Here is a 119,969-nt window from a genome sequence, read left to right on the forward strand (position 1 = left end):
TTCTGCATAATTCCTACAATGTAATTTTCTCAGAAATGCTTAATGCTTAATTTTCTCAGAAATGCATATTTTGACGCAGAATTAATATAAATCTGTGATAAAAATTAGTATTCACTGACTGAACTTACTGAATGGAATATCTGTAGACCAGTCCCACAAACATCAGATAACAGGATGATACTAACTGGTAGTGGGAGTAACTACACTTTTACACAGAACAGCATTACTGCCGCGACAAGTTGTATCATCTCGGTATCTTACCTGATGGTTAGTAATCAGGAGATTGTAGCACTGTCTCTGTGATAAATTTCGGAATTTCTCTAGTAGTAGCAGTTTTGGGATCAAGCTACAGTTAAAATAGTTTAAAAGAAAATACTTCTGAAAGATTTATTTATAAAGAATCACTGATTTTTGTTAGCCTCATTTCCCCAGGCTTTAGTTAGTAGAATAGGTCCACCAAGCGCTGACTCCGTGTTCCTTGGAGATCGCTAGTATCGCTTATTAACATCGCAGCAGAAGGTTTCTACTTAGTTGCCACGGCCAAGAGCGTTAGGAAATTAGACGTACTAGAGACAAGACCAGAAGGTAGACGAGAAGGAGAACTAGTACAAGTAGCAAATAGTAGGTGTTGGTAATGTTCAGTATCTTAATTTTCTCGAACTATTGGCATACGAACAGCAAAGAGAATGACAGAAATAATAAAAACTTCTGCTCTCTTCTTTTACTCTATATTAAACAAGATCTCTCGATATTATTTGATAATAATAATAATAATAATAATAATAATAATAATAATAATAATAATAATAATAATAATAATAATAATAATAATAATAATAATAATAATAATACCAAATTATTTAATGGATGCTATGCATTTGTTCTATGTCGTCATAATCGATGGAAATTAATTACTTAGTGTACGAAGACTTCTTTCGTCCAACACAAGTGTAATGTTTCACTGCAGTGCTTGCTATTTGTAAGTAAGCATCTCTTATTTTAGTATGACTTTCAACATTGAAGCAAATCAGAATGCAGACTGATTTTGCTTTTTTTTTTTTTTTTTTTTTTGTTCTTTGTTGAAAACAAAGAAGACAACCAGATAAGGGACAGAGGTTAAAAGGAACGTTCAGATACTGAGGTCAATGCAGGCACCTTACATATTTAGATAAATTAGATCTCGCTGTACTACAAACCAAAAGGAGCCTGAAGATTTTTGCTCGGAACGCAGATTATTGCAACAACGATTCTGCAGTTGGTAACTTCGTTGTCGAGATATGTTTCGGTAGTAGTTTAACTTGCGGCCACTCTTAATTCACCGTTTGTCGACCTATAGCAGTATCACTCTGTGTGGGGGGGCCGCTAGGGGGGCCAAGATTTTGAGCAAGGGGGCCTGCCCCCCCAGGCCCACCCTTGGCTCCGCCACTGCGTATGTGTTTGTGTCGCAAAATCGATGCTGTAATAAATTTCCAATTTACAAAGTTTTTCTTTTTTAATGATGTTTAGAAATTAAAGAAGGCTTTAATTCTGAAAATCAACCTTGAAAAATAGTAAATCTCATAAAATGTCTATTGCCCCAATCACTTTTTTGTTCCTGGAGGCATTAACGCTCAACCTAGAAAAGTCAATAAATATAAAATCACTAAATATGCAATTAAATGTAATTCATAAATGTTGCGAGACTGCGAGAAGTCTCGCGAGAATTCTCGTGCGAGACTTAACCGAATCTCGTCTCGCGTCTCGTCTCGCATGGTTTAGTCTCGTCTCGCGTCTCGCATAAAATTTTCAGTCTCGTCTCGTGTCTCGTCTCGCAAATGCGAGACGAGACGCGAGACGAGACGAGACTTCTCGCGTCTCGCGTGCATCCCTACACGTGGATTGGTGAAGTTTTACTTCTTCTTCTCTTCCCCCGAGAGTCAATATACTACCTTGTACAGTGCTCCAGCTTTTGCAGAAAAGTTTAAAAAATCTAGATTTCCTCGCACCACTGTTCGTAGCACTACCCCTATCAGATCTAAAATGGCGTCTTTCAAGTGTTATTTAAGTTTGGGAAATAAGTACACGTAATAGTTAGACGGAGCTAGATCTGCGGAATAAGAATGATGATTTAGACATTGAAATCCTAGATTATGCAATGTCAGTTATGTTTGCAGGGGCTTGATGGACAGGTGTATTCTCCTGAAGGAACAGAATTCCTTTCTTTTCATTTTCCGCAGCGTTGAACTTTGAATTTTTCTTTCAGTTTTGTAAGTAATGTAGAGATTCTGGATTAAATATCTGACCATTGAGGAGGTAGTCTACCACTCCATACTTATACCAGAAGAATGTTCCAAACAATTTCTCAACCTACTTCTGTGTCTTGAACTTCTGGGGGCGATGGAGAAATGAGTGCTACTACTCCATTGACTGTTGTTCCGATTCAGGATCATAGTGGTACAATCATATTTCATCTATGGTTACTATTCGTCAGCGAAATTGATCAGCATTACGGTCAAATTGGAAGAATACTTCTCTTAATGCCGTTACCCTTTTATTCTCCCTGACATATATTTTGGGAACCCATTATGCAGAGAACTTGCGCATACCCAAGCCATTCTGAATTATGCTACCGACGAGTTCCAAAGAAATGCCCAGAATCCCTGACACAAGTTTTGCTGAGAAGGTAAAAACTGAGAAAGCGGGGTGCAGACCTCAGACTATAAGAAATATAAATAGCTTAAATTACTTTTGTCACACAAAAACTGGGGTGGCCTAGGCCCTCCGGCCCCGGGCTATATCCACCACTGGCTGAAATGCATCAATTTTCAAGAATAATGTCACAAATTGCATCCATGATTCCAGGAAGAGTCATTGCTTTTAATCATCCTGGATGTAAAGCATAATTTGTTGAGAAATTGTTACGTTTATACTAAGCCACTTACTTCTTCACCACTATATATAACGGAGGAGAGTCCCGTGGTGTTTCACTGGTTTCGTAATTAATTTACTTCGGTGACTTTCCTTGGTGGAACAAAAATGTTATAACAGTAAGGATCTGGATGTTCGTGAAATTATCTGTTTGGGCACACATAATCACTTCAGAGGCCTGAGAAACAATAAGAATTTCATTATTAATATGAAAATTTATATTTGTACATACAGAGATGTTTTTCTAAACTACGGTTTCATTTTTCTACCTAGTATACCTACACTCCTTCTGGATTGGACTACGACATTTTCAGCAGCTCCTAGTAAATTCTCTCTCCGTCTCTCTCTCTCTCTCTCTCTCTCTACATATATATATATATATATATATATATATATATATATATATATATATATATATATATATATATATATATATATATATATATATATATATATATATATATTCAGAGAGAGAGGGAGAGAGCGAGAGATACGTAGCATATAGACGAATGTGTTACTTGTAGCATACGCGAAAGTAATTCAATTTATGTTTAGGCTTCAAAAGTTTCATTGAAAAATATATCATGTGCAGACGTTACTTATTTGTTAGTTACAAATTTTATTTGAAATAAGTTTAATTTATAATCATATAGATCTAACATAAAAACAGCAACGAAATACACAATGTAATGAAAAAAAGTCAAACGTAATAAATATGTCATTTTTGGTATGGCAAATAGCCGCCCCCAGAAAATGTATCTGCCCCTCCTTTTCCCCCCTAAGAACATAAAGCTAGCGTCGTCACTGTAACAATATAGTATGGAGTACTTGCATACTATTCATTGTTGGCGGAAAAATTTCTTCTTTTACTTTCTTTTCTCCACATCAAAGGATTACACCGGAAAGTTTACAGAAATGAAAATAAGCTTTTCATTGTTGCATTGTTATGTTCTCAATGATTTTGCATTGTAAATATTGGCTTTAAAAATATTAACACAGTATGTTAAACTTTCAGTTAAAGAGAATTTTCCAAGAATTGTGCTATATATTTTAAATTATGCTTTATTTTCTAAAATTATGCTTTCAAAACTAGTTTCCCAATGTGAGTGCATTTTGGCGTTCACTCAGTGTCGTGACCATAGTGCTCTCAAACGGGTCGGGTTGACCCGACCCGACCCGTGACCCGACCCGACTCGGATCGGGTCAGTTCGGGTCGGGTCGGGTCAACTCGGGTCGGGTTGTCGGGTCAGTTCGGGTCGGGTTGTCGGGTCAGGCTACTCGGGTCGGGTTGTCGGGTCGGGTCAGTCGGGTCAGCTCGGGTCGGGTTGTCGGGTCGGGTTATTCGGGTCGGGTTGTCGGGTCGGGTCAATCGGGTCAGCTCGGGTCGGGTTGTCGGGTCGGGTTATTCGGGTCGGGTTGTCGGGTCGGGTCAATCGGGTCAGCTCGGGTCGGGTTGTCGGGTCGGGTCAACCTGGTCAGCTCGGGTCGGGTTATCGGGTCAGGTCAATCAGATCGGATCACGGTTCGGGTCAGTCGGGTCGGGTCGGGTCATCGGGTCGGGTCAGTCAATTCGGGTCACGGGTCGGGTCGGGTCGGTCTTCAACCCGACCCGACCCGACCCGTTGAGAGCACTATTTGTGTACCTGACCCACTTCTCCTTTGCCTGGGAGTTGGAGAAAGGTTCAAAGCAATAAATACATAAACAATCTTCATCATGTTCATCACTCGAATTAAAGTTTTTTACACAATAGACTATATAGTCAATGGCAAGTACGTATTCAGTATTGTTTTTTGGGAGAGGGATAGGGCCATAGCCGCTTCGACATTTCGAGGGGGTTGTTCGGACGTCGTTTTTGCAACAAAAAAATGTCAGCATAGAAAAACATTAGCTTTTTTTACGTTCTCCCTGGCTGCGTATTTAGTACCACCCATTGTTATTTCGGAGATTTCTTTACACAGTAGGCCCTACATGCATTTGTTATAGTCCTACTAAAATTAGAGAAACTGACTGAGACCGGAAAAATATTGGAATACGTGCCCCATATGTTGTTGGAAAATCTGCATAACTTCAACATAACCTTGACGAGTAATGGTGTATATTATTTGCAAAACAAACACATCATTACGTAAAGGAAGAACACCATCTTTCAATGTCAAAGCAGTACGTTTAACACTAGTACATTTAAATTTTAATGCAAACCTGCTACTTGACTCATTTTCGAAAAAATGATTTCAAAGATCTCCTGCTTACGTCAACACAGCTACTCAGCTGAAACGCGTAGATGGCGTGCCAAGCATTGCTGCTTCAGCCAGTCCACCCGCAGGTGCGATCTACCAGATCCTTTCAGAACTAAAGCCAGTTGGAAAACGTGCCCCTATAGAAAACATGCCCCAGTCTTCCCTACTGTTCTGAATGGGATAAAAATGTGGACAGTGGAGAAGATGAATGAAGAATGAAAACATTCGAAATATTAAGTGTTATAAAGTATCGTGAAAAAGCAGCAAAATGAGATGAAAACTCAATGGGGAAGCTTTAGCGAAAATTGAGGATAAAAGAGAGAAATATTGGAAACAGTTTAAAAGACAAATAGCTGTTAGGGTATTACATAAGAAATTGTGTTATTAATAATGTAATATGGAAAGTAAAGGAGGAGGAGAAGATGTTATTGGAAGTAAGAAAGAAGAGGAAGATGTTATAGAAAGTAACAAGGAGAGGAAGATGTGATAAAAAGTAAGAAAGAGGTTGAAGATATGATAGAAAGTAAGAGAGGAGAAGATGTAGTAGAGTATAAGAAAGGAGGGGTAGAGGTGATAGAATCTAAGAGAGGAGGAGGAAATGTGATAGAAAGTAAGGAGGAAGACATGATAGAAAATAAGAGAGGAGAGGAAGATATGATACAAAGTAATATAAGAAGGGAGGGGAAGATGTGATAGAATCTAAGAGAGGAGGAGGAAATGTGATAGAAAGTAAGGAGGAAGATGTGATAGAAAATAAGAGAGGAGAGAAAGATATTATACAAAGTAATATAAGAAGGGAAGATGTTATAGAAAGTAATAAAGGAGGAAAGGGCCAGGCTTAGGGTATATAGGGCCTAAGTGGCTCAGGAGGTATTGTGATTGCCACAAAATTCCCAGATAACTTGAATATTTTCACTCCAACTCCCAACCGCGAAAGCATAGTAGCAAACAATAATTAACACAAATTAGCACTACTAACAGAAGAAATAATTTGTAGCTATCATTTTCTTCTTTCTTTGGTGATCAAACCAACAACAACAAAAGAAAACTTGAAGATAAACTGACGTTAAAGATTTTTTAAATAAAATACAACTTTTTTTCCTTCCCCTTTTTAACTGTGATCACATAGAAAGAATAATAATTTTAAGCAGAGGCATGTTGAGCTATGTTGTTGCGAAACATGACCACTTACTTTGAGGAGAGAAGGGAGACTGAAAATATTTTAGAATAAAATCCTGAAGCAAATATTCGGACCCCATGAGGAATTGGAAATGGTGAAAACTTCATATCGAGGAACTGCATAATTTATATCGTTTACCATACATTGTTAGAGAAATCAAATCTAGCAGGCAGGGCTGGGTTAACCCATCTGGAGGACCGAGGCTAGAAAAAATATGTGGCCCCTGCTGACTTTACCTAATACATTTCTGTCAAAGTACAATAGAAAGGTTAAGGGGATATGTTTCATATTTATGGTCAAATTTTATATTATGATGATGATTGTATGTTCATGATTCTTTTTAGATATCCAGTTGAGATTTTGATCAGAGTGATGGCCCCTATCCACCTGGAGACCCTAAGCCCCCCAATGCCCTCCCCTTAATCCGGCCCTGCTAGCAGGCTCAGATGAGCAGGTCATATAGCCAGAATGGAAGAAAAACTTGACACTTTAAAGGTTTTAACTAGAATCCCAATCGGAAAAAGACCATTAGCAAGACCTAGGCTCAGATGACAGGACAACACTGGACAACACAGATGACAGGACAACGACGGGTGCACTTCAATATTAACTCGCATATTTCATATTACAGTAGCGATTATTTTTGTTGATTAGTATAGTTAGTAAGGTTGATATAAGTCAAGATATGATGGATGAAAGCGACACATTAAGAAACATTAAGATGAATCTCGCAGAAATAGGAATACTAATTAAAAACTGGATCCAATTGGCCAAACACAAAGGTCCATGGAGAATTTTTGTGAATGCGGTATTGTACCTCCGGGTTTCCATAGGTTACAGAATTAGTTAGTTGGTTATTTGAGGTATGTTCTAATTTAAAAAAAAAAAAAATAAGAATAGGTATATTGTGCAGAATGGAAGGGAATGGCTTTTTAAATGCGTCATTCTGAGCAGAAACACACATGAGGTATCTACAGGTTCCTGAACTTTTTCCCCACGAGACTTCGTAGCTCTTTTTAAATAATATACTTGTGTTCTATCTCGCCATGGATGCGCTGGATGGAATTCACCCGGCCCGGAGTTCTTACAACCTTTCGAGTTTAAATCTTTCCAACAAATATTTCTGGGTGCACGCTTGAGTCAAAGTAGTTACTTGTAAACTCGGCCTTACCTGAAGTGAAGGTCAAAATTATAGTCTATTATCTGTTAATATGACTGAGAAAAATCAGATAACAAATATATAAACCTATAACACCTATATCTGTTATGAAAAATGCCCGTAACTGTGGAAACACTTTAGAAAACAAATTCATCTGTGCAGTCACACATATTGATGTATGATCATCTTTCACTTGATATTTAATAAACATTTTGCTCTGTTCTTTCAGTAACCTTTCGGAAAAAAATCATTAATTTTATATTTCAGCTAATGGTTACTAAAACTTACTTTACTTACGGGTCCGTGATACAAAATTAATCAGATAGTTGTAAGACCACTGAGCTTGTCTTCAACATTGGAAAGCGGGCAGATTTGAGGCTTATTCTGGGGAGATATGAATTTCATCTCATTTTCCTTTGTGCCAATCGGACACAAATCATCACATTTCTCCCCAAAAGACACATTTCAAATCGGATTATTGGGACGGACAGCCTCTCAGTTCCAAGATTGGAGGGGACATGTCCCCCTCAAACTCCCGTGTCATTTGCACCAGTGCTTGTAATACACACACTATCAACAGATGTAGACACGAAGCGTCAAGAACATTTTGTACACAACGACTGTGGTAACCATAATATAACTCGTAATATAAATATATTTCATTTCGTTGCTAGTTAATATGGAACATTGAAAGATTTTACAACTGATTTGAATATTTCTAATTTTTTAATTCATTATAAACGTATAGTGAATTAACATTCTAGTTGTAGCTACAAGTGGTTACTTTATTGGTTGAAGCAAAAACAAAAAAGTTGACTCTAGGAGAATAGAACCCGGGATCCTTGGGACGTGAGTCAAAGATGCTTCTGATTCTGACACGCCTTAACTTGATAAATTTGCGCAACTTATGACATATTCGGCGAGTCGAAAACTTTAAGACGCTTTTTCTCTTCTATGTTAGGCCATTGAGCTCTCCCAGTTCGTAATATGAACACTTTAAATGTGCACTATCACCTTCCAAAAAATGGCCCCGAAGTTCATTTACGAAAGTATGCTTTCTCCTTGTTAGTCAACTGTGTTTACACTGGACGGAAGGGAAACTCACACCAACATAATGAAATGGGAAGAAACGTAAATGTAACGACGGGTGCACTTCAATATTAACTCGCATATTTCATATTACAGTAACGATTATTTTTGTTGATTAGTATAGTTAGTAAGGTTGATATAAGTCAAGATATGATGGACGAAAGCGATTGTACCTTAAATTAAAACCGTAAATTGTACCGTAAATTCTTATTAATTTCTTACATAAGAATATCCTCTACACAGCGATATGAATATTTTTCGTGAGATGCTTAAGAAGCACCATTGTTTCAGCTTACAATATGCCGAAATTTAGGATTTATCTTCCAATGTCTTCTTAATTTTTTGTTCAAACCTTCAAAAATCAGTTATTCTGGACACCTGTCATATGGTCAGGAGGTTCTCTGAAGCGGTGCAACGACATTGCGCAAGTTTTTCTAAAGATTAGATCGTTCATACTCTCTGTAATTTATGACTTATTACCAAGGAGCAGAAAGTGCTGAAATTGCGCAAATTTTCTCCGCGACGTTGCCAACAATGAGATTCAGAAAATTGTGTGAAATTTTGCACCGAAATAAAATATATAAATGCCATTCTTTTGTGAAATATACTTGTATTGCATTCTAATATTTACAAAGCAATATATATTTACAGAACATTTCATGTTTATAGTGTGCATCCTTGAAATTTAAATCTTAATTAATTTTAAATTAATTTTCTTAATTTAGGAAAATTAAATTTAGGAAATATTGAAATTTAGGAAATTTAATTTTAAAATTGTCATACGTGTTTTCTTGTGGTATATCCATGAATTCCTAAACTAAGCGTATTTCCTCATGACTATCTCCTCCTTTTGACTTCTGCTCGTCTTTGGGCCTCTGAAATTCCTTTCACTATCGACGTCATTTTCATGGCAATTTCCTTTTGGATCTTTAGCAAAACAGATGCTAGAAATGGTAAATATGTAAGTAAATGCTTGTAATTGGCCAAAAACTGGAAAATGTAAACAAATCCTTACCTCTGACTGGTCGAACGCCTGTCCATGATATTTAAAAGGAATTTCTAGAACTATTTATATTTTTGTTTATTTTATATGTTTGTTCTTCTTACAATTTCCCAATAACTGTTTTCTTACAGGCAATCTTACAGTTAGATATGATACAGAAAATTATTGACTGGGATATGTTCCCCCGTCCCCATGCCTGTCCACACATACTTCCAAAAGTCCTGCAAAAAAGTAAAAAGCTGTAACTTTGAAAGTACTACTTACAATTTTGTATTTTGTTTGTAATGTTTAATGGAAATGTTAAAAGTTTTGTTGGCAACAATGAGCGGATGTAAACGTTGACGTCATAACCTCAAATCACGTGACAAAGATGGCGTCTACTCGGAAAAAAGCACAGTGTGTGACGTGGTTTTGTGAGTTAAAATCTAGTGTTTTGGTGAGAAGAAAATTCCGACAAAAATAGCAGAAACAATCACCTGCAGGTTCAAGTATCAAGAGATGGTACGATAAGTTCCTAGCTACCGGAAGTGTCTTGGACTTGCCTCGTAGCGGAAGGCCATCAACCAGTGTTGATGTGATTCAGTCTGTGCAGGAAATGGTGTTGCGAATTCCAAAGAAATCGTTGAAACGCAGATCCTTGGAGCTGCAAGTGCCAATGACAACGTTACACAATATCGTTCGTAAGAAAATGATAGACGTTTACAAGCAAAAACCGAAAGATGTTCAAGACATCCGGAAGAAGATACGTGGTGTGATTAGGAGTATTACGGATGAAGCACGTCGAAATGCCATTCTTGGATTCCCGAAAAGACTTCAGCAATGTTTGGACGTAAATGGTGCTCAGCTGGAGGTTTGGCGTTGAAAAAATGCTTGGAAACAAAATTTCAGACTTTCTTACAAGTCCACTAAACGTTTTGTACAAATACAATAAATGGTTACAAAGTTACAACTTTTTACTTTCTTGCAGGGCTTTTGGAAGACTCTTATATTATACCGATAACAGAAAATGTTATTGTCATCCATTACTTTGTTGTTGTTTTTTTTTCTTTCTTAAAACTACTTATGTTGTGGTAACTGTTTTTATTAGTCGAAATGCTTATGGTAATGATGGCAACATTACACAACATTTTTTGCGCAATTTCCAATTTTGTTGCCTACTCATTAAGGTTTTACCTGTGTCAACAGATAAAGGAGTGAAAGTTTGCGCAATTTTAGTGCACCCCTCTGAAGAAAAAGAATTCTTCCGGTAATAGTTGCTAGTTAAGTCATGTAGCTAGCTAAGAACTCCACTTCTTTAGCAGTCTTCCTATATAAGCTAGCAAATGAACCTTAGCAACAAGTGGAAAGAGAGTCCACTGGTAAAATAACAAGAAAAGCAAAATTGATCGGAGGTTCAAAACCGCGCAACAAATCTATGTATGTTTTTTTAAGTGAAATTATGGAATAATAAGAAAAAAATAACTACTGATAGTAACATGTCAGAGAAGTAATTGGTGCGTATTATAAAAGCTTCTACTGGAAATGAAACTTATTTCTTCACAAGTAAATAAAATTTCAAACTAATAAGTACTGTTTTTTTGTGTATAAACGATACATAGTGAACCGTCCGTACAAGAAACGCTATATCATAGACAAAATTCGCATATGAAATACATGTGTGGTCACGTTAGAAAATGGACTCTCTTTTTAGAAATTTATTTTGGTAACAGCTAAATTTTCTAGTAAGATAATAGTTAAGAATGAGCCTTATTCAGGGCAGAGTTGAAGTAAGGACATCAACACTTTCTAGACTTGATGCATTTTAAAACCATGATCAAACCATCTACCTACTTCCCCAGGTATATATATTACAGACGCTGGATGAAATTCTGCATTGAAACGAAGAAAAAAATCCTCTCCTCATGAAACTGAATGTCCAGATGGTAGATAACTCTCTGTTCTGCTATGTGAACTCCGGTTCTAGACTTACTAATACAATTGAGCAGGTGATATGCCCTCACAATGAATTATGCATAACATTAACAGTAATAATTAACAATTTTGGACATAACATATTGGACTTGATTCTGTAAAAATGATGAACAATGAAATCGTGGACTGAGAATTCACTATCGCATTAATATCAAAGTCACGTTTTAATTTCCATTTCCTTTCAGTGCATTAACAGTTCAATTGCATTGCAGACACGGAGGTATTTGTATTTTCTGTTAACTTATGTATATATGTTTCTTACATAATAAAACTGCAGATTATTTTCCTTGTTCACTCTACAACTACCACCTTATTCGAAGATTAATCTACGTACTTTGTATTTTTATCATCCATGTAGGATTCCATTGAACCATGAAGTGAATGACCACGGACGACTAACAAAATCATCGGAATAACATGAAAACGGTAGAGTTGAAGCCGAGAATAGACACGAAGAGGATGCAGATGCGAGGATCATGAATTCGATTCTGGAAGTCCGAAACTTACGAAGTCTGAAGTGGGTATCTATTATCTATTCAATACATTGTTGGATATTTGACGAGAATGTCTCAAATCTGGAGAGAGTGTTCATATTTCGATAAAGTTCATCGTCGCTGAAACGCTTATCAATTTGTATGTACCTCGCTGGACTTTAATTTAAACAACCTAATCACCCGTCATCTGGAGAAGAGGAAATGCACCAATGTGAAGACAAAAATCCATCATAGGAGTCATCACTGGATGATCACCAAAAACGTCAGGCAAGTACCAAGTAGATTAATCCTATCGTAAACATATCCTTTCCTTCTTTTCACCCAATAACATCACAATCTGTTTCCAATTTTACTGTGTACTGGTTTATTTGTAAAGTGCCCCAGGTCCAATCCCATTAGTTTTCCTCTTCCAACTTCTGTTTATAAATTCATGGGACGGCTGGTCAGTTTTCAACCTTCAATTCTAAAATTTATTTTTAATTATTCTGAGCTACAAGATCTGACGAGTCGTGACAACACATACAAATGTGCGTCACTGCCCTTCATAACTAAAATTGAATATAAGTACTTGGCCATACAATATCTTTCAGGGTAATCTTCTGATAAAATGTAGAACATCTTAAAATGTGTAATTTCAATTGAATCGTGGAGTGAAAAAATGAGAATATTCTAAAAATAAAGAACATTCCTAGATACTAATTTCTGTTTAACTAAATATGCAATCTCGTTATGTTTGTGTATTTTGGGGAATGGAAAAATCTTAATGTTACGAATGCCCCATACAAATAGTTTCGTATAAGTAACGGAATTTCCAGTAAGCGGCTATGTTTTTCGTTTTCCAAAACTAATGTGTTGTGGAATATTTCTATTTTATACATTCACCGATTCAATCCTAGATATGAATAGAAAAAATAAATTTCAGAATAGGCTTAACAACATTTCAAATATTATTATTATTTGCCATCGAAATGTACAAACATAGATTTGAATAAGTAAAACGACAGCATATTTAAGATATGTTGATACAAATCAATAACAATAAATAATAATAAATAGCAATCAATAACAATAAATAACAATAACAATAAATATTATTAGAAAAGTTTACAAAAGAAAATAAATAAATAGATTTGGGAATGACTATTTACGATAATTGAAATCATAAGCTACTTGATTTTCTCATGTTTTCATCTTTCTAAAATTATAATAAATTATAAAAATGCATGAATAAATAACTTTTATCATTTTGAACTTTCTTCTATATCTTTGTGCAATACATCAAGTAAAATATTCTCATATTATTTTTCATTTAAAAGAAAACTAGAACATCAGACCAATGTATCACATGAAGATCATTTGGCACCCGACACTATGGTTACATGCAATATATAATAGAACTCGGAGTACTACTGAACCATTAGGATAAATTGCTTGTTGAAAGAATTGATGTGTATCACTAGTGACGTATTTATGGAGGGGCTTGCGGGCTTAAGCTTCCCCTCGAAATTTTATTTACAATTTGAAAACTAAATAAAATATCTTTCAGAATTTTCACATTTCCAGGAATAAAGTAAGCAAAGCCCCCCCCCCCCCCCGGAAAGAAAATCGTAAATACGATACTGTGTATCACACAAACTTCACCTTGAAAAAACTTACTCTGCTATACACTGTGTAATGTATTTTGTGTTATTTGGAGCATTACGCTTCAAGTAGAGATGTTATTAATGTGAGGAAGCTGTTCAACCTAACAATTTATGTATTATTTATTTTAATGTTCATTGCAGCAGTGGTGTGTGCAAAGGATAGACTGTTAGGTCTTTACCCTTTCTGCAAGATATTATCATAAATTTACTACATTCAGTTTGAAACGAAAGAATCACGGATGTTCTGGTGCAACACAAACCTATGTTCTTGAACCTCGCCCCTTGATTATATTTGCGTGCACCACTGCTTTATATGAGGGCCAATTAATAGTACAATTGTCCTTTCCAATGTTTATAGCAAAGGAGCGATATAATTACCAATAATGTAAAATGGTAAAAGTATATATAGTCTGAAGTGGTAAACGTATATTCAAATGGCAGTCATTCAGGTTATTCAGCAAGTATTAACTATTTGATTAAAAATGCTGAATATCAAATTAAACTACTTAATTGAAACTAGTTAACGCAACGTAGTTCCTCTTCTCTCCAGAATTACTTTAAATTTTAGTCCAGTAGATAGTCATATTCATAATCGTCATAATCAATAGTTTTCTTCGGTGGAGCCACTATAATAACTTTGGACGTGCTGCCGTCAACAATTGAATGTGGAATATATTCATCGCTGTCTTCATACTCATCTTCATTAGTGTCTGATACTGTATTTTGCTTTTTTGTATTGTATATACTGCCCAAATACTTATCATTTACATTTTCTTCTTTATCATCATCACTACTACTAGTAGTAGTTGTAGTTATATCTTCAGTAACATCATTACCTTCGGTGACGGATATTACTTCTGTCGTCGTTTCCATTTGCATGCTCTCTTGTGATTCAGAGGAAGTGGTTGTATCAACTCCACTTTCTTGATAATTTTCCTCGTTTGTAGTTCCTTGATCTTGTATTTCTGATTCCTCCACCTCAGCCACGGCATCATTCGAAATAGTAGGTAATGTAGTTGGTTCTATTTCTTCATCCTCGTTGTCATTCGCACTTCCTGGAACAGGAACTTTCACACCTTTCAGGAAAAAGTCAAAATCATCATCATCATCAGGCTTATTAGGTCTATTTCCTCCTCCGAAAAGACTTGCAAAGAATCCAGGTCGTTCGTCCTCATCATCATCATCTTCTTCTTCTTCATCTTCCTTTTCTCCTTGATTTTCGGTCTCATCTTCATCATAATCATCTTCATAGTCACCAATCACAATATTATAATCTCCTACTTGTGCAACTGGTGGAACAGGGTCTGGCGGAAGTGGAGGTGCTGGTTCCAGTCCTAATCCTTGAGGTCCAAATCTGAAGCATGTTGTACGTAATCCAGATTCAACCTGACCGAAAGCACGGATCTCGAAACCTAAACAAGTTCTAAAATAATTATCTGCTTGTCCTTTTTTCGTAACACCGTAAATTCTTGCACAAAATGAAGTTACTCCTCCGGGAAGATTCATACATACTGGCTCAGGTCGTTCACCTGGAAGATAACGGAAAACATAAGATATAATAATAAATTCACTATTGAAAAAATAGCAAAAATTTAAAAACGCTATTGTCTAATAAGATTATATCAATTAGAAACTCTGATGAGTAACACAGATCACCTAAATTTCTTTTGATCTTATATTATCGCCGTGAAAGTGAAAAAAATTTTCTTTTATCTTCTTGCATCATGAATGGACAAATACGCATACATAAAGATTAATAATAATTATGGTTCTTTGCAATTCGTGTTACGCATACAGTATTTAGACTGTATTTGATACTGTATTTAGAGATAAATCCTTAGTTAGAATTATAGTATATTTTTTAAAATGCAAGGATAATTGCAACGAGGGTTAATTACATTAATTGCTAGTATCCCCAATTACTTTCACTTCTATATAGAATCACCTGTGTTACTGTGGACTTGAAAGGAATAATGTAGCTTTTACTTTGTCGCAACGGCGTCACAAGTGGTTGAACATTCCCGCTAAATACTAACCACTTCGAACCAACAGTAAGGCTGGCTCCACACTGAGGAAGGAAATGGGTAGAAGGATGTGTTGCTTGTCATTTTCGCTCCATTGAGGTTTTATTGAAAACTAGCTCTCGATGGATTCAAATAGGTTGGCGGCACACTGAACGAGCGAGTCCTCGGGGTCGCAACACCGCGCGGCACTTGAAGCAGTGTTGGATGCCTATCTTAATTTCTTTGTTGGGCGGTAAAATTGTGGGAGCATTTCAAACAATGTATGTGCAGACCGAGACCTCATATTTAATACATGAAGCGATCCGATAACATTCTACTTTATTTGAATCAAAATGCGCCTTGAATGTGAAGCTACAGCGCACACTAAGAGAACAGAAAGGTAAATTTGTTCCGGACAAACTTGTTTCCAACATTTCCTTCTGGCCATTCAGTGTGCAGCCAGCCTAAAGTCGTTTAGGAAAACGTTACGCCATGTGATTTCGCTATTGTTGGTTGACATCAAGCAAAATGTTATTTATCAGATTTTGTAATTAATTTCATTGTTGCAATTTAAAATCAATAGTCAGTCATATTCGTATTTAAATAAGGTGGTGAATTAAAAGAGAAAAATATAGAACAAATTCTTAGTTCTAAATACATTATACTCAACCATTATAATTAAGTTAGAATTAAGCGCATATTTGAACTGTAGCATTTCATTCATTGAAGGACTAGGTTATTGATGCGAGTCACCGATCACCCGTAAGGTTTGCACCTGGTATCACAGAAACAAATCGCAATCCAGAGCAAAATGACAGTAGATAACTATTAATTATTTCTTCATTTCTCATTAATTCATCTGAAACTACAAGATAGTGTGAAAGATCATCATGAATAAAAAGATGTGAAACACTGCGCTAAACTTTCTCTCTCCAATTCCTTCTACTAAACCAAATCATGTTGCAGTTATGCAGTTATTACTGAAACATTTTTTTATAAGATATGAACGAATTTATCACATGTATTTTTGGCAAAGTTCCAAAAAGACTCTCCTCAAGAGTAAACTATTCCTTTTGGAATTTTTCAGGAGAAATGATTTAGGGTTAATTATCAAATATGAATAAAATAATCGTTCAGATCCAGTAAATTACCTCGTATTAATCTTTCAATAAGAAATCACTTCACCACATTGTACAAGTTTTATTAATGAAATAGATACTTATGAAATATGAACAAATATGCCGTTTTATGTGTTTATTTGTAAAAATCATCCAAATAAACTCACTCGCAGCACTACATTCCTTGTGGACTTTTTCAAGAGAAATGACTTACGTCATATTATACTGTAAAGAGACAGCCTTCCAGTCTCTGTGTGTTTGGAACTTTATTCATCGTCGAACCTCGATCACAATTCATGGAAAACAGAAGTCCCAGCTAAGTGTTAGAAGCCAAGCAGTCACAATCATTTATTTCCCTCTAATATAGCCTTCAAGAGGACATTATAGTTCCATATGTTCATGCCATGCATAGAAACATCGCTCTTCATTCTTTTAATTGCAACGTAACAAAATCGAGATTTTATCAATTTTGGCCACATCTCTACAAAATCCTCTTCATTGTGAAAAAGATAACAATAAATCACAGGTAAGCAGCTAGCTTTCTTTGCTTCTAAACTTTTCTGTTACCTAGATTACATCTTGTCTTCTGTCGTCGTTACTTCACCTTGGTTGATCAGAGCTTTACTAGTTCGTTACTGAACCAAGCCTTCTATTTCGTCCTTCAATGTTACGTTGGTTTATGACAAAATCACCATTGCCAGTACGATGACTGTACATTTATCCATCATCACGCAAATACATCATTTTTTAGATATGTTATTAGCTCATCCATTGGAAACTATTGACAACCGAATTCCTTTTAGGTATTAGTATATTTCAATTCGTGTCACACATTGAAGAACTATTATATCATGTTCTGTCGCCCGAATGGACAAGATCCTTTGGATTTGGAGAACTGCAGAGTGGTAAGTTGATTCGTATTCGGTACATTTCTATACTATTGTTGCCAAGTATTCACCACATATATACACGGTGTACAACTAGTCAGCCCGTCTGCTCAGACAAAAGCCATTGGAACTTTCTATCTCAATGGAGTCGTGTCATATTATTGGCACAACTGACATCATGTCTTTGTGGAGAAATAAGAGTGCAATTGGAGCTGGCTATTCGGACTGTTAGTGTAGACATTATGTAATAAGAAATATTCAACTTATTAAGTTTCAATACCTATTGTACGTATTTACCTTTACCTTATACCCCATAAGCTGCTATCAATCTTTGTTTAGAATTATTCGAAATGTGTCGAGTTTCATTTCTATTTGACATCCATGTCGTATTTACTAAGTTTTAGTCTTAATTATTATTGCTCAATTTGTAATTATTTCTACCTATTTTAGATAGCAGTGTGGGTGTCTCCACTTATTTGGATTGTCTTTATTTAAGAATAAACTCTTTATCATTAAACACTAATTCACCATTAACATGTTCTTTCTCAATGAAAACAGGATCTATTGGAAGATTTAACTACCCCTTGAGAATTTTTTAAAGAGAAAATGACTTACACTATACTGTAGTGTTGATAAGGAAATCTTTATTTATTAAACATGAACATAATCGCTTGAGTCGTTTTTGAAAGACTCGTCCAGTAAGAATTCACTCCTAGAGTAAACTGCCCCTTCTGAATCATTCTCAGAAAAACAAGATTATTATATTATTGGGTTCTTAATGGTATCTTTGACTTATAAAATATAAACAAAATCGTTAGAGCCACTTTTTTTTAAATAGAAAATTACAAATTTTGATTTTCATCTTTCAATAAATCAGTTGAAATCTGGAATTTGATTTTCTCTAACGCATATCATACTTTCTTCTCTCCTATCGTAGCTCGAAAGTAAAAAGTAGGCAATTCAAGGTCAGAAACAGTTCATAATAGAAAAGAGATTAAATTAATACACATATTTAATAGCGTATCAAATATGTGACGAGAGTATTAACTGCCCTTGGCAGCATTCTTACATAATCAGCAAAATTTTACCATATTATTAATGTTTGACGAAAAAGACGTCAAAGATGAGGCATATGTCAATCAAGAGATCTCATTGAACTGAACAAATGATATGGATATGTGTAAATCCTAATGCGTAATTTTTTAGGAAATCGCAATATCGTTCGTTGTTGATAATCATTGACAGCTTTTACCATAAGAAATTACTTGTTTATATACTGTGTACGAGTATGTAGGACGATTAATTAGCAGATTGTGCGTATAGTTGTTTAGCTTTTCCTAACTATGACATTTCTTTCAAGCGCATACTACTTGTAAACAACAAATAATATCTGACTAGCAATTTGATGCTTTATTCCTAACTTGGCACTATTATTTTATTCTTAATTTATACTAATGCTATAGCCTTTAAGTAAGATAGTTTTGTTTCTTCAAGGTAACCTTCGAAACTACTGAATCGTTTGAACAATTCTTTCACCACTGAAAAGTACATTTTTTTCCTTCTGGATGGCTACAAGTGTTGCACTCAGCAACCTCACTAATACTAGTCCGAAAAATGAAGCTAAGTGTGACGAAAAATTCATTATAAGGAATACCTTTGTACTTAAAATTCATTAGTAAATAATATATTTGTACTTATGGTAAAGTCATTAGTAAGTAATATATTTGAGCTTAATAACTAATATCTTTGTGTTTAATTCTTGTGTTACGCGACCTTTTAATTATTTACATGCAATCGTTTATTGGGATAATTAATAACGGTAAAGTTGGTGATGCCCAAATATTGCAAGAAGATCTGTGAAAAGAACAGTCTTGATTTTCTTTATATAACATTTGTGGGAAGAGACGAAGACTTCCACAAAATGCACAAGTTTTACATGAATGGGATTAATCAACCGTTTTCAGATACGATAAGGTTGCTATTTCCTAACTTCAGCAAAAAAATTAAAACTCATTTCGGAAAGCTTCGCAAAAACTAAATTGCTGGGTTTTCTGGCTAAGCAGCAATTCTAACGAATGAAATGGCATAAAGCATATGATAAAGCAATTTATTTAACTCTCGATTTTTTTTAAAAAAAAAAAAGCAGGGGTAGCTTTGGAAAATTTTAATTGGAAAGAATGAATCGCAAATTTTATGTCATACCATGATACTACTTGAACAATCAATCTGATCTTTCGGATGAAATGGAACAATTTAGCTAGGTAAAGACTGAAAAATACAATTTCTGAGGAAGAAGGAGAGAAGCTATTATCATATTTTTCTCCTGACTCATTCGACAATTAAGTTCAAGTTTTGTTATATAGACGAGGAGTTTGATCACAAAACGAGAACCACTCTGATGCTTAATTCAGTATACATGGCACAAAGCTTGAAAAAGTGGCTATTTTTAATAATAATAATAATAATAATAATAATAATAATAATAATAATAATAATAATAATAATAATAATAATAATAATAATAATAATAATAATAATAATCGTTTCCTTTTATGGGTAAAAAATTGCCAAAACTTCAAATTTCGGAGGTTTTTGACCTAATTTATCCCCTTTAATGAGGTTTTATTGTCTTATATGGTCATATGGGCATGTAAGGGATCTATACCCTTTCATAAGACATAGGTACATTGGTGCACTCCTTTAAAATTTTGGGAGGGGTACCCCTTAAATTTTGGATATTGTTCAATTTAAACATTTGGTATAATAGTACAGGACTCTAATATGTATCACTATAAACTTCGGTGATCCCTCTCGTTCCCTTTTACGGTTAAAAAATTGCCACAAATTAGTACGACCATGTGTTCGGTTATTGACCTAATTTATTCCCTTTGATGAAGTCTTATTTCCTTATATGATTATATTACTTTATATTACCTTATATATTACCCGGGAATAAATTGGGCCAAAAACCGAACAAGTGGTACAACGTATTACTTTCGTTTATATTTTGGCAACTTTGTACCCATGAAAGGAAACAAGGTGGACCACCCAAACTAAGGTCCTGTACTATTATACCAAATTTTTAAATTGGACAATTTCCAAAATTTAAGGAGTACCTCTCCCAAAATTTTAAAGGAGTGCACTAATGTACCTATGTCTTATGAAAGGGAATAGACCCCTTACATGCCCATATAACCACATAAGATAATAAAACCTCATTAAATGGAATAAATTAAGTCAAAAATCTCCGAAATTTGAAGTTTGGGCAATTTTTTACTCACAAAAGGGAACGATATGGACCCCCAATATTTATAGAGGTACACACCGTGGTCCTAGGCAACCATACCAAAGTTTTAGATTTAGGAGTTTCCAAAATTTAAGGGGGTGGTCTTATGTACCCCTGCCAAAATTTAGGGGATGGGCCAAGGTACCCCTGCCAAAATCTAGAGAGGGTGGTCCTAAGTACCCCTAGGTCGTTGTCCCCAGGTCAGGGATCCAGGGGCCAAAAGTTAGATCAACTGTCCCCCTTAGTACTTTGGATATGCAGACATATAAAGGAACGTTTTCGATACCTATAATACAAATGTCTTATTCATTTACACAAATTAATATGGATGATGTATGGGAAGGAATGTAGAGGAGAATGAATATTTAAAAACTCGTTCATTTGCATGAGCTTAATACGGATTATGTATGGAGAGGAATATAAAGGAAAAGGAGTATGGACGTCCATAATGATACATTGGTACGTTGTCGATTAGTTGACCCTACAAAGAGAAAGGCAACAACAAGAAGTTAGTATTTCGAAAATCAGAAATTATCAGTAGATTTGGTTATTTCGGAGTAGTTCATGTGGTGCCAAGTAACTCATTGTCAAAAGGATTGGGGACAAACATATAAACCTATTCTTGCAAAGACTATGCACTCAACAATACCACAAATTCTCTGTTTTCAGTTGACATTAAATTTCTTCTTGGATATAGTTTTGGTCTGTTAATGTTGATTCTAGATATGAAACTGTCCACTTTACTTATACAACTTGTTAATAATGTTCATTATCACTGTACAAAATTTGAACTTTTATCATTTTGCGGTTTTCTGAGTCAAAACCGCGTAACGAAGATAGACTCATAATAGCTTCACTCGTTAAGAAATAATAATAATAATAATAATAATAATAATAATAATAATAATAATAATAATAATAATAATAATAATAATAATAATAATAAGAAGAAGAAGAAGAAGAAGAAGAAGAAGAAGAAGAAGAAGTAGAAGAAGAAGAAGAATTTCCTTACTCAATTATGAGAAATATTAAGGATGTCAACAATTAACTAATTGATTGTTAGTGTGACTCAATATAAATTAAATTTGTTCCCTCAAAGATTTTTTCAGATAATGTGAGACAAAAAGAAGTCAGAAAAGGTAAGTAACTCAGGCAAATTTGAGGCTTACATAAAGGTAAAGAAACTTCATGAATTTGCTAACTTCAATCTTGTATCTCATATGTGATACTTATTAACCGTATTAATCATTCAACACTTTAAGGATAAATACACGTATTTAGTTCCTAGGTCAATACTTATTAAAGTTACCAATCATTTGGTTTAAATTTAAAACAGCGATAAAGAAGACCAGAAAAATATTTTTCACTCTTAAAATCAAGAATAAAATAGCAATAATTGCTGTCAAATGGCATGCCCCAGTTGTACCACACAAGTTCTAGTTTACATAATTAACATCGTATTGTCACTGATGTGCAGGACGACTATACGAGAATCAGAATTGCATTATCTTTACGTGTGAGTAGAGATGCAAGGGCTCGGAAAAAAACCGGCTTTTTTGGAAAAAAAAACTCGGTTTTTTCTGCTTCGCTTTTTTGCTTGGGAAATTTTGGGCTTTTTTCAAAATACTGCTTTAAATTGATAAAACAGATTTTGTATCGCTTCTCTATAACACAAAAAATCATTTAATTAGTGGTTGATGCTGATAATAATATAAAACCGAAAATAAACTATGAATTTCGAAAAGATATTTCAAACAATTTTTCTTCAACATATTTACATTATGAATTCCACAGGATTAACCAATGTATATAATAAGAATTTTTTAACCTCCTATATACAAAAGTAAGCAGAGTTGGCAAGAACCATGGTTGTTTTTGATAATGCCAAAAACCCTTTTTTGGGGGGATGTTTAAACCAGGCTTTTTTGGTTTAAACCAGGCTTTTTTTATTTAGATTTTTTGTTTTATGTATTTATTTTACATATTCACAGAAATAAGTTTGTTTCGCCTTAATGTTATTATACAACAGCGGGGTTATGCCGGAAGAACTCCCATAAGCTTAAAGAAGTCCGGTCAGTAAATTTCTTAAATTGAGAATCTCCCGCCCTAGCCATTGGGAAAATCCCGTCATTACTTGAAATGTAAGACAATAACGGGAAAATCCTGTTATTGCTTTGCATGTAAAATTTAAAGGTCAACGTACCATAATCAGTACGCTAAAACTGAGGTGTTAAATTACAAATTTAGTACGTACATATAATTGAAACTCCAATCAGAGCTAATGTTGGAAGCTACGTAAGCAATCGATAAATTTTGCCAATTTCTATCAATATATTTAAGCAATCTTGGCTTCTTTATAAAACAACAGGCATTTAGGCATGCAGAAATATACAATTTGGTTTCGTTTCGTGTGTTTAGGCTTAACATCCTTACGAAATACCGAGGTTATCAAAAAGAAGACTTTCGCTTAAACTGACATCCGAACCGCTACTTGGGTTACGCATGAAAGAAGGTTTGTGGTTCGACCGAGAATTGAACATGGGACACCTTGATTAAAAGGTGAAAGAGAAATAAAACTATTGCAGGTGGTTTGATATCTGGAAACGTTACCATGAAGTTCACACGATTCGCATTTTTCATTCTTTTTATTTTTGTGGTTTAAACCAGGTATTAAAAAAAAAGTTGGGCTAAACCAGCCAACCCTAAAAGTAAACACTTCTTTTAAAAGAATACACAAATAACTAGCAAAATAGTATGTAGTATTTTTACTTCAAAATATTCCATACCCTCTTTCTGAAACAAAATAAAATTAAAATAAAACATAAGAGAAATACTTAGATTTATATGATACACTTAAAGGCTGCACATCTAGAGCTTTTGGTTCGGTATATTCTTGAAATTCTACAGTTAAGTTTTATAGAACCACCATCACAGTTTACCCAATCCTCAAGTTATCTGAATTTTTAACAAGAGGTATTCAACATATTACGGAACTCCCTCTCCCCCAAAAAAGGACTACGGAATATATTTAAGTTAAGCTAAATACAACTGCACAACAAACATGACTGAGTGATTAGCTTTTGCGCTTCTATCGGGAAGTCCGGGATTCAACCCAGCATTCGACCATTCTGACAAAGCTTTTCTTCATTCCATCTGTGAATGTAGAAATAGTGCGTGTACTGTGAGTTGGGCGACTTCCTTTCTTATTGTTTTTAAATCGTTATTTTTACTAATTACCAGCAGTGACGGTTTTGCGAAGGTTAGGGGGCGGTCTTTCGGACTGAAGCCCGTTCCCCAAAGTTACGGAATGTCTGCAACAAACGAAATATCTATTATTTATGCCTTTACTCATAAACTTTAAGCTCCCGTCAAATAAAAATTACGAATGTTTAAAAAAACTAAACATTAGTAAGAAAAACCCTTCCCAAAATACTTTTCTAAATCCGCCACTGATTCTCAGTATAAAATGATTTTTAAAGTTGTATCCGGAAGATTATTGCTAAACATGTAAACGAAACGAAATATTAGTTATGCCTGTACTCATAAACTTCAAGCACCTCCCAAATAAAATTAGGACTTTTTAGGAAACGAAACAATCAGAAAAAACCCTCCTAAAGTACTTTTCTAAATCCGCTACTGATTATTTGTATAAATCGGTATTCAAGGTTGTGTCCGGAAAATTATTGCTAAATCACTTCACAGCTACAGTATAACAGAAATGTGGAAGTACGGTTTGACGGATATATTGAGAAACGTACGCTTTGACGGCAAGTTTAACTTTTGCGCTAGAAGCTAGAGTACTAAAAGCTCTTAGAAATGAAACACGGATGACAAACTAGAGAAGAAAAAAGATGTCGATAACTCAAAAGTTAAAATAAAATTAAAGTCTCTAAAATTATCCTCAAATACTACATTCTTCATGTTAGCTTTAATTCGTAAAACATGTGCTCCATCCATCTTGATGGTGAATTTCAGAGCGAAATATCACATTCAGGTCATGGAATGCTTATCTAACTATAAAATATACTATAAGAAAGCTATTTAGATAGAAAAATTATGAAATTGAAAAAAGCCAAAATTTCCAAAATTCTCGTTTTTTTCCCCAAAAAGCCGGCTTTTTATGTGAAAAAAAACATCGATTCAAAAAAGCCGGCTTTTTTGCATCTCTACGTGTGAGATTTAACAACACAAACATATTGTGGTTTTTTAAAAAAATAATTTTGTTTCACATTATAGTTTCAAACCATGTGGATTCAATATTGAAGCCAAAAGCGATAGTCCACTACTACGATTTAATACAGGAATGAGAGTGGACATGGAACCTATTCTTGGAACACTGAGTGAGCCCTTACCAGAAAACTATTTGTAACTAATTCTTACTGTTTTTGCTCTATATGAACCAACTTCTAAAAGAAAAAAGTGTTAAGTGTATCATTTCTGGTTTCAATAGATGGATATGGATAAGGATAGATGAATGAAACTTGACTTTAGGACGTTGAATTCACATCTAGAAAATCATTTCTTGCTATCAGTTCCTTGCTCTATAGATATCCAAGTTGCCGCCGTGACTCAGTGGTAGAGAGTTTATCTCTGGTGTGTGGGGTCACTGGTTCGATCCGCGGTCGCGCCAAGTGGACATTGTGTTGAGCAAACACCGTGTATGTGGGTTTTCTTAGTTTTTTTCCGTTTCCTCCCACTTTATTCATTCCACCATTTCGTTCATTTCTCATCACCGTCTCCCTTAATCTACACAGCATAATCGTGGGAACGTAAATCTGAAAGATTTCTATAAAGATCCAATGTTGAGAGTGGAAATAGTGTGTCTACTTTAAATTTTAATAGAACGATAAGGCAAACAAGAAAGGTCTTTCCTAGTAAATTAGTGAAATCGGTCCTTGATCCAAATTGGGTCGCTATTGACCCAAAAGGTTACCCTTGACCTAAAACTACCTAAAAAAAAATCACTCCCACCCCACCCCGCCCCTTACCGAATTATCGTATCATACATGCTCAAAATTGAATATTTTTAATTTTGGTGGGGGTGATCGAAAAATGTTGAAAGTTTCACAGATTGTAGATACTATTTAGATGTAAATGTGCAATTGTTTCAAAATCATCGATGAGTATTTTCTTTATTTTTTTGTGTGTTGAAAATTTAAAAAAATTGTAGGAAAAAATTTTGGGGGGGACACGTCGCTGATTTTTTGGTTAAAAATTTGTTATACCCTTAGGTATAACATATATTTTTTCGGGGCCTGAAAGTGAAGGCAACATTGTCAAAAATAAATAAAACTGAAAACAAACGTGTTTTTTTCGGGCTCAAAAAACCTCGCGTCGCGGTCGGCTGAACGTATCTATCAGTGCTTGCTTCATTGGCCGCATACAGTGGCTCTCTCTACCGGTAGCGCTCTCTACTGCGAGCTGAGTGTAACTTTGTTGTGCAAGAGTCGTTGAAGTGGAAGCACTGTTACGGAGATATACTTGGTGTTTCTATTCCGAAATGGACCCAATCGAAGCAGCCGAAGAACAACAGAAGCAGAAGGGACGCAAAAGAAATAAAAATTGTCAACTTTGGCAAAGGACTGTTTGAAGGGGCCCTCACCTTCAGGGCAATAAAATGGAGGAAAAACTGTGCAAAAAAACACGTTTGTTTTCAGTTTTATTTCTTTTTGACAATGTTGCCATCACTTTCAGGCCCCGAAAAAAATATATGTTGTACCTAAGGGTATAACAAATTTTTAACCAAAAAATCAGCGACGTGTACCCCCCCAAAAAAAATTCTACGTTTTTTTTTAAATTTTCAACACGCAAAAAAATAAAGAAAATACGCATCGATGGTTTTGAAAAAAAAATTGCACATTTACATACAAATAGTATCTACAATCTGTGAAACTTTCAACATTTTTCGATCACCCCCACCAAAATTTAAAAATATTCAATTTTGAGCATGTATGATATGACAACTCGGTAAGGGTAAGGAGAGGGGTAAAAAATTTTTGAGGTAGTTTTAGGTCAAGGGAAACCTTTTGGGTCAATAGCGACCCAATTTGGATCAAGGGCCGATTTCACTATCTTATTAGGAAAGACCTTTTATTCAGGGTACACTGAAAACATTTTTAGAAATCTCGCTCTTATTTTTTAAATTTTTTTTATAGGGATCAATACTGAAACCGAGGCACAAATTTCTACCAATCTCAATTAACTTACTAGCAATACAACACACACGAAAAATGTATTTAATCGATATGTACACTTGCGATTTTAATAAAGGGATAAGGATTCGGGGTGGAACGTATATTTAGAACACTGAATCCATATTAAAAAAATGTTTCTCACTATGTTCTACAGTTTTTGCTCTGTTACCTGTCGGTAGATTAACAGCCGGACATAATCGTTCGATAAGATTACCATTCATATGCATAGCATAGTTTGGATGTCTGAAAAATAGTTAATGGTAACTTCAAATAAAACTTAAGAAAATATACTACTTCTGCTTTTATTCGACTTCCAATAGTGAGAAAAAGCAGTTAGTAATTATGTTAACCGTAGCACTATAAATTGACAACAGCATTAAAAAGATTAAGTTTGCAAACTGACACACGAAGTAATACAGAGTGATTCTTACAGAACCGGCCCCAATAAATCTCCTAATATTCCGCAGCGATTAAATTCCGGTACACTAATCCGTGGGACTTGTGGAGTCGAATGATGTGAAGAAAGGTCCGACAGGTAGCATACTTATGCCGACAGGGGCAGTATAATTCAAGGAAATGAAACGTCGTTTCTTTCCTACCTGTATCATCTCTAACTAAAGGGTTGTGGCTAATGATAATTTCAGAGAATTGTCATGAAAGAAAATTCCCCTCGGAGGAAAGAAATTCCTCACGGAGGCATTTTCGGATCGTTTTCAACCTGAGTAGTATTTTAACAGTACTATTTTTACGACTGCTTATTTAAGTCCTCCCGGAAGGAAGTCTGAAGTCATCACAAGTTGCGACCCCCATGATCCCTTGACCGGAGCAGCTCGGATTTTTGGTGTGTGCGGGGAGTTAAAGGATAAAATGTATGTAAACCAACCCAGTACGTTACAACAGTTGAAGGACATTTCAGGCCAAACCAGGAACCAGATCGGAGAAACACCGCGGCGCGTCAGGGAGCAGGTAGCACCGTGATAAAAACATATGTACTTTCAATACCTGCTCTTATTTGAATAAACGTAACATACTTCATGGTAACTCCTGTACAAATTGCTTTACTGACTACACATTATATTTTACATTACAATTGACCTAGTCAGGCTAGTTCTATAAGAATCATCCTGTGATTTAGCATTTTATTAAATCTTGTATAATAACTATGAAAAATAGAATATATGTTTATAGAAAAACTTTTATTTTAAATTTACATAAGAAAAAAGATCAGTCCAAAATATTACGTATATTTGTGATTCAAAATATATAATGTTTACTACAAGTACATTGGTTAAGAAAGAGAATATGCGTTTAAATATTTTTTCATGTACAGTAAGTATGCATTTTAATAACAACAGTTTCTTATACGTTTCCGAACAAGAACTCACTTGGGTATTATTTACTTTTCTAGTACTCAGTAAAAATAATTCTATCGTTCTGACATACTCTATACTTTAACCTCTTAACAGGTATTGTGACTTTACAGAATATATGTATCTTACTAAAACAGAAACAGTATCCAGTTTTCACAGAATATTTACGCATAAGTAAAGTTAAAAATTAAAGAAGAAAGACATTCTAAATTAACATTCATAACTTGTTAATGTAAATCTCATGCCTTCAGCAAACTTATTCTTACGCACGTTTAAGAAATTGTGCATTTTGGAAACTTAACCTAATATTTCTAGAGTGTTTACTATGATAGAAAAAATATTAATTAAATAATAAATAATTATAATATAAATATATAAACAGGTAATATACGAAAACAAATAAATAGTTATAAATAATATATAACAAATAAGTTTAATAAAAAAGCAGTAACAAATACTGTCAGTTGACTATAGTGTTTCTGCAATACTTTGGCACATTTGGCTTCTCCAAGTCCTCCAAGTTTCTCCAAGAGTTACTCTAATTTTTTTCTGGATTTTTGGTATAGAATTTTATTGGTTGGTAATCCTAAAGTATCGTTCAGTTCCCAACCCTTTTCTCCAAGCCTTCATCTGACAATGTAGCATTAGTAATCTTTGGTGTCAAACTGACTTCAGGAAATCAATATTTCAGAAGATTGGTTGAATTTCAGATCTAGATGTGCATTTTCTTGTAAATATGAACGTTGAGTAATATGTCTGTACGTCAACTGTAACATCGCACCCTTGCTGATATGTTACTCAACAAAAAGGAAATTCTTAAACATGTCACTTTGTAAGAACTAAAATGTTACGTTATAAAATTTTAGTATGTCTTCAATATCTGCAATACTTTTTAAGTAAACCACCAGTATATCGAAATATTGAGAATTTCCGAAATTAATGAAATCACTTTTAATTGGTTACTTTTAAATCGATATATTGCTCGACTTATCTGTGCATGGTATGAAAAATGGCTAAGACATCATTTGAAAGAGAGACTAGTGTAATAAGAATAAATATTTATATTATAAAACAGGATTAATTTCAATTAATTGAAAATAAATAATAGTAAATAACACTACTATTTATTAAAAATGATTGGCTTTGGTCAAATTTTAATTAAGGCAAAGTAGTTCCAAAGCTAAAGTGAACGTCATTTAAATTAATTTCAAGTATATTTTGAAAACTATAAAATTAAAAATAGGCAAAAGGACAAAATCTTCATTCGTTATACTGAAAGTTCACAATTCGTTAAAATGAAATTTTAAAGATATATTAAATAGAGAACAAAAATGGGACCTGAAAATAATTTTACAATTCTAAAAATTTCGTTATACTGGGATTTGTTACAGTAACAATGTTCTATACATTGTAAAAGTCAATCTAGCACAATTACAATCAAAAGTGAGTTATTCGTACGGAAAGTTGTCATGCTGTAATCACATTTATGTTACTACAACATAGTGAAGAGTCTGCCATGTTGAATTTTACGTTTTTCTCACTAGCTAATTTTCAATATCAAAATTGTTTCATGTAAGTTGTATTGATACTGTATCACTTCTCTTCATGTCTTTTTACATGAAGAAAATTATGTGTCCTTTTAAGTAAGTCAGTTATTTTTCTTCCCCTATGGTAGCGTTCTTCGGTATGACAAAGTTGTAAAAGAAATTAGAATATCTCGATTTTAATTTTGTTCTTATCCTTTTTCTTCTCTTCTGAAAGAGCTCCAATGAGATCTCGGAGATCATCATCGTCATCATCATCACCGCCACCACCAAAAAAGCCATCATCATCATCGTCGTCATCCCCTCCGCCTCCACCACCACCAAATAGACCACCATCATCATCATCGTCATCGTCATCATCATCATCATCATCGTAATCTGGAACTTCCTCTCCATAGTCTCCAGGCAAGGAGTCAATGGGGTCTGGAGGTAGAGCTGGAGCTGGTTCTAAGTCTAACCCTTGTGGTCCAAATCGAAAGCAGGTGGCACGTAATCCTGCCTCTACTTCGCCCAGGGCTCGAATTTCAAATCCCAAACAGGCCCTAAAATAATTTTGCGGTTGTCCTCTTTTCGTAATACCATAAATTCTTGCACAAAATTGTGTAACGCCACCAGGAAGTGTCATGCATACAGGTTTGGGGCGATTCCCTGGAAATAAATTTTATAATGTTAAAAGATGTATAACAAATTCTGCAATATTGAATGCACAATGTCATTAACTACTATAAGAGAATTATTTGCAATATTTTAATATTAAATGTTGATTTAATTGAACTTGAAAATGTTAATAGTTGAAAATTATTTCTCCAAAATGTGAAAAGAATATATAAACATTTTCATAATTAACTTCTGAAGTAATTTTTTCCGAGTTTTTTTTCTGTTTTGTTTTGTATTGAGACTTTGGGAAGTTTGAAAATGGAGACGTGTAAATATTAGTTAAATGGTGTTTCTTTGAGAATAAAACTCAAAATAACAATAAATTAGGTTTTATATATAACAGACATCAATAGTTCAATATCCACATTATTATTACAATCTGCAGTACTTGAAGTATAGTATATTTGAAATATTTACTATAAAACATTATTTTATAGTTTAGTTATATACTTGTTTTCATATTAAATATTTGAGAAAAATTTGTTTTCTAAATATATTATAAGACTTCTAATTAATTATAACTTAATTGAATGAACATTTATATGCAGCATTTCTTTTTTCAAAACTATATGAAATTAAACGATTATACAAAAAAAAAACTTTTTAACATAAGTCATTGATGCCTATAAATCCTTGTAACTTGCAACAGCTAATCCAAACTAGAACGCCTTCATTATTCAGCATTATGCCATTAGCAACGTTTAGCAACACGTCAATCTTACGACATGACAAGCAACCTAAAGTTCTGTTACTCAACATCAAGAATTTCTTTAAAACATTGGCTAATACAAATAATATTATTATACAAGTAGTAAAATACTACATTGCAAAGTTTTATTTTTTGTTATTTTGAGAAACTCATAAACGTGATAAGGTTTAACAAACAAATCTTAATAAGGTAGTACTTTATAAATATTTTATTCAAGCATTTATGCTATTTACCAGTGGTGTACGCAGAATTTTAACAGAGGGGGTTCAAGCATTCAATCTCATTTCCTTACTAGGACATGCGTGATATTATAATTTTATATTACATAGTAAATGGTTATTTTTCCATAACATCTTGTTCAAGTGAGGCAAGGGTTAAAAACCCGAACCACCCTTACGCACACCATTGCTAATTATCCAAAGTACGATGTAAGAAATTGATGGATTATTGTGAATTATCAGCAAACCTAATCACATGCCACCTTTGAATTGTGTATTAAAATTATTATAGTGAACGTTAACAAAATAAAACCTCAATCCTTTGTTGCACATTCTCTGTTAACGAGGTTAATATTTTTGTGAGTGTGCACACGAACGATGTTCTAATAAAATGATTTCATACAACTTTAACTCAAATTGAATAAAAAACTTTTATCAGTAAAAAAGGAAGATTTAAAAAGTTCTTTTACTGTAAACTTACAAACATTTTTTTGAATAACTAATGCTTGTTTCCATTACCATAATATTATATACTCATAAAAAAAGTTACGTTGGAAGTTGACGTTATAAAGAGGAAGGCAGTAACATGAAGTAAAATGCATTTGAAAAATGAGAAATGGTTAAATGATCGAATTTTAACGTTCCTCTTCAGAACGAGACGGAATCCACTGTCTAAAATGGCATCCGAACCATTACTTGGATTTATACCCGAGTCAAGTTCCCCCATCAGGAATCTAAAAAGCGAACAGAATGCACGCAGATTACCAACTCAGTCACGAAAGATCAAAAAAGACTCAAATAATCCCAATCAGTAACAATAGCCTGTCTTCAACGCTCAGGGAGACGACGAATACCGTGGTGGTAGAATTAAGCTAAACTCTAAGGCTCTTCTTTAAACTCATCCATACTTTTTTAAATTTTAGTGACTAAACTTAAAGACAATGAAGAATTTGAGCCATTTAATCTAGAAATCACTATTATATGAACTAATAATTAACTTTTCGTATAGTGTATAAATTTGGGAGCCCAATAATTAGGACGTCATAAACTGCGCACTTAAATTTTCGGTCTATAAGAAAAAGTTCGGAAACAGTTATTAGTTTTGTTTGACAAATTTCTGATCGATAAGAAAAGGTTTGAAAACAGTTATTAGTCTTGTTTAACAAATTTCTGATCGATAAGAAAAGGTTTGAAAACAGTTATTAGTCTTGTTTAACAAATTTTTGGCAATAAGAAGAGGTTTGAAAACAGTTATTAGTTTTGTTTAACAAATTTCTGGTCGATAAGAAAAGATTTGGAAACTGTTATTAAATTTGTTTAATATAATTTTGTAGATATTACCCGACTAACTTTCATAATTTTAATACTTTTCATTATCTTTAGATTATTTACTAAATTTCTAAAAAAAATGGCATGAGCTTAGTGAAGAACCTTTACTAGAGAAGTTATCCAGTGCATGGTGATCTCGTCAAACGTTCATAACCATCGACCCCGAAGATGGTCTAGTGAATGAACAAATACTAATAGGGAAATATACGAAATGCATTTTTGTTTTTCCCAAGCAAGGCGGAAAATGTCATGGGTGACTTAGTAATATTATGTCGCTTCACGTTGTCCTGAAGCTGATTTTGCGTTGCCCTTAAACACCTATGCAATTCACAAATCACTAACACCACGATTTTTAAGTTTTTGTCCATAAGGTCTAATCTCTGCGAGTTCAAATGATCATTTAACAGTTCGCTATGCACTGCATTCCGAGTCGACCACCAACATCAAACATAATCTTCTGTTGACTCAGTAGTTATTTTGGGAGTATGCTAACTAACTATAGAAGTTTATGATAACTTTTTAGTCTTTGAATTTGAATAAGATATCTCTTTGCAGAACCATATAATTTGTTCTTATTAGAAATGGTACAGAATGAAGAAAATCTTTACCTGATAAAGTCACATGTGATTCAAATTTCAACTCAAGTATGAGTAACTCATATAATGTCAGATCATATTACCCTTTTCCATTCAATATATCCACCACTTTCTGAAGTTAGATTATCCTGTAGGATGTGAATGAGAAATGTAACTATTGAAGAATCTGTTCTTCAGATCACTCAGGATGATTGAACTGATCAATGATAATTAGATAATTTGAAGTCTTTAGTGTAAAGTTACATTGATAGAGGACAATTTTAAGTAAGTGATTAGAATTTAGAACTTTTAATGAAACTATCTGTTCAATATATGAACCTTATTTAAAAACGTAGTAGGATAAACTAACAGTTCAGCAGGAGAGTTTTTGACAGCGCTGAAAATCGATCGTCAAATACTGGCAATCATAAACATTAAGGTAAAAAGACTTTAAAAGATCATGCCTACTCGATGATCCATGTAAATACATATGTCATGGATATGCATATAGTCAACGACAAAGTTAATTCAGTTGTATGAATATTGTGCATTATTTGGAATTCATATATTCTAAAATGTTATTAGAACTTAATTGCAGTTCGTCAGATATTTAAAAGAAGCATTACAAATAGTTTCATGTTCAGATTCGTTGCGTAAATTTCTGCTAAGACTTGAATTTATTTTAGAAGTAGTAGTTTATGAGTGTTGTTAAAATAGTGCTGAAAATTGTGATTCATAAAAAAAAAGAGTGCAATTGATCCAGTGTAAGTAGGAGTAAGTATCCATTCCTAATTTATTATCCCACTTTGTCCCTGATTAGATGTTAGAATGTGAACAGGAGATTAGAATTTATTAGCTGCACCACCCCTAGGACCAGTTAAATGATTTTAGATAAAAATTTGGAAACTTACCATAGAATAATAATCATCTGCTCAAGGAACTTCGTGAAGAAAAGAAAGTGGCTGCAATACATTGTGTGTCTTCAGCAGCTGGGAAACATCGATGACTTTCGATAACCATTTATCGCTTAATAACGGTAAGACTTAAACCGCTAATCGTTACAAATATTTATGGCGAGGTAGAGTTCTCATAAATATTAAGAAAATTAAATTATGTCTTATGGGTAATTTGACATAAGAACATAAAACCTAGCGCACACGAGAAAATCATCAGATTTTCTACAATCGATATATTTATCAAATAAACTCCATCTATTCTAAACTTTGATATTAAAGGTGCCCATAAAAATAAAAATGTATAGTCATGTTCACACATTAATATCCACATCTATTTCAGAAGCTGTATACTCTTATCCGTAAGTAGAATTGCAGTAATGAAGGGGCATATTTTTAGTTTCTTTAAAGTCTTTCATGTAAGGTATTACTACCCATGAATGGGAACAGACTGTTTGTACAATAAAACTGTGGGTGTTCAAATTTCTTTGAACATTACTACGATGTTTAACAACATTAAGAAAAAGAATAAAATATTACAATCGAGTGTGCTTCCAGCAGTGAAATTACGTTTAACAAAGATATTTTATTTCCTGCAAGTTACAGCAACACAAGCATAAAAAAGTATTCGTGCATTATAACTATGTAATAAAGTTGATTGTGCCCTATAACACATTAACTTAATATGGTTGTTTTCATTTTTATCTTGCAAACACAAGTAAAGTAATGTGATTGTAATACAAGGGCTCATGCAATAACCCATAAATTTAGTGAAGTGTGAATTGCCAAATATCAGTATATATTGGAATAATGGTGGAAAACTGATACAGAATATAACTATAATGTCTAACACTAAGGATTGTTATAAACAAGAAATTACACTATATTTACTGTGTATATTAGGGGGAGGTAGTCATTGAGTATCAATCATTTACCTTGTATAATAATTTATACATTTAAGTAATTACCTATGGATATTTCTAGTGGTATTGGCATAGTTGTAAAAATAATAGTGGTTTACTTTATTTGCTACAAGAAATAATATTACCAATGAAGAATCGAAAGATGATCAGCAACATTATATAATTTATTGTACCAACACCTCAGTATTCTCCTAATAGACTAAGTGAAGTAAAAAAAATTCTGCAATAATGTTAAACATTCAAATCTAATTTTTCAATTCCAATACAGTTCGAGTTCTAAAGTTAGCACATTTCAGCAATAGTTTAACAGCAGACAAGGCTATGTCATGTCATTTATAATTGGGGGGGTTATTCAATGCTCATGTATTCTTTTGACTTTTAATCCATTGACTTAAATGAGAATTATTTTGTTTTTTGTTTCGAACTGAGCAGAGATGTACTCTATTGTTCTGATTTCTTCAACACGATTATTTAAACGTTCCTTCATTAGGAAAGTACATGAAGTTTAGTCTGTAATAATTCCCGTAAATTTAATATTTATAAACCTCGTGTAAACTACTTGATATTAAATTTATAGAGACGACAAACTTACTTTATTACTAAGCATTTAGGAAAAACAGGAAAACGTACAAAAAATTTCAGTACAAAAATGAAAAGACCTCTCATTTAAATCAAAATTTAGGAAAAATATAATTTACGCTGGTGTTCAATGTGAAAAGATTCTTCTGTAACGAATATTTCAAAATATTTTTTTAAAATTACAACTGAAATTCTCTAACTATAATTTTAAAAAAATGACATAAAATAAAGTTCTCGACGTTTCCCACTCTCTTTACAAATATCATAAAAACAATTACCTGAAATAATGAAATAATTAGAAATAAACTACTGAACACTTCCCGATATTGAAAGACTTTCACAACATTTTGTTTGACGTCATAGCCTGTGGTTGCAGATTTCTGCAAACACAACATAAGAAATGTCTAACAATCAATTATCGATTGGTTTAATGGAATGTTATAGTAGTTACTAGCCTAAGTTCAAAGTTTGTCATATTTTCCCGCCATTTTTAATAATCTATAGAGGACAAAACTTTAGCGTGAAAAAGTTGTACTAAAAAGTGATGCTGAAATGTGAGCAGAAAAAATATTGATATAAAATCTTTAATCAACAAATTCTGCTACTTAATATTAAGTAACGTTTGATATTGGAACAATCAAATATAATTAAAAGGAACGCCATCAGAACTTATGGAAATCCGGTATCCGTTAAATTGGCTGCTATTGCAATATGTTGTGTATTTTGGTATCCTGATGAAAAGTCTCAATGAACACGAAGTCCTAAAGCCCCACTTTTCTTTCTTTTTTTTTTTAGATATTCGCAAATTTTTATCGTCACTTTATGCTCCCTCGTAAACTTAAAATAGTAATTAGGTCTACAACTTATCTATGAAGTATGAACGAGTCTCACTAGGGCATACTAGAGCTCTTGCGCTCGCTGATTCCAAATGCGAGGTCGGATAAACTCCATCATGTCAGATTAAAGGTCATTTGAAGGTCAAATCGAGAGGGAACGTTGCAAAAATCAGAGCAAAAAGTACATAAATGTTTTTTGGAGTCGCTGGATCGGATTATGTCATTTTCTTGTCCCGACAGGATCACATCAAGGTCAATGCAGGGTCATTTCAAGGTCAAACTTGTAAAACCACCGGAAAAATCTGGAAAAAATTCATAGATAGGGTTTTAAGGTAGCTGAAAAAAACTTTCAAATAATCACAATCAATCCTACTGCAAGATTTGTAGATCACTGACTAAAATATATGTGTGGTTAGCAATATTTTATTTGATTGTTGGTGCAACCTACATATAGTGGTTATTTATTGGTGATGGATAAGACTGTACAATTGGCACAGTAAATTCGAGATCGTATCGATGATGTTGATGTCATGCAGGCTAGAGTAGAAGCAGAGAATTTGGTGAGGCGAAATGCTTTGTAGCAAGAATTCACTCAAGACGATATCCTAGAATTCCTTCAAGTTGATTTTGCGTTTCTTAATCGAATTACGTTGGGTGTTTACAGACTGAACTAACATCTTAGTATATACATGATTATTTAGACCATGAAGGTACTATTTTTCAATTTGATAAAAATAGGTTTGATCCAGGATTGTTATGTTTTAGAATGATGACGAATTTCCAGCCATGGAAGTAGAAGATGGCCGATATTAGAATATTGTTGCACTTGGAAAAGAAGACACTGCAAGTGACTGACTGCAAAACTAAATGGACAATATTAATGGTAATTTCGATTAACACCAACGTCAAATTCGGACCCTAAAAACTTATTTTTGAAATTTCTCAGATTTTTCCGACGATTTTTCTAGTTTGAGCATGAAATGACAATGCAATGACCTTGAAGTGACCTTGTCGGGTGAAGAAAATGACATAATCGGATCCAGCGACTGAAAAAACATTTCATTTTTTGTTCAGATTTTTGCAACGTTCCCTTTCAATTTGAGCTTCAAATGACCTTTAATCTGGCATAATGGAGGTTACCTGACCTCGGATTCGGAATCAGCGACCCCAAAAACCCTGCTATACTCTAGTGAAACTCGTTCATACTTCATAGATAAAATGTCGACCTAATTATTATTTTAAGTTTACGAGGAAGCATATGCCTTTAAGTGACGACGATAATAATTTGCGGATATCTATACAACATGGGGTTTTTGGGCTTCGTGCCCATTGAGACTTTTCATCAGGAGACCAAAATACATAACATACTGCAATACCAGTAAATTTAACGGAAACCGGATTCCATAAGGTGTGAGCGGGGTTCCTTAGGGGGAAATATCAAATGACATAACTTCTGCCACAAATTACCATGGTTTGAGTATCAGTATTTGGTGCTTAAACAAAAATTTCAAGTGTAAATTATAGCTATTGTCAAAAGAGGACAAGTATACATTCAAATAGTATTTTATCTATAATGATATATGATATTATGTTAAAACAAAAACTATAGTGATTTTTTTTAGTGAATTGGTGGTTATTGATATTAATGTTCAAAAATACTAAAAACATTTATGTAACAGAAATATTCTTCCATTTTCTATCTCATTGCAAATTTTCATTTGGTTTTAAAGAAAGAAAAACGCTGATATCCTGAGATATATATATAAATATATATTAGAAAAGTAGTGTTTTCAGTTTATCCTTTTATGATATACCCTCAACTGGTCTGGTGACGAAATTCACGGTAATAAACTACACTTTAAAAACTAAATATTTTAACTTAAACAAGAATTGTAGAAAAAATCTAAGGTCTTTTCAGACTCAAGATTTGAATTATGATTATCTCACTGTAAAGGATTTATAAATAAATAGATTATAATTATCGAAAATGTTAGCTTCGAAATAAGTTGAAGGTACAAAATGCTAACATACAGTACGAAACATTTACAACATAAAATTCAAAATTCATTATTAGCAATTGCATTTTAAATTTATGCCAACCAAACTGATTTTTTTTTTTCGACAGCAGTGCTCGATGCAATAAATGTATAGTATTTGATTAATCATATTTTATTTTAACTTTTAACTTTCATCTTTAACTTTTTCAAGATAGAATGAATTTCACTGCTTTTACTACATTTGATATATATGATAGCATGCAGTCCTCAAATTCATTGGTTGTTTGGCTGGTTAATTTGAAGATCATTGATTAATTTCTGCAACAAGGCTGTACAAGACGTGGATATACATCTTAATGACGAACTTCACGAGCTTCTACCAGAAATCGAATCTTAGTTTTCTAACAGAACGCTCGTTTGCTAATCATATAGTAACAGAGAAGCTCGAGAGTCTTTAATTGCATTGTTAGCACAAATATCTTCATTAAAATGCCTTCTTGAGTTTCCGTAGTATTGGTTAGTTCGCGGTTCCAGTTGTTACTCCATTTCTCTATTTTAAGTCTTTTATGGAACTCATTTAATTGCCTTTTATTTACTTTCTGAATCTTTTCTACTTTAAGTCGTAAATGAAAACAAAATAAACTATGAATCATATAACCAAGTTGTGCCCTGGTAATAAATGTAACTCAATTCGTACTTACTTCTTTAAAAAGGGGGGAATTCAATTAACAAGAAATCTCACCAAGCCGAAACTCACGTGAACGCAATTATTTTCTACTTACCAAAACAATAAGCTGTAGAATAAATAACGCAGAAAGGCAAACCAAAAACACTATTTCTACAGTAATATTTCTCTCACCTCGGAAAGATTATAAGGAGTTAAATAAAAGTTGGTAAAAATAAATTATGTCTTACCTGTAACGGTAGTATTGTGAAGTACTCTACTGCCGAAGGTCAAAGTTAAGGACATTGCATCTTCATCAATATACGTCACTTTGGCACAAGCTGGAAAAAAATGAGTTACTATATCAATTATATTTCATTATAATTTACAAATTATTATTAATAGGTTACACTTGATTAGTTATTTCTAAATCTAGTTTGATTTTCCTTTGAAAATAAAAAAGTTGCTAGTTATTTATTTTTTAATATAAACTAGCAAACACATGCAAACATATTTAAATTTTAGTATAATAGTTAAACTCATTATAATACAAAATAATAAGAAAATCACCAGAGAATCAAATTTCATGAAAAAAATAATAATAATTAAAGAGTACTGTTTCAAAACTTTATCTTTTTAAAAATATCTAAATTATCATTCGTGGATAAAACTACAAGATCAAAAAGACCTTCTTTGAAAATTTCTTGTCTCTTGAAAGTTTAAAAGTTAGCATTCGTCTAAATGTGAACAAAGGATATGCTTTGGAATTATTGTTATTATTATCATCATCAGTAGTAGTTAGTGATTTGAGTGCTTTCGTGTAGTCGACCAGTGCACGGATGCTTACCCCATGTTCTTTTCACATCAATTGTACTGGGTTCGATTCCCTGCACAGAACAGAACTTTAGGTAGTGACTCAGCATCACTAGACTATTCAGAGCCTACTTCAACTAAGATGTACCAAATCCGACAACAACTTAACAATTGAAGGGTAAGGGAAAAAAACAAGGAATGTCACAAAACTGCATTTTCGAGAAAACGGCGTTTTAATATTGAAAACTGCGTACAAAAAATAGGGTTATGAAATCTTTTGCCACTTTTTACATGAACATTTCTACATCTACGCATGCATGCAATAGACAGTCAAATAGTACCAAGAGTCACCAACAGATAGGACAAAGCACCCGAAAAAGCACATACATGGACATTCCTTGTTTTTTCCCCGTACCCTTCAATTTAGCATAAGATTTATCTCAAAATAACCCTGGAAAGTTATTTTATTTGAAGATGGACTAATTTGGAAAAATGTTTGGGATAAAGGTATTTATGCACTATGGAATCATTCCATGAAATTTGTCCCAATATTATACTATACTGTCTTTCTTTACTTCATTTATGTTAAGTAGTGTTCACGGATGTCCTTGTTGTATGCAATTTAACATAAAAATTTACGTAGTGTACGAGACCTTAACGGACAAAGATCCGTCCTTCCCTTTTACCTAAATCGAGATATTCTATAATGGCGCAGACCTCATTATCTGATTTGCTAATAGACTAATAATGTATATAATTGTTTGTTGCATTTATTTGAAATTATAATTTTATCTAAGTCTCTTGGTTAAACTTTTTTCAATAGTTAATCCTGTTTATTTTGAATGTCTTAACTGTTAATTGTCTTCAAAATAAATACATAGTTAATACTTGTTTATACTTATTTAAATAAATATTTTCACACTTCACATGAATGGTAGCTATGTTATACAATTATTTTATATAGTAATTATATTAAATATACATTGTCTAAAATGTCTACAACGAATTCGTTTATAATCCATTGAGAAATATATCATTACTAGTTCTACAGTATAGCATAATCTATTTCTTTCATAGAAACTTCGAAAGAGTGGGTTGGTGATGTGATGACTTTCTTCAAACCAAGTTGTCAGTAACATTAACAACAATTTCGTTCATATTTCATAACTATATCAATACTTAAGTTTCCAGTATGCATGATTCATGATTCAGTTTAAGAAATAAAAATGAAAAGGTTTGGTGTGGTAGCGTATACCATTTATTTTTAAGAAAATAATTAAAAATACTTTGTTATTATTTAATGGTAATATTAATGGTACACTCTTGTTAAATAACATATTTTTTTTATTTTTTGTGTACAGGGTATTAACGAACTACATGTCATAAGTTTAAAAGGTAATTCCTTAAATGAAATGAAAGAAAAAAGTTTTAACAAACATGGGTCGAAAAAGGCCTCCTCTCATATATATAAACCGCTGAAAATGCAAAATATTACATTTTAAAACACACCAGCTTGAAAATTATGGGATCTCTCGCAAGCAGTTTAAGGAATTACATAAGAGCTAGTATGTGCTCTAACTGCATATAAATGTTTCACAATCCTCTAGTACCCACGCAATGAGCACTCAATGCAGGGGACGCGGTATTAGTCCTAAACTGTATTAAGCCTCATATGAGCTATTTCTAAAATGCAGAAGTATTAAAAATCAAATAGTTACACAAGACCTAAACGCCAGAAACCCTAACTGAAAACGTCTTAAAAATCTCTTGTAGCGCTACCATGGCCTCTTGCAAGAATCCTGTAGAAGCAGTGCGAATGGACAGGTTAAGTGTGACATACAACATATTTCCACCAGTATTTGTTATTCATTGGTTTTCGCTGCGTTCCCAAGAGGTGACCTATATATGAAATTTACAATGGTTATGTTTTGCATTAACATAACATACAAGAGAGAATTGTAAATTTTGTTTAAGTTTCTGAAAGAGGAAACTATAAAGAGCAAAATCGATCAAAGATAATAGAGGGAAACTTATTTACATGAAAATGAAACGAAACATCACCGGCCTATGCAGGGATGTACCCAGCAAGTTTTTGTTGAAGGGGCAAGACTTTGGGGCTGGACTCTTACAAACTAAAAGCGAACCAAAGTCCTGTTTCAGAATATGAAGGCATTAATAACTTACCATGCATAGACTACATATACAACTATTATTATTATTTCTAATATTCCTAGCACTCCCTACTGACGAAGAATATTAGAATACAAATTTAAGAGTCAGAACAAAAATTCAGACTTTGGAATAAGTGAGAATCAAGATTTAGATGAAAATGGAGGTGCACTCTGAAATAAAAATAACGTAAGTTGTTCCACGTGTTGTGATATAGTGAAAAATAAAGTAAGTCAGATGTTAACACTATTAAAGAACATGAATAAAAAATATGATTCACTGAAAGCAGAAATCATATCAGTTAAACAAGAGAACATAAAATTGAATGAATTAATATCGAATGGAAATAAAATTAAAACATTTGCTGAGGTAGTCAATAGTCCATCGCCAAACAAAACAGTGTACAAGGTGAAAATATAAACACAACGAAGAAGGTCAATGAATAAGCTTGCAGCATATCACAAGATGACATAAGTGTAGTGATAGTGAGTAAAAGGTTGTTACCAAACGTCTTAAGCGTAATAATCAATGAAGACAGACAGGAACAAACCAAACGCATGGATCAAGTCTACTTACCAGAAATAGTGACAATTTAATGAAAGAAAACAATGAACACAGATAAGCTGAATATCAATGAGAAGTCCTCTCGCATGGCTGCTTTATTCGTAGCACGGTTTGACCCAACTGTTTATTGTAATGATGTTAGCGTGTTTGTGAAAGAAAGTGTAAATATTGAAGTTGGAAAATGTATAAAAACCAAACATAACAGTTACTCTTCATTTTATGTCAGTGTACAAGAAAATAAATTTGATAATGTATGTAATACAAATGTGTGGCCAGATGTTATATTGTTTACTAGGTTTATGAATCATCTAAAAACTAAAATAGTTGTGGAAGAAACCTGAAAATGAACTGAAAGAATAGGATGGAAAATCGTTCTTGACTGATTATAGCCCTCAGCAATGATGATTGTAGGAATACCTTTAAAAAAAAAAAAAAGAACGCCCATATTGTGTCAAAGTCACATAATTTTTAATAAAACTAGCTGAACCTGCGCTCTCTACACAGCGCATCATTTCCATATGAGCGTGAATCTCCTTGTCACTGCATATATCTCTACATGTTCCTTTACAGACACAAGTGAAGAACGTCTTGATAAAAAAAAAAAAAAAAAAAAAAAAAATCGGCAAAGAGGATCATAAAGGTGATATTTTTTGATGATTGTTTTCAATATCTCGCACCGTTCGCAAGATTTGAGCCTACTTTCGGTTGGAGTTTCTAATTCACGTATGATTAGTGTTTCCTTTCTTCTTGCATGTAGTATGTAACAAGTAAATACATTGAGTTGATTTGAGTTGATTTTAACGTCTCGTTTAGCAGCGAGGCTATATGAGACGTGGACCTACTGATTAACGTGGAATCCGAACCACATGAGCTCCCGCCGGGAATCGAACCCGGGTCTCCCACGCCAAAGGCGCGTATGCTAACGCTTAGCCACGGAGGAGCTCAAGTAAATACATTACACACACAATTAATTATAATATCAGTGATATATAGTGTTCATTGGGCGAAACGCTCCAAACAATAAATATTCATCTTAGACTTGAGAAATGTTCTTTCGTTTTTCATTATTATTTGGCCATGAAACAAACGCCGAAAGATATACTAACCCCGTATACAAATCTGTGATGTTGGAATGTATAACTCTTAGGATATGTTGCTTTACTTTTTAAACTTTTAAGACTTCCAGTGTACCCCTAAAAATGTGATAAAGAAATAACAGCCATTTTTTAATATTCAATTAGAACTGAAAAATCTGCACAGAATTTGCAATCGATCAGTGAAAACGGCATCTTTCTACAGCTTGTAGTTTCCGAGATATCACTGTCAAAAAAATGGCCACAAACATGTAAAAGTCCACAAACGCATAAACGTCCAAAAACATATAAACTTTTCTTTACCAGAAATATATAAATCTAGCATTTTAATATATAGGTTGTCGTGAAACTGTTTTTTTTAAGTCGTCGGGTCGCGAAAATTAATCTTTTCATTCTTTGCAAATTTCAATCTGAAGGAATGGAATGATTGGAAAGTCTTTTTAAAAATCATATACTACATTGTTCCACATTTGAATAATTTTTACATAAGTTCAATGGCTTATCGTTTTATCATATTAAGTATATTACATATGAATTCGCAACATGGACATAGACTTGATTTTATCCATTCCTTTTCCGGCAAAGAAATATCCATTTTCTGATGGCACAGTCCATTGACAAATAAATCCAACTTATGAAAAGCTATCCTTTATTGATGAGGCTTTCACTTTTCCTTTACGAGGTTAGATTTTATTGTGTTGATTGAAGTTATATTTTAAAATAATTTGTATGTGGAAAAAATCTTATTTCATTCTCAAATAAGTTATTTTATAACATTCATGTACTTTATAACTGCTAAATATAATAATAATAATAATAATAATAATAATAATAATAATAATAATAATAATAATAATAATAATAATAATAATAATAATAATAATAATAATAATAATAATAGTTTTAGTATTAAGATATTACAATTGGAATTAACGATGTTCATAACAGCATTGTGGAAACCACTGCAATACCGCAGTTCTATGTGGTGGTGGCAGATTTGAAATCTCAAGCAAGTGTAAGGAACAAGGAAAAATCCTAAATAAATAAATTAATTAATTAAAAAATAAAGAATATTTAACTGTGCAAATTCTAAACGGCAGAACTCCTAAACTGTACAAAACATAAAATTTAAGACTTGTGCCCATATTTTAAGGATTCTGCCGTTCAGGACTAATAATACCTCAATTAGTACTTAAAACTTTATCCAATCCCATATCTCAGCTTTTTTTGGAATATGAGATTGTGAAGCGTGGATATCTAGCTAGAGCGATAACTAGTTTAGTTGTAATTCCTGTGTAATATAATGATCCGTACTTTGGCAATTTATAGTATATAGTTTTTTTTTTCGGACTCGTGTTTATTAAAACTTTTTTCTCTCATTTGGCATAATGAATCATCTAACTTTATACCACAGACTTCATTAATACCATGTATATACGAGGAGATTCCAAGAAATGACGATGCTATTCCTATAGAAAGCAAATTGATGGAGAGAATCTAATATGTGTTTGGAATCTGTGCAAGTTTCTCAACCGCAATGTCACGGGACATTGGTGTTTAGTGAATATATGTCAGGAGTGTCGCGAGATTTTTAATGTCTTCTAAGATCTTCCGCAAAGAAATATCTTTGGAAGAAAATAAAAATTAATTGACAATCGACTTGATTTCACACTTATCTTCCAGGTTTAAAGCTGGAAAGTTTAGTGCTCTCATATTCCTTCTTAAAAGTCATAAATTTCTTTTATGTTAATATGTTTCTAGTCAAGAGACGTAATTTGCTTGTGACATTTGTATCTCATAGTCGCTCATAATTTAAAAATGTATAGTATGTATTTTTATGTGTTTGTTCTTTTGCATCACTTAAAAAATCACATGCAGCGGTGTCGCGAAAGTTTGAAACGTATTTTGGTGTGTCCCAAAGGAAAAAAGGTTGAGAAAAGCTGTCTTAGGGTATCAACATACCACTAATTGCTTACAAGTATTTGTAAAGTAAACTACTAATTCAGTGTTTCATTGAGGTAATCAGATAAACACATATACGCAGTGACCAGCATTCGTCAAATGTTTCTTCAGACAGAAAGAGACTGTCATGGAGACATTAGAAATAATAATAGAAGCTTATGAGGGCAGTGCTTTTTCGCGTTCACGAACCTTCGATTGACAAAAGAAATTCTGGAAGGCATGCAACCGTATGGAACATGCACCACGAACTAGACATTCAAACACGGTCTCCACAGAGATTAATATTAATACCATCAATGCCATGCTAAGGGAGCATCGGAAAATCATCATCAAGGAAATCATAGACGTAACGCAGCTTTCCGTACTGTTTACTGATGATATTGTAAGAAACTATTAAGGTACAAGAAAGATGTAACAAAGTGAATACCAGTTGTTCTCAGTAACAACAAGTGCAACTGAGTTCAGTTCTGTCGTCAGTGGAAATGTAGACTAATAATACATGAACAGTGCTTTTGCTAGTCTTTGATTCTTAGCTTCTTTCCGATGAAGATATTCTTGAATAAACCTATAAAAAAAACTATATTTTTCTATAGCTGTGTGCTATTCAAAATCGAAATCCTTAAAGAGCAATTAAAATATTTTAGCGGAAAACTCAACTGCGCTAACGTCTATTTTTAACCATCAGGGAATATGGAAGTTCAGTACACAGAAATCATTTCTGATACGGGCCGCGGTGGCTCAGTGGTAGAGCGTTCACTTCTGGTGTATGGGGTCCCGGGTTCAAACCCTGCTCCTGGCAAGTGAACTTTGTGGTGGACAAACACCGTGTGCGTGGGTTTTCTCGGGGTTCTCCCGTTTCCTCCCACTTTCTTCATTTCATTCATTTCTCATAATCACCGTCTCCTTTAGTCTAACCGGCATAACCGTGGGACGTAAAACTCAAAGATTTCATTTCATTTCATTTCATTTCTGACACGGAGAGACTTTTATGAAAAAAAAAGTTTAACTTTTCATTTCATTTGAGGAAGGAAATTCCTTGGTATACGTGAATTCGATTCTTATCTCGTGTTCTGTGTTTATCATTAATACCAAGTAATAGTTTAAAAAGTTAACTAGAATATAATTGTAATTATATAATAACAGGGTATTCTTGAGATAACTAAACTTTGGTAATACAGGGTTTTCATAAAGTCTGAACGGATTTAATTCGCTTATAATTTACATAAAAATGCTCATATTGAAATCAAATAAAGTGCAAACGGTAGCGGAAGGATTAAATTTTTACCTGTAATCTGCACCAGCTCAGTTCATTCACCGCCACACCTCCAACTGGGCGCCATTTACGTCCACACATTCGCGTAGGCGGCGCTGGAATCCACTCACAGCGTTCCGCCGTGTTTGATCCGAAATGCCAGCCACAGACGCCCTGATTTTGTCCTTTAAGTTCTCCAAACCACTTGGCTTCCGTTTTCACATGACCCCAAAGCCAGAAGTCGCAGGGGATAAGGTCGGGTGATCTTGGCGGCCAAGCGGTCGGGCCACCGCGGCCAATCCATCGGTTAGGGAATTTCTCGTCAAGAAACTGTCTCACCTTGATTGCATAGTGAGGGTGTGCCCCGTCCTGTTGAAACACGATGTCGTTCTGGATTCCACGTGCCTCCAGTTCCGGAATGAGGTATTTCTGCAACATATCCAGGTATGAATCTCCATTCACGGTCTCCTCTTCAAAAAAGAACGGTCCAATCAGATGATCATAGGACGCAGCGCACCAAACGTTCACTTTAGGGCTATCTCTCTCATGTGTCTCAAATTCCTTTGGGTTTTCCGTGCCCCAAACGCGACAGTTGTGTCGGTTAACCTTCCCGGAGACATGGAAGGTTGCCTCATTTGAGAACATGATGGCTGAAAGGAGAACGTCGCCATGTTCCAACTGCTTGAGCATGGCGTCACAGAAGTTGAACCGGATGTCCAAATCTTCATCATGCAGGTCCTGGACTATCTTGATTTTGTAACCTTTGGCCTTGATCGTCTTCTTGGCTATCTTAAACACGGTTGTCTGTGGAATTCCAAGTTCCATGGACCGTCTAGGAATCGACTTCTGTGGGCTGTTGATGATGCTTTCCCTTACCCTGCTCACTATTGCAGGCAATGTTGGCGGCCTCCCACTTCGAGGACGGTCCAGGACGCTTCCTGTCTCCAAGAACTTAGCATGCCACTTTCGGATTGCACTCTCAGTCGGTGCGAGCTTTTTGAACTCTTTGGTGAACTTTCGACACACCAGAATTGGTGATTTTAGCTCTGCGTACCACAGAACACATTGCGCTTTCTCTTTCACCGAGGCCATCTTTGATACGGTAAATAAATAGTCTTCCCAGAGGAGTTTTTCATTTATTTATTTCTTTAAAAGACACACACACCAATACAGCTTACAACTTACTTTTAACAGTCAACATTGAAACAACACTGAAAACAACAATGGATGGAATTTGGTAAGAAACTGACCCTTGCCCTCCCTCTCTTAACGTGTTCAGAGTTGCCGCTTATCTAGCAGTGTTGCCAACTAAAAAATTTAATCCTTCCGCTACCGTTTGCACTTTATTTGATTTCATTATGAGCATTTTTATGAAAATTATAAGCAAATTAAATCCGTCCAGACTTTATGAAAACCCTGTATTGTAAACAGTGATTTGATTAGTAAGCCTCATTTATTTTTACTCCTTCCTTGGTTGTCGAGACACTAATCTAAAAGATGTTATCTTTGAATTCAAATGTCATTAATATTATAAAGTTTGAATCCGTAAATACATAAGATTTGAAGGTGTTTATGTACTCACCAGGACCTCGTAGAAGCGGCAATCTGGGAAATTCTCTGCAACAGCTACAAGTTAAATCTTGGCAACTGCAAGCACGTGGAGGCCCAGGCGTAGTTGGCGCAAGAGTCGAAGAGACTGGCTGTGCCGCTGGTGTAGTTGCTGCAGGTTTGGGTGTTGTCACTTCCGCTTGCTGGGGTGGTGGTGAAGGCTTGGGTGATGTGACTTCTTCCTGTTGTACATCGTCTTGAGGTGCAAGGGTTGTTTCTGTTACTTGTTCCTCTGCATTTTGTTCTGCTACCACTTGTTCTTGTTGTTGTTGGGCTACTTCAGCTGCTCCTTGAACAATCTGTTGTTCTGCTTGTACTTGTGCTTCTTGTTCTTGTTGTTCTTGCTCAGCTACTGCTTCTGCTACCTGTAGTTCCGCCGCTGTCTCCTGCTCTGGACTTAACTGAGCATCTTGTCCTCCTGGTACAACGTTAAATTCTACAGACTCAACGGTCTCGAGAGGTTCTGCTACTATTGGCGTTTCTGCAGGAGCTGGTCGTTGTTTTGTTTTGTGAATCTTATTGGTTCCGATTTTTCTTTGATGATCGTCAAACTGGCCAGAGTCTGATAGATTGAAAGAAAAATAACTAATTAAAAACATTCAAACTTCTATAACAAGTTAGGAAAATCACAAGAATTAAATCTTTTTTAAAAAAATCTCTTAAAAATTTAAAATGTATACAATTACACTACCATAAATTCAAATTATTATAAGCGTGCCCCAAGTCTTGCAACTGACAAAATTGCTGCAAGGGGAATGGATTGCGTAGAAAAGTTTGTTGAAGCTAACTCACGTACACTGGTATTCTTAGCGCAAGATTGGAAAAAGTTAAACTTCTACTTGGAATCTAATGCTAGAAGCTATATTTATTCATGAAAGTATTTTAGAAAATATTCTATATTTAGACCAGTTTATGTTATTTGCTGCGAGCAAACACTTCTAATACCAGCTCATGTACTTTGAAATTGAAGTGAAGTTTCCTATCGTAACTTCGACATATTTTCTTCTGTTTGTGACAATAAATAAAATAAAATAAAGATGTGATTTTTTTTTTAGATAAAGCAACAAATAAAGTTATACATTTTGAGCATTACGTTTATGCTGATACGTGATATGCTACTTTTGTCACCGGTAGATGTTCCTCTTTTCTATGCAAACATGACAAATAGCTTGAAACAGAATGTTCATATGTTACATTTGAAGATACAACAGACATCCATGTGATGCGAATCTACAGTGATATCGCATTAAATGGTTCATATTGATCTTTAAATGTTCATTTGTTACACCTGTACAAAGAAATACATTACAAGGGAAATTCTAAACGTATTATGCGTTATTTATAATTTTAATAGGCATTGGTAATAAAAGATAATTTCAACAATAATCAAAGATAATTTTGTTGGCTCGTATACAAAAAAACTTGCATATGACCAAAGAATAAGAGTAAGAAGAGAAGAGGAAACGACAAAGGGAAGTGAAACTCGATTCGACTAGGATCTTTTCCTTCACCAACATTATACAATGTCCATTTCGATGAAATATTAAAGGAAGATTTGAGTACAAAAAATAATAATTTGATAGGAGGTGGTAGGTAAAGTTAAATGTATCAACTTTATAGATATGGCTTTTAGTGTGGCGTCTGAACAGAAAATTAACATAATATTAGAAAATTTGAAGAAAAGATATTAATGATGTGGGACAAAGGCAAATTCAATAACAAATAGATGAAACAATGGTGATTGAAACAAAAAATAAACTATAAAAGAGCTTTTCGAGATACGAATGTAGAAAATGAGCATAGTGAAACTGCAAGCTAATAAAAAAATGTTTAGAAATAAACAGAAGAAAAGAACAATATTCGAGGAAATAAAAAGCAAAATAAATTCGTTAAAACATTGTTCGAAAGAAATTGTATAATGTGGTAGAACTAATTTAAAATCAACAATTTATAATGTATAAATCATAAACAAAAACTTCAATTACAATTTACATAGATTTATTTCAAGCTATTGTTGTTTTTCTTTTATTTTATTTTATTCTTAATTCACTCAACACGGAAGAAACAACAGAATACTTATTGTTTACGTTGTATATGCTTATTGTATAACAGTTTGTTAAATCACGAATCTAGAAATTGTGTATATATGATTTTACATACAATGTTTGACGCTTCTTATTGTATAATACTGATACATAAACAATCACCACCAGAACTGGGTATCCATCCATTACAACTTATTTTATTATTTCGAGAACGAATAGATCACCTTGGGTACAGTTGTCTTTGAGTTACCCTGATAACGTACTGAATTCTAACTTCTAACGAAAGAAAATAAGTAAATTCATCATTATAGGCTATGTGGCACATTAGACTATTATTCATAGTTATGTTATTATTAGAACAAACTTACCGATAACCCTGGAAGCTGCAAACGCCAAAAGTAGAAAAATAATGAGAAGTTCTATGACTAGAGACAGACGCATTGTTCATAAGCTTTGATTCACGATAGCCTTAGGGCTATTATAATTGTAGCTATCTGGAAGAAAGAGAAACAAAAACTGTTAACTTGATATAATTTACACACATAACTTAGAACTTAAAATTCTTACGTTATCATTATTCTTAATTATCATAAATAAAGTATAGTGATATCGCTACTATCCTATTTATAAACGGCAAACTTTCCATACATGAATGCTGATGTCTAATAGTAAACACTCACGCTAACAGATCTCGCTATCTTCACTTTGTCTGTCGGGTAGAGGTCTGCACAGGCTCGGGCTGAGCCCGCGGGCCGGGTTTGGGCCTACAAAGCATATATCACCTCGTGCCCAGGCCCGGGTAAACTTTTAAATATATAACCCTATTTCTCGGACCTTTTCGGGCCTAACTTTGTAATTATAGTATACAACGATATTTATTGGACCGTTCTTTCCGGAGAACTTTTAAACCACAACTGCAAAATTAAACGTCTAGTTGCTGTCAATAAAAATACAATTTTGCGTTAATTATTAAGTTTCTGTAATTCGGGAGTATTTCGGGCTCATTTGATTATCACGGGCCTAAATGCTAAAACGTATTTCGTACTCTGGTCGGGCCTCACATTACAAATTCACGGGCCGGACCGGGACCGGGCTAAAATGCCGGCCAGTGCAAACCTCTACTGTCGGGCACCAATATATGTCGCTAACATGTAGGCAATTTGACGATTTAATACTGTTATGACGATTTAATTACAAGTTAAAAAAGCGTGCCGTAATCATAATTAAATTTCAGGCTTTACAAATTATATAATAGCAGTAGCAATATTTACAACACACGGTAAACACTGTATATAACACATACTGGTGTTTCCTATCCTTATTTAATGTTCTTCGCGAACATAAGAAACTGAAACCGAAAGTGTTTGATGGATCCATAAGCCGAAGCTATGTATAATAGTAGGACAAATTTAACAATAGTATTCGGATCAGCAGCTGTATTTCATGTTTACGTGTGACACATGGCTCTCCACCAATATAAGTAAAGCTTGACGTTTTCCATTAGTATTTCAGCATATAGTATCACTGAGTCGAACTCAAAAGACGTCTATCCGTTCCCTGCCCTCCTGGAAATGACACCCCCTTCCAGTTCATATATTTAAAAAGTAGTGATCTGTAGTGTTAGTTATTGCCAGCGTTATAATATTCCCTTCCAACCATACATACAATATTTACAGAGTGGCACAGATAAACGCTTTATGAATTAACCTTTCAGTAACCTCACTATATTGTAAGCTTCTATATACTGTAAATAAAATAAAAGAAGATAAAACACTTAAAAACAAGCCTTTCTTGAAAATACAAAAACAGTATGCTAGAAGGTAAAAGACAATGATAAGAAATCATCTAAAAAGTACAAAATACCAGTACGAGTAACCAAATACCAAGAAAAGTACAAGTTGTTTTCAAGAAAATTACATTATTTCAAAAAATACATTCTATTTATGAATTACCATAAGAAGAGCATGGGAAACGCTTTCATATATTTCTATACTTATATTTAAAATAATATATATTTTGTGTGTGTGTGTGTGTGCCATCAGATTTTTCCATAGAAAGAAGTCGCCTAGGCGCACCAACTTTTGTACACATAAATCTTCACCTGATCTTATTGTACACGAAGTCTGTTTTCTGTTTTCTGCTCGGGAGAGGATTCTGGATGGAGTAAATATGTATGCATGTTTCTGGGTGTTTCTATAAACGCCTTGTCCGTATGCAATCAACAGTTCATATCTGTTATATAACAAGAGAGAATAAATCCCCGGACAATGGAATGATTGTGAGATATTCCTTCAAGGTCATCCTTCCTCCTCCTCTTTCTATCCAGGTTCTGAATTTTAACCCGGCAAACAACGGATGCTTACGGTTATTATATTATAAATTGATTTGTATGAGACGTTTCCCCATGCTCTGCTTTTTACTAGTGCACAAATAGATATATTTTATTTTATTTCTAAAAATATAATCTTCTTGGAAACAATTATTTTGTACTCATTAATGCGAAATGCCCTTTCTTCGCACGCGAATAGGTTTATAGAAAACATTTGAATCCCTTTCGCTTTAGGATATGCATTTCAATGAAAGTATAATTATAAAATCATACGATACTCTTCCTTTGACATAAATTTTGAGACACCCTACTTCCTTAGCATACACTTCTTAATCAAAGTGACAAGATAAAAATAATAGCTTGAGGTAGATATTACCAATGTTCAAAAAGTAATTTCAAATGGGTTAGCCGTCCTTCTGACTCCGCAAACTATGGATTTGACACTAATCTATGTGATTATGGATATTTGATTGTTTACCCCTCCTCTCGATGTAGGCCTAACTTGGACATAAATAACACCAGAAATGTCGCTACTGTCATCTCAGCGACTAACTGTTGGTCGTTTTTAACTTTAGATGCCACTTGCCTTACTCCCACAGTATTTAGTTTTTCAGATTGTAAGTCATATGTATACCAAAGTTGATTGAAATCGATCCAGCATAACTATATATATATATATATATATATATATATATATATATATATATATATATATATATATATATGATTTCTCTAATTCGACCACATGCATCTCACGAGATGTCCACGAAGGGTCTGATTTAGCAATTTAAATTATTTTTATTACTGGAGTATATTGTGTAATGACTTACGTATCTTTAAACGCTGATAAATTCTCTTCATTATAGTTATATAATCACTTTATCAATTTTCAGTTTTATGCTATGAATCCGTAACACCTAAAACAGTGTTTGAGATCTAAGATGTGTAATGTTGTCAGCAAGAATCGAAAAATTTATCATTTATTCTCGAAAACGAGACGACAATGTTGTTGTTTCTCGTTGCTTCTTGAATTTGTAAACGCACTTCTCGTCTCAACCCTCCTCTCGAGTTCTAGACGAGAATTGAGACGACACGTAAACTTTCTCATCTCGTGGACAACATTAACGATTATGCGAACGCCACAGTTCCTTACGCTATAGAATTAGTTAGGAAGCAATTTTATTTTAATTGAAGTATAGTTGATAAGTAACTGCTGTAGCAAACATGGATAAGAGACAGATGATACCAAATGCAAATGAAGACTACAGGGGAAAAAGGGTAAGTCAAGATATGGTCGAAAATGAATTAACAGCAGAATAATGTAGCCTGAAAGGTGTAGTTTGCATGCACTAAATCTCACGGTAAAAAGGAAATTAGTCACTAAGAAATTTAATGCTAAAGACTTCGCCTACAGGGGAAGAAGTACGGTAGGTAAGTCAGTGGAAAAAATGTCAATTGTGTAAAATCATAAACAACTGGCTTACCTCCCTTTTCCTCTGTAGTCTTCAAATATGTTTTCTTATAATTCCATATCCGAGTACGCCTCATTGTGGGTCCAACAAGCCTCCGATGTTGCCAGAGTAGTAGGGGTCGACGTATATTGAGCCGAGTCAGCAAAAATTTTCTCGATTCTGATTGGCTGAGAGAGGTCACGTGACGTTAGGCCCCGCCCACGCGGGAAATTCAAATTTTCAGGTCACGTGGTATGACGTCATGAGTCACCCTGCGGGGAAATCCCTCATTCTCTTTTATGACTAGGATTTTTGAAAATTGTTCCCTTTTACGGGTAAGATGAGTGTTTATGATTGGTTGACAGCTGTCACATGATCTTAGACCCAGGGATATTTGAAAATTCGTTCCCTTTTACGGGTAAGATGAGTGTTTATGATTGGCTGATAGAGGTTACATGATCTTAGACCCGCTACACGGTGAACAGGTCACATAGTATGACGTCATGTTTTACCCTTGCGGGGAAATCCATTACTAATTCGTTTCCTTTTACGGGTAAGATGAGTGCTTTGGTACCTTGATTCTGATTGGATGATAGAGATCACGTGATTTTAGGTCCTAGGATTTTTGAAATTAGGGTGTCCTTTCTGATGTATACTTTGGTATCTCGATTCTGATTGGTTGATAGAGGTCACATGATTTTAGACCCACCACACGGTGAACAGATTACATGGGAATACCCCTCACTCATTTGTTTCCTTTTACAGGTAAGATGAATGTTTTGGTACATCAATTTTGATTGGTTGATAGAAGTCACATGATCTTAGCACCCCCACAGCCCATGAGTGAAATATAGAGCGATATGTCGGTGATCACCCTAGACCTGTATTTTAGAATTTTGTTCCCTTTTATGGTTATCCTTAAAGTTCCCATGGAGGGTTCAACCTCCTCCTTAAATAACCCTTTTTTGGTATCATGATATTGTACTGAAGTTTACATTAAATATTATCGTTCTCTTTGACAGATAAGATGCTTACCAGCTTTCTTACCTTGATGGAGATCTTGTCCTTGAATTAGTAGCCTATGTCTCTGGAAGTAACAATGGTGAAAGAGGGGTGTCGCTTGTAGATTTCTTATAACACATTGTTGTGAGTTTAAGCGATTTATTGCTCAGTAAACGCTTCATTAATGGAAACAGTGTTGCCAGATTTTTCTTACCTAAACTGCTCCGATTCTTTTCGAAACGGTTCCGCAGAGTACAAGAAATTTTAAACTAAAAAATTTTTCGAACTAAAAAAATTTCAAACAAAAATTTTCAAACAAAAATTTTCGAACTAAAAAATTTTGAAACAAAAATTACAAAATATTTTCGAACTAAAAATTTAAATAATTTTTTTTAACAAAAAATTTTAAACTAAAAACTTTCGAACTAAATTTTCAGATCAAAAATTTTCGAACAAAAAATTTTCGAACCAAAAAAAATTTCGAACCAATTTTTAAAAACAAGTTTCGAACTAAAGTTGTAAACCACATCTAAAAATTTTCAAATCCAATTTTTTTCGAACTAAATTAAAAACCAAATTTTGGACACTAAAAATTCTTTAATTATTTTTTCGAACAAAATCATGTAAACCAAATCTTGAATATATTTTCCACCTTAAATTTTCAAGATTACCATGATTTGAAAACAAGTGTTCAGGGTTTCAAGAAATAATAAAACACATTTTTTTTTCAACTTGTTGTATTTAACGAAAGGTATGTGGTCTTCCTATACATGTTTATTAACATAATAAATACAGGATCTAGTTAATGAATATTTTGGACGCGTCATCATCTTCGAATCTTGTAGCCGTATCCTGTAAAGAAAAAGAAGAAACGACGGATTACTTTAAGAATTTCTTTTTTTTTCTGAAACAATAAAAATGAGTCAATATTGATAAGAGAGAAATAAAACTTACTCGTAAATGATGGATGTGCTTAGGTTCATCTTCCTCCTCGGGTACGAGATGACAGCATTTTCTTCCACTGATGGATGTTTATGAACTCTTCTGGGTACTGCATTTTTTCTTGGTGTTGCTGCTTTATGGTTAAGGTTCCTCCTTCGGTACGAGATGACTACATTTCTTCCACTGATGGTGTTGGTGGTGGTTTATGAACTCTTGTGGGTACTTCATTTTCTTCTTGGTGTTGCTGCTTTGTGGTTAAGGAAGGGAAAGAAGAAAAGGAAAAGGAAAAAAAAGAAATGGCGGTCTTAGTGGGTGTTTACAGTTTTTTCTTCTTCATCTTCTTTTTCCAGTTCCATCTTCTGTTTTTTAACGTACCCGTACGGAACCGTATCGTAGGAATTGAATTCTTTAAATCGACGTTTTGTGTACTGGATACTGTACATTTTTTCTTCTTTGCGTGTGACGATGGTATGGTCTTTGGTCCTGCATATCTTATGGGGGATAGTGATGGTGACTTGTCCACGGCATTGATTTGTAATCATTTCTTTTAGCGTGTTGAAATTTAATTGTTGTCCTGCATTGTAATTTAATGTAAATCCTCTAATTTTACATATGTAACTGGTGACGTTGGTATCTGGATTGTATATTTCTAGGCTGTAATTTTTCGGTCCTCCACTGACAAATGTCTTGATGTATGCTCGTGGTCCGTAAGACTCCATCTCATTCGATAAGCATCCCAAGTACGTTGAAGGTTCAATGGTTGGCTCCCCGGGCTTCTCCGTAAATATCACAGAATCCGTGTCGAAATATAAAACACGTTCCTGCAACATTTCCAGGTACTTGTACAGTTCCAGACGTGCCTGACATGTTGTAAATGCACCTAACACGACATTGGTGTTTCGGTTTTGAACAGGCACATGTTCATTGTACTCCCAGAACGCATACAACATCGTATCATTGATGGGTACAATTTGATGGAGTTTAATGTCGGGGGAAGTGAGTTTTTCATAAAATTCTTCCGGCCGATCAATAATTGTGGTCTGGCTAAAGTTTGTACGCTGGCAAAGCTTTCCCCATAGAGAGTTCCCACAAAGCTTAGATAAACTTCTTCTTGCAGGATTATTTTCAATTTTGGTCGGATCCAATGCAATACCTTCACGCTCCAGGACGGTTTGTATGAATTTTGATTTGTCTTCTTCGGTCACACAGGAACTAGGCCAGCCAGACGCTTCCATTTTTGATTTCAAAAACGTATTGATATATTCCGTGAACAAGCCACCTGTTTTCGTGATGGGATCATATTGTTCAATGTCATAATCCCAAATTTCAAAAATTTCCACTGGTTGATATCCTAATTCTACTGCTTTCTGTATTTCATATGATACCCATGTTCCAGTGAGGCACCGCTCCTGGTCGTTGTGTGTACACGTTGCTGTAGGGTCTGGGTTCATTTCTTCGGCACACGCAGCACACAGTGGAAAGAGTAGTTTCTTGTTACATCGGTAAGGCAGGAGACCATGATAAAGATGGCGACTTGGTAATATCGTCATTTTGATTAGACCATTGACTTTATTTATTGGTGGTATATTTTCATCACCCTGTAGATAAATTCGTGGATGCCCTACAGGGTATTTAGCACACTTATTGATGTAAGGATAAAGCGAGACAATATCGAAATATTTTATTACTTCCCCTGCTTTTTCGTCGACTTGGTGGTACAATTTCACGCAATTGGTCCTTCCTCCAAAAAAGCTATCTCTTGGATTTAATGGTCTGCGGTTCATGTACGGGTGATTCTTCAGATACGTCGCCATTGCAGGATTTTGTTTTAAGAACTGATTAAATTCGCACTCCCACGTTTCATGTACAATGTACCCCAATTCACGCAGTCTTGCATTTTTGCGTTGCGTTCGTTCATAACGGAATTCCATGGTGTCTTCTGGATTGCCATAGATGGGCTGATTACGGCCTGTAGTAAAACATACTTTACACCCGTGATAAAAGCAGCCGGCATGCTCGTAGACGTGCTCCTCTAACGTCTCAGGATCTTGGTAGTAGCCATCAACATGGAATCCCGCAATAAACACTTCTTTTTGTCGGGCCGCATGTAAGATTTGTTTTTCTTCGGTTTTTTCAATGTAGGCCAGCCATTGCATTGCAGCGATCGATTGGGTACTTCTCCATCGATAGCCATGTGCCGGTAGAATTCCTATGGTGTTGGGTTTAAGGAAATTCCGGCGAAATACTAAATTGGAAGCACTGGCAATCGTGATCGTCTCCAAGAAGGGATTCACTTTGGTTTCTGTTTCAAATGACGTCATAAACGAAACGCATGCTTGCCGCAGTACATCTTGAATACAATACTTGAGAATTTCTTTCTGAAAATCAAACGTGTCATTACGATGATCGTTGTACCACTGCATGAACTTGTTTCTGTCTTCGACGGCCATTTCATCTGCACCATAATACTTCGTTTCTGGAAGTGGTCCAATATACGATTGATTCTCCTTGGTGTTGAAGAAATGCGGGAAGTAGCCTTTGGTTGCGGGTAAATTGAACGCTTTTGACAATTTACTTAATGCCATAGGTAGGAAGTTCAACGAGTCAATGAACGTCAGATTATTCAACGTTAAACTCAGTATCTTGGTCCCATTTAATATGACGTCAGGTCTCCATTGACATTGTTCTACCATGGTCTTTAGGATAAAATGTCCATCGTATCCCTTAGCGTTGTGCGCGACACAGAAAATCCTATTTATATTGGGACGACGTTCCCGCAAGTACTGGAGAAAATCATAAACTGGATCCTCTCCTTGGAAAATATGCTGGCGCTGACCACACGTACTGCAAGACTGCTGGATATTATTGTTTTCAACACATGCGTAACATACTTGTTGTGCAACCAATAAATTTGGAATGTGTACATACGTATTATCGCCAATATTCGTGTCCTGCATAGATTCTATATCATAGAATATCAACAAGGCTTTCTTTGCGTGCATGAGTGAAGGAACACCAGGTTTCAAGCATTGTCGATCAGGAAGCATAAAACATTGATGGGATCCTGGAACAATCTTCTTACAAACATTGCAAAAGATCTCATTGCAATCATGAATGCGTTGTCCACTTCGTACAAAAGAATATACTCTGTAACATCTAGTACATTGCTGCACCATTTTGCATACAGGTTCCCCACGATGATATACAATATTACGATGATTGTTAAAACATTCTTCGCCGTAAAATTGACGATTGCAGTCGTTGCATAATATCGGCGTTTGGTTCTTGTCGCATAGAGGTCTCTGTAGACATTTGGAGCATGTTACAGGACAATTTTTCACATGTCTGTTACGTTCACTGTATTTTTTATGGCACGCTTCACAGTAGAAATTGGTTGCAAAACAAGCAGTTAAAGATTGAATGATGTCAAAATGTCCAGCTAAACAAATCAAATTTATGGGAGTGCGATTTTCGTCGTTGGGCCCCTCGTACATGATGTCATGACCTGTGAAACTAGTATACACTGTAATTTTATATTCTTTGAGGTATGCCTGGAATTGTCGAATTTCATTTACACTGGCACCATGATCCAAATTCACTCCTGCATTTGCACATAATGCATTCACTTCATCGTCCACAACACATTTTGATTGATCTTGATATTGTCTATGTCGTTTCACATCTACATTCTTGTATTTTTTCAGGCCAATAGCAATAACAAGGGCGTACGCCAGGCACCTTGAATCTTGATTTTTTACACGTACAATCCCTCGCTTGATTCGTAATAATTCTTCATTTTGAAGTACTCCTTGCCGCAAACCACCATAGCCACGTGGAATATCGACACGATGGAAATGAACAGTGAATGGCTCGTGCAGGAGAAATGCATTGTTACTTTGTAAAACTCTTTCAAAGGAGGCCCACATCGTTTCCAGTGTTAAGTTTCGTGCTTGGCGAAAACTCACCCAAAACGGTTTATTCGTGTTGCGTGGTGATATTACTGATAAACCAACCATCGCCTCATCGTCGACATTGGCTAACAAATGGTCCAGCATTGATGGAAACTATTATGTACATACTGTATGATATCGGTTCCTACGGGCGGTGCGTTGAATTGAATTTCGAGCATTCTGCCCTCAATGTTAAATCGTCTATAATGACGAGTGATTTCATTGCGAACAGTAAAACCCGATTCGGCCATGGTTAAAAACAGGAGAAAACAAACAGGTACGGTAAAACAAATGTGTAATGGAAAAAGGAATTGTGCAGCGTGAATTTACTACAAAAGAAAAGAAGAAAGAAAAATCTTAATCACCTGATAAACAGGAAATCATAACATTCATGATAAATTCTTAACTAAGCAATTCATGTAAAGGTCCTGAGTTTGATTCCTGGCGGTGACGTTCAGAATCTCATTATGAAAGCACGCGTACTAAAAAATCAAAGTTTTTTTTTAAAAATAATTATGTTACTGAAATGTGTGTTTTATTGCTGTCAAACTCGAGACCATTACATCAGCATGTAACTGACCTATCATTCTATAGTGATAAAAAAAGAATGCATGAATGAATGTTTCAACAGTGCTGAGATGTGACAAAGTACGCGTAAGCATTTTTTTTTCTACTCACAACGACCTTTAAATGATGCGTTTGCAAGTTGAAGAGGTTCACCAACCATTAACGTTACACATACGTAATTGTCAAAACAAAATCTGTATAGCGTAAATCTTTTTAACCACATATTCATGCACTCATGGCTAAGTGGTTAGCGTACATGCTTCTAACGTGGAAGGTCCTGGTTCAATCCTCGGTGGGTTTGCTTTCCACATCGGAGCGTTGTCAAGCCTTTTCTGAAATTTAATATTCTCATGCGTTATCATACATTCTTTTCAAAACTAAGCTAAATGATTGACGTACACACCTCTGGCCCTGGTTCAATCCCAGGTGATTGCTCGAATATCACGTTAAGCTGAAGGGGCCGCTAATGGTTTCAAAGGGTATCGAACCATATTATTCTCAGGCATAGTTTCTGAAATTTTGTAATGTATTCTTTTCAAAACTAAGCGCACACATCTTTGGCCATGGTTCAATTCCCGACGGGCGCTCGCTGAAGGGGCGCTAAACCATATCATTTATCGTGCTTACTTCTAATGTGTGGGGATCCTGATTCGTACTCCCACTTTCCCATTCCACTAATTTCTTCATAGTCTAAATATTTCGTACTAAAAGTAAAACAGTGTATTCGTAATCCGCCCACAAATATAAAATAAAAATGATTTTGGAATCTTGTGTGAAAAATAAAATCTCACTGAACTTACCTCAAATTCAATGAACAAAAAGTCGGTGCAGTAAAGCTTCTTAAATAAAGACACTTTTAAAAGTAGACCTTATCACACGATAGTTGAGAGCGATGTAGGATTTGAAAAATGAAATTTAGATTTTTATTTAGGTCGTTGTGAAAACGATGTCATCATCAACCAATCAGAAACGAGGAAATTTATAAAATGACATCACAACGAACCAATCAAAACGCTCGCTGCTCTTGTCATGAATCACGAACCAAAACGATGTGTAACAATCGATCGTGACGTCATTCAAGTTTCTCAATAGTTACAACATCTAGTATCACAGTTCTGATCCCAAAATGCTTTCTGTCAGGATCATGTCACTACCTGTCGTAACTGTGACGACATTTCATTTTCCTCATATTCCATACGAGAATGTCAATGTTTGCTTTTTTTCCATGAATCATGCTGACACGTTCGTAGTAAAACAAAAGTAATGCGATCCGCTGACGTTTGCATTTTCAATCATATGTGCTTCTATGTCGTCACACAAAGAAGTCTATCAGCATTTTATTTTAATCCACGAACGGAAGCGTTACACTGTCAGATTTATTTTCTTAAAGTATAAGTGTATCCTTTTCAAGGACCATGGTTCGAAACCCACCAAGCATGATTAAATCCGAATTCATTCATAGCTAAGCGGTTAGGATACACATCTTTGGTTTGAAAGACCTGAGTTCGATTCCTGGAAGAAATATTTCTTAGGATTTTTCTAAAACTTGGTTTAAATTTCTAGTTCGAAAATTTTAAAAGTTTAGTTCGATAAAAAGTTTGATTTGAAAATTTTTAGATGTGATTTACATCTTTAGTTCGAAACTTTTGTTTTTAAAAAATGTTTTAGTTCGACAACATTTTGTTTCAATTTTTTTTTAGTTCGAAATTTTTTTTTGGGTTCGAAAATTTTTTGTTTGAAACTTTTTTGTTTCAAAATTTTTAGTTCGAAAATTTTTTGTTTGAAAATTTTTAGTTTTGAAATTTTTTTAGTTCGAAAAAATTTTTAGTTTAAAATTTCTTGTACTCTGCGGAACCGTTTCGAAAAGAATCGGAGCAGTTTCGGTAAGAAAAATCTGGCAACACTGTTTCCATTAATGAAGCGCTTACTGAGCAATAAATCGCTTAAACTCACAACAATGTGTTATAAGAAATCTACAAGCGACACCCCTCTTTCACCATTGTTACTTCCAGAGACATAGGCTACTAATTCAAGGACAAGATCTCCATCAAGGTAAGAATCATCTTATCTGTCAAAGAGAACGATAATATTTAATGTAAACTTCAGTACAATATCATGATACCCAAAAAGGGTTATTTAAGGAGGAGGTTGAACCCTTCATGGGAACTTTACGCATAACCATAAAAAGGGAACTAAATTCTAAAATCCAGGATCACCGACATATCGCTCTATATTTCACTCATGGGGTGTGGGGGGGTGCTAAGATCATGTGACTTCTATCAACCAATCAAAATTGATGTACCAAAGCATTCATCTTACCTGTAAAAGGAAACAAATGAGTGAGGGGTATTCCCATGTAATCTGTTCACCGTGTGACGGGTCTAAAATCATGTGACCTCTATCAGCCAATCAGAATCGAGATACCAAAGTGTACATCAGAAAGGACACCCTAATTTCAAAAATCCTAGGACCTAAAATCACGTGACCTCTATCATCCAATCAGAATCAAGGTACCAAAGCACTTATCTTACCCGTAAAAGGAAACGAATTAGTGATGGATTTCCCCGCAAGGGTAAAACATAACGTCATACCATGTAACCTGTTCACCGTGTAGCGGGTCTAAGATCATGTAACCTCTATCAGCCAATCAGTATCGTAGTACCAAAGTACTCATCAAAGAGGATACCCAAATTTCAAAATCCCAGGGTCTAAGATCATGTGACCGCTATCAACCAATCATCTTACCCATAAAAAGGAAACGAATTTTAAAAAATCCCTGAGCCTAAGATCACGTGACCTCTATCAGCCAATCAGCATTGGGGTACCAAAGGATTCATCTTACCCGTAAAAGGGAACGAATTTCAAATATCGCAGGGTCTAAGATCATGTGACAGCTGTCAACCAATCATAAACACTCATCTTACCCGTAAAAGGGAACAAATTTCAAAAATCCTAGTCATAAAAGAGAATGAGGGATTTCCCCGCAGGGTGACTCATGACGTCATACCACGTGACCTGAAAATTTGAATTTCCCGCGTGGGCGGGGCCTAACGTCACGTGACCTCTCTCAGCCAATCAGAATCGAGAAAATTTTTGCTGACTCGGCTCAATATACGTCGACCCGTACTACTGCCAGCTTGCAATAGGTTCTGTCATTTAGAGGTCTGCACGGGCCGAAATTTTTAGCCCGAGTCCGGCCCGGTCTGTGAATTTCTAATGTGAGGCCCGACCCAGGTCCGAAATATGTTTTAGCATTTAGACCCGAGCTCGTGTGCTAATCAAGTGAGCCCGAATTACAGAAACTTAATAATTAACGCAAAATTGTATTTTTATTTACAGCAATTAGAGGTTTAATTTTGCAGTTGTGCTTTAAAAGTTCTCCAGAAAGAAAGGTGTAATAAATATCGTTGTACAGTATATATACAAAGTTAGGCCCGAAAAGATCCGAGAAATATGGTTGTATATTTAGAAATTTACGGCCCAAGCCCGGCCCGGATCCGAAGTGATGTATGCTTTGTAGGCCCGAGTCTGGCCCGCAGGCCAGGATGGGCTTAAGCCCGCGGGCTCGGGCTGAACCCGTGCAGACCTCTACTGTCATTGAGAGTAAAGCAAAGCGCCTGAAACGTCCATCAACCCGCTATACGTACTGTAGCTATACGTCCTAGTGGCAAATTAAACTAATAGGGTCAAAACGACGATTAAAATGTGGAATAGAAAAATAAAGACAAGTTTTTTTTCTTTTTGAAAATTTGAATGAGAATTGGAAAATCTACACAAAATTTGGAATCGACTAATGAAAATGGCACGTTTCTAGCACTCGTGGTTTTCGAGATCTCATTGCCGAAAGGATTGGCCACAAACATATAAACTTTCCTTGACCACAAACATATAAAACTAGTATTTTAATATATTGATTCATTGCAAACTTGGGTAAGTTGTTGTTTTTTAGACTTAATTCGTTATGTACTAGCGTTATCATATGGTGACAGTACGTAGCGTTCTATATTTGAAACTGTACGTATCACTAACTTTAGTGTTATTATTTTAGGCTAGGCTCCCCGGCCCCGATCCGCCATTAGATAAAGGCGAAATTGTAGTAGTCAAATGGATGGACAATTCAGCATTAAGGATTGCATCAGTTGTCCATGAAGTATTCTGCACGGCTAAAAGCAATCGCTAATCTCGTTTACAACATAAACTGTTCAAGGCGAGAGAGCCAAAGTTAGGTAAAAAGTATAACAAAAGAACATCAATCTATGAATAGAACCGACCAAATGAACCCAAATATTGGGAGCTATAGAATTGGTATCCGTGGAAAAAAAAAGTATTGGTGACTAATATTTGCATATCTTATACCGCAGTAAACAATGCTTGGACACTCGTAAATTGTTAGGTGAACAACTCTACAACTCAACTTTCGAAAAGACATTGTTCAAACATATCTTCTAAAATATCTGAATTTACGGAAGAGCTCCAGTCATTTGTAAAATGTCGTACGAGTATTGAATGATGTTGGTTAGATGAGAGGCATCGCTCATGTTGTAGAGGCTGTGAAAGATGAAAAAAATTAGTTGTGCGATCGAGATTTGCACCAGGGTTGGCTGCACAAAATACAAAACATGTAATGTCGGTCTGTGTGTTCCGTTTTTCCTTCCCTATCATATTGCATAAATCATCTTGAAGATAAGAAATGCATGAGATACAAGGTAAATAATTAATAATTAATAATCATTTTTGTTCTTAACAATTATTCTCACTTGAGAAAGAGGTATCACTTGAAAGATAGATCAAAATATGGACGTATATTTAGCATTTAAAAAAAGAACATATCAGGATTAAAACACTCAATGAAATAATATAAATGCCTACACTTTGTACTCGTAAAGGACTAGCGTGACCATATCATCGCATGAAAACCAGAGGGAAGTAACTCCATTTTCGTAGGTCTATACAGGTCAGAGGACAAAAATATTATTTTCTTAGAAAGACGTGTTTTTAATAAGATGGTAATATAGGTACATTCCAGCAGATAATCCACAAGAAGAACAGATGGCGTTACGTTCCATTAACACCAAGTGGGGCTTTCAAAATTATGTCCAAACATGAAAAAAACGAAAAACACATTTTTGGAGTTACGTTCCTCTGGTTCTCATGCAACGATATGGACACAATGGCGCCGACTTTCCAAAAATTCATGTGGGTGCAAATCAATGACAGGATATGTAATATGTTTTCAGGGAAGTCTCGATATTTTTTGATGATTTCCTTTTAGTTAAAATATTTTATGAACACTGCCATAAAGGGCTGTGCTCGATTCTATTCACGATATAGTTCCATTTTTTAATGTGTGTTCTACCTTTGAATAGGGCAGACACAGGCAAAGAAGGGGCAAGTATATTGCTTGGTTGCCTTTGCACAAACACTTGAAACAAACAATTATGTTTTAGAAGTTAGAAATTTTAACTTCCATCTCAGTGTTTTAATTGCTTATTATTTTTTGATAATGGCAACTGAAAAATGTTTATTTTATTCTGTTCCTATCAAACTAAAAATCTTGTGGGTGCGCCGCACCCACATGATTATTTATGTGGGTGCTGGAGCCCCGGAGCACCCACATAGTCGGCGCGCATGTATGGACACACCCTATTATACCCATAATAAATAATTGACGTCACAAATTTGAGTAGTTCTGTTTCATTTCATTCCTAATGACCAAAAAATAACAAAAATTGTCTTTTGTGAGAGAAAAAAGTCAGTCCCTAATAGGTTAATGTCGTGACCCGCATGCCTATATTCTCGTCGTATCAATTGTTGGCTTCATCTCTCCCGTTTTTACGCCATGTTGGTGGTTTTATCAAGCGTCCCTGGTCATTTACATCATGGACTCATGGTTTAATGAACATTTTACGTGAATGATGAAAATGTAAGCTACATAGATTATTAGTTGAGAAATATATACATACATAACAAGTTAACAGAAAGCAGGGGCGGATCCAGAACCGACTTCTGCGGGAGAGCCGGTGTGTTGGCATGGGAGGCGATCGCCCAGACAGAAAGTAAAAATACTTGTGTGTCTGCAATGTAACTGAACTGTTTAATGCACTGAAAGGAAAAGGAAATTAAAACATGGCTCTGATATTAATTTGACATTGAATTCTTTGTCCATGATTTTAAATAAATAATGTTTATTATTTTTGCAGAATTAAGTCCAAAATTTGTAATTATTACTGTTATAATTATGCATGATTCCAAGTGAGAGCACGATATCTGTACAGTATTTTATTGAAAACATTACCCTAACTGTTTTGGTTTCTTATTAGCAATTCTGAACGTTAATGAAATTAAATCTACGTAGAATAAAACATAGAATAAAACAAAGTGATGGAAAAAATCAGGAAATTTGTTTAAATAAAATAAGCAAACAGTTCAGTGATGTTCCGTGATGCTTTTATCATTGCCCCCTCAGTATTCATTTTTCTCCCTCTAAGAAATCGGGCTGACTACATGCATGATTATAATTTTTCCAATTTTTAATTATGATTCTTATATATTTACACTATCATTCACTATGGTTTAATCATAATTTCTTTTATACCAGTTAGCCGTAATCATACGATGTTAAAATACATTTTATTTCACTTCATGTAGTGTAACCCAGGGGCGTAGGGATGCATTCGAGTCGAGTCGAGTCGAGATTTAAGCCTGTCTCGACTCGACTCGAGAAAATGTTGTCTCGACTCGTGTCTCGACTCGACAATATGTTTCTGTCTCGACTCGTGTCTCGACTCGACAGTCTCTGTCTCGACTCGACTCGAATTCGAGTCGAGACGTCTCGAAATTCGAGTCGAGACAAAATGTACGAGTTAAAATATACTCACACATCAGCCAGACCATCATGACTACCTACCTAATTGTCAGTATGTCGACTTTTGGCATGGATAAAAACGGCGACACGTCTTGGCATACACGCAATGATCCTTGATAGGTCGCTGGAGAGAGCTGGCACCACATGTGCTCACTCAGCTCACCTAATTCCCGTAAATTCCGGGAAGGGGGGCGATGTGTTCTGACGTGACGTTCAATCACATCCCACAAGGGACATCACTCAAATGTCCGGCTCCAGTTTCAATGAAACTTTTTTTGCTGATAGAAGGCATGTATGCATCATTACTTGTGATGACAAATTTTTGCCATGGTGCATGTTTTCTATTTTTTTTAAATAACTTTTAAGAGTTGTTATGTGGTTATTAGAGATTACTACAGAAGTCCCTTACTACCCTTTGTAAACGGAGCGTTAATGAAGAAAAGTGAAGAAAAACCATGTGGATACATATAAGTCCTGGAGGGAAGTCGTATGGTAGATATGACTTTGATGGCAGCCATCTTGAAATCCGCCATTTTGAATTAAGGTCAAGTTTTCAAAATGGGAATAGGGTAATATGATACATAATTTCGGGCTAGAATTTAATTAGAAAAATAATGGTGAGGTTAGTTTTAAGATAAACCCATTTGGGGGAAAGTTACAGGCATATTAATTGTTTTTACTTACTGTGTGCGTAAGTTCCTTCTTACTTTCGTCTCAAGAAATGTAAATCGATCGCAACGGCAGAGCCCGGTTTCGCACTAGTGTTTAGAAATCTTTAAACTCACTTGAGGCAATATTTGTGGATTATTGTATTGTATTTTGCCTTTAATTAAATTTGAACCCACTTCATGATCTTGTGTAAAGTATCACTAAAAGAGAATTTCTGTTTTTATGGAGAACGTAAGCATAGCAATTATAAAAGGTGAGTAAGGTGCGTATGTATTTATAAGAAAGTTTATTTTACGAGTCTTTTGTGGTTCCGCCAACCTATTCTTTAGTTGTTTTTTTTTCAAAATACTCATATCTCATAAATAAAAGAGCTATTATAAAATCTCTTACCACTATTCTTTAATACTTATAAAATTTTATTTATTGTAAAAGCACTGGCGAGATATTTCTTATCGCCCACTAAAATTATGGTGGAGCTCCTTCGTGGCTAACGGTTAGCATACTTGCCTTTGGCGTGGGAAACCTGGGCTTGATTCCCGGTGGGAGTTCATATGGTTCGGATTCCACGTTAATCAGTAGGTCCACGTCTCACATAGCCTCGCTGCTGAACGGGACGTTAAACTCATAATCAATTCAACTCAAAATTATGGTTTTGACTTTATTATGATGTCATTAGTTTAAACGCCCAACTGCCCAGTAATTATAAACATTGACTACATTATAAAATTGTAATTTGTGACGACTAAAATATCAGAAATTAAAGATTATTCTTTGGGTTTTGGAACATTTTGAAAAACGTGAAAAACTGGTACTGCACCGATACAACACACCTTTTGGATTTGTCATTGTGTAAAGTGATACAAACTAAAGAAGAATTACAACTTTATGAAGTAGTATTAGGAATTAATTATTTAGAAATAAACACCAAATAAGTGTAATAGTTCATATCCGTATCAAATACCAAGTTTATGATGAATCAACTACACAAAGTAGGATCCAAAAACGCTCATTGCAATTTGTTCCATCCTTCAGTCGAACCAGGAACTGAAACATAAAGAGTGACATTTTCTTTTTAAAGATACTTTGTCCAGCTAAGTATTGTGAAGGTTTATGTCAGTAGAAGGAATTGCATTCCATTATAGAAGCGCAATTTCACAACTTTATGTACACATTACTAAATATCGAACACCCTTGTCCATATGATTAGCGTACGCGTCTTTGGTGCGGGAGACCTAGGTTCGATTTCCGATGGGAACTCCTGTGGTTCTGAACCCACGTTAATTTGTAAGTTCACGTCTCATATAGCATTGATGCTGAAAGGGACACTAAACTCTAATCTAATACTAAATACAAATATTTAAAGAAAAATGATGACGCACCAAGATGACGTGAATTTGGCTATCAAATTCATTTTGTGTTTTCAGTTATTTTCTAGTAGTATTTTTTCTAGGCATCCTTTCAAAAGACAGTGATGCAAATTTCGTAACTGCGAATTCCTGTTAGAAGCCATGAAATTATCCGATTAGATGCAAAATTTCCCGTCCACTAAAATAGATACCGTAAATTTACAATATCTAACAATAAATAATTTTGAAACATATCGCTTTCGAGGGAAAAAATGAAGTGAAATTTTTGAGTTTTACGTCCCATGTATGCCGGTTAGGCTAAAGGAGAGGGGTGATGATGAGAAATTAGTGAAATCGTGGAATGAAGAAAGTGGGAGGAACGGAAGAACCCCGAGGAAACCCACGCACACGGTGTTTGTCCACCACAAAGTTCACTTGGTGCGAGCTAGGATCGAACCAGGGTCCCCAAGCACCAGAGGTGAACGATCTACCACTGAGCCACCGCGGCCCCGCTTTAGAGGGGCCATGACGTATAGTTGAACTCATTCTCGTAGTATGAAAGGCATTATTTATAATTATGCATGATAGGATCACAAACAAAATTTAAAAATATTATGTGCACTTTCTTTTAACAAACATTATATTGTCTTTTATGGTGTGGAAGGGAATGTTATGTTCGAAAAAAAAAAGTCCTTAACACGATTCTTGTTGCTACACACTGCATGTTCCTAGCCACAGAAAAGATGCAGCGATAGGTAGGCTATTTTTCAATTGCTTTACATTAGCTTGATGTTTCAAGTCTTTTGTGTGTTTCTGAAGTTCACTTTTACCACAAAAGAGCTCAATATTAACATGTCTTACATAGCTTTGGTTCGATTCTCAACACGGACTGCAACTACCCGTTAAATTGTGCATCCGAAAGGCACTCTTTGTTAAACCTCGCTTATCACCGCTCATCTTAATAATATATATAACTTCACCGCGAAGCAAATGTTGCATTTCTCTCTTTCATCCTAACACAAAACAAAACTAACCACAGCTGTGACACGAAGGAGCTATTTCGAAAAGAAACAAGCTGTGTTTCATAGAGATGTGTACCAAATGATAGAAGTATAAAGTATTGTTTCCTTTCCTGTTTATTGATATCAGTTGGTGTTCTTAATGAGTTTACTCATTAGTTTAGAAAGAGGATATATGGAATTTGGACATATGTTGTACGTATTCTCCTGAGAAATTGATGAGACCAGAAAAATTATAAGGACAGATGGAATAGGTTTAAGCGCATCTACGTGACTTTATCAAATATTTATTCTCCATAATGGTACCACGCGGAAAACTTGGTATAGGCCTGCTTTTATCTTTGCCTCCCTCTGTTAGCTGTTTTGTATCATATATATCAGATGGTTTTGATATTTCTTCTGATCATTAAAACAACAATGGTACCTGTGTGCGTGCAGAAATGCAAAAGCACAAGGTAACTTCCTATTTGTTTTGGAAACAACAAACCCATTTCACGTGTGCGAGAGAAATTGAGCACAGCGAGATCGGGTGTTTACTCACGGTCAGTTCGCAGGAGGAGTCCATGGTAAAAGATTTGACTATCTCGAAAACACTCGCAAAACCTTACAAATACAAAAGACAGCGCTTCAAAGAAAGTTTAGACACAGATGTTTCAATTTTCTTTTAGCATCTTTCTTCAGCAAAAGAGTCGGTTCATTGTATTCGAAAAAGGGAAGGGAGAAAGGGTGAATTTATATTTTATGTGGGGGGTAACGTTGTAAGTAGTATAAACAATACATACCGCTTCCGACTCTGTACTGAAGCACTTCCTTTAGCGGTATATCACTAGATCTATCTTGACCCTCATCCCACCTCAAGTTGTAAAGTAGAAAGGGACAGAAGTATTCAACATGACTGCGCACTTGAGTTTCAGTTCACAATACTAAAACCAGTGAGCAAGTAAACAGTCTTTTGTAGGATCGTGTTTTACTTCTTGAATTTATTTTTGAACATTTCTGTGAATTCAACAACAGAACGAAGTAGAAATACGGACTAGTTTTTACTCCAACCATTACTTTCGCTCCAACCCAGGGATGCCACATTTATGATTTCGTACTAGATTTAGTGATTTTACTATTGAACTAGTGATCTAGTACGTACTTTGGGTAAATAGGCACATTTTAGTGATTTTTTTGCATTTTTTTCTGATGCAGACAAATGAGAAGGAAATGGTTCTTAAAATAAAAAGAAGTAGTATATTGCACTTCAAAACAAATGTAGAAACCTTAAATTATTTTTTCTTTTCCCTCTGACTGAATGAAACCCCTGCTGTGTAACGACCTTAGGTAAACAACGGCTATCTCCTACCGCTACCTCCTTTTGTTAGCCGACATGAGATGGGTTACTTTTTTTTTTTTTTTTGAAAAAAGTGAAGAAATAATTATCCAGTACATTTACGTTTTGTCAGGCACACAGGCGCAGTCTGTACTTGTTTCCTAACGAATTTTTTTGCAACATAACATAAATGAAACATATGTACCAGAAAATAGAGGCAGTACAAACGGAAATTTTCATCTGTGACACATTTGATGAGAAATATAGTTAGATGTCACGTGCAAGCACTCTAAACATGTCCTATCTTGTAATTCTATTCGTATGTTTATGTAGGTGAGACTGAGAAATCAAGAAACAATAATAACTGCTTTTCTTCCAGGGGAAAAATCTAAATGTGAAGGGGTGTTACACTGGGACTTTAATTGCGTCCTTTGTACAAGATTAACAAGTAATAGCAATTTTTTAATTTATTTTAGTTCTTGGGGAGAGGAAGATGGAAGCGAACCCTCGTAAGGTCCTCTGCAAGGAAACATGAATACTATCCGCCACTGTTTGTTACATTACACAAAATAGTTTTATATATATATATATATTGAGTTTTAGTCAGGGTTTTCATTCTGCAGGAGAGGGGGAGATAGTAATACCTGACGAACATTTTCTATTCTCAGAGTGTTGCAATGATAGCATTTCCTCCATTATAACTTGGCCAAGCTAGTTGCATTATATGTAAGGATTAAGTTAGCCTAAAAAGCTTAAATTTCTATGGCTGTTTTACTCTGTAGCCATGTTTCCCATTTTCGGTCTACGGGACTCTGTGTCCGGAAATTTTCGATGGCTTCCAAGTCGGAAAATAAGTGTATCAAAGGCATATATATTATATCTATGGTTATATGAGGCATGGATCTACAGTTTAAAGTGGGATACCGGTAACAACTTCATGAGCTTCCACCGTAAATCGAACTAGAACCTCCCGCGATCAAGGCGTATGTGTTAACCATACAGCCACGAGGAAATTCACATAAGCACACACACATATATATTGTTGAGTTGATTTTGACTTTACCGTCTCTTTCAGCAGCGAGGATATATGAAATGTAGACCTACTGATTAACGTGGAATCCGAACTACATGAGCTCGCGCCGGGAATTGAACCCGAGTCTTCCACGGCAAAGACGCGTACACTAGCCGCGGAGCTCACACACACACACAGAATCAGAGTCCTCACACACCAAGGGTGAGAGCTGTGCCACTGAGTCACAGCGGCCACGGGGCTAGGTCGAGTCCACTTTACGTTCATAGTTTCTTAGTACATAAATGTTACGATTATGAAATAGATTTTCCTTAATGAGCTGCATAAAAACAAAAGCTTTCGAAATGCATTAAACCATTAGCTCGATTTGAGTGTAAACTTAAAGTTATATCAGAGTGTAAATACGGATACGCACCAAAGCTCGAAAACTTAATACACTACTTCTCCTATATAGTCAGCATGTATCAAGCAATCGTTCAGCTTTCATTGGAGAGGATGCAAATCGAAGGCCCGTGAACAACTATGTTACTAATGTGCGGAATGTATTTATCTTACAGTGAACTGCTTTGATGCCAAGTGGTCTAACTCCAAAATTGAATTTTTCCAGGAGTGAAAGTTGAAGTTCAATATCTCATGAACAATCCATATTTCTTTTATGTTGGGAACCAAAACCATAACGACTGTATGTAGTTCATTGTTTTATAACTTAGTGTTTACAAAAATCCTTTTAAAAAATACCTATTCATAGAAGTGAATGGTACTTATCTGTACTAGTTCTTGGCATCCAAGCAGTCCATTTATTGTAATACTAGCTTAATATACCCATTCTTCGCATGGGGGCTGTAATTGGAAGTCAACACCTGTGGAAGTATCACCATTCATTTCAGTGACCGCGAAAACTATGGATTTGACACTAGTATCAATCAATATGGGCTATTTATACATGTCTCGGTATTCCTCACCCGCTGACACCCGGCCCGCATACAGTAGTAGCTGAATTTGCAAGTCATCGCTGATGGAAATGTCACCATTGATCTCAGCGACCGTGAAAACTATGGATTTGACACTAATGTCGATCAATTTGGATTACTTTTACTACATGTCTCGCTAAACGCCACCCTGAGACCCCCTGGTTCCAATTTTGACAAAAACGCTTCGCCTTAGACTGGGACCTGGACCAAGGTATCCGTGACCAAAATTTGGTAACTCTCGGTCAACTTGTCTGGTCCCCATGTCGGTCCCAGTAAACGTCCCCCCCGAGACTCTGGTTCGAAATTAAAAAAAAAAACGCTTAGTCTTGATCTGGGGCCTGGACTAAGGTACCCGTGACCAAATTTTGGGAACTCTCGGTCCACTCGTCTGGTCCCCACGTCGCACACAGACAGACAGACAGACAAACACACAAACAAACTCTTTATTTTATTTATATTAGGTAAGATATACTACGTAAAATAGTCTCATATCATAATATGTGATGTACAACAAATGTTACATTATATATTATCCGTAGCTCGTGATATGCTGCAACATATTAAAGCCTCAGAATAGTTGGGCAAGCGAATAATCCAGAAGTTACGTAACCCTATTGCGTTCATGGGAACGAAAACACAATAATTATAACTATGCTAAATTACTATAGACTACCAACTGCTCATTCAGAGAATTTATGAAGTTCACTTTATCGCAATAGTTTTATACAAACTAGATTTAGACTACGGATAATAGTTTTATACAAACTAGATAATCAATTATTATTATTATTATTATCATTATATTTGCAGTACAACCAAATACAACGACATTAACTATTAGTTCTAATTAACTGAATTGAGCTGAAAATTAAATCTTGATCTTTAAAGATTAACTATTAATTTTATGCGTTCTGTACCTTTCTGAAGGAATAAAAGCTGGAATTGGTTCCAAGGCTGTTTCTGAGTGAATACTTTCTTCAAAATAATATTAAAAATTATAGAAAGATTTTCGAGACATTCGAGTCGAGTCGAGATTTTTAAGAGCCGTCTCGACTCGACTCGTGTCTCGACTCGAAAATTCGAGTCGAGAAATACGTTTGTCTCGACTCGTCTCGAATTTTACAAAGTGTGTCTCGACTCGAATCTCGACTCGAATTCGAGTCGAGTCGAGTCGAGATTCGAGACATGTCTCGACTCAAGCGCATCCCTACAGGGGCGGATCCGGGAGGGGCGATCGGGGCAATCGCCCTCCCCCCAGAAGAGGAAACTTTCTTATTTTATATATATAAATAACACCCATCCCAAAGATTGGAGCCCTTAAAAGTAGCAGTATGACAATCCACCGCCCGCCCCCCCAGAAGTCGGTCCTGGATCCGCCCCTGGTGTAACCAAGGGTATCCTGTCGATTTCCGGGACCTGGAGCGAAAGTAAATTGCGTGTCACTGATGTAGTCCCATATATAGAATTAATAAATTATTTTTCGCGAACTTTAAATTTTTCCCATCAATGATAGTGATACTCCATTCGTGACATTTAATAATAATAATAAAATATCTTACAAAATCGTGATCATAATCTCTAAATATTTTGAATGTCAAAAATGAATTTAGAAATAGTAAACTTATTAATTTTCCTGATGGATCTAACTTTTTTCCTCTAGCGCGGGTATTGGGGCAATTACCACACTTACTCCACCCACGAAACCCCGCTAAATATATCACGTTTAATCAGTGTACGAATAAGATAATCTATATTGGGGGGGGGGGTAAAATTAGGCCAACAGGACGTAGTCTGCATGTGCAATAATTCAAAATGAGATAATAATGCCTTTCCACCCCCCTCAACATACATAAATATTACATCTGTAATAAATAAGAGATTTATTAATTGAATAAATCTACCGACAAGAACTATGTGCGTAAATATTGTCTGACATACACACACCACACTTAACCTTTCTGAACTCTTGTGTCCGTAGCTCTCTAAGGTTTATTTACTTAATAATTCGGCTCGAGCGATAGCCATGATCCCAAGCATCCACTCATATTGAAATCTTTCACTTCGCGTTATTACACACAGCTTGCAAAAGAAAACCTACTTCACTATTATGAAAAACACTAAAAATATCAGTTAAACCGGACTTACTATATAAAAAAATATAGGTATTAGCCTATCATACGAGAAATGGATTGTTGCTGGTCCCAATTTTTGGTGTCAAGGTCAAATCGAAGGTCAAATATTAAAAAACTCTCAATTCAAATTTCGAGCTTGCGATTCTACTTCTCGCTAATGGTGCGCTCTTCACGCTTTTTTTTTTTTAAAAAAAAAACATCGATTCCATGACGCAGCTCAGAAAATCAACACTTATAATTATTTTACTGTTAGGTTACAGATGAGAAACATTACATTAAAGTTTTTCAGACAACGCTATATGCGTGGACAGCAAACAGTACAGCGAAAAGAAAGATGGAAAAATGAAGGATTCACTTTAAAAAGCCCGCTCCACTTGAAATGCTTATACAGACACGGACAATGACACGGAGAACCAGTCGCATTAGCAAATCCTGAAACAAATCTTGAATTATGAGCATACTCACCTTCACTAACATGTCTGCTCACTAGAGGCGAATCCCCAGCGTGTACGTTAACATATAACCACAAGAGAATATATATATCTCAGATTTTGAGTACAGTTTCAAAAGTTCATTTCCGTAAACTGTAAAAAGCAGTGATTACTATGCTAATTACCACAGATTAAATGCAACTTTTGAGTTGCATACATACAAACTACTAGGGAATGAGGACCCATGCGCTAACAAAGAATACACTGGAAAATGAAATATAACAAAAATTAAAATAAGATTATAATCGATACAAATGTAGAGGATGAATGACACGTCCGACCTTCGCCAAGTATACTGGAAGAAACTATTTGTTCACTTCTTCTTGCGAACCGCTAAGAGCATTTATAAATCCATATGTGACTTTATTATGCGAAATTAGTACATTTCAATTCACGAACGATGACGAACTGAAGAAGGATACGAAGGATACGAAGTAACAACCGTAGTCATAATAATATAGTTCAACTAAACAATGATGAAAATAGTGGGGAAGTTAGAAATGACCAAAACTGAATAGTTTACATTGATCATTTAGAAATACAGCTAGAAAATTAAACCTAGAAGAAACGACAAAAACCAGTGAAATTTGACGTTGTACTAAGCATAGTTTGGGGGAGAAAGCGAGTATCCCCGGTGGGGATACTTCAGCTGACTTCTTTGGGAGGAACAAAATGTGATTGAGGGGGAAAATCCCCTCATCCCCCCGGTAATTCACACCCTGCGTTTAATGGAAAATGACAGCAAACAATCTTCATCTGCATACATCCTTTGTCGTATGTCGCGCTAGATTTCGAGGCAAACTAATAAAACTTCATGGGCTCGTAAGCGTCTCTAATCAGTAACACGCTAAGAGAGCAAAGACGAATAATGATTTTTATTTATCTAACGTGGTCAGTCAACCTGTACGAACGAAAAGAATACTCATTTAGTTCATCAGTTACGAAGAAAAATGAAACAATGGTATTGTTAGAAAGTTATCGGCTATAGAATAAAAGCATGGAATTGAAGGAACATAAAAGAAACTCAGGTGACGATTAAACGCTTGGCTTACGTTGTGAATCCTAGTTGATACACGTCATCAGGGCGGGGAAAGAGGAGAAGCCACTGACCTTGTTCCACTTTCATGTGTGTGTGGGTACGTTGTTTATATATGTGTGAGTGAATGAACAACATCAACTGAATACCTTCATGCAGGAAGTCCAGCGGGACGTTGACCCCAATTCTCACTGTCAGACTATAACCCAATACGTGTAGTGTGCTGTATTAACTTATGAGTATCGTATAAATTATGAGTTTATTCAGCCGTTATGCATGACAATAATATACTTCTTACTGTCAATCTGTTCGTCATATGTGTTCTATTATGATATTCAGTGACATGACATTGTGAGTTTACGTCAACACATGACAGCGCACATGGTATGAAGAAAGGAGATACATCTGTCCTAGAATTTCAGTTAGAATATTCCAATATGTTTAAAAGGATAATTGCAATTTGTGATATGTTAATCTATGACTTTCGGTTAAAGAATTTGGTCTGTAATTTGACAAAGTTTATACAACTTTACTGCTACTACTACAACAACAACAACAACAACTAATAATAATAATAATAATAATAATAATAATAATAATAATAATAATAATAATAATAATAATAAAATGAAATCTTTGTTTTACGTCCCACGTTATGCCGGTTAGGCTAAAGCAGACGGTAATGATGAGAAAAGAATGAAATGGTGGAATGAAGAAAGTGGGAGGAAACGGGAGAACCTCGAGGAAACCTACGCACACGGTGTTTTACTACTACTACTAGTGGTACTACTACTACAACTAATAATAATAATAATAATAATAATAATAATAATAATAATAATAATAATAATAATAATAATAAGAAAAAGAAGAAGAAGAAGAAGAAGAAGAAGAAGTGTTATTAGAAGACCAACCAATAACATAAAATCGTCACTTTAGACGGAGGTGCCACTTTCAACATGTTTTAATTGACTAAGGGGCCATATAAAATTACTTTCAAATTATAACAGAGTGTAAAATAAGGGATAATTCTTTGAAAATTAATAGTTTGACTATCGTAACCAGGAACTAAATTTATTATTTCATGTTTTATTTCCAGGATCAATGAAAAACCCTAGGCACTTCAACTATGAACATGCTAGAGTAAAAAAAAAATGTTTTCTTATAATCTACTGAAGGTTTAACTGAAGAATTTAAAAATATAACTGAATTCGGTGAGAAATAGGACAACAATCAAAGTAACATTACAGATGTAAAATTTAAAGGTTTCATAATCAGTGCACATTTTAAATAAGATCATTTTATCACCTGCTTCAGCTGAAAGAACAGTGCACATTTTAAATAAAAGCATTTTATCATCTGCTTTAGCTGAAAGAACAGTGCACATTTTAAATAAGAGCATTTTATCATCTGCTTTAGCTGAAAGAACAGTGCACATTTTAAATAAATGCATTTTATCATCTGCTTTAGCTGAAAGAACAGTGCACATTTTAAATAAATGCATTTTATCATCTGCTTTAGCTGAAAGGACAGTGCACATTTTAAATAAAATCATTTTATCATCTGCTTCAGCTGAAAGAACAGTGCACATTTTAAATAAAAGCATTTTATCATCTGCTTTAGCTGAAAGAACAGTGCACATTTTAAATAAGAGCATTTTATCATTTGCTTTAGCTGAAAGAACAGTGCACATTTTAAATAAATGCATTTTATTATCTGCTTTAGCTGAAAGAACAGTGCACATTTTAAATAAATGCATTTTATCATCTGCTTTAGCTGAACGAACAGTGCACATTTTAAATAAGAGCATTTCATCATCTGCTTCAGCTGAAAGAATAATTTTTCTATATATGATAACTGTATTCGTTGAATAAAAAAATATAATTCCCTTGAAATCCGCTTTAAAAAAAAGTTAAAAATTTTATTTAATTAGAATTATCTGTATTCTTCTAATTGTAGTAAGTGATCACGTTGATCCAAATGCCAAAACCGCGAATGTGCTAAAATTGACTTTGAGCTATAAGCATTTTAATATTCAACATACCCCGAAAAATCAGTAGGCCTATATAGACTTAGGTACATGGTTTAGGAATTGACGATAACTTTTAATATACTCATATTTCACAAATTGGACTTTGGTATTGGAATCTGTGGGCCCCAAGTAACATGAAACTGCACTTAGGTGAAAATAGCAAAATTTGCACATTCGCGGTTTTGGCATTGGACCGAACCATTAAAAAAAAAAGTGTTTTTTTTTTTTTAATCCGGTCTGTTTTATATGTTTTCGGTATGTTTAGGCATAGCTTCGACATAGCTCCACCAATTTTAATGATTAATTTTTGTTTGGAAGAGTATACCTCCATATAAATTTCATCGAAATACAATTCGGTACAAGCTCATGAAACACCTCATAAGGTACAGTGTAAGATACTATAATTGTCACACATTAATTCTACATAAGTGCACCAATTTCGTTAATTTGAAGTCGATTAATATATGCATCTATGTCGAATTAACGTGTGATCATACACACACAATTTATTAAACAAAAGTGATCTTGGAGATTTTTTGTATCTCTGAACATGACATTTTTTAGGTTTTCTCTAATTATCCGGATATCTGCATATCCGGATTACGTCTTATAGAATTTCAATGTATCTTGTAAATGTACTTACTGTCGAAAAAAAAAAGTTTATTTACGACATCGAAAAACGGGTGCACTGAAATTGCGAAAAAATTCACTTCCTTATCTGTTGACACAGATAAAACCTTAATAAGCAAGCAACAAAATTGGAAATTGCGCACAAAATGTTGTGCAATGTTGCGATCATTACCATAAGCATTTCGACTAACAAAAACAGTCACCAAAACGCAAGTCGTTTTAGGGATAAAATACAAAGTAATGGATGACAATAGCATTTTCAGTTGTCGCAATTATATGTGTGCACGGGCGTCGTTAGAGAGGAGGACGGGAGAAACATGTTCCAGTGAATAATTTTTTGTATCATGTCTAACTGTAATATTGCATGTAAGATTAAAACTGTAAGAAATTAGTTATTGGAAGCAAATTGTTATTGGAAAGCTGTAAAGAAAACCAACTTATATAAAATAAATAAAAAATATAAATATTTCTACAAATTCCCTTTAAATATCATGGACAGGCGTGCTAGAGATCCAAACGGAAACTGCCATGAAAATGACGTCGAAAAAGAATTTTAAATATCCAAAGACCAGCAGAAGTCAAAAGGAGTGAGTTCATCATGAGAAAATTCGCGTATTTTCTGAGTTTAGGAATTCACAGATGAATCGTGAGAAGGCACGTATGACATTTTTAAAAGTTGTAGGATTTAAATTCCAAGGATTCAAACTATAAACATGAAATGTTCTGTAATTATATGTTTTGCTTTGTAAATATGAGAATCCAATACAAGTACATCTCACAAAGGAATGGCGTGTATACATTTTATTTTAGTGCACAATTTCACGTAATTTCCTGAATCCTGTTGTTGGCAACGTCGCGGTGGAAATTTGCGCAATTTCAGCACTTTCTGCCCGTTAATAAATCGTACAATACAGAGATTATCAACGATCTAATCCTTAGAAAATTTGCGCAATGTCGTTGCACCGCGAAAAACATTTGATTTCAGTTTATTATTACGAAAGGGAACTTATGTATAGAATATTATTGATCTGATAGAAAATAGGATAATATTTGCGTTCCATTACTTATGTTACAAAAACAAATTTAAATTAAAGCATAATTATTAAAACAAAATGTAATAAATAAAGCATAATGGATAAACAGTATCTCAACGATGGTACAGAAATTAGCTTGCATAAACTGTATTGTGGTTCAAAGAAAAGGATAATTTAGAATGAAATATATTGCGCAACGCATTATTAAACTTTCTTGTCCCCATTACTCAAACTAAATCAAGCTGAATTGAGTTGATTTTTGGTTTACCGTCCCGTTCAGCAGCGAGGCTATATGAGACGTGGACCTAGTGATTAACGTGGAACCCGAACCACATAATAAATTAAATCAAATCATGCTGCAGTTATTGTTGAAATATTTATTTATAAAATATGAACTAAAATACCTAAATTGATTTTAGGAAAACTGTCCGATAACAATATACTCCCAAGAGTAGACTAACTCTTTAATTTTACTTTTTTAGGAAAGCAACGTATACCATATTCTTGAGTTATTAATAAAATATTGGTGTATGAAATATAAACAAAATCGTTGGTGTCATTTTTGAGAATTTCGCAATTATTTTTGTTTTCATATCCAGTAAACTACTATTATTTTGGGGAGTAAGTAGAAAATTCTAACAAGAAAAAAACGAAAAATCTTATAAGATCCTTCAGTTTAAAATTATGTTCGGGTATGTTGATTTGTGTGCCTTTAAGGATGTGTGCGGCTGTACATATGGGCAGAGAAGACCCACAGCTAAAAAACTTGTTTTTGATATAGTAGGGGCTATGTAACGTGTAAATACGATGAAACCTCGAATTCTTTTTTTTTCTTTCTTTTTTCTTTTTTTCTTTTTTTATTGCCATATATGCTTATTTCTATTGTCATCCGAGTAAAACTGTAGTATTTATAACTTGAAAGATCTTGGAGTTCGACCTTTAGTAACAGACTTTTCTTTCAGGATTTGTCTTTGACAGTAACGCAATATAACAGCTTTAACCCTAGATTATTACTGTGGGTAAAATTTACGTGCTGATGCTATGTTTATGCTCACTCGCCATTGTCTCCCCACAAAAGCATACACTTTCGCCGCCAGTAGTGTTTTCATGATTAGTTGTCTCTGTGGTTTGTGAAGACATAATGGAAGGTTGTGTATACTCGCTTTTTCATGGGCGTTTTGTTTTCTTGTTTGTCTCGCATATATTTTACATATCATTGCATGTAAATTTTACACACGATAGTTATCTAGGGCGCTAGATTACAACCGCTAAAATTTACGTCTCTTATTTGCGTCTATAATAAATTAGGTGCCTGACTTACTAAAAATAATGCAAAATTTACCATTTTTTCTTTTACTTGTCTTTCACAAGTGAAAGGAGATAATGAAATGTAACTTACCACAATCATAGATAATGTTATTCTACAACAGAAAATAGGAAATGAAGAATTCTCAGATTTGCTATCCATAGAAATTACAGTGTTGCCGGAATAGCATTTCCCCCAAAAATCTGAGTTAAGGCAGCGACTAGAGAAACGAACTCAAACTGCATTTGATTACGTATCATATTATTTTGGTATCCTGTGAACTACTTTTTAAATAATAGTTGTATTTAGTTTGTAATAAACAAAATAGTTTTAATATAATACAGTTATAAGAATTAAATAATAATGTTATTTTAAAAGTAGTTCACAGTATATCAAACAATATAATTCATAATCAAGTGCAGTTGAGTGGGTTCCTTTAGTCGCTGCCTTAACCTAGATTTTGGGGGAGATGTTATTCTGGCAATACTGTAATTTCTATAGATAGCAACACTGAAATTCTTCAGATTCATATTTTCTATTATACAGTGACATTATCTATAATTGTGGTAAGTTGCATTTCATTATCTTCTTTCACTTATGAGAAACAAGCAAAAGAAAAAATAGTAAATTTTGTATTATTTTTAGTACTTCAGGCTCTTAATTCTTTGTACTAAAATTAAATTTAGGATCTATAACCATGTAAATAGGCATTGGAAATGTCATTGTTAATTGACAAGCCAAAAAATACGTTTACGTAAAATTTGTGTATCGGTAATAATAGTGGTAAAAGAGGATGCAGTAGTAATCTAGAGTTAAACAAAATGAAACCAAAAGAAAGCGAGATCAGCTTTTTCTTTTGCTCCTACCTACGAACAAAGTGGAAATATTAAAAACATTATATAAGTAATGTGATTTACTACAAATACAAACATTTAAAACAACCAGAAGTTAATCAGTTGAAATTACACGAACACTCTAGAATGTCAGTCTGAAATCACAAAGGTATAAAGTAAACGATAATAGCCTCAACGGACGTTGGCATTCATCTTAGTTTTTCGCAAAGTTAAGCGAACAATAAATTTTGTCCCGTCATGAGTACAATGGCCTTCTGCAGAAGAAGAGATTCAATCACTCGTAATGGCTAGGTTAACCATGCATGTTTTTCAGACTCACTTAATTCCCACATACCTGAGGAAAATGTCTTATATCTAAATAATGCTGTTTTCAGTTAGATTTGGTAATAGCATTCATATACTCAAAAATTCCTGAATCCTACTCGCAGAAATCGTTAGTATTTCATTTACTATGTGCACAAATTTAATTTAAACTCACTACAATAATGATTTTAGAATCTTTCTCCTGGGGAGGGGGTGAAAGTAGTATTGCGAAAATACTGGAACGCAGGTTGAAGAAATGACCAGGGAGAATTTTTATATATATATATATATATATATATATATATATATATATATATATATATATATATATATATATATATATATATATACTTTCGGGAGATTTTCCCCGGAAACCACTCTCTGAAAATATCATTGATCCATTATAAATAGACTTCGCGGTTTAGCATAGCACGCATGTTTGTTGGAATTACTTAATTGCGTTTTCAAGTGTATTTCTGTAATTGTATTCTTATTTTATATACAGTACTTTTTCTCTTTACGAGAAAGAAATAGTTCCCTGCGGAGGAATAAATCAGACATGTTTGTTTTACCAAGGAAATACAAATAGCAGAGTGACATGTACATCACGTGATGCAGTGTGGTTTGTATATTGTTATGTTTTCTTAATTAATATAAAAACTGGAAGTTGTAGTATATTTCTACCACTTCTGGTTTCAGCAAAGAGAGATCGGGGTTGAAATGGTGTATACTCTTTTGATACTTAATTAATTGCAGGAAAAGAAAAGCTTCTCTTTATTACCGCCTTTACTTTATAATGATCCGAAATTCCGACCTTTTTGTAAATTTAGTGTAAGGGAATGATTTTATACAAATTTTAAAATAATTTATCCTCATATTGAATCCCCCCCCTTGAAATACAATCCTGAGTACGTGCCTGGTTAAAACGTATTGATTCAACCAAGTAAAAATGGTTCACATGCCATGAAGTATAAAATTGTTGATAACAGTGTGAAGAGTGCCATTCTTTTGAAGCTAATTAGTTTAATGGTATAAGGGACAAACAATTTAAAAACAAGACCAGGTGTACCATTTGCACTTTTAGAAGACTTTTTCTTTCCTTCTTTATATTTTTGGAGAGGCACAGTGAAGTAGCCGCGATAGTATTATCTTAGTTTTGTTTGCGAACAGGTTTACTCGGATGAGTGAAATAACTATATCAATATCAAACATTTTAATTTTAAACAAACCCTCTCGGAATTTTTACACTTCTGTCGTTGGTATATTTTCTTTCTTTTTTTAAAAAAAAAAATGCTCCCTCTTTCTTTTCCTATATTGGCTGGTAAATATTCATTTTCAATTCTTAGACGGTCAACTTATCGTCAACTTGGGAATACAAATGGATTGTCGTGAAAGGCCACTTTTGTGAGATACCTACCAGAAAACATCTGTCTCCAGTTACTATAGCACGGCCAACAAGAGATGGTCTCTGACGTTTCTTACCACATGCGGCGGGACATTGCAACCCCTACTTTGATACCAGTGTTACCAACCACGATCAATCTGTCTTATACCATTAATTAAATTGCCACTACAGTTGCACCGAAAAAAAAACCTTGACACGCGAGTAGTGGCAATGTCACTGCGAGCTGTCAGAGACGTTCTCTTACTGGACGCACTATAACCTAGTATTCTGTTACTACTCGATCATTAAGGAGTTTATATATTCTCCCGGGAGGCAAAAAATCTCAAGAATCAATTACTGAATCACCACCAAAGTTGGTCAGAATATAGAGGATCAAAAATTAGGAATCGAGTTCGTTGATGGGGGTGATGTCGAAACCGGAAATTGTATCATTCGACTATTTCTGTTTTTCATGTTGATAGCTATATAGCAAAACCGGTAATATACAGTGAGAAGGGGTTTTCTACGATCGATTAAGTATGCCAGGAACACCTTTAACTTTCAAGTAAAACTGGAAGTGTTAGAAATCAACCATTTCTGATTTTTACAATGATCTCTATAGAGCGAAACGGTAATAGATAGCGAGAAGCGAATTTCTGCAATCGATTAAATGCCCACCAAAACATCTTTCATCTCCACTTTTAATTCTCTGTTAAAACTGGAAGAGGCAGGTATCAATCACTTCCGGTTTTAACATTGATCGTTATAGAGTAAAAACGGTAACGGACAGCAAGAAGCATCTCAAGAAAGCATTCCATCCCAACTCTAATCTCTCCATTGAAACCGAGTGTGGTAAAAAAATAAACCGCTTTCGGTTTTAACGATGATCACTATAAAATAAAGACGGTAAAACAAAGAAGTTTTTTGATGAAATCAATTAAGCGTCACAAGAGTATACCCCATTTCAACTTTAATCTCTCTCTACTGAAACCAGAAGTAGTTGAAATCTATTACAACTTTAAGTTTCTATATTAATTGAGAAAACATCACGGAAATAAGCCAAATTCCATCACGTGGTATACACCTGATACTGCTATTTGTATTTCCTTGACACAAGAAAATATGTTTAGTTTGTTCCTTCACATGAAACTAAATCTTCCTTGTAAAGAGAAAAAGTATAAAATAAGAATGCAATTAATAGTAGTCATCGAAAGATAGAAAACATGACAGAAGTGCCTGATAATAAAACATTGCTACAAAATTTCATTAAAACCGTACATACTGCGTACAGTCAAAGAATTGGACCGCATACTGTATGAAGAAGATCGAATTACCATATTTGTACGGTCAATAGGATGGGTCGAAAATGGCCCTTTTACGCTTTTTTTAAAAATTAAAAACAGCCTAGTGCCCTAAAGTTGTAAGATGTATATAGTAAACATGCAAAATTTATACTAAATCAAACAATATTTTGAGGTGCCACTGGGGCAATTTTCGGTGCCCAAGCAAAACAAGGCGTTTTTTGCGTTTTTAAAAGGCATTTCTTCCTTATTTTCGTTAAAGGAAGTGTTATAACCATAAGAAATATCTAAACTTCTCCTTTTCTAGTTATAAACGTTCGATTAATGCCAATTTAAAAAATATTGCCATTTTTATCCTCGTTAAACTGTTTTATAACAGTATATTGAGTTTAGGAAGTATGCTCTTTATTACTGAATGGTAAATCTCTATACAACCCTTCGATTATATAGCACTTTGATAGTATCTAAAAGATATAACCCAGAACAGACCACGTAGAAGTGGTTGTATGTTGGGTTCCACTTAAAATATGTCTAGCCCGACCACCCATTCCCAGTCCGATATCTCAATGAAATTCTTCCGTTACAAACTTCCCCAATTAATCTTCCTTCCATTAATTTTGTCTCGGACAGAGGATAGCTTGAATCCCCACTTTAAGCAGCGCGGAAATATTCAGCAATTGTGGCTGAACCATGCTGAGGTAAATTTTGTTACTATTGTCAAATCGCCATCTCACATACGAGGCAAGAGTTGATAAACAACTCGGAACTCACAACAAACAACTTGTTAATATAGGTTGTGACAAAATGAAACTGAACTTGACTGCTGGCAGCTTCTCGCATGATTCAAGCTATTTACCGACAAAACATTAAAATGAGTAAAGTCCTGTCCGCAATTCCTTGCTATGCAGCTTGCAAATACACCATTGTATTGGTTTCCCATCTCTTCTTCTGTCAACCGAATACCATCTCCATCATCCATTAATCTTGTGTTTATCATAGCCCACAATTTTCACTTACAGTATATTAATATGCTGTAAATGGCTTGTAATACTTGATTTAATATCGATGGATGTACCAGAAAGTAATGTAACTTGACCAATATGTGATGTTTAAAATGTGGTTCCACAAGCTGTATTATAATCTGTATGTGAAATGTTCTTCCACTATTTACTTGTTTAATAGTTCTGTTTCTCCTTTCATCCAAATAGACAATTTTTGTGTTGATAATTTTATCAAATTATTTTCCACTAAATTTACGTTTTCTCAGCATCTTTCTTGGCACTCTACTTCTGTCAATCACTTTCGTTACATCTTCTTTAGTCGATGGACTCTGTTAACCAGCAGTCTTTCAACAGGGGACTTGCAGTTTTAGGAGAATCCCTGGAAGACATTCTTATCGAGACTTAGGCACTTGCAAATCCAGGAACCTAATGGGCATTTAGGATGTAGCATTCTAGGATGTAGCGTAGATTTACAATTTCCTTTTAAGTTTTTGGTTGTGTCTATCCATTAAACTTGACCTATTTGATATGAGATTGAGGAGATAAAGCAATAGAATAGATTGACTCTGTATTTGGCCAAGTTTCCAGCTTAGTAACATTAGTTTCAACTTTCCTTTCTTCCTTTTCATTCGTTTTTTTTTTATATCTTCTTATAGTACACTTATTACAATCTGACACATACATCTTTGTCTGACCAAAAGGAAAATAAATCTCAGTAACTGAAACTTTCCTACTCATTTGTCTATTGCACTTGAACATATCTTTGTTATAAATACAAGTATCAAAGAGGATCTGCGCTTGATTTTTGAAGGCAATTACAGAACTTTGAAAAGCCTTGGCCTTCAATTTTAATGCATTTCTTTCTCTATTTATGTAGTGTGAAAGAGTCATTTGCATGATTCTATTATGAGATATTATTGGTAATGCGTTCCTCGATTTTCTTGCTCTTTGTTGCTACCTCACCAGCAATTTCTGTATCATTTGGCTCTTTTGCATCTGGAACATACCTGAGAAACTGAAAGTAACGTATCATGCCTTGATACGTCGGTAAAGTTAAGCAATTCATGTTTTTGGTTACTACAAAATTAGGCACACTACTTTCATTCTAATTTTTGTACTTTCTTCTTGAGTAGAAGTATTCATTTAAAAAAAAGGTATAAAAAAGCTTATAGAAAATATACATAATAACTGAAAATTCTACGATTCTCATAAAATCCATAAGATAAATTCGACTTATGTCCTTTCTAGTCGTGCATGGTTGTATTCATATACACAATCTGACTCAATGATTGATAACGAATGCAGATTATTTTTTCTTGTGTCAATGTGAGAATAGATCCTAGGCGAGCTTCAGTACGAGCGAAAATTACCTCGCGAAAATATAGTTAACGTACGCGCCTTTGGAGCAGGAAACTAGAGTTTGATTCCCGGTGGGAGCTAATGTGGTTCGAATCACACATTAGCTTATAGACCTTAGCCTCATGTGGCCTCAGTACTGAACTGAACGCTAATCTCCAAATCAAGTACAAGTGACAAGTATACTTAATTTTTTCTTAAATGTCAACATGAAATGTTGCTTTAAAATCCCTGCAAGAATGGAAAAGTGGGTACTTGAGAAATAATGTTGTTTATATTCCTCCCGAAAAGTTGTAATTATTGTCAAAATTAATAAAAGAAAAAACTAGTAATGCAAAAATTTATTTTATGCCCAACTAGTAAAATAAGCTTCTCTTTAAAGGAAATTTTCCTTCAAGAAATCACGTTTGACGGAAATTGAGGGTCAAGAAGGTAATATTTTTTACAAATCAAATATGTAGTACCAGAAAAGGACTTTAGGCTAAGGGAGAAGATTATTTAGGCAAGTGAATGATGATGGAAGAATTTGTGGAATGAGAATGTGGAAGATAATAGGAGTACCCCGGCAAACTCCACGAACACAATGCTGTCCACCACAAACTTAGTTGGCCTGGATTTCCCACTTAGAAGAAGCTGTTATTTTTAATGCTTTATTCTGAAAGCATTCTTTATTTACTAAGAGAATGCAGTTGTTCCACACCACATCTTCCATAGACTCTCGTGCCTTATTTACCGGTCCTGAAGCTCGACAGGAGCATTAAGTTTTGTTGTCTCATCAAAATTATTATTAGAGCAACTCACATTATGTTTTATCTATAATTATGCTTCACGTTTTGGCAAATTATATTTTATTTTAAACTTGTTTTTAGTACAAATAATGGAAACCAAAATGCTTTGTTTTCTGTCTGTTAGTTAATATTTTATTTTATACAAAACAACTTTCATACCAATTAGCTGAAATTTAACGTTGTTTATCGTTATTATAAGATGTTTTTTTTGTGACAGTAGAGTAAGTTTGTAAGATTATAAACTGCAATACTACTACTACTATGACTACTACTACTAATAATAATAATAATATTATTATTAATAATAATAATAATAATAATAATTCAATAATAAAAATAATGCTTAAGAACGATTATCTAGTCATTGCATCACGTGTCTTTATCCGCAACACCCTGAAGTGGTAGATTATTTGCAAGTTTTAAGTGAGTTTGAAGATTTTCTTGTCAGACACTATATTTTAGAATTCAAAATCCAATTAAGACCAGGAAAGCTTCTCTTAACTGAAACAGATGATAACTTGCTCTAATTTGAAGTGTGCACTTGACCATGAAACCGTTAAACTTTACATACCGTAATGTCATTTTAATTGTTGTCCAGTTCTTCACACAATTGCACCTATAGTTTTAAATTCTTAAGTTTGACATTTCGCTGTGGGCATGTGAGAAAGCATTTCTTATTCTTTAAAATATCTACTGTTAAAATGCATAGCTCTTTAATGCTACTGAAAATAAATTTACTTCATAGATATTATAATTATTGCAGACTAAGAATTAAACAAACAGTTAATTTTCCAAGAATTACTGTGCATGTTCCATCTCCCGTTTCCTCCTACTTTGTTCATTCCACCACTTTATTAATTCTCATCATCCTGTCTTTTTTAGACTACACTGCATAATCGTGATACGTAAAACTGGGACATTTCATTTCCAAGAATTATGTTTTGTTTTACATATTATGCTTTACTTTAAAAAAAAAATCATTGATTATGCTTTTAAATCAGTTTAAAAAATCATTGATTATCTGGCTCCTTACGTTAGATAACTTAAATCACGTTCAGGATAGCAACCATAAGTCTAAAGCATTTGTAGGCTATATGTTTTATGTTTTATGTTTTTGTGCTTGTGGGTTTCTCTAGTGCTTACATTGGCTTGTTAACTTTAGTAGTGCAATTTACTACGTTTTGAAATGTGTAACTTTAGTTAGTTCCATTCTCCATATTTCCACCGAAAATAAAAGGAAGAAAATAGGGAAGAACTGCTTTCGCAGAGTTTTCACAGGAATAAAGGAAAATATAAATATATAGTTTCTAATATTTTTAAACGATCAATATCTGTCTATTTTTCAGCTGATATATTTTCAGAGCTATATGTTAAAATAAACTTGGTATTGAAGACCAAAAAAAGAACTCAAAACTCCTTAGATTCTTTGGTTAATGATTAAGTTCAAGGTCTTTATTACCTACATTGAAGCTCGCTAGCAAGCAAATGCGGTCACTTTCAACTATTACAACCAATCGGAAGTTGAATCGATGAATCTATGTGAGTGTTCTTTCTTGAAACTTTTCTAATCACACACGTGTATGGCATTTATGTATTAAACAATAGCAGGGGGAGGGGATTGGATACCATTTGTGGAAGATACATAATATGAGACCTTCAGTAAAATTACAAAGAAATACTGATAAACGATATCATTGTAATTTTTAAATTACTTTCAAGCAGGGGTAAAAGTGAGGAGGAACGCGGGGAAACGTCAATCCCTACTTCCAGAAAATATCTGTGGCGTACCCCCGCTTTCTGAAAAATTACAATAGGCAAAGATAGGCCCGGGGGACGGCTTGACGTCATGCGTCCCCCTACCTATTCAGATCCACTTTTACCCCTGCTTTCAAGCATTATGCGATCAATGCAGTTCACTAAACAATGGTTTTGTTAGTAATATTACAGTTGTTATTACATTTATTATTAAATTTATTTAATATATTTTTAAACCTATGTTTATATTTACAGTACATTTACAGTATAGTATTTTTAATTGAACAATTTGTGTTACGCTGATTATAACGATGCTGTGACAGTATATTTGTAAGTGACTTGTAATTTTACTGAGAAACATCATACTTTTTTTTTTTAAAAAAAAAGGAGGATATTATTCTATGGGGATGATATTCATTGATATTCACTCCACTAATAAATTTTTGTTTTCATGAAATATTTCAAAATTGATCACAAAATGGTCTATCGGTTCTACAGATGCTGTAACATTTACCTAATACTTATGATACATTATCATGAAGACTGGTCACTGTCTCCAAATAAAATAAAATTGCAACTACTTTTAATTATCGCACTTCAAATCATGCATCATATCATGTCAGTTACGATGGTAATGAATACGCTTTGGACTACTTGGCTTGACCAGCCTTGTTGAGAATATATGACTGATCTAGAAGTGGAGAAGTGTTTTCGCAATAAAAATTATAACTTACAGACCTAACATGTGTTTTGTATGAAACCACAAACACTACAGTGAAACAGACTATTAAAATTGATTTCATTGTCATCTATTTTGCAAGTGTTTTAAACTCCTACATTGAATCCCATTAGAGAAGCGTAGCGATGATCATGGAAAAACACGCATGCAACATCAAGGTTTATCAATTTTAATCTTAGAATGTTTATTAGAACATCTTTAAACTATTTCGAAGCCACAAAGTTAGATAACCACTCCCGGTTATGGGTTAAGGTTGAATCCGTACAACCATAATGTGTTAAAAATTTTTAATGCTCTGCTTTCGAGAATCGAACCCGTGACCACAGCACCTTAGCCACCTAACCAACTCTGGAAGTTGTTAAAAATTAGTGTTATTGTATTCTACAAAAGGCATTTTCAACAAATTAAATATGTCTAAAATTTAAGAAAAGAACATATTAACCCTCCAGTAGTCGCGCCGCGGTCAAAAGGACCGCAGGGAAATTATTTTTGATCGTGTGTCCATTCTGTTTGTCCGACAGACTTCTCCGTCTAGCTAATCTTCCGCCTCACCTTCCCGAACATTCCTGCTCAATCACGCCGTTATCGGTTGTTTAGTTTAACTACTAGTGATTGTTTAGTGATTCTGCGGTGCTTTCCACCGCGCGCGACTAACCGTGTAATGTTTTTTTTTCCAGTGTTTCGCTCTGCACGTGACCTCTGCTTTGGAGATTTTTTAACCTTTATAAATATAAATATTATTTTAATTAACGGAAGAGAGGTCGACAGAGTTAACAAAGTGATACCAAGTGTGAAAAAAGAGAAAATTAGAAATGAACAGCTTAAAAGAACGGAGGGAATTGTTAGGAATGGACTATTTGGATAAATCAGCCGAGATGATCTCATAACAAATAACAAGGATCATAACACACATACACACACACACACACACACACACACATATATATATATATATATATATATATATATATATATATATATATATATATATATATATATGAACACGAAAGGTGAAGTGAGGAGTCTGCGAGCGAGTCTGAAGATCTTAAACCCAGAAATGACCAGCGATTCCCCGAATGTAGTCAGAGCAGGAGAGAACGAAATAAGCGACGACGAAGTGTAGAACAGTGTAAATTTGAAGATAACCTAAAATAATTCAATGTAGTGCTGTATAGGTGGAGTTTCAAAATAACAGGACCGTAAAATAATTCAATGTAAATTTGATTTGATTTCTATTTAGTGTCCTTTTCAGCATCAAGGCTATGTAAGACGTGGATCTACTGCTTAACGTTTGATCCGAACCACATGAGCTCTCACCGGGAATCGAACCCGGAAGTCCAACGCAAAAGGCGTGTATTCTAACCGATTAGCTACGAGTGAGCTGTAATTGAATGTAAAATGCGCTGTGAAGCTTTGTTTTAGTGTTATGTTTATATAGTACATTTTTTACTAATTTACTATTGCATTTCTAATTTTAGACGAACTAGAGTTGACAAGAACAAAAGAGCTTCATCAGATTTAGAATTTTCAATAAAACCAGTACGTAGTTTTCTATCTAAACAAATACGTAGCGAAAAGAAATCATTTTATTCCAAATAAGAAATAAAAAAAAACAGCACATGACTAATTGTAGGTTCCTCTAATAGTTATTACTGTAAAACTTATAATAATAAAAATGTTATTCCCTCTTGATCAGAAAATATATAAAATTACGTTTATAATACAAGAAAAATGTTTAAAACGATATTTGCAACACATTATGTTCGTGCGGTCCTTTCGACCGCGCGCGACTACTCGCGTTACTTTTTTAGCGCGACTTCTGGAGGGTTAAAACAAGTCTCTTCCGTCTTCAGAAAGAGCTTTATTCACATCATTATTTAAAACATTTTATGCTAGCTTCATTCAACCAATTTCGCTGGCATAAGCTCAAGGAAAAAAAAAACTAATTGCAAATACATTTTTATCCTGTAGGATACGGCAGGGAAAGGCGAAATACAAATTATTGTAAATAACAGGGCAATATTACATCAATGAAAATTTGAGCAAAGTATGTGCGTTTGTCTGTTACGATGTTGGTGCAAGTAACGTGGAAATTGAAAATAATTGCACATGCGCAGTGACCAGCCTCAACAATGAGAAAGTGACTTCATTGCACTACAATGGACACTTCGATTATCAATTGTTTCAACTTGTGGATAGTTGATAGAGAAGTAAAATCATTTAAAAAAAAATCTCGACAAAGTGCTAACTACATTCAAATGTTTAATTCACACAGTCTGTTTTCTAGTAAAAAGCCGACATTCAGCATCGATTTTATGTTCCGAGAAGATTAAGAAAGCAAAAATATAGTATTAAAAAATTCTGAGAGAAATTACGTAAAATATATTGCATTTTTATTACCAGATTTCTTAATCCAAGACTACCCCCTATTTTTTTTAACAAACGATTTTTTAAAAATATAACCTCTTCAGTCCATAGGTGCACATATATGTACACTCATATCCAAAATTATTGTCGCATGTCTATAAATATGTTGTTGTAGGAATATAATATGATACCGAATTCGCCCTTTATTTCTTATAATGTTAGTATGTGTATAATTGGCAAAGACATGTATGTGGAAAATTTCATGTCAAAAGAGCAGTAAACAAGAACAATAAAACGAAAATAAAATTTTCTTGTCTATTTAGCAACATTTTATTTTACTCATTGTATTCAATTTTCGTATTTATAATTCTTTTCCTACCAAATTTACCTCAAATATACATTTTCCGATTATACATATAGTATCAGTATTAAAGGTACCCTGCAAAATCATTATCAAATTATATTCTTACAAGAAGACAGTTATAGATATGCGACAATCATTTTGGACATGAGTGTACCTCTCGTTTTTATTTTTTATTTATTTTATTTTTTGCTTCTACACCGTATTCTGCAGCTTGCATCGTAACAGAAACTGCTTTGTAATGTTTATGTACCTCCCACCTGTGTTTATTACTTATCTCGTTCATTAGGTGGCATCAACAATCATCATATTTCAAGCAATAGTTACAAAAAGAAAATGTGGACTGCTTAGTGACAGCACTCTAGAGGCTATAGCACATATTGAGTATGTTTCTCAGAACTTACAATAAAACTACACTGAAAATCAAATCAGATATAGACCTCCTTTAGTCTTCCTCAGTGGAAAAGGCTAAGTGAATCTTCAGCGTCACTACCAATGTCATTGTGACCTTGGTTTTCTTCCCGAAGAAGATCGCTCTCAGACCCACATCATATGTCGCGTAAGCAAGATGATCCCATATATTTGAGCACGAAATTGCGGCAGAAAACATCGTGTTGGATTTGGAAATATACGGTAATTTTGATCACCTTATGCCATTTTGTAGAAACCAGCTTACTTTCAAAACAATGTTAATACACTTTGCCACAAAACATTAGTAAGAATTCTTGTAAATGAACACTAATCTAAATGTAAAAAAATCACGTTTATTGAATGGAATGAACAGTAAACAAACCTAATGGAATGTAGATGTTAACAAGACTGATACTTGTTAAAATAATGGTAAATTTCTTCGACTACCAAAGTAACTAACAAAAGGTGCTCACTCACCTCTAATTGTAACAATATATCCTTTGTTGAACCAGAAATTGTTCCAGAAGTTTAAAAAAGCTGTTGGTTAATACTTAAACGTATGCACAAATAAAAGAACACTTGGCTTGCCTTTTTAACGGTGTCTGAAAGATCTGCCTTTCTTTGTAAGACGAAAAAGGGAATGTCGGTCACTCCACTCGTCAGCTAGGTCACCAATACTTCACGGCAAGAGATTTGTTTCTTCGCTGTTAAATTCACGGGCGCGTAGAACGAAAGCATGGATTCAGTGAGTGCTGCCTTCTTAAGTCTGAGGGATTTTCTCCTTCGAAATAACACCATTTTTTCTGGTCGACTGCAAATAACTACTTCTCCTGCAATGGAAAATGAACACGTATCACAACGTGAGGACAATTTATATTTATTCTCTCTCTCTCCGTCTTCTACAGCTACAGGAATATATTGTGATTAATAATGTATGCTTGTTAGCACAATTACCCAAATCATGAAGGAAACTAAATGCTTATTGACTTTCTATAGTAAAGTGAAACGGATGATGAAATTTTTCAGATATTTTCCTCAATGAAAGAGTTTTAAGCAGGATCCATAATTTCAGTATAAAATAGAAGTCACCAAATAAAATAACTACAATAGTTTCTCGAAGAGCTACAGTACCTGTATAATATCTTATCAAAGTAAAGTCAATGTCGTATTAATCTGATTACGTGGGACAAAGTTGTGTCGCCCAATGAAAATTTACTACTTGCACTTTTCTATTTCATATAGAAATGTCGCTAATGTCAGATAGATGACGGAGACCACTTTTTAAAAGTCATGCATCCCAGAAACTATTTATCAATACTTCCTTATATTATTAAATACCTGTTACGTGTAATCTCAATATATATACATATAAAAGAAGTTCTGACTGACTAATCAACACCCAGATCAAACTTTTAAAGCTAGAAACTTGTAATTTGGAATTTGGAAAGTACATAGGATCTGCGACGTAAGGTACCACTAAGCAAGGATTTTTCTTGGAAATTTGATTTGGAGGGGGGAGAAACTGAAATTGCAATTATTATAATAAGATGTCCTTATTTCGGAACTTCTGAAGGCTAGAAACCTGAAAGTATTTAGAATTTTCATTAAATTAGAGATATTAAATTTGATGTTTCTGCATTTCATTTAAAATGACAAGTAAATGATGATGGAAGAATTGGTTTAATGAAAATAAAGAAGGAAACGGTAGTACCCTGAGAAGACTCGCGGATCTGATGTTGACCACCACAAATTACTTGGCTCGGGATCAAACCACGGACCCCATACACCAGAGGTAAGCACTCTTTCTCTGAGCTACCCTACTCCCCAAGAAGTGGAAAGATAAAAGGTTGCAATTATTATAAAAAGATGTTTGTATCTCAGAAATCGAGGCTTCAAGTTTCGCCTATTCAAGATTCTTCTAATACCTTCAGGTTATAAAAATATGGCAATCAAAACGATGAGACAAAATTATTATTCCTATTAGACGAAACTTGATTTTTTAAAACATTCTTTAGCTGGCGTAGGTTGGTAGTCCTGCACCTTATTAAAAGTTTCCTGTCGTAACTATTTTCACACTCTCATTAAACGTTAATATTTCCTCTTCCAACTATTTTCGAGATGTGATTTAACGTTTTCAACCAATCAAATTTCCAGTGTTGCTTTTGTTCCTTGTTTACATAAGAGATCTAAATGAGATAAGATAAGATAAAGGTGAACAGCCCGTAAATTAATATATCTGGGTAATTGATTGATTTCAAAAGTGTATGTTAAATGTTGTCTACGTGCAGTAAGTAAGGGATAAATTTCGAGACGCTCATTTTTGTTTTATTTCTTCCAAACGTGAAGGCAAATCATTGTGCTCTCAGGAAATTATATACCGTTTAAATAATCGAAGGGACTTGTACACTTATTATAAGTGCAGTGATGGCTTTAAGACAACTGTGGTTTTATGTAACAGTATTTTTATTCATCATTTGGCTTACACAATCACTCTCCATAAAATGAGAACATCCATACCAATGGTGGCTGAAAATATAACGACTGCAGTTCCGAAAACTTACTGGTCTTTATTGTACCAACTTTAATAAACACAATGAAGCACATAAACTTTGCTTTATACTATTTTGTTGTAATGCAAACAATATTATTTCATACAGACGATATATTAAACCGAAAGTTTTCCTTCGATATTCTGAACAATGTGAACTAGTGTCAGACAAGAAGCAGCAAAAAGAATAGATAGAAATTTAACTGAATTTCTTCAAAGCTTTATGTGAGACCTTCCTAGTAACACTGTTTTGATATGATCTTTTTAAATTATATTGTTATTTTCAGAACTACATATTTTTGAGTCATTCCTGATCTGTACTACTAACATATTTCGCATTAGGCGAATCTTGAAAGGCGAATATTGAATTCAAGATTCGCCCACATTTTCTTTTGACATTCTACATGAAAATTCCATTGCCAAAGGTTAGAGTATTAGGCGAATCTTAAAAATGCGAAACTTGATGTCACCCATGAAATTTGGTTTTGGACATTTGTACTTAAACTCATAAACCACACATTTCACCACTTTCTCGATGTTTGACCTAGAGTAAAAGAAAAAGAGGTGGAAGTAGCCATGCTCATACAAGCTTATGAATTTCTTTCGAGATTTCGCGTTCAGGCGGTTTCTATATTTCTCGCAGTAACACTTGGGAGTATATGCTAGTTGAAATAAACTACACAAATTTCAGTTCTGAACTTTTTAGTTTAAAATTTGCGTTCAAGCAACATAGGTTGTGAAGCAGAAGACCTACCACTCATATGACTTCGAACCACTACTGAGTCAGTGCTGAAACAAATCCATGCGGGGCCCGGATCCAGGAGGATGTTTGTGGGGGCCCCAATATGCGAGTTATTTTGATGATGTAACCATTAAAGCTTGAAGCACGATAGACAACTCCTTATCATCCGCATAATGATTAAATTCCTTGAATTGAGTTATGCATATGATAATCCAGTTAGTTCTGCAGTACCTTCTCTCTCTTGGGCCCGTGGGTGCAAGAATGGGTATCCGTCTCTGCCTAGGAATCATGGATGGATAACACCATTAAAACAAGATATGTCAGCCTACTACATCTTTTGATTTTAACAAAGACATGTTTCACGTAGATCTAAAGTTCTGATAATAATGGTATTATAGTGCGGTTTATCCTTCGTTTCTAGGGATGCGCACGAGACAAGATTTGTGGCTGTCTCGTCTCGAAAATGTGCTGTAAAAATGATGTCTCGACTCGAAAAATGTATATTTCTCTATTGGAAGAGCCGTGTCTCGACTCGAATTTTATCAGGAAAAACCTTTCTCGACTCGTCTCGTGCGCATCCCTATTCGTTTCGGTGACTCTTTTGTTATTCTGCATTCTAACTTAGCTATCTGGAAGATATTGTGTATTGCACGCTAGCTCTTTTAATCGTTTTATTGTTTTATTTTATTTTTTATTTATTTATTTACATTTTCAACATTACTTTCATTTTAACAATGGCGAACGGAGGATAAATACAAGTTTGCTACTAATATGAAATTTTATAATGAAATCTTTCAGTTTAAAGTCACATGATTATGTGTTAGGCTAAGGGAGACGGATGATTTAGGCAAGTGAATGATGATGGAAGAATTGATGGAATGAGAAAGCGGGAGGAAACGGGAGTACCGCGAGAAAATCCATCAACACGATGTTGTCCACCACAAAAGTACTTGGTCGTGGACCCTACGCACCAGGCATAAGTGCTCTACCACTAAGCTACCATGACACCCCCCCCCCCAAAAAAAAATGTATAATGTACGTATCCCGCATAGTATACAAAATCAATAACAGTATAATTTAAGTATTTAGTGATAACTAATATAAGTTTCAAACAATAGGTACGGGGATTCTTTAATTCGGGGGAAGGGTGTTATGGCTCTGGACCGGGGCTTGAAATCAGTACGGTTGGAGGGTACACATACCATCAGTCAAGAACAAACTTCACATTATAGGTTGGCGTATACAGTACACCGTACTATCTCGCCTCAAGAGAGCTGGGTTACAAGGCTACGCGATCAGTCCTGGGATGACACTATGTTTTTGGTATATCCACCAACTGTACTAAGTTTCATACGAGTATCCATTAACATTTCTTACGGATAGTTATTGAAATCACACAAATAGGACTTGTCATATTTTAATGCTAGTACATTCGTACACAGTCCTCACTCCACACGATAACTCTTGAACGAAAATGATTTATTGTATTTTATTTATTTTTCAATAGATAGGTAGTACGATTGTTTCGGTCGAGTTGTTTAATAAAGTCAATCCGTTAACATCTTCACGGTTAACGAATACTTGAACGCTTTCTATCCATCCATATCCCAGATACACACCTCGGCGTTTGTGGTAGACATCTACCGGTCAAAATTTAAACTTCTCATGCGTGATTCTTTTTTCACTGTCCACCAGAGTTTATTTATTACATAAACGTATTTTAAATAGCTAAAATTGATTCAATTTAACTTGATTGACTGACTGAAGTTAACCCCCTTTTCAGCACTCAGGCTTCGATAGCAGAACCTACTGAATACAATTCAGCAAAACCACTATTTTGGCTTTTATCCGAGGCTTATTACTCCATCGTGTTGCGAGTAAAATTAAAGCATGCTGTCTTGCGTAGTAACTTTGTAGATTGGATGTAACTTACTTGTAGGTTAGTTGGAGTTTGGCGTCCCTAATTTGAATTTGAAGGCTATTCTTCCGAAAATCAAACCTGAGACACCGGGCACCAAAGGCGTGCACGTTAGCGTCCACACAAGGTGAAAAGACATAACATACTTGTGTTCTGAATTATTCTTATGTTGAATCTATGTATGTTGATTTTGAGTTGAGGTGTGTTGATATTGTAAGAGCAAGGAAGCCAAGCATATGCGTCTTTGGCGCGGGAGAGACTCGGGTTCGATTTCCAGTGGGAGTTTCTGTGATTCGTATCTCACGTTAAGCATTAAGTCTACCCCTCATATAGCCTTACTGTTAAAAGAGACGTTAAACATCAATTCCACATATCCCAACCCATTCCCCTCCCTCCTTTGAACACTATTTTATGGGAAAATAAGTGTTTACTATATTAAGATATGCGTACAGAAATCATACTTGAAATGAAATGAAATTATTTTTTTTTAGTTTAACGTCCCACGGTTATGCTTGCTAGGCTAAAAGAGACGGTGATGATGAGAAATGAGTGAAATGGTGGAATGAAGAAAGTGGGAGGAAACTGGAGAACCCCGAGGAAACCCACGCACACGGTGTTTGTCCACTACAAAATTCATTAATCATAGCAAGTCGATTAGCTGAAGAGGTGCAACTTAAAGTGAAGACAGGTTAGCACAAGGATAAGTCATAAATCTTCCTATTCTGATACACAACATATCTGTATTTATTACGGTACAATAAAAGCAGATTAAGATCCTGTTGGAGTGTCTGCAGCCACCTTCTTGCGAGTTCTTGAATTACACATTGATACCACGTGTTGTCCTTAGAGGGGAAAAAATCAGTCTCTTTTATTTCCACTTCCTACACAGTATTGGTGAAGCACAGTGATTTCAGGAAATGCGCCATGGATCGAAACTGGTAGTAACTCAAAGGGGCAAAGTCAGGACTATATGCCAGATGTGGCATCAGTTTGATACCATCAAGTTTCTGATTTATTTTTTGTTGTGTTCTTCGAGCTGAGTCTGGTTTTGTATTATCCTTATGCGCTTTCGGCTTACCAATGCAGGATATGTTTGGCGTAGTACAGCACACATTGTTCTAAGTGTTCGGAATAAAGGTCGGTATTGATGATACAACCGTTAGGAAAGAAATCGAAGTGAATTACCCCATCGTAGCTCCACCACACACAGAGCATGACTTTATGCTTGAAACGGTTTTGTTTGACGACCGATTCTGAAAGTTGTCCTTTAATCAATCATTGTTTCTCACATTCGTATTTCCGAAAAACATCTACTTTCCGTCGCATGTGACAATCTGTCTAATGAAAGTATATCACGCGGGTTTCTGTAGCAGTTGTTGGCACACATCCGCTCTCCTTTAGGCCTTAGCTGAGGGTCAAATCATGTTTCATAACGCGGGAGTTTTGGTGATTTTCCCCGAATTCGTAAAAATGACGAACTACAGTGGACTGGGACATGCCGAGTAGGGTTGACAGTCGTCGTTTGGTAGATGGATTTTACTCAATGGCGTGTCGTATGACCTCTGGTCCTTGGCTGATCTTCAACATTTTTACCACCTCCACGAAATATCTGGAACCCACGAGATTATGTATTGTGGTTCACTAAAACTTCTTTAAAATGAAAAATGTTTTAAGTGGTTGTCATAGCGTTATGGCCGAGTTCAAACTCACACAGTAACAGTTCACGTTTTAGACATTATTGAACATTCATGTCTGCCACTTAAAATTGACTGAAGATACTGACGAGCTACAGTCTTTTACCTCTTGGGCCAGTTTGAACTTGTACTTATGGACTTTCACGGTGTGTGTACACGCTCCTGCTGTTTGGGCTGTGGAAATATTATAAGACTTATGACTTACCTTTGTATAATAATATTAACGTTTGCCATTCGGAAGTTTACAATATGCTAATAAAAAAATATATAAAACTTTTCTTATACCGGCGAAGTCTCCCCTTTCCCCACCATTCTGCAGACCCAAGGAACACCAACAATTATGGTGCTATTTAAAAATACGAGCTAAAGTACAGAAAACAATGGGAACTGATCTCTAAATTGAAGGCTTGGTTGCTTCCTCTACACAAAGACGTGACTAGAGCATATTATGTGTAATAGTAGTAGTAGTTGTTGTAGTTGTAGTTGTAGTAGTAGTAGTAGTAGTAGTCATTGGTAGTACCACAGGGTGGCAAGGAGGACAAACACCCACAGGTGGCCATGCTTGCGTCTTACCAGGTATGTTGCATTGTAATAAAGGCCAAATAATTTGAAACTTTTATTTGCGGTATATAGCTGACCCCAAAATTTACCTGTTCCTCTGTTTGACCCTTCACGTCCCAAAGAAATTATAGCTGATATCGTCACTAGTAATAGTAGATTTTGATCATGCTAAATACCTGATAAGCCGTATAAATTGCATATAAAAGTTTAAAACAGTGCATATAAACAAGGAATTTCATGAATAAGTTTTAGAGACTTTTCACTTAAAATTGGAGTCTTTTAATCGCTTAATCTTTGGAGTTTTAGAGACTTTTTGTATCAGCGTTTTGGCAACACTCGTAGATGCTCGTGATTCCGCCCTCAGCGTACGCATTTACATGACAAATGCGTACTCGGGCTTCAGTCTTGAAGGGTTAAGTGAGAGTTAGCATTATTTCTAAGTATAACACATTGCAGATTGAACGCTCAGAAAGCAAAGTGTTAGACACTTGCCTATGAAAAGACATCAAAGACCAAGGAATTAGCCACATTATGGTGTTATAATCTATAACAATATTGTTGAAAACCAGATTATCATCATCATAGTGATTCTGTTATAACTGGGCAACAGAAGAATAAGCAATTAAAGACTTCACATCAACTTGCCGTAAACACACTAATCTAACTGATCAAATAATGCTAACTCCCACTTAAGGTCACTTGACACAAATTGAGAAGATTTTATGCATCATTGTCCTTATCTAACCTCTTAGGCTTGACTTGATGAACGAACAGCGATTATCCATTTTAATACAGTTCAACAATTTTAACCGCTTTCGCCACTTCTTTTTCTTTCTTTCATCGTACCTTTTAACACAAAGATCTAGAGGATGCCCTTTCTTCCCATCAATCTCAATCGATATGCAAGAATATTGTGTTTGGTCAAATTTAAAAGTTTACTAACCAAAGATCGTCAAAACTGTTATCTACCAGCATACTTAATTGTATTAAAATGATACGTTTACATGTTTGTGGTGGATTCCTTTCGAAAATAAGATCTCGCAAACCACAAGCTCTAGAACAACGTAACGTCTTCGCTAGCCGATTCCAAATTTTGTGTAGATTTGACGGTTCTCATTGAAATTTCCAAATAACGTGCCGTTATTTTTCTATTCAATGTTTCAGCGGTCGTTTATAGCTTTAAGATTTACACTGTCGCTAGGGCATTGGTAAGATTGATATCTTTGTGTTAGGCAACCAGTAGGAGAGCTACGTATAGCGGGTTGACGACACTGTAGGCGTTTTAGTTTAATCTGAATGGAAAATCTATTGAATGCTGGCAACTTCACCAAGTTTACGACAAACTCACCTCAACATTTATATATTAAAGTGCTACGTTTTTATGTTTGTCTAAAGCAATTCACTCCCTTTGTGACTCCTCCCATCATACACTTACGTCGGTAAAGGAACATATACAGATATAGTGAGGACATGGGAAGAAGATCCATGCTCATACTAGAATAATGTGCTGTGTAGACAACGCATATTCAACTATTATATATTAAAATTATTTTATATAAAATTTTATCGAATAATAATTTATAAAGTATAAACAACAGAAATAAACTTACATAGTCTACGTAACATGAGTTCTTCCAACATCACCATTCTTTTCCATCCTAGAGTGAAGTTTGTGTGTTAATTCAACAAATGTTCAGTTACAAAGTAAACAAGACTAAAACCAAAGGCAAATTTGCAGCACAACATAAAGACAAACAACTGTGTTTTCTTCTATGATGCCCTAGATAAATCTGTTAGTGTGTTGCTGCTGTAACATTAACACACAGTGCCGTAATTAGCGTCTTGTACTTTGCACATAATTTAAAATATTTTCTGAAATATATTTATTAAATTCTCCAGAGGCGTCATTTGGGGAGGGCCAGAGACAGTTGCACACACGCGCATAACTAAAACTAATATCAGTCACATTTTAGTTGTTGCTTAGTAATGATCTACATAGGAAAGGGTTAACCATGGATCGTGGGCGCCAATCCTGATGGGACCTGGACCCCCGTAAAGTTACTTGGGTCTACGAATTTGTATCAAGATCCTTAGTCATATCTTATACGATATGTGTCAAACCTCGTGCAAGCTCCCACGAGTTATACAGAAACCGACGTCTGTTATGGATTACATGAATCAGAAATTATTAGCTTACTTACTATCCCGCCATTCTTTGGTCCATAAATTTATGCACATGCCCATGTTTGTGTCATTGAAATATGTGTATTTAAAAGTAGTTTATTAGTCATCAATTCAATCTCAGTTAATTAATACTAACAACATTAATATTAATTATAGTTTTAACTCTATATATATTGTACTGACAATTGTACCTCTACTTTATCAATCTGCACTGAAATCAGCAATGTATGTATCCAATACTAAAGTATTTGTCAAGGCTTCCTGGCAATTAATGCAACTTCTCATTTTTTGCGATCATTCAACACAATGGTCTGTTTTCGTTTGCAAGAACAATTGCTTATTCAGTTTTGAGACAGAAACATCAACGAAACAAATTTTATTGCGTGTTCACTTTGATTACAGGTCAACTTGTTCACGGTTGCAAATACGGAAGTTATGTTGCTACAACATACTACTCCCATAGCATTCCTACCCTCACCGGTAATGTGTTGACTAGCGCTGACGCGCTAGGTGCATATACTCTTAGTTTCAATTTCCGGTGGAAAAGAACTTTAGAAAATGAACGCATTAGGGTGGTTCAGATTCCACCTTAAACTGTACATCTATGTCTCATATAGCCTCGGTGCTGAGAACGGATGCTAAAATTTAATAAATAAATAAATAAAACTCCTTAAACATCTCAGTCAGCCCTGAGTAACAAAACTGCATCCTTACTAGTTCCTGGACTGCAAGTTTCATAGCATAGAATGGATGGTATATCTGTTTTTTTTCTTCAACCTATTTTGTCCACTATGAAATGTATGATATTATGATTATTTTGGTCTTGTAAGGAACTCTGAAGATTTAGTTTAGTTGCAAGGTAAGGCTAGGCAAGGCATTAGAAAAGCTAGGAAATCAAAGACAAGGTAAGGTTATAATGTTCTTGTTTACTTTATCTTGTCTACTTTTTCTACAATCTTCCTCCATAAATTTAATGTATTCTGATAGCCTCCATTAACATTATCATACTTAGTTCGGTTGTGCTCATCCTATCCTACTAGAGTTATTACTAGTAACCTTCATCCTATTCATAGAGGTCCACCGTCTCAGGATTTACTAAAAGAGCTTTTAAAAATTACACAGGTCTACAAAAATAAAACAATGCTAAGCTGTTTCGGTTTAGTTAATTGATTCGTATGTGTTGGGTTGCGCTGAATCCACGAATGACAACCGTTTTCTCTTGGGACGTCTGGGTTTCGAACAAACGGGTGGTCATTGTTGAACAAAAATGTGAACACAGATATACGATTTACAGAATCACCATTAATAGCGTAACACAAATTAATGTACAGAAACACGCACACATGCGAAGAAAAAAATAGTAATACCACCCTCAATCAGATTGCTTGTGAAATCGTCTTTTTTAAAAGGTCAAACTGTGTTTGGAGCTTGTCCTTCTGTAGGTGGCTGCCGGAAGATCCCTAAACAAAATCCAGCAATAGTCTGCCATCATCGTAACACTCCAGTTCCTCTGATACCGCCGTTCCATTTCTTTGATATCTTGAAGGAAACTCTCCCCCTGCTCTTCACTCACTGCTCCCACATTGCCAGGAAAGTAGTCAAGGTGGGAGTTGAGAAAATTGACTTTTAAGCTGATGGAGCAATCAAGCTTTAGGAACACGTGCAACATTTTTTCCACGATTTTCTTGTACTGTGGGTCCTTTCGGTTTCCCAAAAACATTTTGATGACCACAGTAAAGGCAATCCAAACCTCTTTTTGAGTTGAAGTCATTGAACTGATGAAGTCTTTGTCGGATACGAGTTTTCTAATATCAGGGCCATCAAAAACCCGCGTACTTGTAGTATTTGAACAACAAACAGTGTAGCCAGAACTACTTACCAACGTTTTACAAATCTAAGATGTAATCTTACTACATGCGTTTTATGAACAGATTTATTGTTTTTGCTTTTTCTTTATAACCTCGTACTCTCATTCATGACACATTACGATATGTGTCAGTGATCCCCATCCGGAACAATATATATGTATTTTCATGTTTCGGGAGCACAAGTACATTTAATCTTCCATTTTCATTTTTATTTTCGTGTGATGCATTTGCAATTTAGCGATTTGCAGCTACCTGATTGACCACGTTACATTTCGATTCTGCAAAAACTTGACGTCCCAGGAAGAAACGTGGGTTATTTCCGACTTCGGTGCACCCAGAAGAGTAAAAACCAGCTAAACTTATGCAAACAGCTTTTTGGTTGCAGAAGACTTCCAAACTATGCTATGCATAAATGACGGAATTCTGTGATCTAATTGGTGTGGGTCTGTCAACAGATATCAGAGCAAAAACGATAAAGGATATCATGAAGCGACTTTTTGCAATCGATTCAGTACCCAAGAATAAGTTTCACCTCCTCTGTAAACCCGCTATTGAAACTGAAAATGGTTCAAATTAGCCATTTCCCGTTTCGTCGTTTATCACCATAGAACGAAAAACGGTAACAGATAGCGAAAAGTAGTTTTTTGCAAACAATTCAACATATCCAGATAACATACTAAGACTTTCCCAAACACTCTACTAAAACAGGAAGTGGTTCAAATTTACTATTATTTTAGGTTTCAGTACTGATTTTTACAGAAAAAAAACAGTAAGAGGTGTCATGATGCGAGTTTTTACAACCGATTCAGCTTCCCAAAAATATGCTTAACCTTGTCCACAAGTTCAAATCAGAAGTGGTTTAATACTCTATTCAAACGGGAAGTGATTCAAATTACCAATTTTCGGTTTCAAGACTAATCGTCATAGAGTAAAAATGGTAATAGATAGCTACAAGAAGTTTTCTGCAACCGAATTAGGGTCTCAAATGAGCATATAATAACAACCCGTAACACTCAACCGAAAACGGAAGTGGCCCAAATTTGCTACATCCGGTTTCAATTATGATTTCCATAAAAAAAACGGTAGATGATGTCAAGATGCCGTTTTCTGCAATCGATTTATCGTCCCAAGAATACGTTCCATCTTCTCTGTTAGCTCTCTATTCAAACCGGAAGTGGATGCAATTAGCCATTTCCGGTTTCATTGTCTGTTGCCACACAACGAAAACCGTTACAGATAGTGATTTTTTTTTTCAAAAAATTCAGCTTCTCAAGAAAACACACCATGAGTATTCGCAACACTCTACTAAAACATGTGGTATTTCAAATATATTATTTCCTCCGGTTTAAATAATGATTTCCACTGAGTAAAAACGATAAGACGAGATGCAGTTTTTTTTACAATCGATTCAGTGTCTCTAGGTTTCATTTCCACCGCTAACTCTCTAATCAGCCCATAAATGGTTCAAGTAATTCATTTTCGATTTCATTACGTATCGCCATTGGCCTAAAATGGTAATAGAGAGCAACAGGTAGTTTCCTGCAATTGATTCAGGATCTCAAAAAAAACGTACCATAACAACCCACAACACTACCGAAACTAGAAGTGGTTGAAATTTACTAGTATTTCTGGTTTCAAATCTGATTTTCATGATCAAAAACTGTAAGAGAAATCGAGAAGAGGATTTTAAATCGATTCAGTGTCGCAAGAATAAGTTCTATCATCTCCCTTAACTCTCTATTCAAACCGAGAGTGGTTCAAATTAACGATTTCTGGTTTCAACATTATCACCATAGAACAAAAATAGTAAGGGACAGCGAATAGGCCTAATGGCTTTTTGATATGTATTCAGAGCCACTACTCTATTGTAACCAGTAGTTATAGACATACTACTTCAAGTATTGAATTCGCTTAGTTTGGAAGTTTAACGCAGTTTTATACTGTAAAACGAAACTCACTTTTATCGATTTCTTAAGATATTAGTTAATTTTCTTAATGTATTTGATTTTTAGATTTAGTGTTTTCATTTATATTAATCATGGACCGTTAGTACGTTTCATCCGGCTCACAAATAAAAGTTTTAAAAAAGTGATTGATTTCTTCCTTTTCTTAACCCTCTTCCAGTTTTTTTTTTTTTTTTTTTTTTTTTTTTTTTTAAAGAAATAGTATAGTCAACAGCAAACGTATGTTCCTCCTGACGATTACTTCCCAGATGCGTACATGTCAAAATCCTTCCCAGATGCGTAGAAGTGCCATGGGCGATGACATGACATATTTTGATATTAATAAGAGTTTTCCCACTTCCGTACATGTTTAATAACTGACACTGTTTCTGTGCATTTCTAATAAAGTTTGAGCAGAGGAGGATATGGAATTGCATGCTCAAGGAAATACGAAAAGATGCATATATGCTTTCCATACTGTTGTAAGATTTTTTTCTCCGACTCAACTCTTCACGTTGAATTCATAATTCGACCAATGTACCCCCGAAATGTGTGTAATCTGAATTCACAAATCACATCAAAAGGATACACAGGTCGGCTTTTATAAAGAGTCTTTGTCGAACTAGTATATGGATCAGGAGCAGTCTAGCATCTCTGGGGGCCCTCGGTTGTAGGAAGCTTGATGTGCCCCTTTAAAAAACTGTCCATTTGCGTATGTTACTAAATTCTATTAGTATTGGCTCATTTAAGTAAAGTTACCTACCGCATTGTTTTATAGGAGCTTTATTTTAATAGCAAACCTCTACAGTATGCTTGCATGTTTTAATTACATAAATTCTGCCATAATATTCTTTAAAAACAAATTTTCAATATCTTGATCAATGATATAAGATAAGTAACCAATAAATACTACCAGGAATACTTTATACTTTTCATACTTTATTACATGAGACTACAATACGTAGGTTACTTCAAACTTCAAAATAGTGATTTTGCATAGGCGTATAAAAATCTACATTAAAAAATCCTATAAAATCAAAGAAATATATACAAATTGTGTGCGTATTGTACTTATTTCACTCATAAGAAGAAAATTTCAAACTATCAACCTGTAAAATTATGTTTGAAAATCTAATACTGTATTCTGCTGCTGATGATGAATATTGGCATATTATGAATACAACATTTACTAACAGAGAAAAGAAGTCACCTTCTACCTACATCAGGTGTATAGGCCTAATGTCTAAATGCTTCATTAAACTAATAACTTTTTCCTAAGTTTCTCACTCGTTATTGCTGCTTCATCTATAATCAAATTTTTATTTAAATTTACGAACAAGTCTCGTTCTACATTTATAAAAAGTATCTTTTTTTAGCGCAGAAATTCTATTTTTAACAATTTTAAGTTTTGAAAAGGTCCTTCCGCAGGTTAGCTGCGTACAAGGCAGAGTTAACATAAACTTGTAAGCTGTATATAGATTGGTAAAAATTCAAGATTGTGATAGCACGAAAACAATGTTAGAGGTACATGCTATCTAGAACATTTCTTCTTCACTGAGCAGTTGACATAGTTCTCTTCGCCTTCTTCTGACTGAACCGTCATTCGTCTTCATTTAAGTTATTCACATCAATTTCATTACTTTGATCCCACTGAGTCTAAGATCAACTAAGGTTGAGTAACAAATGGTGCGTAAGACTTCTGTTGGAAATTCGTTAATGTCTGTTATTTCAGGGATTTTTTTTTATGGAGCCATGAACAGTCTTTCAAAATATCTGTTTGGATTAAATCTTTTTTTTCAATACTTGAAGTAGCACAATTGATAATACGGAAGTAGATTTGTTTAAATTTCTGAACTGGAGTAACTTCTAAAACTTCATGTTTTGCTTTTTCACTTGGCATTTTTCTTCGAAATTCTCTTCTCATCGAAATGCAGTGAAACTTCTACATCATCCACGGCAATTGCACACTATTTTGATTTGTCAAGTGAGAAATTCAAAGTGCTGTGAACTAATTTTAGCAGTGATTTGTTGTAGCAAAGTTTGCACCAATTTCCAAACTGTACAGTAATCCATTTCTTTAGTATTTTGAAACGGGAGTTGTGATCAGAAAAATATTGTGGCACCATTTTGTGGCACCAATTTTTTGGAGTCTGCATAGTTTGGTGCTGGCACAGTTTCTTTTTAGTCTCTTTCCCCCAGACAGTCATTCTCTTGTAACAAGAGTTTAAGAAAACAGCCGATTCCTCTACTAAACCAAATAAATTTTCTGCTCGGAGCAAATTTACTGTAGAATCAGCTACAGCAAAATTTAGTACGTGTCCCATGTAGTGTAAATTAAATACGGATTCTCCCTTTTCAAAGAGGACCGTTGAGAGAGAGCGCTTGAGGACCGTTGTAACAGCCGCTCATGTTACTCACCCCATCAAAAGAACACAATAATATTCGAAATTTTAATGCCACATTCAACTAGCTCTGATTTTATACATTCGTACAAAGCAAATTCACTTGAATCATCAACAACTGTATAAATTTAAGTCTTTCATATACCTTTCCTTGGACTACGTAGCGGACACAGATTGCCAACTGGTTCATAAAAGCTATATCTTGTGTACTATCCACCATCAAGTTATAAACAACTGTCTTGAAGGTCTTTCAAAATAATATTTCGTTCAAATTTATTATCTTGATTAACTTTTTATGAATCTTTTTGACAAAAAAAAGTAAGAGAGAGCCTCGTCCAGTTTGTCCTTTTGTCGACTTTCCTTCTACTTCCTTTTTTTTTTTTTTTTTTTTTCAGTTTGTGCGCTTTGGTGTCTTCAATGCACTTTGTAACATAATTTTGCAAAATGACATCATAATTTGCAACTAACATGACCAATTCAAGGAAATTCCCATGGTCTTTGACAGAATCTAATGAATGCGCCCCTTTTGACTTCCCCCCTCTAAACAATTCCTTATCTTCCTATAAATAACACTATGTCGATTAAACGCTGTATAACCAATCTTTTGGTCTGAATTTCTGCTTCCCTCTTTTTATTATCTGATTGGAAGCTAATAATGATGAAATATTATGAACGGCTTTGACTTTCGAAAACTGCTATCGCCACGAGGATGCGAAATCAGTGCAACGACACACGAAGTCCTTAATGTGGGCTTTCTAGACTGGACTCCGTTACCTCTTAATTCAGGTAGCTCTCCAATTGTCCTTACGATGCTGGTCAACACTGAAATTTTTGAGTGTCCCCATCGGGAATCGAACTTGAGACCATGAGCATCGTAGGCATGTGCGCCATTTAGCTAAAGACAATATTAATCAGCGAAAATATTTTCAATTTTCAACGTCACTTGTATTTTGACAATTCAAAGGGGCCTCCAAAACAGAAAAAATGATACCAAAATTGCTAGTAATCTAAAATTTCACAATAATTCTTTCTCAGACATAAGAAACGAATAACAATATAAATATCAAGTACGGAATAATAAACGGGTTGAGCGGGGTCCCCGGTGCGTTCCAATGCTTACACTGTCGCTATTCTTTACTGAGTACCACTACGTTATACAAGTTTCATATTTTAGGTCTAAATTTCAACAGCCCACCAGGTTTTGCTTTCTTTCAGAACTTCAACCAAATTTGTGTACTGCAAGGTAAGTTTATATTAATGCTTATTGGAAACATGAGTTAGTGCGAACGAAGCATAGCCTTACAGCTTTCAAGTAATTTTCACACATCCTATGCTTGAATGCGATTAAGTAGTATCTAAATGTATGTAAACGTTTTTAATACCAACCAAAAATTTATCGTTTTGTTCTTGGTGGCCCCACAGCTCCGGAGCCCTCGGCGATTGCCGACCTGCCGACCTGCCGACCTGGCCAGACCGCCCTTGATCTGTATCTTCTATGATCTTAGTCCATGTGCAGTAGGCCGTTTACCATTGTTACCACCACCTATAAGTAATACTTATCAATGTATATATACGATTTATAGTTTATGACAACTTGTGAATATATGAAAGTGCAACCAAATATCATCTAACATCTTTTGAAACATCAAAGCTTTTTTTTTTTTTTTTTTTTGTCAAGCTGCATATATATTTTCTTATTTTACCTGGCAAGCTGAGATACTGTCGTAAGCATGGTCACTTCTGGCTTCTAACTTCAGAAAACGGACTAATTCGATGACATGAGGATTTTGCTTGTTTAGTAGAGTATTTAATCTATTATCCCAATCCTCTACGGGATTATTTGCTCTATGGCGTTTTTCATGACAGTTAGACATGCTTATTGGGACTGTAGAATTATGTAGCCACTGGTCAACGAAATAGCCATAGAACTGCTCAAGCTTAGAGGATGTCTTCTTGAATAGACAGTCAACCACTGTCAACTATTTCTAACGCAAACATTCGAACCTGAAGTCATTGTTTTTGTAGTATGTAACCAAGACCAAATCCTCTATCTTACTCCAAAGACACTGGTTAAAGTGAAAATTGCACCCATTTATGGAAGCTGAAGGGGAAATTGTCCTAAAAGTATTTATTACTGCTTCCTTGAAGTCTACCATTACAACTTCAGGATTCCAATCCAATTCAGGACTTCAACCTTTCATATATATATGTTTTCTCTTGTCCGGGAGAAGGCTAAAAACTACTGGAATCATATTAGTTTACTCTATTAAACTTTCAATATCTATATGAATTACAAAAGAAAGAAAAAAAAATTTGGGAGACAAGTTTGTTGTAGCTCTTAAATGTGCCGTCAATAAAGAGGGTCGTGCTGGCCTGCAAAATGAAACTATTCAGGAACTCTTGTTCGCTGTGGCTGCTACTCGAAACGAAACCTTTAGATTCCATATTCCCCTCTGCTCAAAAACTAACAAAAATTCACAGAAATAGTACCAGGTATTGAACCTGTATACAAATGGGAATTCTTATATCGCTTTTAAATCATGACATTTCATTGCATTTGGCACTTGTATGCAACTGGGAAGGATATTGACATGTACGCAAATAGGAATGTATGCAAGTGGGAGGACACCCTCTTGACTGCTATAACTTCATTAGGTCGAGTCCAGTACTTTTGCGCTATCGTAAAAACGCCTGGACAGATGTAATCAAATGTACAACTAACATTTTAACCAGAAAACGACAGTTTTTAAGCCTGTGGAGGACTGAAACAGGCTTTTGCTATGGAGTTGATGCTCACAGAAATTTCTCCATTTTAATATTTAACTCTATTGTATGGAGCGCGTTGTTCAATGAATGTTATAGGGTAAGTATGCCTAATTTCGCAGTACCACATAACGTAAAGAATTACGAAATTGGGAAAGGTTATGAAAATAGTTCTCCACATAAGTAATACATGGCAGGTACTCCTTTATGAGAAGAAATGTTGTCCTGCTTTTGCACCTGCAGGGTCCCTCAGAAACTAGATGGAATAGAAAAAGCAGTGAAATTTTTCGTGCTCGTTGGGCTGCTTATTCACCAGGTGTTTGTAGCATAGATATTAGAGCACTGTATCATGTGTATGTAAATGTGTAGAGGAAATTACAAGAATTGTAATGATATATGCAAAATATCCCTAGCCATCGTATAAAGCTCAGTAGTAGCTACAGGCTTAAGTTCGGTAAGGCTGTTTGTAGAAGACAAAGGCAAGGAGACTTCGTTGTAACAAGTTCTCTAGGAGGCAACGTTGTCAAAGGCTTTGTCTAGGTCCATGAACTTTGTCAAGACTATGCGCCTGATTTCATGTGCCTTGGTTGCAGGGAGGAAGATGAGTAGCTTTCCTATGCTTTGAACATTTGATTCTCTTTCATTTGATCTGTCATGTTTACGTTAGCCTGGTTTGTTTATAGTCTTACTGGAGCACTTAATTCTCTTCATGTTCTAATGTTTCGCATTGTAGCTATTTCATCTAGTTTAATGCTTTTGAACTGGTTTCAGTAGTAGCTTTTTTTTTAGTTAAGCTAATTTGATTTTTTGTGTTTTGACCGTTTGATTTCTAACAGTTGTTCTGTGAGTTAGATAATGTTTAGCTACATAAGCAAGTTTTGTTCCTAGCATTGCTATAGGACTCGATTTTCTTCATGTTCTACTGTTTAATATTGTTGCTAGGCTCTATTTCATCGTGTATAATGTTTTTGAATTGGTTTCAGTATTTTTTTGTTTTTTGTTTAGCTTGGCTAATTTCTATGAAATGATTAACGTTGTGTTTACATAATAATAATAATCAATAAAGTGTAGTGTAGCTATGATGAAAAAATATCGGTGTGTGCACATATGTAATTCATATCCTATAAATTTGTAACGTTTAAATCAAATAGATGTATAGGATAGTGAAATTAGAAACAAACAGGCAATACTGCGAAATTAGGCACACCTATTGCGAAATTCGAACATATAACTGCGAAATTAGGACCAGTTGTATTTTATACTTCGACTGAACATTACTAAATTTCTAAACGCAGCAAGAAAGCAACAATATATGTATCAAGTCAGGTTAATATGTACCTCCAAAACAATCAAGTCTGCTGTTATTTGTCTATTATATGTTTGATAATATACAGGGTGTTCATTTATAATGTAGCCAAAATCCACTGGTGAAATCCTGACACCTAAACATTAAAAAACGTCCATATGAATATAGAGCGAAAACCGCGTTGTTTGAAAGTTACGAGATGCTGAAATTGAGAAAATTGTAACTTTAAGGCTGCCTAGCTCGGAAACTATGAGAGATAGCAAAGACGGTTAAAGAAATATTAGAGGAACTTGTACATTGTCTATCTAAATAAGCAAGTTTCAAACTTGAGACGTATCGGCGCATATGATTTGAGAAAGAGATGTGGAAGAGTGGAGCCTATACCACAACTCCCTCTATAAAATCCGGTGCACCGATACGTTCCAACTCTAATACTTGGTTATTTAGATAGACAGTGTGCTAGTTCCTCTAATATTTCTTTAACCGTCTTTGATATCTCATAGTTTTCGAGCTAGGCAGCCCCAAAGTTATAATTTTCTCGATTTCGGCATCTCGTAACTTTGAAACTACGTGGTTTTCGCCTTATGTTCATATGTACTTTTTTTTATTGTTTGGGTGTGAGGATTTCACCAGTGTATTTTGGCTACATAATAAATGAACACCCTTTATGTTTGCAAATATGCAATTTATTGCTAAATTGGGCATACTTGCCCTACATCCATTATATTATAATTCGTTGTGATTCCAGTTATATAATAGTTCTTTCATTGTTATATGCAATAGAGACGATTTTGTTTTTCTGTAGCAGCTCATGTGACCTAAATCCCAACTTAAGTTGTAGATTCACATCTCGCATAGCTATGGTGCTGGAAAGGAACATTAAACTTCAAAGTTTAAACCAATAAAATAATCCAGTTCTGGGCCACGAGCTTTTGCCGGAAGTTGAACATAGGTTCCCACGCCGAAGGTACGTATGCCAATCATACAGTCACGATGAAGCTTTTCGAAGGCTTCAAGTTGTTAGTTTAAAAGTCAATTCTTCGTGTCATACGGTATCATACTACTTGTTACATAGAAGAACAGAGTTCCAAGTTTGTTTCCATTTTATTGATTCTTGAGCGTTATTATAAATCCTGACAGTTTGCTACACTTGTATTTATAATTTGGTCTGAATTATGCTTGGTTTATATTCAGGTGAAGACTATCCTCAAGAAAGACTTTTTTATTAAGTTTTTTTCCATAGTTATTGATAACATAGACATAAAGGGATATACTATACATATGTCTGTAGTTTTTTGATATAGTGTTTGCTTTTCCAGGTTTTGGAATTACAATGGGATAAGTTGTTCTCCAGGAAGATCCGGATCTAAGACTTACATTGTATAGTTTTTATAGTCTTGGCTAGGCTCTTTTGATGCTGATTGCTTTAAAGTTGTCAGGACCTGGAGCTGTGCATCTTTCATTCTTAATTGGTTCTTGGATTTCTTGTGTTACAACGTCCTCGAGAAGGATGTCGATTTCCTGGATGTTAGTATTTCATGTCTTTTTGCACAATAGCGTATCTTTCGTGATGAATACACCATTGAATTTGTTCAACGTATTTGCTTGTCTTCTGTTTTTTGTTTTTTTGTGATTCTGAAATCTTCTGTGTTTATTAGTCTATAGTATGGCGAAAGTGTAATTTATCTTTGATCGTTGGTTCATTTTTGTTATTAATTTGATGCGAAGTAACATATTGATTTTTTAAATATGATATTTTCTTCAAAAAGAGCTTTCCAGAACTTACTGGATTCCTTTTTGCTTAATTTTTGATTTTATTTTCACTCCTCTGTTCCTATTTTAGAGTTGTGTTGAGTTGATTTTGAGTTTAACGTCCTTTCAGCAGCGAGGCTACATGAGACGTGAACCTACTGACAAACGTGGAATCCGAACCACATGAGCTCCCAACGAGAATTGAACCCATGTTCCTATTTTAGAATATATTCTCTGATCAGTGACCAGAATTGCATCAAGAGAGAGTTGAAGCATTTAATTTTTTATTTCCTTTCAGGATAAGCGTGGTAAAGTACGGAACAACAATAAACGACCAAAATCGTCATTAGTTTTAATGGCGATTTTGGTCGTTTATTTTTGTCCCATGCTTTATATTAATATAGTAAATGTTTATTTTTCCATAATAACTTGGTCAAAAAGATTCATACTTCGAAACCCCTTGCATATGCCTAGAAGTCTGCATGGTTATTTAAAAAAATCGTATCCGCATCAGTACCCGCATTCGCAGATAATGAAATAACAAATATACAAAATTTATTTGTTCTATGACAATTACGATTTCAAAAGTAGTTCCAACTATAATAATTGTAAATTCCTCCTTTATAGTATCGTAAATTCTATGATATAATATCGAATAAAAGTTAAGTGAAACATTCAATATTAACTCTTCCTACTATAGTTTAACTACGCTAAATAAAATGTAAGAAAATTCATCCAAACACAAATATGAAATTATAAGAAAAAGTGCGAATTACTTAAGATCCCGTCAAATGTGGATTTCTGACAAGAAAACTGTCAAGCTAGTAATTCCACATCTATTAACTAATTTTAGAGTAAGTCCTTTTTCTTTGTTTTTTCTAACTTATAAGACGTAAGTGCCTTTGTTCAGAACGCATATGCAAAATGGAGATAAAAGAGTCTCCAGGAAGAAAAAGAATGAGACACCTCACGCAAACCGCCATAAAATCAGATTAGCACTTCTTATTAATTACAAGATTTAAAAGCAGAGATTATGATAAAGTAATTGACGAAACTTAATTTTGTTTTGACGATTATTTGTCTCGAAAGGACAATGACTATTTATTACAAAAAGTAAATAATGAATAGTGTTTAGAAGAAGGATCACTAAGCTTCTTGTCCTTTCACGAAAATTCGTATTTTTATCCGCCATCCTCACAGTAACTAAAAATATAATGAGGCGCATATCTTCATTTGCGCAGACCTCTACATATGTCACTGCCTGTAGTGTCTACAGACTTAAATAAATGAAATGAAATATTTCAATTGTATGTCCTTCGCTTATGCCGTGTAAGCTAAACGGGAGGGGAATGATGGGAATGAATGAAATGATGCAATGAAGAACGTGGGAAGAAACGATATAATCCCGAGAAAACCCACATATATGGTGTTTGTCCACCACAAAGCCTATTTGATGTGAACGGGGATCAAACCAAAGACTCCATTCATCAACGGTAAAATATCTACCACTGAGTCACTGCGGGCCCTGTCTGTAGACTTAATAATCATATACAGGGTGTTTCAAAATAACACCGACAACGTTTGGGAAGTGATTCCTGACACCAAGATAGGACAAAAAGTATAGACCAACCTGGGTGCACAAATGCTTCCTTTCGGAGTTATAGACTACCGAAAACTTGAAAAAAAAATATTTTTAAAGGTCCATAGCTCCAAAACTATGGGACATATCGTAGTCGGGTCAAGACTTCACTTAGGAACTAGTATGTGCGCTATCCAAAAATGTATGTTTCAGAATCTTAAGGTACTTCAACAATTTTTATAAAGGTAGTTAGGCTACGGGTATATAATTTGAAGTACTCATTAACTACCTCTATAAAATTGTTGCGGAAGTACAGAAGGATTCTGAAACATGGATATTTGGATAGGGCACATACTAGTTTCTAAGTGAAGTCTTGACCCGACTACGGTAGGTCCCATAGTATTGGAGCTATGGACCTTCAAAGTTCATTTTTTCAAGTTTTCGGCTGCCTATAACTCCGAAAGGAAGCATTTGTGCATCCAGGTTGGTTTATACTTTTTGTCTTATCTTGGTGTCAGGAATCACCTCCCAAACGTTGTCGGTGTTCTTGTAAAACACGCTGTATGTTTGATCTGCTATATGAGCTGTGGCTATGCTTGAAAAATAGGATAATTGTTCATTCATTCATTCCTATACTTAGTGTAGATTTATAACTCAAAACTATCAAATCACTACAGCATGACTTATAAATTACACTTGAATAAACCATACAACTGGAGACTTTCTAAAATTAAAAGTGGTTAGGCTTTTTCACTACAACTGAAGAAAACGAAAATTCCTCGGCCAAATTTACTTACTCTCGGATGTTAAACAGAAAACACCCGTGATGTGTTGTCACTCCTAAATCTGAATAAATTGTTAAATACAGCAGTCGTTTCTTAATTAGATTTTAAATTTTCATTATTAGAATTCTATAGTGTTAATTTATTTCTAGTGATT

At 34.8% G+C, this 119,969-nt stretch overlaps 2 protein-coding genes across 3 annotated transcripts; both read right to left on the reverse strand.

Annotated features, from left to right (window-relative positions):
* Positions 1–12,966: 12,966 nt before the first annotated feature.
* Positions 12,967–96,543, reverse strand: LOC145677077 (uncharacterized). Of its 2 annotated transcripts, none has more exons than XM_081747758.1 (5): positions 96,248–96,543; positions 51,402–51,527; positions 48,963–49,550; positions 39,778–39,867; positions 12,967–15,213 (listed from the first exon to the last, which is right to left on the reverse strand). In XM_081747758.1, the coding sequence occupies exons 2-5, from the start codon at positions 51,472–51,474 to the stop codon at positions 14,249–14,251; spliced, it is 1,716 nt and encodes a 571-aa protein (XP_081603884.1). In that variant the 5' UTR covers positions 51,475–51,527; positions 96,248–96,543; the 3' UTR covers positions 12,967–14,248. The 2 variants fall into 2 exon arrangements, with proteins under 2 accessions (XP_081603884.1, XP_081603889.1); XM_081747763.1 differs by lacking the exon at positions 12,967–15,213 and adding an exon at positions 27,928–30,734 and having other exon boundaries at positions 96,248–96,536.
* Positions 56,550–58,600, reverse strand: LOC145679773 (uncharacterized). The gene is made up of 2 exons (XM_081750330.1): positions 56,770–58,600; positions 56,550–56,667 (listed from the first exon to the last, which is right to left on the reverse strand). Exon 1 carries the CDS (start codon positions 58,569–58,571, stop codon positions 57,063–57,065), a length of 1,509 nt encoding a protein of 502 aa, XP_081606456.1. The 5' UTR covers positions 58,572–58,600; the 3' UTR covers positions 56,550–56,667; positions 56,770–57,062.
* Positions 96,544–119,969: the final 23,426 nt, after the last annotated feature.

The sequence above is a fragment of the Thermobia domestica genome, chromosome 2 (assembly GCF_964235325.1).
Source record: "Thermobia domestica chromosome 2, izTheDome1.hap1.1, whole genome shotgun sequence".
NCBI lineage: Eukaryota > Metazoa > Arthropoda > Insecta > Zygentoma > Lepismatidae > Thermobia > Thermobia domestica.

Bases quoted from the DNA above. Each gene is read 5' to 3' on its own strand.
- LOC145679773 (XM_081750330.1), bottom strand. From the start codon at position 58,571: ATGGCGACGTATCTGAAGAATCACCCGTACATGAACCGCAGACCATTA.
- LOC145677077 (XM_081747758.1), bottom strand. From the start codon at position 51,474: ATGCGTCTGTCTCTAGTCATAGAACTTCTCATTATTTTTCTACTTTTG. The intron at 39,868-48,962 runs GTGAGTACATAA...ATTTTTTTCCAG, and splicing joins GCCGCTTCTACGAGGTCCTG to CTTGTGCCAAAGTGACGTAT. The intron at 15,214-39,777 runs GTAAGACATAAT...GTTATCTTCCAG, and splicing joins TCACAATACTACCGTTACAG to GTGAACGACCTGAGCCAGTA.